The sequence below is a fragment of the Peromyscus eremicus genome, chromosome 8a (assembly GCF_949786415.1).
Source record: "Peromyscus eremicus chromosome 8a, PerEre_H2_v1, whole genome shotgun sequence".
Lineage (NCBI taxonomy): Eukaryota > Metazoa > Chordata > Mammalia > Rodentia > Cricetidae > Peromyscus > Peromyscus eremicus.
Genome location: NC_081423.1, coordinates 29,174,657 through 29,305,997, shown reverse-complemented (window position 1 = coordinate 29,305,997; position 131,341 = coordinate 29,174,657). Strand labels below are relative to the sequence as shown.

The following is a 131,341-nucleotide window of genomic DNA, read 5'->3' as shown; positions in this document are numbered from 1 at the left end:
TTTTTAGAATTCTCTTTTTCCTTAAAAAGCACATTTAGTTTTGAGGGTTTTATTTTTTGTTTTTTGTTTTGTTTGTTTGTTTGTTTTCTTTTTTAAAACAATTTATTTATTATGCGTACTATGTATGCCTGCATGCCAGAAGAGGGCACCAGAATCTCATTATAAATAGTTGCGAGCTACCACGTGGTTGCTGGGAATTGAACTCAAGACCTCTGGAAGAGCATCCAGTGCTCTTAACCTCTGAGCCACCTCTCCAGCCCTTGTTTTATTTTTTTTGAGACAAGGTCTCTCTATGTAGTCCTGGCTGTCCTGGAACTTGCCATGTAGACCGGGCTGACTTCAAACTCAGATTTATGCCTGTGCTGCCTCCCGACTAACAGGACTAAAGGCGTGAGCCCCCACACTCAGCACACATTTAGTTCTCCATAATACTTGTGTTGCAGATGACAGAATCTCTAGCGTCTGCCTGAGCATCCCACTGGAATTCTGTCATGTGACTGCCTCTTCACTCACAGTTAGAGAAGATCACTCCATATCCAATTACAGGATTTCCAATTCTACTATTGTGCAGAATATTGTCTGATTTATTCCCATGAATGGCACAAGGAACCCTTTTCTTCAAAACTACCTTCTTCTGTAACTGAGCGGTCCGTCACTTTCTGTTTCTGAGATTTGGCCTTTCATCTAGGACACCTTAGAAAAGGTGACCATCATGGCAGGGAAGTGGATCTTACATCTCCAGGAGTAGCATACTTAAGACGGAGTGAAGACTCAGGGTGATGTTTTCTTCTCTTTAGCAAGGGGGCTAGCACACACCTGGCCATTTCTATGCTTTCACGTGGGTGTTTGATGCCATTTTCCCCGAAGACAGTCATAGTGGTCAGCTTGTGAGAGAATGCCACAGCTGCTGTAACGTGTTGTTCTTTCGTGGGGTAGCGAATGGATCTTAATCACCGCGTGCCCCCCGAACCCCCATGTGGTGCTAGGATTGTCTTGGCCCCTGTGTGTACTACTCAAGAGCTCTACCGTTAAGCCCAGTCTCAGCCTCCCATTATTTTTGCTTAGTCTCTCATGGGGATTTTCAAGCTGTGAAGTGAGTACGGTTTAGAAGAGAACAAAGTCTGTCTTACTGGGCTTGGTCCTCAGAAAGGCCCAAATGCGAATGGAATAGCCAAGGGTCATGCGTCAAGGTAAGAATGACTGAAAGCAAAAACGAGACTACATGACAGTTCTTTAACAATGACACATACTGGCTGTTCAGAGAGCCTGAGGCAGCAGCATTAGTGCTCTGAGTTCAAGACTGGTCTCCCATCTAAAACCACAACGAAACAGAGTCATATACGGCACAGTCATTCCACATCTGGGTATGTACTTAACTGAAAGCAGGGAGTCGAACAGACATTTTTACAGCACCTTGACGCATCCTTCTTTGCAATAGCCAGAGAGTGGAAACAACTCAAGCACCCACGTGCAGATGAACAGTAAATGAAACATGGTGGATACATACACCCAAACAGTAGTCAGCCTTAAAAAAGGGGTGAAATCCTGAGGCATGATACAACATGAGTGCATCCGGAGGACATTATGCTAAGTGAGATGAACCAGTCACACAGGACAAATACTGTATGATCGAATTGACATGAGACACTTAGAGCACACTCAGAGAGACAGAGGGTGGGATGGTGGCCACCAGCCGCTCAGAGGAGTGAGATGGGGTGGGACGTTAGTGTTTCCCAGATACAGAGTTGGGGAAGGTGAAAACCTCAGAGGATGGATGATAGTGACAGCTGGGTGGCAATGAGAGTGTTCCAATGTCACTGAGCTGTCCAGTTTAAAAAAAAAATGGTAAATGTTACAGTGTTATATACTTATACACACATATTTACCATGTTATACACTTAAGACAAAATACATTTTACCATATGTTGAAGGGTAAGGTGTGCTGGAGAGGTAGTGCAGTTACTAGAGTGGCTGATGACACTGTATGAAGCCCTAGGTTTGATAACTAGTGCCCGTGAAGAGGATGTGGCGGTGCCAACATGTAATCCCAGTCCTCATGAAGGGGAGGCGGGAGGGTCAGTTTAAGGTCATCCTCAGGTACATGGAAGTTTGAGGTCAGCGTGGACTGTATGAGACCATGTCTTTTTTTTTTTTTTTGGTTTTTCGAGACAGGGTTTCTCTGTGTAGCATTGCGCCTTTCCTGGAACTCACTTGGTAGTCCAGGCTGGCCTCGAACTCACAGAGATCCACCTGGCTCTGCCTCCCGAGTGCTGGGATTAAAGGCATGTGCCACCACCGCCCGGCTGAGACCATGTCTTTACAAAAAGATTAGTCAAGTGAAATACAGAAGGTCACTGAAAGAGCCTCCGAGAGTCAGTGCTCTTCCTCTCATCCCATTGTCTCCCAAACCGCTGAGTACTTGGATGAGAACAGAGCCAAGGGTTCACGTCTGATTGTGAAAGTGCAGTCTCCTAGGCCCCATCTCTCACCTAGCAAATAATCCCAGACAAGGCTTCCAGAAACATGTCTGTCTCACCCAGGGAATGGGAAGCCTGCCCATGAGCACACACATGTCACACGGAGGCGCTAGTGACCCTAGGCTTCCACTTATCAACGTCCAGGTCATCGCCTACAAGCGGAGTGAGGGAGTCCCTCAAAAGGACCCAACGAACGACAGCCCCAAGTTTCTTGTTGTGTGCATAGGTTTCACTCTAAGAATTTTCTAGCTCACAGGAAGACACACAAAACCAGTTTGGTGCCAACACACCCCTACCTTTCTCTCATGGAGATGCCTCCTTCATTTTAGTCTTGGTGATGAGCATGTAACTTAGGAGAACAATTTTTTTTTTTTTTTTTTTTTAACACAGACATTGTAAGCTTCCTGTTAGGCGCTCAGGAAGGAACAAAGTTGTACATGGAAACACGGCCAGCAGTCTGGGAAGGGTTTTTAGAAGTGAGGAGATACAGAGACAGTAAGGGATCATTACCCTCTCAAACTCAATTCAATTCGGCAGTGACACTTTGCAGCGCGTTGCGTCCGATCTCATTTGAAGCTGACAAAGATCTGGTTCTGCTTTACATCTATTGGTTTATTAATGGTCTGCAGCCTCTCAGGCTGATGAATATTCATTAGATAGCCAGCTGTTAGGAGGTTCCCAGATGTCGAATATAACTTTCTCTTGGAACAGTTTTTTTTCCCCCTCCTTATCAGGAAAACAAAGTAATTGAAGCTTTATTAAAGAACTGGTTAATTACTAAAGCGGCACCTTATGGCACCCTTTTATCATTCAAATCCAAGAACTCTTGGGACAACTAAAAACTGGGTGAAGATCCAGTATTTAAGAGCCAACATTTTTATTGCATACATAGATAGGTGCTGTACACAGAGAAACACAATTACACATTAGAGAACTAAAAGGATGTGAAAAGTTCTTTTTAAAAAATTATTACACTTTATTTGTTTGTGTGTGGGCATCTGTTTTCTGGTCCATGAGTGGAGGTCAGAGAATGACTTACAGAAGTCAGTTTCCTCTTTCCACCATGTGGGTCACAGGGATCGAACTCAGATCCTCAGACTTGGCGGCTGGGGTCTTTACCCTATTACTGAATGAGCCTTCTCAATGGTCTCTATATGAAAAGTTTGGTTTGTTTCAAGACAGAGTTTCTCTGTGCAGATTTGGCTGTCCTGGAACTAATTCTGTAGACCAGGCTGGCCTCGAACCTCAGAGATCTTCCTGACTTTGCCTCATGAATGCTGGGGCTGTGCCACCACTGCTCAGTTATGAAAAGTTCTCAACTGTTTTTCTGTTACAATATCCTTTATTGGTTCATTATAGAAATTAGATCTGAAGGACAAAACTAATAAACCAAGTAAACTAAAATCAAAGTACTTTAATATTTCTTTTATTCAATCTTATTACTTTGCTGTAAAAAAAGGACTTAAAATTTGTATGTGTGTGTATGTGTGTAATCCATGCTCAAACTTCATTTTATATTTTCTACCCCCATCCACCAAAAAATAAACTCAGTGGGTAATCCAAGTGGTGTTCTCAAATGGTCGAGGGTTGTCCTGAATGCTTTTCAAAGCCTCTTAAACGATGTCCCATTCAAACATGGTCTTAGGAACATCCTTACCAGCTCGGCAGTGGTGGCACACACCTTTAATCACAGCACTTGGGAGGCAGAGCCAGGGAGTTTCTGAGTTCGAGGCCAGCCTGGTCTACAGAGTGAGATCCAGGACAGCTAGGGCTACACAGAGAAACCCTGTCTCCAACAACAACAACACAAACCAGAAAACAAAAGAAGAACCTTACCTGTAGAAATTCCCTATCTAGTTTGATTTGGTGACAGGGCCTCTCAATTCTGTTTCTCAGAGTTAAGAGTCACAGAAGCATACACATGCTTTTGAAACCACTGTGTGCTTTCTGAAATGAATCCCTTCAGACAGCCACCCAATCCCACCCACCTTCCACCTGCAGCTTACTTATGACCTATCTCTTGATCATTTGAGGTACCCTTTGAGTTAATTTGCTCTGAATCTGCTGGGTTTTCTGCTTTCCTGATTTGGTTGATGATGATGATGATGATGATGATGATGATGATGATGTGTGTGTAAGATATATGTCCATGTTGTTGTTTGTTTTTGCTCTTTTGGGGGGCCCACCATCCAGCTCCCAAGTAAATCACACATGGGGGGCTTCTTAATTATAAATGCTGGGCCTTAGCTTGGCTTGTTTTTAACCAGCTTTCCTTAACTTAAATTATCTTATCTACCCTTTGGCCTCAGGGCTTTTCTCTTTCTCTATTTCTGTATTCTTACTCTGTGGCCTGCTGTGCAGCTGGGTGGCTGGCCCCTGGGTCTTCCTCCTTCTCTGACTACTACTCCCTTTTCTCCCAGATTTCTCCATTTCTTCTCTTTGCCTGCCAGCCCCGCCTATCCTTTCTCCTGCCTCACCATTGGCCATTCAGCTCTTTATTAGACCATCAGGTGTTTTAGACAGGCACAGTAGCACAGCTTCACAGAGTTAAACAAATGCAACATAAACAAAAGTAACACACCTTAAAATAATATTCCCCAACATGTCCATTTCTGGAAAACATACAAAAAGGTTTCCCTCTAGAGACTGTGTAAGTTTTTATTTGCTATAAGGCTTATCTCCCACTGCTGACCTATAGAAAATGCAAATAGATGATATGAATATTCCATGCAGGTCTGATGAGGTAGCTCTGTGGGTAACGTGCTTGCTGCCAAACCTAACAACCTGAGTTTGATCCCCAGAACTCACATGGTCAAAGGAAAGATTGACTCTCACAAGTTGACCTCTACAAGTATGCTGTGACAGCATGCATGTGCTTGCGCGTGCACACGCACATATTACACAAGTTAACAAATATTTACCAGTTGTGTATAGTGTGTAGAGTGTTTGGGGACCAAGTGGTCAGGGGTGTGCAAGAGAAAGTGGACAATCTACCTGTGGCCTGTACAATGCCTGAAATACTAATAAACAAGTAATGAAGGAAAGTGGAATGAACCGGAATGTGAATTCCAGGGACTGGAAGCCATGGCCTTTTCCCTAAAGACTGTGGCCTCCCAAGTCATGTTTCCTCACCTGTAAAGAAGAGATAATGACTGTCTTACCTTCTTAGCTTGGGGCTGTTATGCAAATCAGAGAAGAAATGACCGTGAACACACTTTGACCATAATAGACACATGAACATTATCATTTGAAATACTCAACTGGCTTTTATAGTGGCCCCTTACATGCAAGTAATCCATACCCTTCATGCACAATTAACTGTTAATGCATTTGTTGTTTAACAGCAAATATGGAAGTATACCATACAAATTTCCACTGGTCTTTAAAGGCCAAGTGAAGTGAGCCTTCTCTCCCTTTGTTAGACAGTGTCTCGTGTATTTATTCCAAGCTGGCTTTGAACTTGTATGTAGCCAAGGATGACAATGGACTCTTGTCTTCAGCCTCCTTGCCTGGTTTATGAGGACCAGGGCTTTATGGATTAGGCAATCACTCTGCCACTGAGCTCCGTCCCCAGCCCACTGTCAGCCCTAGTGACAGAAAGGGGTGGGGGTGGGGATGCTTCCTAATATTCCAGGTTGATAGTCCTCTGTGAGGAACTCCTAAGGAGTGGAGTACTTGCTAAGCCCATCTTATCTCTCTATTCTACTCTTCCGTTGGGCTCTGTCCACATTCACCAAACTCTGGCTGTTGGTTCTCCCTCTGGCACCTTCTGTTTCCGGGACCAGCCTCTTGTCTCACTGAGCACAGCTGCCTCCTTCTCATTCAACTCTTCCTTCTCAGAGGGTTTCCCTAGTTACAATCAGTTCTGCCTATTACAGTTCTCTAAAGACTGCACCATGACCTCCCTTCATCCCGCGGAACCCTTGCCCGCATGTCCCCTGGTGATCTCATGGCCATGTTTCTGTTGCAACGACACAGCACAGGACTTGAGGTAGGGCAGACACAGGCACATGGTTAAGTCTGAACAAGTACATCTAACAAATGGTGGGTGGTTTTGTGGTTTGGAAGGACCTTACAATACTGCAGTCTTCCTTCCTAGTTCAGAAGAGTTGGGCTTATTAAATTTGTGGTAACTACAAAAGTAAAAATATCATGGGAAAAATATAACTGCTGCGATCTAGTCTACTATATAATTTCAGTTGCATTTAAAAAAGAGACAAGCGCCGGGCGGTGGTGGTGCATGCCTTTAATCCCAGCACTTAGGAGGCCGAGGCAGGAGGATCTCTGTGAGTTTGAGGCCAGCCTGGGCTACAGAGTGAGTTCTAGGAAGCTACACAGAGAAACCCTGTCTCGAAAAACCAAAAAAAAAAAAAAAAAAAAAAAAGAGAAAAGCTGAGTGTGGGGGTATACACCTTTAATCCCAGCATCTGGGAGGAAGAGGCAGGGCTAGCCTGGTCTACACCTGCACCAACCCCCTCCAAAAAACAATTTAAAACAAAACAGAACAAGCAGCATGCGCCTGTAATCCCAGCTCTGGGGAGGTTTAAACAAAAGGATCATGAGTTTCAGGCCAGCCTGGGCAATATAGCAAGACATTCAATCTCAAAAACAAGTAGCCAGGCCTGTAATCCCTGCTCTTTCAGGGCTGAGGCAGGATTGCAGATCCAAGGCCTGCCTCAGCTACAAAGTGAGTTCATTAAGATTGGGCAACTTAAGTGAGATCTTGTCTCAAGAAAAATGTTTAATAAAATCTACAGGTTAAGATCTAGAACATCACATTTTTAATGTTCTAATTACCAAAAATGAATTCTGTATCTACACTACAAATTAGTTTCCAAATGAAGCTATGAGGTGAGGATTTCCAGGTGGTATTATCTTTCCATGGCAAACCCATGGGCAATTGGGTATATCACAACTGCCTTTGCTTGGGAGACTCACTTTTTTTCCTTCTTCTGTCTTGCCTATTCTTTACGGTAAGGAGACAGTATTCTACCAGCCTCGAGAATGAAGGGACCTGTGTGGACAAGTGGCTCAGCCCAGAGCACACATTTTAGTACTGGTGAGTGACTGCAGCAGCCGCAGGTAAAAGGGGTTTGAGGTCTTCCTTTTTATGGTTTATTGTAAAGGGATCTTGGAACCACATAGCTTCATATACCACCCTATCTCATTATAAACTAAGAAACACATGTGCCTGGGGTATTTAAAGACTATAGTTTCAAGATGTAAGCTAAAAAAAAAAAGAAAAAAAAGTAAGGTCTCATATTGCCTGAGTTATTTCAAGAAACAAAGCCCATTTTTGCCCATTAGGACTTCAGATTGCCCCCACATTTCTGGGAAGCTAAACGTCAGAATTGTCCGGAGGCCAACCCTCGCCTATGGCCTTAAAGACAGACAGAAATCATGGCCATGGTGAGTTAGAAGTAAATACAAACTCCTCTTTCATGGGTTTTATTTTCTCCCTTTGATTTTTATATGTAATCACTTACCTGGATATCAGAAGGGCAAAATCTTGGTAAGCAAAATTCTAAGAGTTCAATCAAATAACAGATCTGCGATCTCTACAGCTAATGAAAGCCAGGGCTGGTGTGGTGGAATACACCTGTGATGCTAACTTGGAGGAGGTTGAGACAGGATGAGTACATGCCCAAGGCTATCCTGGGCTACATAGTGAGCTGGAGACCAGCCTGGGGTACATGCAGGTCTGCCTCAAAAGTAGGTAAACAAGCAGGAAATATTGTGCAGATCTCAGCACACTGAGCAGCTCTCTCCCAGACACCTGCATGTCCATGGTAAATACATGCAGAGTCAGTGACAATTCCTTTGACAGTTAAAAAATTTAACAAGTGCTGTGACGTTCATGACGGCAGCACAATTCTCAGTCATTACAGAAACCAACCTAAGACAGATACTTGGGCTTTCTGAACGACGTTGCTTTTAAGAATGTTGGGATTTTGCTGTGTCCAGTAAGTGATATCACAGGAGGTGGAAAGGCAGCAAAGAGCAACAGGCTAAACTAGAGTTGGTGTCTGAGACACCTGCCTAAGTAAGGCAGGAGGCAGAGGCACACCCAGAGCAGGCGGGTCCCCCCAGCCCTTGTGGAGTGGAGTTGTTTTATATCACTAAGAAGCAAGTCTAGGGACTTTATTTTAGAAAAATGCATCAGAGCACAGAAATGCTAGCTTATTATTATTCGTGGCGCTAGAGATTGAAACCAGAGCCTCACACCCTCCAACAGCCTGTTTAACTTTTTGAGATGGTACAAGTTGCCAGTCTGGCTTTGACCCTGGACTCTCTTGCCTGTCTCCAGACTAGCTGGGATTACAGGCTTGCACCATCAGAGCCAGCTCCAAGCAAATGGGTCTTCCTATATCACCACGCAGCCACCCAGGAGAGCTGAAAACAAGAAGCCAGTTTATTTCTGAGAGCCAGTTTATTCCATTTAACATGTCTCCATGTCCAACACAAATTTTGTTTTACTTCCTACTACCTTAGATATAAAACTGTATCATAATGACTGATCATTATAGACAGTAGAAAGACCAGAAAGCATGGAAAGCCGCCAAAGAAATGACCATTTCATGAGTGTCTGACACGGAAGTAAAGCACTGACCCCTACTTTCAAATGTAAGTTAACTGCAGCGCCCAGTTTCTGTGACTACCCCCAAACTAACAGAGCACCAAGGTAATTTAGATGTTTGATTGTATTTTTGGGTGTGCTCCTGCCTCTGTGTATGTGCACATGCATGCAGGTACCTGTGGAGGCCAGAAGAGGGCGCCCAATGCCTTGGAAATGGAGTTACAGGTGGCTGTGAGCTGGCCAAGTGTTGAGAACCCAATTCAAGCCCTCTGCAAAAGCAGTTGAAGCTGCTGAGCCATCATCTCTCCACCCCTAATTCAGAAGTTTTAAACAAAGGGAAGATGAATGGAGTACAGCAAAGAGCACTCCATCCATTTCATGACTTTCAAAAAACTGTATTTTCCCCCCATGATTATATGAGTAATGTGTGTGGGCACCCAGGCCACAGCCCAAGTGTGGAGTCAGTTCTCACCGTCTACCTTTAATGTGTTCTGGGGTGGAACTCATCCACAGGCTGGAGGGACAAGTGCTTTACTGGCCGTCTCACTGGGCTCATATGTGTTTATTACATACATTTATTTTGCATACATGTGAATGAATGTAGGTGTGTATGTGTGTCTGTGTGAAGGTCAGAGGACAACTTGTGGGACTCAGTTCTCTCCTTCCACCATGTGGGCCCTAAGGCCTGTCAGTCATCAGGTGTGGTAGCAAATGCCTTCACCCACTGAGCCAACTCACGGGCTCCTCTTATATGGTTCTTGAAGCTATGAAAGAAGGGAAAACAGATCTATTGAAAGCCATAAAAATGGACCCTGGAGTGTCTGTAAATAAACTGCTAGGTGGGCTGGAGAGATGGCTCAGAGGTTAAGAGCACTGACTGCTCTTCCAGAGGTCCTGAGTTCAATTCCCAGCAACCACATGGTGGCTCACAACCATCTGTAATGAGATCTGGTGCCCTCTTCTGACCTGTAGTCATACATGCTGTATACAAAATAAATAAATACATCTTTAAAGAAAAAAAAATAATAAACTACTAGGTAACTTTCCTCATTACATAATTTATGGACTAAAGAGATCCAAATCCTTAAGGTAAACAGGCCCCTAGCAGTGTGGTGACATATACCTGTAATCCCATACTCAGGAGGCTAAGATGTTGGAGGCGGGCGGGCGGGCGGGGCGATGCAGGGAGACTATCTCAAAAGGAAAAACGAACTGGACAGGCCTTCACTGAGGGAGCACTTAGCCTTTCTCTGTGGTGGGTTTTGAAACAAAAACTACTTTGGAGATGGCAAACTAAGTGTTGAGGACCAATGAGAAAGGGGAAGGGGTCCTTCATGTCCTCAGAGAAATAAAGAAAAGCAGGGGCTGTAAAAATGTGTTGAAGTAAATGCTATCAGAAAAACCAAAACGAAAACCCACAGCAGCAAAAACACACTCAGGTATAAAATATTTACTTCCTTTAAGAACTATATATATTTGAGAAAGTGAAGACATACTTCTCAATTAAAAATAAACTAAGATTACAGGGATCAAGCGTAGATGAAGACAGCCTACCCCTGTCTTCAGCAGAGGTTGGCTGGATCGCTCTGAAGTAACAACATTTGAAAGCTCCCATTCTTTGAAACTAATTTAAACACACAGAATTGTTGAAAGATTAAAAACCGCAGTCAGCTAATTACACCCTCTCTCATCTCTTATTCAGCAAATGAATCACTTTTCCTTCCCACTTAGCTGAAGTACATGGATTTCTGCCTAATTAGAAATGTTGTAGATGGGACATTAGCAAGAGCAGAGCAGGGCAGGGTGTCTCTGCTGCTTCATGTTTAATTCCTGACAGTTGAGCCTGATAGGAAAGAATAGAGAAGTCATTAAATAATTTTAAATTATTTATAAAAATTACTTTGCCCAAATTATAATTATTTTTCCCCAAATGGCCTCGCGTCTAGTGGAGAGAAGAGGCAGTTCCACGTTGATTTTAATGAACGTTTTAATGTTATATATAACAGAACATCATGAATACAATGGAAACAAAGTTGTATCAATTGAATAAAAAAATTTCCAACATAAATTGGGGAGGTAATAATTTGATACTTATAGTATTTATTTTAAAAAATATTCCCAGCTTGAGGTTGAAACATTTAATTTTGCATTCCAAACTCTAGCATCATGATTTTCATGTGAGCTTAATGCAGAATCACAGCAGAAAAACAAAAAAGAATTTAATTAATTTCCTTTATTTGTCACTGAATCAATAAAATCTCTGACTGCTACAGGTCTCCTTTAATAATATATATCGAACTTCTATTGGAACCATATTGCTAATGCCGTATTATAGACACTCGAAACCCAAACAAAACAAATACTGTATAAAATCTAAATGTGAACATTGCTGAGTCCTAACATTTATATTTAACTTAAGGTTTTAATGCATTTTTACCTTTCAATTTTTTGAAAAGACACCAGAAAAGATAAAAATAAATATTTTTTCTCTTTTGACTGTTTCTGACTTGAATGATGGCTACAAGGATACGCACGGAAGCAGCTTTGCCAAGTCGATCACTGCGCAGAGAAACCAACCACTGCCCCAAACAAACACCACACAAGGTCTTCCTTCTCCATCTTTTAAAGGAAACCACAGAGCAGGCCTGAAAAAAAAAGGTTTTCCCAGTTCTGCACAGGGTAATTACAGAAGGAGACGTGGGTGAAATCCCAGCTGTTACCAGCTGTGGAGAGAGGGTTCAATTCCATGAAAACTTAGATGGTGTGTCAGCAGTGCTGCTGGAACCTTGGCAAAAGTAAGTACATCAGGTTACCTTTGATTTAGCCATAATCACATATGTATGCCTTTTTTTTTTGGACAAAAATATATATTTTTATAAAAAACTGATCATCCAACTTTAATGATTTCATATATGGACTCGAGAGTGGTACTAAAGGAACAGACCCAGTTATGACAAGGCGATTGAGGGACAGAAAAATCAAGTTCCTCAGGGAAAGCAGAGTATCAAGTTAGAGTGGAGCACACTGACTCAGCCCTGCGCGGTCCTCCCGCAGACTATCCTGTGACACGGGCTCTCCGACTCAGAACGGCCTTCAGGGCTCCTCGCCCCGTCAGTGGCGCACCTTCACTGGGGAAAACGATCCTGACTGCCTCGCCTGAAGTGCTCTTGTGTTGCTTCTCAAACACAGACACTTCACTTTCTACATCAGACTTTTTGGTTCTTTCTGTGGGCTATTTAATTAACTGATAAAAGAAAAGGGAACTGCTTAGCCTTTTCCATCCCAACATCACCTATTTGCAGCTACACATTCTTCTTCCACTTGCTGCTTTATAATCTTTTATTTGCTAAAGTTGGCAAAGTTTGCAAAGGCATCTTGCTTGGGTTGCACAGTTCCAGAAGGCATGGCCATGTTGGGCATACCCATTCCCATTGTGCCCGTCAAGCCCATCCCTGTGGCTGACATCCCCATGTTCACGTTCATGCCCACCATGCTCTGGCTCATCACTGGGGTGTTTGCCATAGGGGCCATTCCCATGGTGCCTGTCATCACACTGGGCATGTTCATCGGCATGGGTCCCCCCATCAGAGGGTTAGTTTGTGGCCGGACAGGAAGCATGTTTGATGGAGAACTGAGGTTCACTGCTCCAAAGCTTTGAGTCATCATATTCAGGGGCTGTTGCATATCTACCAGAAGAAAGGAGAAAAACAAATGACTTTAATAAGAGTGAATTCTTAAGGTTCATAGAGCAGAAAAATTAAACTGTCAATACTTCGAAACCCACTAAACGAAGTCAATTAATTTGTCCTAGTTACATTCAACAGATATTCAGCAGATGTTGCCTTGGTCTCCTAGAGACAAAAACATGACCCCAAACATCCCTACAAAATCCATTGCTGAATCCTATCTTACAACTGTCAAAAGCCAGTGTCTACCCTAAGTCTTAAAAAAGTTTATATTCATTGACTCAAAATATTATATGAAGGAAAAAAGCAGATGTACAGAATGTATACAAATTTTTTTATTTATAGTTTTTAAAAAAGTTGAACTTAATTTAAATGAGTTGTGCACTGGTATGAGGGGAAAATCTAAAAATCATTTTTCTCTGAAAATGCTCAACATAGGAAAAACCATCATATTAATGTTGTTAAATGGAAACAGTAAGAAACAAAACAGTATAGACATCCAGATTATCACTCAGCACACTGAGAGAAGACCACATCCATGAAGCGGGGGGCCCTGAGCTGGGGAGTTCAGATGGTTTTGTTTGCAAAAACAGCTGTATGGTAATTTTGGAAAAAACAACTTTCTATTTTGGATCACTAACAGAGAGTCCACTGCTGTAAGGATGCTAGCCAAGAGTTGTACCATTGAGCTGTATCTCAGTGCAGGTTTTTAACTCAGTCTTGTCATGTAGTTCAGGCAGTCCTTGAATTCCTAAGCCTCCTAACTGCTGGGATTAATGGCATGCACTGCACTCAGAAGTATTTTTATTTTAGAGATTAGGGCCTTAGAACTCATAAATCTTATATAAGAAGTACAATACAGAGTCAGTGTGCTGGTAGGAGGGGTACCAAGTGAACACTAAGCAGATAATCTTAGGTGAATATGGTTATCTTCACATATACCCCCACCTGTCCCCAGTGGACACCATCTGTTTTTATTTTAATGCAAAAGATATGAAACACAGATGGGGCATTTGAGGTAACTTACTCTGTTGTTGAATCATTGTATTAAGTGATGGCTGCTGGGGCTTGGAAGGCTGCATACCAGGTAGTAAGTTGTCTAGGCTGATGTTGACACTGGGGTCAGACCAAGTAGAGGGCAGGGTTTTGCTGGCCGACTTCTGGACCATATCTGCATTCTGATTATAGAGAGGGTTAGGCTTCTGCAGCACTGCACTAACGTTCTGCAGAGGCTGGAAAAGAAAAGTATGTTCTAGAAATGCTCAGTTATCAGACAACAACTTCATCACATAATATCAAATAACTGGATGCCTTATGTTAATGACTTCAATGGAGCCCTCTGAAGACTTGGGTATTCTCCAGTAACCCAATGCCCAGTTCTCTAGAAGCCACTATCTCTGAAAAAATGCCCAGGGCAATCACCAACTTCAGGTTAACATAGCCCCTGACCCCCAGGAAAACAGACTGAGCACACTCCAAAGGGCAGCACCTGGGCGGGCAGCAAAGACCCACCTGCCAGGCTAGCACAACTGAAGGTGGACAGGTAGAAATGTAGCTGTGCAAAAGAGAACGCAGGTCTGTCTGCTCATGGTATAAAGCCCAAGCTCTGTGCACCTCTCCTGTCTCGAGTGAGCACCACCAGCACCACTTGATATACACAGGGACCGACAGAGGAAATTCAGGAGAAAGAAGCAGAGGTGCATGGTGGCTACGAAGGAGAATCTTAAACGGGACAGAAACAAGGACAGGAACCGGAGAAGAAAACTACCACGCCAAAGGGCCAGAGAAGGACAACGGAGGCTGAAAGCACGCCGCTGGCCCTTTCACAGTCACCTTTCTGCTTCTTTCTTCCCCTCCTTCATCCCAATACCCCAAGGATGAGGATCTACGCATTAAAACAAGTGATTAGCATCAGAAACACAGCAGTAACTCAGTCAAAGCTAGCAAGGTCCAGGTACAACCCAGACGCTTTCCCACCTCGGTCTGTTCAAATTCTACTGTTATGCAATTTGTATTCAATGTCTGAAATGTAAATTAAAAAACTCTCGATAGTTTTCCTTTACGAAAATGAAGGTGGACAATAGTCCCAGAACAGGGGTAACATTCATCATCGAGACAACGATTTTCTACATGAGCAATGATGTACAGAGATACTTTGTTAAAGACAGAACTGGAATTTACTATTTTCTATGGGTCAAACAAAGTATCCATTCCCCCAAAACAGTTTTGTGGACCAAGAGGTTTCAGCATGTCTTTGTGCCAGGCACCATGCTTGTTATTTTCGGAACGGTAAGTAGGTAAGAAGGCCTTGCCCTTTAGAACACACATAAACAGGCACAGCCCCGACCTCTGCTGTGCAGTCAGGTATCACCTGATGGGGTTTAGGTCCATGGCGGGCTATAGGAAGGAGGGTTTCTTGTTGCCTTACACTAACCCATCATCCTATTAGACATCTTAGCAGGTACAGTAACAGTTCCCAAGGGAAGCAGACAACTTACCTGTGATCTTGACATGGGCAAACCAAGCCCCACAGTGTTAGTGCTCATCAGAGAGAAATTCATACTCTGGGAAGACGTCATGGTTGCCTGGGATGAGCCCATAAGATCAAACAAGTCTGAAGAATTTGAGGCAGCAGGAGGGGGGCCTAGAGCTGGCTGTGAGCCACTGATGAGTTCTACCGCAGGCTGTGGGGCACTGCCAAACAGCTCACTGCCAGAAGCAACAGGGCCTGATGGGGCTTGGTTGAAGGCACTCCAGTCACCAAAGTCTCCATTCCCACTTGTTGCTGTTACCAAGAAAGAAAGGAGGCAGGGTAAGGAGCACTCTGAAGTGCACAGAGCGAATGCAAGCTCTACGAACTGCAACTAACTCAAGTTGATAGGAGCCCGCACAGGTCAGCATCTGTGAGCCCCGTCCCATCTGGACAGCATCCTTCCCCATGAATATTCCAAGAGTCTTAACAAGGCGGCAGAGAAAAGAGTTAGAACTCTCCAAATAAAACCTACCTCTTGGCAGGTCTGTTCACGATACACAAAAAGCACCATGAAATGACTCCAACCAAGTCTTCAAGAGTTAAACATGCGGGACTCAAAAAGGGAGGAAATTCTATACTGGCTAACTTCCTGCTGGGAGTGAGGGCAGCTCCACAGTCAGAGAGACCCATCTTTGCTCATCATTTAGAAGGTTCAAAGAGAAATCCAGCTGCAATTAATATCTACCTAACTGCCGAAACTCCAAGTTCATGATATAAAATTTATTAAGAATGAAACAGAAATCATGAAGGATAAAAAGCTAATAAAGCAAAGTGTGGGCATTTAATACACTTCTGTTAGAAGTTCTGACTCTGCTTTTGTTTCCATGGACAACGGAAGGGCTACCACCTAGACTGACCTCCAGCATGCTGACTGCTCAGTGTATGTCACTAACTAGCAAGGGGAAGTCAGGTTAGTCTGAATTTAATGCAGTCTGAAGGGGCACATATTGAAGGCTTGGTCTGCAGGTTGAGGCACTAAGAAGTGATAACTATGCTAAGTTTATCAATGGGCCAGTCCAGTGATGAGTTCATGCAGAGTAGGCCATTCGGAGGTGGGGCCTGGCTGGAAGAAGGGTATGCCTTTGAAGGGTATATTCTGTCATGGCCCTTTCCTGGCAGCCTCTCTGCCTCCACTATAAGGATACCAGCCTTTCTACCACAGACCCACAGCAAGAGCAGCTGACCCTGGAGCCTCTGAAGCTATTAGCCAGATAAGCTTCTTCCAAGCAGTCTTCTCAAGTGTCCTCTCACAGTGATGGAAAGCTAACACCTCAAGCTAGCATTAGAAAGTAATCAGGAGGGGCTGGAGAGATGGCTCAGAGGTTAAGAGCACTGACTGCTTGTCCAGAGGTCCTGAGTTCAATTCCCTGCACCCACATGGAGGTTCACAACCATCTGTAATGAGATCTGGCACCCTCTTCTGTATACATAATAAATAATTCTTTAAAAAAAAAAAAAGTAATCAGGAAGAGTTCACACATTCCAGAGACAAACTAGTAAAAAGCAACTTTAAACCTGAGCTAACCAGCTAGCTCCTCTAGACCTGACTTAAATCAATACTGTAAAGATGGAGTAACAGCATATGCAGCATTATCTGAGGTTGGATAGGATTCTTTTGTAATGACTTGAACAATTCAAATGAGGGCACCACACAGAAATGTTGCATCTGGCTTCTGGAAAAGCTGATAACATACATAACATTAACTATCTGGAACACACTGATTATACAAACAAGTCATATTTCAACATTCCTTTGACTAGGCTACACACGACTCCAAGTAAATACACCTTTCCTTTAGGAAGGGACAAGTGCATGAACAGGAGTCGGGGGCAGTTGAAAAAGCAGAAAGTGAAGAAACAGCCAAGTAGAGACCATCGTCTGGAACTGTAAGAGCACAGCTCCACGGTCTTTAGTTTGGGGTACATGTCTAGCCTAAAAGGTAACCATCCCAGCAGCACTGTCTCACAATGCTAAGTACAGGAGACCAGTCACATGATGTCTTGAAGACTGCACTCCTCTATTACTGTATTAATATGCAGCATCCTCAGGTGAGAAACCCCAAGCTTGCTGACAGTTTCAGGTAAGAGCGGGCCACTATTCTTTACTTAGGGTTTTACTATAACCTGCTGTTAATCTTTACAAGACACTGTATTAACCATTTTTCCAATTAGCTCTTGATTATTAGATGTTTTAAAACCATTTAAGTAAAGGTGCTGAATGAACATAAACTTTACCCTCATTTTCTATTTGCAGGATCCATTAAGCAGAATATGAGTGGAAATGGGCAAAGCATGTTGCCCATCTGAAAACTCAGCACTGAGATGATTAATCATGCAAGGACAAGATTTCAAGTGGTGCAGACACTGTTCAGAAATGATTAATCACTGTTGTGGGTTCAGCCCCTGTGCGGTGGTGATCAGACTGTATTAATCACACATATATGGATAGAGATGTATGAGAAGGCTGAACTAACATATTCAAGTTATTTGCATACTAGACACCTTCATATACATAAAAAGTCAAGGATTACCCAGGGAGCCTGTACAACTAGGCCATGTTTACCTTGTTTCTCTTCCACTTGGATGTGCCCACAGTAAGGTACCAGCCTTGGAAAGGTGCTGCCACACTTCCAGAAGGAAGCAGTTAATTACACAACAACTCTAGTTTTGGGGGGAAACACTTGGAATTTATAGAAGGAGGTTGTCAAAATAATGCAAACTACACTCAAAGTTGTGCATTTTCCTTCCTAAATACTCTATGAACTTACATAGATATTACTCAATATAAAATTTAATCCAGCTTATTATAGCAGCAATAGAGTCTATAAGAACTGAAGAGTAACATTAACTCAGTTACATATCATTTCTCCCCTGCCCCTCATGCTTTTGATTCTTAAAGCTATTTTTTAAGTGCTGGCTCACACTGTGGGCCACCTAGATTTTATGAAAAAAAAAAAAAAATCACAATTCCTTCACAACCTGCAGAAAAAAGACATAAGGACCTCAGTCTACACTCTTACCTATCTCTACAGACATAATATCTATATAAGGAACCACGATAGGGGGTGTTTATCCTTAGCTTGAGAAAGCTGCCCATTTTCATTCCTGGAAAATCAGGTCCGCTAAGGGAAACACTAATTACTGTATTTTTGCTCTAAAGTGAGACCCCGTGTACTTACACTCATCCCTGTAAAATTAAACAAGAGTGTGTTATGAATATGGGTAGTTTTTGTTGGCTTAGCTTGAATATATACAACTAAGTTAACTCATCTTGCATACCTAAGACCCTGACCCAATTTATCTTGTGGACAAATTGATTGGGAATTATGAATTATAAATACCACCAGGATTAAAAATGCTGACTAGTAGCTGTGTGTGTGAACTTTTCTGATAGTTTTTAACAGCCTTTGGTTGTGGACAATCAAATCATCTCATACCTTGGGAAGGGAAATTGCCTGATGCAGCAGCTGAGCCAAAGTCAGCAAATCCCCCGAATAAATCAGTTGATCCTCCTAGAAGGCAAAAATAGGAACAATGTTTAAATGCTCGAGCTGTGGAACAATTATAAGCAATTTCGGGAATCCTTTTCAAGCAATACACAAAAATATGCCACGGGAGAGGCCCATGACCATCATACAAGCTGGCCTGCTCACCTGTGGTTCTCCCAGGCATGGTTCTTGGACTCTCAGACTTTGATATTTCTTCCCCCATTTGTTAAAACTTCCTCTCTCTCTCTCTCTCTCTCTCTCTCTCTCTCTCTCTCTCTCTCTCTCTCTCTCTCTCTCTCTCTCTCTCACACACACACACACACAATGAAATTAACCAGACCTAATGTCCATGTAGCTCAATGAACTTTTATACAGTTAAAACAGCCATTCTGAATCTGTAGATCTTCACATGGCTTTACTATCAGATGTATTTTTATGCATTTAACCACCACCAAAAAGTGAAAATTCCATGTTGGAGTTAAAACCAGAAAAACAATTGACTGTATATCCTCTTTCACAAATGGTACAGAGCAAACCATGAAACAAAGAACTAGACACACTCATGAGGGAAGTCTGTACATTTCAAAGTTAAAATACTGTTTACTTTTATTTATGTGTGTGTGTCTATGTGAGTGTCTGCCACATGTATGCAGGTGCCCAAGGAGGTCAGATGAGGGCATCAGATCTCCTTGAAACTGAAGTTGCTGTGGGTGCTGGGAACTGAGACTTGGGTCCTCTATAAGAACAGTGTATGTTTTTAACCACTGAGTCATTTCTCCTGCCCCCATATTTCAATGTTATTAGTTTTTGTTTTGTTTTGTTTGTTTTTCAAGTCAGGGTTTCTCTGTGTAGCCCTAGCTGTCCTGGAACTGGCTCTGTAGACCAGGCTGGCCTGGAACTCACAGAAATCCACCTGCCCCTGCCTCCTGAGTGCTGGGATTAAAGGCATGTGCCACCACTGCCTGGCTTATATTTCTATGTTTTAAAACAAAATCTTGAGAAAAAACTTGAAATCAATTTAGACATACAATGGGAGAAAACTCAGTGTGATAATGTTCACTGGGAAGTCGTTTTTTCCCTCTTGCTCACTCCACGAAAGATTAATTTTTTTTAAAAAAAAACCATATGGGGAAAAATGAGCTTTTTGCCACTACTTATTCTTCATCATCATCATCATCATCATCATCATTATTATTGCGTGTGTGTGTGTGTGTGTGTGTGTGTGTATGTGTTGTGTGTGTGTCTCATGCACATATGCTCTGGCACACATGCAGAGGTTATAGGTCAGGATGCAGGGACAAATTCAGGTCATCACATCTGTGTAATCTGAGCCAACCTGTCAGCCCTTGTTACTACTGCTAAACTGTTTTTAAAATGGCAAAATCACAGCCACTGAGTCAATCTCCTTTGCAATTTGTACACTACAAAGGTAAGAGATTTAAGATCTAAAACTTTAAGCTGCTGGCTTTATTTTCATACTTAGATTTCCCCTCCTAAGAGTCAGAACCTTCGAAGTCTAGAGCGGCAGCTCAATGACAGTGCCTTTAGTGTTGTGTGAACACGACACAGGTCACATCACAGCTGCGTAGCCCGCAGTGCCTAGAAGCTAGCCAGGTGGGACTGCAACATCTGGGCAGCACTCAAACACCACCAGGGACAGCTTCCAACATCTGGTGCCATTTCTGAATTGCTTTATCGCTGCGAGACATTCTAGCCCATCTGCTACACTCAGCTGGGTTAATTAAAGTATAACCCCCACCCCTTCTAAGATGGCCAGCGCAATAAAGGGAAGAGTCAGTTTCTGATACAAGTGTGTTGCTCTTTCTTTTGAATGTACATTTACTGTAGCCAACTATCAGCAGGCATACCTAATTCCTCCTTCCTTCCCCACAATGCACCATCACAGACACTCACAGATACATCCTCACAGCAGCCAGCTAGTGCCCACCACAGGCTCTGCACTCCTACCAACACAACAGCTCACGTGACTATTTTAACATTCATCCAAAGGACAGTATCAAAGTGATTTGGTCTTTTGTTTTGCTTTCCTTATAGGTATATGGGACAAGATAAAATGCTATGAGCATAAAGAGCAGTGAGCTAAATGTGCATGCTTACAGACAAGCACATATTAATAAAAGTTAGCAAGGAAATGAATGTTGCAAAGAGTTAATGCTTAATATTCATGTTTGTTTTCTATGTTCCTTCATGTTAAACATTTTGATCAAAGTGTACTGCTAGCAGAATAATTTCTATTAACAGTAAGGGATTTCAAAACAGATTATTTTAATTTGCTTCATGTAAGCAATGAATAAACACTAGTGAGTAATTTTTAAGCTAAGCAAGTAGAGACCATCAAATCTGAACTAGTCTACGATTACAAAGAAAAATTCATGCTGCAGATAAAAGCAGTGAAGAGCACAGATTTTAAGAAACTTTTCCTGAATGTGGTATTTCAGATGTATTGGTTCTTCCTCTTCTCCCACCTACATGAAAACTATACACAGCAACTCCTACCTGCTCCACCCACTCAAGTGTGCCTTGGTTTCTACAAGACTTGAGGAAGGAACAGTGAGAATGGGCACATAAGCTCTCTGGCATGGGTCTGACCTTTTGTGATGCACCACAAAACCACCTTTAACTTTAAGAAGTGTTTCAGAAATTAAAACCCTGTTTCTTTAGGGGCAGGTTTCTCCTAGCAGGGAGGAGCATGGTGAGGCTCTCACAGCACAAGTGCCTATGTTCTAGCACTTCGGCATCACCTCTAAGGAAATATAGGGAAGACTCTCTCTAAGAGTCCTACATGAGGAAGGCCTGCTGCTTCTCAAAATGCCATTCCTGAAGATTCCCACATGAGAGCTATCATCATAAATGAATCATATCCTTCTGCCTTCCCAGGGCAGCAAGGAGGTTATTTACAATCACCAGCTGGGAACATGAATTTTCCAGAGCAATACTGGGAACAAGAAAAACATGGTCAGACAGTACTTAAACTACAAATGAAAGATTAAATAAAGAGTTGAATCCAAATGCATTACAAACTGCAGAGCTTTAATACATATAAAGTAAGTAACTAATGAAAAACTTCTAAATAATCAGTAAGAATGAATATCTCCACTAGAGAGAAAAAAAAGAAGCCTAGACCATCAATAGGCAAAGTCACAAGTGGCCTATAAAACACAATGTGCTACTCAAAACGAAGATTCTGCAAGGTGTAAATGGACTCTGCTGGGAACACAGAAGGATTTAGAAAACCTCAGGCTAAGAATCCTGAAATACAGAAAACAGATCATCAGGTTAAACACCTTACAGACAATGGTGTGAACACACTAAGTGCTGCTGAAAGAAAAGGTCAGGAGACGAGCTGTCCTCAACTAGAAGCCACCAAGCCTGCCACACACTAGATGCTGACGTCCATCTGACTGAATATGCACAAAGAACATTGGGGGAGGCGGCGTGCACCTATCACCGAGCACCGGGAGGCCAGTGTAGAGGGACCAGGTGTGCAGCCACTCTGGGCTGCACGGCAAAGCCTCATCTTGAAAACAAAGAATACGCACCAAAAATTTTTATAGCTACCTTTCTATATTTAATTGGGTATAAATCAGTTGTTTTCCACATTTAAAAAGCGAGCATAATCATCATCATCACCATCAGTGAAAAACTCACTAACAATAACTTTTAGTAAACTCAGCTTAAAGATAACATCCACTCAATGAAGCTGATGGCTGAGGCTGCCTCACAGAGCTTCCAATTCACAGAAAATGCAATTAGGTTCAAATGGTAGTGGAAAATTTGGACTTGACACATTTTGTTTACTTGAGAAAAGGAATTTAGATTATATTAAGTCCTATTAACACAGTTTTTTAGTTGTTCTGGTGACATGTTTCTCTCCACTATCAAGAGAAATACATCTTATGGAACAATAAGTTAAGACCTAAATTCCTTAATCACAGAGATACAAAGCCTACAGGGTAGACTCATACTAAAAGAGAAATGGAATGGTTTTAGCATTCTGTTTTTAGTTGGCTTAGTTTCTAATTTTAATACCAATTTTCTAGCACAGACTTAGGAAAATGCTCCCTTAGAAATGAGTTGTTGTGTAGGAGGCACAGAAACATCACCCTAGGAGACTGTAATGGAAGATCACAAGAGGAAACTTAGCGAAACAATCTCAAGAACAAGCTGACAGCCTAGGTTTTGCATGTGCAGTTTTAAATTTGGTCAGCTAGTCTACAGTGATTTTAGCAGACACTCTTCGTAAAATGCTAGCGTCGAAGATGTAAACACACACACACACACACACACACACACACACACACACACACACACACACACGGAAGGAGGCAGGGGAAGGACAGAGACCGTGACTGTGGCTAGTGCAGACACTCATCTAATGAGTGGTACAGATGTTGACTGCTTACCTCACCGTCTGTGGTACATTACAGGCATGGCAGTCCTATGGTAAGTACAGGACATCTGGCACATCCTTACACACTCTCATGTGAAAGTGCTAAGATTTAAACCTCATTTCCTTCTGTGGCAGAACTTCATTTAAGATCTATAGTTAAATATACTATTCAAACGGAATTATTAAAAAGTAATTCTGATGTCCAACCACGTTCAGCTGCTTTTGAGATAATATTAAGATACATTTTAAGGGCAAGAAACCTTCCAGATCTCATTTAAACCCTGCCTCAGTGTATTAACTGCTATTCGGATACAATTAGTCTACCATTTACAGCAGAGAAAAAAAACCACTTGAAGGTTTCTTTCTGCTCAAAGTAATCTTGGATCACAGAGGAGAACATCCCATCCACACAGATGACTTCTTAGTTAGTTAGTTCTTCTTTGACTGCTCTACAGATGCGCAAAGGGGCCTTTCAATATTTCATGCCAGGCAGTCCAAACTAATTGAAACTCGGTGACACTATATCTACATTCGATGGCTGTATGCTAACTACCAGTTCAACCTATAGTTCAAATCTTAAACATACAGAGACAGCGTATCAGTTGTTAAACAACCAAGGCAGCAGTTTACCACTGAGAGCACTGCAGTCTCACCAAGTTACAGTAATTTCAGGACCGTTAGAGAAGAGACTGGTAAGAAACTGAAGACTCTCAGAACTGGGTCAAACGAGATGTCTTGCAAGCTTATTCCCAGGCCAGTAATTTTATGACAGCAGGCAATAAAGAAGAGACAATAACTGGTGGTTCTATATTAATCACATGTACTAATCTATCAGTGAAAAGTAATTTGTACTGTGAACTTATGCTTAAAGCAAACAAGCAAGTTTAAAAACAATTTTGCTTTTGAGAATTATTACACACAATTTAGAAAACAGCTGCACTCTGCACATTAGTCCTGATCTACATTTTAATGTAATGAACTTTAAACAGCCTTAGAAAAGGTATCTTTAAAAAGCTAATTTTAAGTTGTTTTTACTTGGAGTACAGTAGTTTATTAAGACTATAATCATCAAGTGTAATTCTACGGTATCAATTTACTTGAAATCAATTTATTAGGAGTTACTCAAAATACAGCACAGGTTGGAGATCACAATGAAGATATCCTCCGTCTCATCCATGAGAAAGGACTGGTCTGCTGTTCAATGGGATGTTTTCCCCTTTCTCTCTCTTCTGACAGCTCTGCATATGCTGCCCAGGTTGCTCTGGAACTCCTTAGGCCAGGTGAGTCCCCCACCCCCCAACCTCTGCCTGCCAAGAATTGTAATTATAGGTATGTGCATTCCACCCTGGACAAACCCTCTTACAATATGCTTGATGGGGAGATATATACATATTCATATAATGTCCCCTTTCCTCCAAAGCACCCAGCATGTTTATAACTAGGTAATTACAGTCAATTACCGCCCTTTGACTAATGATTACTTCCACCATTTGACTTTTCCAAGAGCCTAAGAATTTCATTTTAAGCACCCAACCAGTGTCTGGGTCAGTAAATGCTTACTGACAGATTGAACAAGAAGGTAATGAACACAAGGCACATCTGCTTTGACAACCACAATGAAGGTTTAGGGAAAGCCACGAAAATGTGCAGAGTAACACATCTTTTTATGAAAAGAAATTTTAAAATGTCAATTTTAATGTAATTTTCACATCTGCAAATTGTTCTTAAGAGCTTAAAAATGCAAACTACAAAACCTTCAAAATCTTGGTGGAAAATTTCCTAAGTATATTAAACTCTGAAGGAGGAAGCAGTACGAAGTGGAAGCCCTGTAAGCTAAGACATGTTACGATGCTCTGAGGACATTACCATTCACTACTATTGCTGATTATCACAAACAAGGTATTTTCCCTCAAAGCACAAAGGTCAGGAAAAAAGTAGAAAGCCGAGTGAGACTTTTCAAAGAAAGCTTTGAGAAATGTGTGTATGTAGTATGTTAGATGTTAGATGAAAACAGCAATAGTAATAACCTCACAGAAAGACTCACAAAGGCTGTAGGCACTGAAGACAAAGGGAGAGGCTACCAAATGATCCTCTTCCCCGTCAGGCAGCTATGGAATTCCCTCCAAACAGCACCGAGTGCTCCTTAATGTCCTATCAGCAAATCCTGAAGTATCTTTTGCAGGACTGGAGAGACAGTCCAGAATCACACAAATGCTTGGCAACTGCTCTACCAATGAGCTATAGTCCCAGACCCCTTTCTAAATTTTATTTTGAGACAAAGTCTCTTTAGGTTGCCCAAGCTGGCCTTAAATTTGTAACCTTTGTTGCCATAGCCTCCTGAGTACCAGCAATTACAGCATAACCAGACTTGGTTATTTAGAGACAGGATCTCTCTATATAACCCTGGCTGTCCTGGTACCCACTATGTGAATCAGGTTGGCCTTGAACTCTGAGATCCACCTGCCTCTGCTTCCTAAGTGCTGGGATTAAAGGTGTGCACTACCATACCAGCTAGAATTTTTATTTTATTCCATCTTTCATATAACATTAAAAAGAAAATAGCAGAAACCACACAGTTGCTGGAAAGAAGCCAATGTGCAGCTTACCTGCTGACTGGCTGTTTCCATCAAACAGGTCCACGAGGTCCCCTGATGACTTGCTACTCGGCACTGACGGCTGAAACAGTGAACAGTCAGCTAGCTTACAAAGCACTCCAGCACCAACCCCCAGTTTGGACAGAAATTTTGTAATCATCTAAACAAGGCTAAACTTAGATTTCCAAAAGAAGTAACAGGCCTTGAATCCTTATAGAGGAAGAGCAAGCATCAATCACTCTCTATATAATAAGCATTGTGAGGTTCTAACACGTAAGTCTCTTTTCCCCTAGATAGGCTGCCCCCTCCCCCAGTCTTATACCATTTTATTAAGGAAATATGTATGTGTGTATGTCAATGGACACATGAGTGCAGGTGACACAGAGTACAGAAGGGAGGATTAGATCTCCTCCTGGAGCTGGAATACTGTAAGGTGGTTATGAGCTGCATGATGTGGGCCAGCAAAAGCAGTACACCATCTCTCTAGCTTCCACAATACACGGTCTTGCTATGTAGTCCAGGGTGGTACTGAACTCAATCTCATTGCCTTAGCTTCTCAAGTGCTGGAATTACAGGCATGTAAGACCAAACCAAGTTCTAATATCTGAATTTTAACTCTCCTTTCTTCATATTGCATTTCAATCTGGAAACCACTGCACTTCACACCCACCACGTTACAGCACCAGCCAGCTCTTTTATCATTTCTCCAAATATGCCCATGCTTTCCCTAGTGAATGTGGTTGAGACTGGTGATGCTGGAGGTATGAGATGGGTGCAGATGGGCTACACTGGGATTCACAACCTCCCTCTGTGAATGAGTGTAATTTCTACCTCATAGAAAAAGTCATTCAGCACTGGAAGAAGGTTCTTATCCCAAAGAGATCTCTTGTTATTAATGACTGAATAGGGCATGCCTGACGATCTATAACTGATGAAACTGACTGATGAAAAGGCCCCAGCTTACTAAGGCAGGAATTCTGAAAGCAGTTTACGAGAATAAGGCACACATGCTATGTAGACCCGTGTTGCCGCACCTTCACTGAAGACTGAGGCGTGTGGGTTGAAGCGTTCTGATCCGGGCTGGCTTTGTCCCCTGTGTAATGTGCTGCTGCTCCGAGATCAATGGTTTTGGAAGGGTTTGCTGTGCGCTTGTGCCGGGTTGTGGTGGTCTCCGTGGCCTGTGTGATATGGATGTGCTTCGTTGTCACCGTTTCCTCTTCGTCTTTGAATTCACCTTTGGGGGATCTGCCTCTTCTTGCTTTCTTTTCTTCATCGCTGTCGCTAAAAGATATTAAAAATGAAACAACATAATAAGACTTGGGAATACTGTAAGAAGGCGTCCTTAGTGATTTGAGTGAAAGAATTTCAAATGCACTAATTCCAAAACTCCACACTTTGACTGTTTGACAGGATCAACACAGTGTTATTTAGGCTGCTGAAAAATGATGCCTATGTATTAGGGAGGGGAAGACCGTGCACAATTTCCTTGTTAAGTCTAAAACACCCCTACAAAAGGGGAGGGGGAATTTTCAAAAATGTGCCTGAGCAAAAGAATGTCTAAACTACCTTAGTGTTTGTTACAGATTTAAAACTTAACTAGTAGATAAAATAGCAGCATGTCAGAACCAGCTGCTGGACCCTAGTATCTCAGGTAACACAACATTCAGTCTCAAAATATACTGTGCAAATGTCTACAATTTCATTTCTTCTTTTTTTAAACATTATTACCAACTTTCTTAAAAGACAGAGGGTCATGCAGTCTTAGATGGTCTCTATCTCACCATATAGCCAAAGATGAGTATGAACTCCTGATCTTTCTGCTTCCACCTCCCAAGTTGGGGTTAAAGGCTGTGATGCCATACCAAGCTTTTACAGCTCTATTTTAAGAGCTCAGTTTGTTAGCGATTCTCATGCACTAATTTAAGGAACATAATGAAGAGCGACTAAGGTGAGGTGTGGGGTGCACCGTGGTAACCCTAACCCTAACACTTGGGAGGCAAGTCAGGAGCTTAAGGTTATCCTTGGCTATACAAGGAGTTTGAAGCCAGCCTGGGCTACTAGAGACTGCCTGGGATGGAAGTAAACAACAAAACTTCAATGGTCAGCTTAAAGCAATATGCCCTGCCAACTGTCCCCTGAAAAAGAATACAAATATGAAACAATCTTTTTTGTAACTGTTCTTCATTTTGCTACTCTGTTACATCACATTACCTGTCAAATGTGCGTTGTAGGAACTTAGTTATAGTTAAAATATTTCTGAAACAATTATTTTACTCATGTTAACACTGCAAGTCAACCAATCAAAACCCTCACAAAAGCAAACCCTAGAAAGCAGGAAACCAGGATTTTCATCTGTGGGGAATGAAGAGTCGACTCTAATATCAAGCCATCGAGTTTTTGTCTGGGTGCAAGCAGGAGGGAGGAAGAGAGCGCCATGAGAACCCAAAATAAGTTCCATTACCTATATTGCTTAATTGTAGAGTAGGCAGTTTAATTTGTAAATATCCTGGAGCAAAACGCTTGGATTTCTCCCTTGAACTACGACTGTTACTGATGAAATGTAACTGTAATCTAAAGCAACCACAACTTAAACACAAGTCAAGGATCAAAGAGCACATGGGCTGGCAAGAGGGCTGGGGATAAAGCTCGGAAGAAAGGTGGAAAGAGAGAACCAACTCCACAAGTGGTCCTCTGACCTCCTATGTTCCATGGCATGTGTGCACTCACATCATACACATTCATAGTAAAAAAAAAATGAATGAAAAAAAGGAAGAATGGCTTCCCACACAGAGCAAAAGAGTTTTAAATATATATTTTTAAACAGAAGGACCTTAAGGAACATACAAGTTCTGTTAAATACAAATAAAGCAAACAACAATCAAATGACCTCAAGGTTATATCAATAACCTTGTAAGTAAAACTGATGTTTGACATCTAATTTTATTTCAATGCAAGATAATACATTTCGAACATCCGAGAATTCCTGACTCTACTAATGAATTAACAGACATGATTCTGGTCACACACAACTCTGTCTAAAATATACTGTTTTCTCACCAGTACTCTTAAAATGCAATGTACCTGGTATTTTAGACCTTTAAACCCGAATACCCTGGATCAAAGGTGTAGGAACTCTTGGTCCACCCCGCCTCAGTGGGAATGTGACCAATAGCACCACCCAGGCCAGAACCACCCAGGCAAACATGAGAGGCAAAAAAGAGCAGAGACCAAGGAAGAGAAACAACCCCCCCCCCCACTCCCCACTCCCTTCCCCTGAGGACGGGAGGTCAGGAGGAAGAAACAGTATGAGATTACACATCACTATATCACTAAGACCCTACCTTGCTTCCACTTCAGAAACAGCAACAAGATATACAGCTGCTATGTTTTTCAAGTCAGATAAAAAACTTATACACAGGCCATAAGAGCCTGTGTATAAAATTAATAAGTGAAGATAGGAGAGTACTCAGACACTGTTTCTCAAAGTTCGGTGTTTAGAATTAAAACATGCAGGTCTTTGGGAAAAAGCAGAATGCATCTATTACTGACATAAACTCTGTCCCTTCGAAGACCATGTTCCTACAAGTCTTGAAAAGGGCATTCTAGAGATTTGATGACTCTGGAAAGACACTGAAAACACATTAGAAGCTGCTATTTTAAAACCTACTTCAAAATCAGATTATGGTTTTATCTGAACTTCATTTCTATGACACCCTAAACCAAAGTACTATGAATTTATGGGTAGGAAAAAAAAGCAAACACCAAACAAAAACCTCATTTTACACAGGTCTACACAGTCTGGACGGGCCTCTGTTCACTTCTACTGTCTGATCTAAGTTCAATATAATCACCCACATCAGAAAATAATGTCTGTAAATGCGGGCTGTACTACAACTCCAGGTGCCAACTGCACAGGATTCTTCTGGTCATGTGGGCATGGGATGGTAATGCAATGTCTCAGGTAGTTAAACTTCAGCCCTTAACTTTCTCTAAAACTTAGTGTGCAGATGTCATTTCCCTGACATTGTTTTAGACCATGAAACCATATTGTGCACAAATGTAAAATGATGAATAAGAATATTATTAGGGATAAAAAATGTCAGGGCAAGACTAAGATACCTGAGGAAAAATGCAGAAACAGGAGCAGATCACTATAGAAGCAGACAGGTGTGAACAGTGTGGAAGAAGTGTTAACATCAACACCACCGTCCTGACCTAGTGTCAAGAAACACGGTTTTTATGTGGAGATGACTAGCAACTTCATGAACGGTTCTCTATTCTTTGTACAGGGCATTTCCAGGAAGTTGACATTACTGGAGAATACAGCACATTCACCAAATTTCACATCAATACTGGTTTTCAGTTAACAAATGTATCAAATTAACACAATTATCTTGAAACTTGGGCAAAGGAGAGGGAATATGTAGCAGCTTTCTGTACTTTAGGACCAAGTTTCATGTGTCCTTAAGACTCCTCTAAGCTGGGTGGTGGTACATGCTTGTAATTCCAGCACTAGAGAGAGAGGCAGGCAGATCTCTGTGAGTTCCAGGACAGCCTGGTCTACAGAGCAAGTTCCAGGACAGCCAGAGGTGTTACACAGAGCAACCCTGTCTCGAAAAACCAAAAAAAAAGCTAAACTTCACATAGCAGGAATACCTCAAAATAAGACCAAAGCAGGGGCTGGAGAGGTGGCTCAGAGGTTAAGAGCACTGACTGCTCTTCCAGAGGTCCTGAGTTCAATTCCCAGCAACCACACGGTGGCTCACAACGATCTATAATGAGATCTCGCGCCCTCTTCTGACCTGCAGTCATACATGCTGTATACATAATAAATAAATAAATCTTTAAAAAAAAAAATCCTAAAAAAAAAAAAAAAAAAGAAGAAAAAGAAGAATCTAAGCATGAAAAAAAAAAAAAAAAAGACCAAAGCGAAGCCAACAGCTGCATAAAGGCCACCCCCCTCCAGGGAGCCTGAGCGGCAGTGAAGGCAGCATACCTGCAGCGTTCTGGAGAGTCCTCCCGGTCTTTCCTCCGAAACTTGCTGATGGTGTCGTCGATTGTGCTTCCGATCTTATCGCTCAGCTCACCTAACTTATCACTGAACGGAAAAGCGCTCTTGTTTTTATCCCACTCTTCATCCCATTTGGACTTGGGTTCAGGATCGTATCTTTCATCTGTGTGAATAATAAAGAAACAACTAAGGATATTAAGTTTGGAAAGCTCCACAGTCCTTCCTTCTGAAGACTTTCTCATAAAACATTATTTTTAAGAGAAAACAGAAATCTCCCACAGTGCCACACAAGCATGGCATGGTGCAGCACATGCCAATCATTGTCAGGACCGCAGATTCCAAAGCTTTCCTTTTTGGGGACTTCACAGCCTTCCTGGGTGGCAGCAGTCAGGAAGCCCCTGAACCTGTTGTAGAGCGGGAGTGGAAACACCAAATACACACTACACAAGCACGAGACTTCTCGTTTTCAGAAGTCATTTAATGAATCATATTTCATTCTCGTCTCAATGGTGTGTCATTTTTAGAAAACTATGAGCCAACAACAGTGTCTTACACAAACAGAAAGGGAAGCTAGGTGTTGTGGCACAGGCCTGTAATCCCGACATTCAGGAGACGGGCAAGGAGAGCGCAATTCTAGGACAGCCCGGGCTACAGCACAACAGGACTTACTTCCAACAAACCAACAACAAAGAAAGGCCGGGGGGGGTGGGGGGGGGGTGGGGTGGGGGGGGGCCCTGAAGGAGCGGGAGAAGGAACGTGCAAAGACATGGAGGCAAGAGGCTGTACTCTAGACCACTCCAGACTGAACTGAGTGATCACTCGAGACCAAGAGTTCAAGGCCATCAGTGAAATACAACACCTTCTCAAAAACAGATGAAAGAGGAAGGATGGACAGACGGAAGAAAGGAAATCTTAACTGACTGAGCAACCAACCAACCTACTCTAAAAACACTATTTCCCTAAAGGAACTCGAGTCTGACTTCTGTGACTCAATTAGCTAAGAGGATCCCATTCTTTGGTACCAAACTAGAAACACTGTTAACTGAATGGATTTTAAGGCCTGGGAAAGAAATCCGTAATTTCCATAAAAAGAATGTTAACCTTCCAAACCTGCGCACTTTAGAACTACAAGAGTGTCTGTCCAGCAGCTCTGAGCCGTGAGGACCCGTCAGAGTGAGGAACACACCTGGGGAACCTCTGCATGAATCTGGAGCAAAGAAAAGATCACAGTGACGCAAACACAAACACCACCATCTGCACCGGGGCTTGTCTGGAGCTCGATGGGAATTATGGGCACCAACAGAAACCACCCATTTCCATCTCCAAATTTAACTTAGAAAGTGAAACTGGGATATAGAGATACCACGTGAGGTTTGAAAAAACAGAAATGATACAAATGGAGGCAGGTTGCGAAGTGACAAGAAAGGGCAACGAGAAACCGAACCACCAAGGACAGCAAAAGGGAACTTCTACTCGGACCCTGTTTCCAGGGTGTGATGGCATAGATGCCCTTCGGGAAAGTTCTGAAACATATTCTGCTCAACTGCCTGCTAGAAGCTCAAGGTTAAATTTTACAGTAAGTGTGTAAGGATTTTAGTATGTGTCATAGGAGCTGGGAACACAGTTCTGAGAAGGTCCAGGTCACATGAAGCCAAGGGTTCAAACCCAAATGCTGCAGAATGAATAAATGAAAGAATGGATGAAGGTCACCACCTAATGTCAGAAGTAAAAACCACACAAAACAGCTAAAGCTGTTGAGAAATTCAAAAACCATTAATAAAAACAAAGACTATTAATGCAAATGCAGGCTATTCACTCCACTGTAACACAAGCTGAACCAGCCCACTGTGACTCTGTCTGCAAAGTCACTCAACTTTGAGTTATCAGCTACAGTTCCATACTGCGCTGGTAACGAAAGGGAATCAAGCACAGGGAAGGAGGAAGTAAGTTACAAGTGGCAATTAAGTGATTCGAAAAAGCCAAGGAACAAAAGGACTACTTGGACAAATCCAAAGCCTTTCACGCTCTTAGAGAAGCTACTCCAAAACCTAAGTGTTTACTGAAGAGACATACATTCAATCGATTCACGGCCTGGCTTTTATGTGATGTATGAGATAAGAAAGGCTGTTTTCCTGCTGTTAGAAACAACTCTTAATACTAACTAAATGCAATATTTTTTCTTTGAGAGCAGGTAAGCAAAGGAACAGAAGAGTGAAGATATTTTACAGGAAATCACAAAATGATAGATTTTATTTTATTTTTGAGACAAGGTTCACTATATATCCCTGGCTGGCTTGGAACTCCATATGTCAACCAGGCTGGCTTCGAACTCACGGAGATCTACCTAGTGTCTAGTGTCATGGTGTCTAGTGTACACCACCATGCCTGACAATAAGAAATGTCTTTTTACCCATATTCACAACCTCAACAGAATCCAAATGTAAACAAAGTCAGACACAGGTGCAGGAGCTGGAGAGCCTCACCAAGCGAATGCTAAGGCTACTTATAGCACGGGCCTGCACATGCACACACTGGCCAGGCATTGCCACAGCTCACAGAAGACAGGACAGGCCCAAGAGACATGCTATCCAAAAGAACTTACATGTACCTCAAGCACCCAATGCACTATTTTTACATTAAGAATAAACATTAGAAACAAACGTTCAAGTTGCTTTCTGGGAGGGAGAGGTGGATGGACAGAGAAACTGGGTCTTGCTGTGTGGCCAGGACTAGTCTCAAACTTACTGTCCTGCTTCTGCCTCCCAAGCGCTAAGATTGCAGGTGTGCACTCCTACACCTGGCTTCCAACTGCTCTTCACTGTGTTATGAACAACAAAGAAAGGAACACAAGAAGAGCTGACAATATGGTCAGCCATATTTTCCTGCGCTATACATTGCATAATTAAGGGCAGGAAACTGAGGCTTCATGGACTTAAAGAAACATACATGTTTGGAACTACAGCTAAACTGGTTTTGAACTAGAAAGATCAACCTCATGATTAAACTGGAAACTGTTAGAGGAGCTTGCTTCTCTAAGAATGCCAATCCTAAGAGGAGGGTGTGCGCCTCTTTGTTCTCTGGTTAACTCAAAATGTTTGCACTTATCTAACTAGCCAACATCAGCCAAACCCTATTTTTTTGGATCCACAATAAAAACAAAAGGATTCCGAAGATCCGGGCAAACAGGAGTCAAAATATTACATGTATTTTAGAATTCTGTGTATTCCTGGAAAAAGAAAAAAAGCATTTTTTTTTCTTTTCTTTTTTTGGTATTTCAATGCCTCTTAAAATACACCCAAGGCTAAGGAAGCGGAGGCCCCGGTGGCCACGGCCGGCCCTGATACTCACTGTATCTGAATCCGCCAACGCTGTCAGAGGAGACCCCAACATACTTGTCTTTGTTCTTCTTTGCTTTCTTTCGCTCTTCTCGAAGCCTGTCATCATCCTGCGCGAATTCAACCAGTTCCTTTACTTTCTGTCGAATGTTTATACCTTGATCCTTGCCATGCTCATCTTGAGGACAGGAAAGGAGAAAGCAAACTATAAGACCTCTCTTAGTGTGCACCAAACTGTTTCAGAAAAGAATAGAAATAAAAACAGCTACAAAAATAACTTCCAATTTGACTTGATGACCCTAGACAACAGAACTAGACAAGATCAATCCAGGATCTACTGAAAGGTTTACAAATGGTGACATACGGAATGCATAGAGCTGAAAAGTGTTTTCTATTGTATTTTAACGCTTTTTGTATTTAACAAATAAAAAAGGAACCACTCATTTTTAACATTCTGAAGGCCTAGAAGCACCCCAAGTATCTTGATTTCCCCAAGTTTGGGAACACTAGCTAGGACTTAGTGTGGCTAAACCCTGACGTTTTACAGTCATTATAACTAAGGCAAGCTACAAAATGAAACGCTAGCCGTCCTCTGCCGTGTTCACATTCAGAACACACTCTGGCCTCGCTGTCGAGGCCCAGTAAATACTATGTGGAGGGAGGGGGCCCAGCTTCAAACAGATGTGTGTGTTTTGGAGCTCTAACCTTCTCTTCCCACATGATTAAAGCTATTCCTTTATGGACACCACAGGGGACCAGTCTCCAGTGCATATTTTAATATAAACCCAACACTCATGTTGTGTTGGTTCTGTTGTTATTAGCCAGTCCTTTCTGCAAGCTCCTGTCTTCACTAATTAATACTCTAGGGCCCCACGCCTTGGATTCTGCACTCGTCACACAACCAGCAAGAGTCACATGCTAATTAGAGCAGAGAAGCTTCCAAGCTGGTTCAGGTGACTGACAACCCCAACTACTGTTTTAATTTGCTTATGAGGGTTTTCTATTGCTCACCTACAAAGTGGTAATTTTCCAGGGATCGCAAATCATAAATGTGTTCTCTGGCGCTTGTAACAACTCGCTCCGATCCATTTCTTATGAGGTAAGCTAGGAGCAGCAACGACTGTGGAAACATAAAGCACCAAATGACTTCATGGAAAAAGCTCTGGAAGAGCTTTGGTACACAGCTAAACACAAACACAAAACTCCAACCTACTAGATGGAAAAACTTCATGGTAGTGGTCAGGAGTATGTCCTTCTCTTTCTGCTAGACCAAAATACAGTTTGAACTTCAACCTGAAGTTCCTCTGATATCTAGTACAATATATAATTCCAAACTATTGTGGCGACTTCAAATCAAGATTTAAAAGAACAAACCAACCCAGTAATTCTGACACTCAACACTAAGGGTATGATTCAAATGAACCACAGGATTTGGGGGATGGTCTAGCTTTGACTGTAGGCATTACAGAGCTGAAATACTAGGAATTTGAGCAGAGTGTTCTGTCACTACAGGACCCTGCACCATTGTCCTCAGATAAAAATTTCATTCTGATGCTAATGAGTTTTCAAAAAAAAAAAAGACAATAAAAAAAACTGAGCGTTTCAGAAAACTTGGCTAACACGTCAACTTCAAGGGTACTAAGGGGCATGGCTTGTCGTGCCGTGCCGTGCTGACCGGGCGCTGTATTAGGCAGCGGTGATGCTTGCAGTTTTGTGAACACAGTAGGAACTCCTCATCGCTTTCCCACTGGAACTTCATTTCCCAGTGACTCATGTCTGAGGGTCTCTGCAGGGTGGCGAAACCAAGAGTACACACAGACTTGCATCTTACTAGGAGCTGAGTTTTGGGGGTTGGTTTTGAGACAGGGTCTTACCGCAGCCCAGATAGCCTCTAGCTCACAGTAATGCTCCTGCCTCAGCCTCCTAAGTGCTGAGGTTATAACCCTGTGCCACCATACTCAGATTTCCTAATTTTTTTTGAAAAAGTAGTACAACAATATTTAAAAGCCCTCATTTTAGAAAAATTTATACAATTTATAGAAACACCAGAGAATATTTTAGGAACCAAACATCATAAAAAACAGAATTTGTTGGACATAATGGCACATGCCTTTAATTCTAGTACTTGGGAGGCAGAGGCAGACAGATCTCTATGAGTTCAAGGCCAACCAGGGCTACACAGAGAGAAACCTTGTTGTTCCCCGTCCCACCCCAAAATTCACAGAATGGGGAAGGGTGGATAAAGTACTCACCACGCAAACCCGGGAACAGAAGCTCAGATCCCCATCACCCACACAAAAAGCTGGGCAGTCCTGGCTGCCACCTGCAATCCTAGTGCTCAGGAGACAGGGGTCCCATGGCAAGCTGGCTACACTAGCTGAGTCAGAAAGCTCTGAGTTCAGTGAGGCCCTGCTCAGAAGATAATGTGGAAGGCCTGAGGAAGACACAGGAGGCAAAGCTCTGGCCTCCACACACATTCAAGTGCACTCATGCACACCACTCATACACACTCAACAACAACACAAACCTCCGGCTAAAACAGGTTTTTAATCCCGAGAGCCGAAATATCTCGTCTCCAGGGTGAGTACTGCTTTGGCATGCAGCATGTTAGCATAAATCCTATTTGACACACAGCATGCTTTGGAAATAAATTTTGAGGAGCAGGAAAACATGGTGAAAGAGGAAGACCATGGCCTTGTTTTAGAAATACAGAATCAAAATGAAAGGAATCTGACAACAAGTACGTTCACAGAGGAGAATGTCCGGAAGTCGACTACTTCACAGTCGCAGCCAGTACACTGTGTTGTCCTGACTGTCATGATACTACAATTACAATTTTACACGGCAGTGACAGACGTGAGACTGGTCTACATCTCAAATGCTCATGGAGTAAACATGCAGATGACTAGAGGTTCGATACTCAGAAGCATCCAAACAATGGAGTAGGAAAAAACTGAAGAAATAATAAAAATCTTCAATATTTAAAAGAACACAAGCATGCAAAACCTCTGTAGTATGAGGAGCTGCTTATGACGGAATACAGAAAGCAGCCCCAGCCACAGCCACCTCTCGCGTGTCTCGGGAAAGTCTAGGACTTAGAGGACGTGGACAATAGCCACTTCGACGCTGTCAACACTCACTCCGTGGCTCCCACCGTACCTTATAAACTCTTCTCCAATTCTTTTTGTTGTCTTTTAGCATTCGGGACCAAAGCATGTTCATAAGTTCCGGGAACTGTTCGTACATAAAGGTAGCCCTGAAAGAAAGGCATTTATTTCCTTAAGCATTTGTAGTAGGTTAACTTTGACAGTAGATGGCAGGCTTGCTCTAGGTCCTCCAGACTGCCCAACTAGCTTACAAAACAAGCCTAATCAATTTTAATGACATTCCTCCTAAAATACGCCTCCTCTTATTTTGTGCAGCACATCTGTAAGGCCAGGAATTACTGTGCCATTCTGCAAGCTTTTCATTCATGGCCTCAGTGCCCCACATTATCACCAAGAAAAACTTTTGTAACTTTTACTTCAAATATTTTATATATATTCTTCAAAATTTGCATGAAAACTATAGTGAGCCTCTAAACTTGACTGACACATTTTTAAAAGCTAATTGTTAATGGGAATGGAATCTACATAGAACTCTCCACACTATGATCAAAATGGATTATGCAGAATGTATGGTTGTAGTTAAACAGTTTAAAACTGAAAGCAAACTTCATTTTCTGTGTAAAGACACTTGGATTCTTTCTGCACTGTTGAGTCAAATTACCACTTACTTGGCAATCTCTCCCATGAGCTGCCCAGAAGGTCCCCAAGGATCATCATTCGTTGCTTCTCGAACTTTAGACTCAATCTCTGAATAATTCATAACCACATTGGTGCTGTAGAGGAAAAAAAATGCACGTGTGTGCGCACACACACATACATATAGATACACAAAGATTAGCATCAAAACTGCACAATACATGAAAACTTAATCACGACACTAGGGTTATGTCCTAATGAGCTATGGGGTGGGGTGGAGGGCAGCTCTGTGCACAGGCCACCCCAAGGACACCATATTACAGGATTACGCTATCCTAAGAAGATTTTAGCTTTCAAGAATACAGAAGAGAGATTCCGTCAGCCTCGGATCAAATCTCAAAGACAACTGAACATGCTAGAGTCTATCATGGAACCTAGACGTCAGTTTTCTCCCCAGCCATGCTTTACGAGAGTTCAGTTTCCTGGTTACAGGAATTCTACTCTCCTACACTAGATTATAGGGGACTCTGATCTATGTGACATTTAAAAAAGAAATGATATGAAGATAAGATTCTACAACTGTTTAAAACTATTACCAACATTTTCTTATAAACCCCTGTTTTTCTCTATCTAACAAACTGTTACTAGACAGTTACTGTAAAGGCCACACCTTTACTGGCTACATAATATTTTCTTGGGAAACTGTATTTAGCTTTTCCTTCAGACTTCCAGTTTGTTGACAAGAATATGGGAGTCAGAAAGACCGGACTCCAATCCCATTTTGTGCTCTTTGGTAAACTGTTCTGTCTTCATCTCAGTCTGCTCAACTGTACCTCAGGAAGAGGTTATATACCTCAAAGGACAGCACAGCAAACAGTGCTGAGCTTGGTGTGGGACATATGGGAAGTGCTCAGGAAACGCTAGGTCTAACTATGGAACAGAATAACCATCTTATAGCAATAATGCTTTCAAAGGGTAAGACACGAGGCAGCAAAATAGTCCATTTTCTGAGAACACTGCATCATGTGTATAGGATCTGAAGGAAGAAAAGCCATAAAAATGTGACACCATGTAGTGCTCATTTGGTGTCTGTAGATCAACATGGAAATTCAAATCTTCCACTCAAAATAAAAACTTAGAATTAATGAATACAATCAGATTTGGACAGCTACTACTCATATACCCTCCTCTCTTTTGCTATGTGGCTTCCCCCTCCCAATTTAACTTTTTTATTGATTCTTTGTAGACTTCACATCATGCCTCTCAATCCCACTCATCTCCCCATCCCTTCCCATCCACCCTCTACCCTTACCACCTCCCCACAGGATAAAACAAAATAAAATTTAAAAGAGAAGAAAAAAAAAAAGAAAAATCTCATCCTGCAAGCTGGTGCGTGATAGAGTAAGTCACACAGTATACCTTTTGGTATGTATCATTACTTGCAAGTGTTCTTTGCAATGAGTCATTGGTCTGGTTGAGGCCTCTGGTTTCTGCTACACCATAGATACTGGGCCCTCACTGGGGCTCCTCTTAGACATCCTGTTGTTGTCCTGTGTGATGGAGATCCTGCAGCTTTGGGTCTGCAGGGCTGGCCCCTTATGTGCTCCAGCAGAGCAATGATGGGGTAGATGGTGGGAAGGATCAACTCATAGCCCTGGTTCTAGGTCTGGGTAGTTGCTGGGTTGGTCAGGCCGCCAACTCTCCCTCATCCTCAAAACCAAGGTGAACTCTCTGGCACCTGGTTGGCTAGCTCACCTTATGCAGTAAGCAGCAAGGGGTGGGGCTAGTTCTCCCACTCACCTGTGCCCCTCCCCCCCAACTCCCATCAATGGTGTCTGCTCTACTGTGCTGCCCAGGTGAGGTGCAGGCCCAGCTCTTCCACTGGGATGACCCAAGGGCCAACTCTCACATCTGCTACAGGCAGGGAGGGGCAAAGGGGAAGGGGAAGCATCTCTCCTCTGCCCGCTATGTGGCTTTTTAAAAAAATCATCAAAAAGTTGTTTTCTAAGTCTAGCAGTGGTGGCACATGTCTTTAATCCCGGCACTCAGGAGGCAAAGGCAGGCAGATCTCTGAGTTTGAGGCCAGCCTGGTCTACAGACTGAGTTCCAGGACAGCCAGGGCTACATAGAGAAATCTTGTCTCAAAAAACAAAACAAAACAAAGAGTTGTTTTCTAAATAAGGAAGGATTGAAGTTGCTACTCAGACCTTTTAAACCATTCACTCCTTCAAGTACTTTAGCTTAGGTGAGACACCACTAAACAGATCCATGTCAGAACTTAGTCACACACACATCCGACTGGTCAAGTCACTGAACACTGTGCTGGCTTCTAGATGGACACCCAGAGCACTGCTCTACCAGGAAAACTGAAATCCTCCGGTGTTCTCTTAAATCCTGGGACACTTGTTCCGAGAGCACTGACTCCTGTGATAGCGTGACCATAAGTTATCTAGAACACTACTCTCCTTGAGAGCCCACAACTCCTGCTGCCCTTGAAGACTATTAACGGATTTTCCTAACTCCAGTGATGATTCTGTTGATAACAATTTATGAATAAACAGCAGTGTCCCTCTTCTCCTTAATTTTATCAACAACAGAAAAACAACAACAACAACAACAACAACAAAAAGAGAAAACAAAGGCAAGCCAGACAGAACCAGATCTGCAATGTAAGATGATACAAAACAATAGATTTTACACCACTTTTGTTTATCGTGGTGGCTGAAGACTGCATGGTTGTGGGTAGTTAAAAGCATCCAACTGCAGCTGGGAAAAGGAACAATACCCATTAGCATCATAATCCACCTTGCATTGGTTACAGGGGTTTCCACTCAAAGACGAAGGAGCGTGCTGCATTCGGGCACGTGAACTATTTTCAGAGTGTTCAGCAGTGCTGAGGTTTTCACAACACTACTTTCCTTGTTCAAGCTACAAAGGCCTGTGGGTCAAATGAGAGCCCTTCAAAGGCTCTTAGCTGAAGGCCTGTATACTGGAGTGGTGTGTGCTTAGGAGAGGTAGCAAAGGGCCAGCAATTTAAGAATTTCCTCATTTCCTTAGCTCAAAAACAATGGGAGCCATTAAAATATACTGTTGGTTATGAAAGACATCCACAGAAGGATCTTATGCCGTTACTGTGACAGTGAAAACCTAATACTTCCACAAGAACATTGTTTTAAAGCTCTTTTCCAATAAAACAGCGGCTGCTTTCAGAAATGAGCAAGAATGAAGCTTTTTTAAGTTTCACTAACTCAGAAACAACTGTAACTAAAACAAAACAAAGAACACTATGTAGTTCAGCCTCACTCCATAACATTTAAAAGCATCAATTTCTAAAAAGGTAAAAATAACATGTTGACTCTTCGTTACTTGAATGGTCTCAATTACTTGGACATATTCTTAACATCAGTAACTTTTTAAAAGTGGAAACAACTCCCTTCAAAAATAAAAATTAAAAACAACTTTACTTCCAGGCAGCTTACTTCAAAATCTCCCTGGGACTGACAGAGACATAGGTCCCTGACTACTTCCTGGGACTGACAGACAGAGACATAGGTCCCTGACTACTTCCTGGGACTGACAGACAGAGACATAGGTCCCTGACTACTTCCTGGGACTGACAGAGACATAGGTCCCTGACTACTCCCTGGGACTGACAGAGACATAGGTCCCTGACTACTTCCTGGGACTGACAGAGGCATAGGTCCCTGACTACTTCCTGGGACTGACAGAGACATAGGTCCCTGACTACTTCCTGGGACTGACAGAGACATAGGTCCCTGACTACTTCCTGGGACTGACAGAGACATAGGTCCCTGACTACTTCAGTCGCTAGAGGGGGCCCTCTCATCAGTGTTTGAACACACAAACTCTAGAGAAAGGTCTGAATTTGGCTAAGCTCAAGAGGGGAACAGCAGCTTCCCAGGACCTGGGCAACTGTCAATCAAGTAGTTTCTGTGCCTGTAGAAATCTGAACCCAAACTCTGGACTTACAAAGCTCTTACTAGAGGCAAAAAGAGCAGGGCAAGTATCAGCACCATCCTTTGAAGAATACGAGTCTGCAGACAGTGGCCCCACTCTTCATTCCCCATTTCCCCCTTACTTGACCACCTGATAAAGAGTAAAACACCATGTTATGTTCCCTGCTTAGTCAGTGCCAGGTTAGAGAGGCAGAACTACCACAGGAAACACTCACACAGGGCTTCTGCTTATAGCCAATGCTGCTTCTGATCCATGTTCAGAAAAACCATCAGGGAAAAGGAGTGGCAACAACAAAACCTGGCATACTCCCATGCTGATATTCTGTAAGGTATTTTCAAGAACATGCTTTATCAAAAAATACACACCAAGAAAAAGGATAGAAAAAACTCAGGACCAACTGTGAATGAATGACCAATGTGGTACCAAGTACTTTTATCACTCTCTCTCTCTTTTTCAAATTGGGGTCAAATGGGTTTGTAGCTTCACAGGGCATCATCCTTTTAGTCTAAGCTTACAGCTTTGCTCACCCCAAGATCATGAAATACTGAGACCTCTACATGTGTTTTGTCATATTCAAGTGTACAAGTTTAAGACAGAAAGCCAGAAACAGACCCAATAACTTAGATCCAAGCAAGTTTCAAATAATAGTATTTTCGTTATACTGTCTCAGATTTTCCCAATTCATCCCCATGAACATTATTTCACTCTAACAAAGGGAAACTAAAAAACGCTACTAAAATGCACATCAAATTCTGTGTCACAGTTGGCAACATTTTAACTATTATAGGTTAGAGACATCAGGATGAGCAAGAGGGATAATGCCTGCACTTCCAATGTTCTTTTTCCTGGATAAGTGCTGCAAAGCAGCAACCGAAGTATGTCTACCCAGTGTTATACAGTGTACCACTGCACAGACTGAAATACCTATAACTGGAAAAATAGTTTTAAAAGAGGAACTGAGAATTAAGTCTACATCTAAGTCACCTCTTAAAACATCTATGCCAGAAGAACTTCAAAAGGACAATTTGATAAGGAAGTTTTGTGTTAACAGTTATGCTCCCTGATAAATATCAATGTTAGGCTGGGTCACACTCCTGCAACATCCACACTTTGGAGACAGAGGCAGCAGGATCAGGATCAATACAGCAGCCTGGGCTGTGCTGTAACACTGTGCCTCAGAAAAAGTCCTTAAGTGTTAATTAACACAAGAAGACATCAAGTACAGGCACTGTATTGCTCAAAGAACGCAATGTTGAAATCACCTTTAAAGACACGTTCAGTTACCAAGTTGTTTTTTAGCATCTATTAAATACAAAGTGTCTGATAAAGAAGAAAAAAATGGGAGCTAGAAAGATGGCTCAAAGGTTAATAGCACTTTCTGCTCTTGTAGAGGACCAGAGTTCAGTTTCCAGCACTCGTGTTGGGCAGTCTACTCACCAAGCTCCTCTAACTCCAGCTACAGGGGACCTGATACTTTTTTGACTTTTTGAGGCACTAAGACACACATATAAATAAATAATCTTTCTTTTAAAAAAAAAAGAGCTAAAAGTAAACTGTCTCCTCTCTTACCCATGTACTCTCTCTGTCTGTGTCATACACGGAGGTCAGAGCACAACGTGCAGAAGCAGGCTCCTCTTTCCACCAGGGTCCCTAACAATCACCGCAAGGGAGAAAAAAGGTACGGGCAGAACAAAGCCCTAACATACCTGACAGACGAGGACTGTGTGCCTTCAGAGATCCCGGGAGTGGGCTGGGAATACTGCTATCTTCTCAGAACAGGGTGGCCAATACTCACAGCCACCTGCATTCTTATTTGTCAAAACATGCCATTTTTGTGGGCAGAACACTTCACTCCCTGACTCCACAGAGCCGCCACAACCCCATGTGTGTGTGTCTGTGGAAGCATACTCACTGAGGCCAGAAGAGGGCACTGGATCCTGGAGTGCTCTCAACAGCTAAGAACCATTCTCAGGCCCCAGAGGCGACTTTGAGACAGTTTCCCCAAGGCCCCCAGGTTAGAGGTCACCCTGAGCTGTGAGGTGGAACACAGTAAGAGGCTGGGCTAAGTGCCTTGTTCTCAACCACACACAGCAGATCTGGGTCATTTATATAGAAGTATAAACTATGTTTTTGCTACAAACTTTCCAGTTTGTTAAAAATGAAAACTTTGAACAGAAAGTCTAATAAGAAACTACTGTGCTTTAGAATTCATCACAGAGGCAAATGCAGTGTCAAAGAATCATCTGTTAATTTAGCTGATGCGGACGTGAACTGATGTTACCACCTAATACTTTCTCTTCTGGTTCTAAACTGTCTTTCTGTACAACTCCCAAGAGTAAAACATAAGCACTCCCAGATGGACATGCTGACCCATGTCGGTCATTCCAGCACCTACAAGGGTCCCAGGTTGAGAAGGCAGCCTGGACTATGCACTGTAAGATGCTGTCTTGAAGGAGGAAGGGACAGGAAGCATTCTAAAACCTGGAATTTAAATGTGTGAGTTAAAGAAGTATTTGTTCCCCTGCTTAAACCATCACATACCTCACACTCCAGGAAAATTCCCACTAGTCCATGTCAGTGTGGAGGAGGCAACACTAACCAAAGCCATGTATACATTTCTGAGATTCATAAAAACCAGTTTATTCATTTCTCAGTCTAAAGCTGTCCTAAAATGTAACTAGAAGCCTGTTTCCACAAGGCACCAACTTTCTGACTGCTGCTAAGGGTGATTTACTCTGGCAAGTTTTCAGGAAAACCCTTGAGTAATTTATGAAATGGATGTGCAAAGAAAATGACATGAACGGGACAAGCCAAGAAAAATACCCTGGTGTCAGCCACTAAACCCTGAGCTGTAGGAAGAAGCCATTTCCTTTCCTTACACTCCAGGGTGAGCAGCACTAAGCAAAACAAGCTACCCAACAGCAGCCCATTCTCAGACTTCACATGGGCCTTGGCTCCAGGAACTACTCCACACACAAGACCTCAGTAAAAGAAGATACCGTACACGTATGTGTTTTCATCGAGCTACTTCGCCACTGACAGGCATTTTGTGTAAGAGCAGAGCAATATAGATTTACTCCATCAGTGACTCAGTAAGTTACTAAGTGTGAATTTGTCTCTGGTGGGTACCTACTGTTAGGATCTCTAAACAAAAATCACTGGCATGCCTCGGTTTCTTCATTTAAAAAGTCCCCATATGTCACTATTATGGTGACCAAACAACATGTGCGGGCAGTTAGCCGAGTTCTGATATCACTTCCTGTTTTTAGGTTGAGTTTTTTAACCCTAGATATAACTTTGTATGGACTGACTATGAAACACTCTACTGGCTCATGTGTCACCAGCCTAGCCCTGCTGCTGGCAGTTTTCTAGGAGGTTCTGCAAACTACAGGAGCTAAGGTCTCTCTGGAAGAAGTCAGTCACTGGGAAAGGTCCTGTCTCTACTGGCTGCTTTATGTGAACCTCTGTACCCCACCTCCTTGCCACAATGGCCTGGCACTCCTGAGACCATGAGCCCAAGAGCCCTTTCCTGTCTGGGCTGCCTGTCAGATAACTGGTCACAAACACAGAGAAACTGATATGAAGTCCCTCATCAGGAGGGCCAGAATACATGCGAATCCTGACTGTCTCAAAGACATAAATGATTAGCAGAGAGCTGGGGAGATGGTTCTCTGTTCTCTCAGAGGGCTCTCCAGCACCCTCTTGCAGCAACTCACAACTACTTGTAACTCGTGCTACCGACATCCTCTTTTGGACTCAGGAGGCAACTACACTCACACCCACAGCATATACAGGCGTGTATCCACATAACCCAAAGTGAAACTCAATTAAAAAAATAATAGCCGGGCAGTGGTGGCGCACACCTTTAATCCCAGCACTCGGGAGGCAGAGCCAAGCGGATCTCTGTGAGTTCGAGGCCAGCCTAGGCTACCAAGTGAGTCCCAGGAAAGGCGCAAAGCTACACAGAGAAACCCTGTCTCGAAAAATCAAATAATAATATAATAATAATAATAATAATAATAATAATAATAATAATTAGCAGAAGCTGGGAGTGTGATTTGGTGGTACAACACAAGATCCTGGGTTCAATCCCTACCACCAAAACTAACCAACACCCTAAGTATTAGGATTCTGAGCTCTTAAAAACATCCAAACCAATGTCCATGTAAGTAATTATGCCATGTGGTGTGTGGCTGAATAAGGGGTTTTAGAAGTGCCAGAAAAGCCCGTTTCCTTTCCAAAGACATAAATTATACTAGGAAATATCTGGATAGTCACTGGGTCTTACTGGTTTGGGAGGAACTCTGCCCACTTCCTAGGAGGAGTACTGCTCTTATGACTTGGGTAAACGTACAGAATAGCCATCACCACAGAGCTGTCTCATTGCAGCAGTCCGCTGGCTCAAACGCCATTACAAGATGGCGCTGGTTTCCTGTTTATCCCGAATGCTAACGTGTCGCTCTCCCGCCCGATAGTACTGACCAATCAGCTTACCGCCCAAGCTCCGCCCCCAGAACCTGCATATAAGCCAGCTTGCCCCGGCGCCCGGGGCCCTCCTCCCGTACCAGCTCTCCCGAGAAGCCATAACCGAGCAGCGTTCAATAAAACCGTGATAGAGGAAGAATCTTGGAGTCGTGTCTTGCTTCCCCGCTGGTCGGGGCGCGCCGCAACTGGTGCCGAAACCCGGGAAACTTCGGACCTTGCGAACGACTCGGAGGAGGGCCGAAGATTCAGAACCTCACACGGGAACGGTGAGTACTCATAAGGTATGACTGACGCCTATGACACCAATCTTGCCTTTTTGTTGGACTTTTTCCCGTTGATAATTTTTGTGTGGGTTATCTTGGTGATTGGGTGCTGCTTTTGGCTGCGCTGCCACCGCGCGGAGGAAACTTGTTTGTGTTGCTGTGAGCGAAACGAAAGTAAAGTTTGTGTTGCTGCGAGCGAAACGAAAGTAAAGCTCCTTAGTGGGGACAGTCTTTCGTTAGCTCGTTGTTTTCTTTGAGTAAACCTGGTGTAGAGAAATCAGTTTCAAAGATGGGGAACTTTGACTCACATATTGAGTTTTTTGTCAAACCTGTGAAGGAATTACTGGGTGCAAGGGATATTAATGTTTCCTCCGGTTCTATAAAAAGGGCGCTTAAAGAGATAGATCAACATGCGCCATGGTTCGCGGTATCCGGTGATCTCACGATGAGTTCCTGGGAAAAGCTAGGAAAAGATTTAGAAAAACACAAACAAGATCTAGGAAAAGCCACCTTGCCTTTTTGGAGATTGGTGAAATCTTGTCTGGATGAGGAAAAGGCACAGGAAGCAGTAGCAAAGGGGAGAAAGGCTATGGCAGAATGGCAGGATAGTCAGTCCGAAACCGGTAAGGAAACAGAAGCTAGCAAAGAAAATTCTAAACGTAAAGAAAATAAAAGAGAAAAGAAGAAACAAAAATTACAACATACAGAAAGGGAACCTTCAGCACCAGCGTACCTATGGTCGGAGCTGGCCGCTATTAATTTGTCTGATTCTGACTCAGAGTTAGATACTGAGGATGAGATAGACCTAGAAAGGGAGGCTGCGGGGTATGAGCGTGAAAGCTATGGCCCAGGGCCCGGAGCCGAGCTATCACGACCACCGCCCTTCGCTCCTAACTCACAAGTGAGTACAGGAAGCTGCGCAGGAAGTCATCGCATTCCTCCCAAAACCTGGACTAAACTAGCAAATGCTTTCCCGGTGTTCGAAGACCCAAACACACAGGTCAGGTCTCATGAGCCTGTATCTTACAAGATGTTAAAAGATCTAGTACAAGCAGTTCAGACCTATGGCCCAACTGCCCATTATCCTCTGTCTATTTTAGACAGAATAGCTAAGGATGTTTTGACTCCGGCAGACTATCAGGAAGTTGGAAGGGCAGCTTTACCCCCTGGTACTTATCTAGAATGGAGGTCTCTGGTCACAGACCATGCCCAAATTCAGGCCCGGCGTAATGCACAAAATGGCCAGCCAGCCTGGACGGCGGATATGTTGTTGGGTCAAGGACAATGGGTAAATAACCAGATAAACTTCCCCATTGAAATTTACAATCAAGTGAAAGAGATACACGTATCCGCCTGGAAAAAACTGGTCAGAAAAGGAGAAGTGAGTGGAAACCTTACTAAGATCATTCAAGGACCAAATGAGCCTTTTGCTGATTTCGTAGCCCGGATGCTTGATGCTGCGGGAAAAATTTTTGGGGATATGGAAACAGCTCTCCCCTTAACGCAGCAACTTATTTATGAACAATGTACAAAGGAGTGCAGACGGGCTATCACGCCCTGGAAACAGAAGGGGCTTGAGGCTTGGTTGAAAGCATGTAGGGAGATAGGGGGCCCTCTCACCAATGCTGGCCTCGCTGCAGCAGTTATGACAGCTGTCAACCGAGGAAGTGGCTCTAAAGGAAAATGTTATAATTGCGGAAAGCCAGGACATCTAAAGAAAGAGTGTCGGTCTCCTTCAGGAGGAAACCAACAGAGGATGCCAGGCACCTGTCCCCGATGCAAAAAGGGAAAACATTGGGCAAATGAATGTAGATCAGTGAAAGATGTTAATGGGCAGCCCCTCCAGCCGATGTTCCCTGCGGTCTCAAAAAACGGATCACGGGGCCCGCGACCCCGGGGCCCGAAAGTGTTCGGGGCTATTCAGAACGAGGCATCGGGGGAATTCCCCCCGCCTCCCTCCAATCAGGGCAAAGAGCCACGTCAGCAGCCGCAGGGTTGGACTTGTGTGCCGCCTCCTCAATGGTACTGACTCCTTCTATGGGGGTGCAGGCCATTGATACTGATCTTATGAATCCATTAAATAAAAATGAGGTGGGCCTTATAATTGGGAGATCAGGTAGTTCCATTAGAGGATTGATGGTTTTGCCAGGTGTTATTGACCCTGATTACCAGGGGAAAATCAAGATTATGTGCTGGTCTCCCAAGGGATTGTTTTCAATTGCTCCAGGAGACCGCATAGCTCAGATGTTGGTTCTCCCCTCTCATCATTCTAGATTTCCAGCTTCTGATAGGGAACGAGGCCTTAATGGGTTTGGATCTACAGGGAAAAATGCCTTCATGCTTGCCATGGGTTTGGATCAGAGACCTACGTTAGAATTAATAATAGAGGGAAGGCGATTCCTTGGATTATTGGATACAGGAGCTGACCGGAGTGTCATAAGACAGGAAGAGTGGCCCTCAAAGTGGCCACTTACTATCGCCTCCCAGTCCCTTCAAGGCTTAGGATACCAAGAAACACCTAGCATGAGCGCTAAGGAGCTTACTTGGCGCTCAGAAGAACAAGAAGGAAAGTTCCAGCCTTTCGTTGTATCACTCCCCGTTAATCTATGGGGACGGGATGTGCAGCAACAGATGCATTTGCAGCTTACCAATGAGTATTCCCCTGCATCACAAGCTATCATGAGGAAACAGGGATATTTTCCAGGAAAGGGGTTGGGAAGGAACCTTCAGGGAAGAAGTAGTCCAGTTCAGCCGTCATCCCATAGGTATAGAGAAGGGTTGGGTTTTTCATAGGGGCCTCTGAGGATAAGCAACGATTAAAGATACCCTGGCAAGTTGATACACCCGTTTGGACACCTCAGTGGCCCTTGTCAAAAGAGAAGCTCCAAGCGGCAAAACAATTAGTTGCAGAGCAGCTTCAGTTACATCATATTGAGCCTTCCACGTCACCGTGGAATTCTCCCATCTTTATTATTAAAAAGAAATCAGGAAAATGGAGATTGTTACATGATCTACGCTCCATAAATGCACAGATGGTTATTATGGGACCCGTACAACGAGGTCTCCCTATGCTTACAGCATTACCAAAAGGATGGCCTGTGATAACAATAGACATAAAGGATTGCTTTTTTTCTATTCCCATTCATGAAGAGGATAGACCTAGATTTGCTTTTACAGTTCCAGCCGTTAATCATGAAGCTCCTGATGAACGCTTTCAATGGCGAGTTTTACCACAAGGCATGGCTAATAGCCCGACTATGTGCCAACTTTATGTTGGCCGCGCCATTGACCCTATTCGAAGTCAGTTTCCCAATTTGAAAATTATACACTATATGGATGATCTTCTTATAACTGGAGAAAAGGTTAAGCAAGTCGAAGAATGCTTGCAAAGCCTTTTGAAAGCTTTAGCAAATGCAGAGCTTTATATTAGCCCTGAGAAGTTACAAAAGGGCATACTTGTTGATTTTCTTGGTACCCGTATTTCCCCAGATGAGATTATGCCCCAGAATATTACCTTACAAACTTCATGCCTTCATACATTGAATGATTTTCAAAAATTTTTAGGAAATGTTAATTGGCTAATGGGATATTTGAAAATACCAAAAGGAGACCTTATGCCCCTATATAAGATATTGGAAGGTAATCCTGATTTGACCTCTCCCCGACAATTGACATTGGAAGCTCAAAATTCTATCCAAAAGATACAGGAAGCGTTAAAAACAGCTCAATTAAAAAGATTAGACTATACTCAGTCATTCCAATTAGTAATCCTCCCTACAAAGGTTGTCCCTCTAGGAGTGGTTTGGCAGAATGGACCTCTTTGGTGGCTGCATGGACAAGGATTGGGATCTAAAAATGTCCACTATTATCCCGATTTAGTGGCAAGGCAGGCGTTAAATGGCCTGAAGTGGTGCCTTGAGTTTTTCGGCGAGCCACCAGCAACATTGATAGTGCCCTACACCAAAGAACAAATTGAGATTTTAACAGGTGCGACCTCATGGTGGGCTATTCTTGTGGTTAGTTTTGCAGGATATATTGATAACCATTACCCTAAACATCCTCTGTTAACATTTGCCTCGGAGGATACTGTTTATTTTCCTCGAATCACATCTCAAAATCCCATCATGAATGCCCCTGTAATTTATACTGATGGCTCAAAGACCGGCAAGGGTGCCATGTCCATCGATGGTCAGACCTACAGTTTCCAGTTTCCTACCACCTCCCCTCAGGTAGCAGAATGTCTTATTATACAAAAGGTTTTTGAGAAATATCCTAATATTTCTTTTAATTTGGTCTCTGATTCCCTATATGTTGTCAATTTACTTAAAAATTTGGAAATTGCTGCCTATATACAACCTTCTAGTATGGTGGCGCCGGTATTAAGACAGATTCAAGCCTTGATGTTACTTCGCTCTCAACCTTTTTATGTGACTCATATTCGAGCACATAGCGGGCTTCCAGGGCCAATGTCAGCCGGGAATACGTTGGCAGATGAGGCCACCCGCATAGCCATAGCTGCTTGGATTATGAGTACACCTTGTGAACAGGCACAAAAGTTCCATGATAATTTTCATGTATCTGCTAACACCTTGCGCCTGAAGTTCAATATCTCCAGGGAACAAGCTCGTAAGATTGTCAAAAACTGCCAACATTGTGTTGCCTTTCACCATCCACCGCATATAGGAGTTCTCCCCAAAGGGCTGAAACCCCTAGCCTCGTGGCAAATGGATGTTACCCACATCTCAGAGTTTGGGAAACAAAAATATGTTCACGTTTCAGTGGATACCTTTTCTGGCATTATTTTTGCCACTGCCATGACTGGTGAAACGACACGCCATGTCATTGCCCATTGTCTAGCTGCATGGGCCAGCTGGGGTAAGCCTTTGTTCTTGAGAACGGATAATGGTCCGGCTTACACTTCTTCCTCATTCCATTCCTTTTGTGCAACAATGGATGTTCAACACTCCACTGGCCTCCCTTATAATCCACAGGGACAAGGCATAGTGGAACGTGCAAATCGTACTATTAAAGAACTGCTTCAAAAACAAAAAGGGGGAATAGGGCGCACCCCTGGCGAGCGCCTCTCCTTGGCTCTTTTCACTCTTAATTTTTTAACTTTGGATGAAGCATCTAAGACCTCTGCTGATCGCCATGTGGGCGTAACACCAGTCCTTCGGGAGATGGTGTTATGGAAGGATGTGCTAACAAATAAATGGATGGGCCCTGACCCCGTATTACGTAGGTCAAGGGGATCTCTTTGTGTTTTCCCACAGAATGCAAGAGACCCGATTTGGGTGCCGACAAGACTAACACGAGGGGTACAACAACATGAGGAAGATGGAGAAGATGATGCTGACCTTCCTGAGAATTTGAAATGTTACAATTGAATTTCACCGCCTCTATTGCTGCCCTAAATCAGACGCGTGCTCATTTGACCACCTTGGGAGAATTTACTGATTTTTTGGTCACAGCTGCATCTTATGTGAAGGAATGGGCTGGGGTGTGGGCGATGGGAACAGTGGGCTTGATTGGTCTAGTCATACTGGGTTGGATCCTCTGTAGGTTGATAAAGCGCAATCGTACAGAGCGTACACTTATGCTCAAAGCTATGGCCGCCCTGGATGCTGGCGGTTCCCCAAGTATCTGGTTGGCCCAGCTGAGGGAACTGTAGGCTGTCCTTGCACTCGGAGGGCTCTGCCCATTGCACCCGATTAGGAAGCCTATGATACTGCTCCTGCACACGGAGAGCTATGCTCATTGCACCCGTTTTGAGAGTATCATTGTTCCTCCTACTCAGCACTCGCCCATCGAGCAGGAAGCTCATCATGAGGAGACTCCTAGCTCTGGGTTGCCAAAAACAAAAAGGGGGAACTGCAGCAGTCCGCTGGCTCAAACGCCATTACAAGATGGCGCTGGTTTCCTGTTTATCCCGAATGCTAACGTGTCGCTCTCCCGCCCGATAGTACTGACCAATCAGCTTACCGCCCAAGCTCCGCCCCCAGAACCTGCATATAAGCCAGCTTGCCCCGGCGCCCGGGGCCCTCCTCCCGTACCAGCTCTCCCGAGAAGCCATAACCGAGCAGCGTTCAATAAAACCGTGATAGAGGAAGAATCTTGGAGTCGTGTCTTGCTTCCCCGCTGGTCGGGGCGCGCCGCATCTCATGACATGGCACAGTTACTATATTCCAGAAAGGCACCACGGCAGCAAAGACCGAGAGATCAAGCTTCTCATGGCTAGCAAAACAGAATAAATTACACACAAGAAGTAGAGTACAAAGTAACTCCCATGTGGGCAAAATTCCAACCCTAAGAAATCCCTTCCCCAGAAAAAGTACTCACAGAACAAAATTATCCGAATGTGTTTAACAACTGTATAAAAACATATGTACATTGAGAAAGACTCAAAAGAACCAAAAACCAAATCAAAGTTCCAAACAAAACAAGACGCCAGTGAGCACAGTGGGGTGACAGATGGCCGCTTTAAAATGTCTAGTATTATCTAGACAATGAAAAAGCAGAGGAGAAGACGGTACCCAGACCTGCCCATCTTCTAGGCAGGTGCTGGCTGGCTGGACAGACGTAAGCGTGCTGGAGTCTCCCCAGCTCCCTGGTTCAGCAGCGCCGTCCACAGATGGACGGCTACACTCACTGCTTTCATCCTGAGCCAGAACAACTGGCTATCACCAGGACACCAGTCTCTTGGGATGACAGCCACAACCAACGCCCCAATAAACATGAGAGTGCTGTTTATCTCCTCAACAGACTATTTCCTTTGGACATAGACCTGTAAGCGGGGCTACTGAGTCATATGGCTGTTCTTTTTTTTAAAATAAGATATCTTAAAAAAAAAAAAAACAAAAAACTTATGTGTATGGGTGTTTTCCCTGTATGTATATTTGGGTACCATGTGCATGCCTGGTGCCCAAGAAGCCTAAAGAGGGTGTGAGAACCCCTGAATCTGAAGTTACAGACAGTAGGTGCTAGGAATTGAACCCTGGTCCTCTGGGAAGAGCAGCTGTGCTCTAACCACTGTGCCATCTCTCCATCCCGTTTATGCCTTTCTCTTTAGGTCTCCATACTATTCTCTGTATTGGCTATGCTAGCTTACTTTAAATCTCTTGTTTATTTCTGGGTAAACAGGCCCTTCTTTTTTAACACTGCTGTGAAAAAGGCATTTAACCTTTACTTCAATCCCTTCAAAATTCTTGTATTTTAGCTTTACATTTTAATTTCTAATCTCCACCTTATCGTTTTTATGCCAAACACCTTCCCCTTCACTTTGTGCTAAATTTATATGGCACAGCTGAACAGGTAGACAAGTAAGTGCTCAAAGGGATGGATGGATGGCCCCTCCACATGGCCTGACTCTGGACCAGCAGTGCTTCTCTGGGTGCTGCCCCTTCATGAAGAGGTGTAATGCTGCTCACAAATGCCAATTAAAGATGCATGTGATGTTTACAAAAGAATTAACTTCCTCAAATCCCAAGAGTGAAAATGATTATTCTTGTAACCAGAGCGGCTTTTAAGCAAAAGAATGGTATTTTTCTTTGTATTATTTGACAAGGAGGAATATGAGTTCAGGGCTCATCAGAAGTCTGGGGAGACTATATGCAACAGTTGGAATGCTTACAGCCTGCCTATTCACGCCATATTAAGAATATAGGCTATTTCCAGTGTGTCCCTTCAGTCATCCTTCTACCATGCAGTGGTGGCCATGTTAACCATGCACACAACCCCTTCCCTCAAACACCATCCTCCTCTGGGCAAGTCTACCTAAGAATTGAGCTAAGAGCTTGAGCGTTGCTGCTGATCACTTCTCACACTCTCCAGCCATCAGCCCTTCTCATCCAGGTCTTCTCAATGCCTTTTCCTACATTCTCTACAGCACACGTCTATGCTGCTTCTGCCCACACTAGCACTATCTTAGTTCAGGCCCCTTTTCCCCACCTGGACTGCCAAAAGTCCTCTAACTAGGGTTTCTTCCTTTATTTACAAACTCCTACCAGGCTAGAGTCAAAGGGAACTCTTGTTCACATATAAGTCCTACTTAAGTTAGCAAAGCCTACCCCCCCCCCCCCATTGCTTTCAACTCGAAGCCTTGACATGTCCTTGACATGTCCTACTCATGTCCTTGACATGAAGTAAGGTTCTTGCTGGATAGAAATTTACCTCTCCGGTCTCATCACTCAGCAACCTTTAGGTTGCTTGCTCGGGTTTTCTTGTTTTTGTTTTTAGGTCCTTTGCTCCACAGCTAACTACATCAGCACGTGGTTTTACAAATGCCACTTTCTCCAAGAAACCCTCCTGCAGTGCCCCACACAGGTGGAGCCTGTCTGTCTATATCTGCCTTCTACCAAAACCAAAACAAGCACCCTGTTGCAGGCCTGCTTCTTTCCCCTGCCCTGGACTTAAGACTATGACACAGGATTGTGCTTAAAGCCAAACATCAAACCTTTACTGAATATCCCCCAAATGACAACAACAACAACTAAATAAATAGGCGGCTGTGACTAAGGAGGACGTACGTACATACCAGGAGATGAAGCAGAGGAGCAAGGGTCAAAGGTGACTGAACTGCCTCTTGGGGACAAAGTGTGCACGCAGAAGCAGTGAAGGTGGTAAGAATTCCATCTGCAATACCACAGACTGACAGAAGAGCACAGGACATCTCAGTGACCCAAGGGCCTAGAAAGAAAGCTGCTTAGGCAGCTGGTTTAGAATCTTTGGTTCCAACCAAAGTTCTGTCATCTGATACCAAGTGTGCATTAGCTGGAGAAGTTCAAGGAAACACACAAAGATTTGGTTTGAATGTCTCCTCAATTAGTGAAAATGCTAATAAGCTGAAAGACAGCATAAGACACTAGAGATTGTGTCAAGTTCAGCTGCAACCAGAACCACAAAAGATACAAAGAGAAAGAGCAGAGTGCTCTAGCCCAGTGGTTCTCAACCTTCCTAAGGCTGCGACCCTTTAACACAGCTCTTCATGTTGTGGTGACCCCCAACCATCAAATTATTTTTGTTGCTACTTCATAACTGTGATTTTGCTACTGTTATGAATCTTAATGTAAATATTTGATATGCAAGATATCTGATATTTGACTCCTGTGAAAAGGTCATTCAACCCCAAAGGGATCGTCACCTACAGGTTGAGAACCACTGCTCTAGGTCTCTAATGAAAAGTTCTTGATGAGCTCTGATGGCCAGTGCTTCCCATTTCTGATTCTTCTTGGTCACTTTTATGCTTAAATGCAGTCACATAATCTTGGCTCAGGATGGAGAAGCAAGTCTCCCAAGTACACCAGTGAACATCAGCAGAAATCTGATGCTTTCTGGTTGGGCTTTTAAAGTTGCTGGGTTTTTGTTTGTTTTTGTACCTTTTCTTTCCTTTTAATTCTTCTCTCATATATTACATCCCAACCAGTTTCCCCTCCCTCCCTTCTCTCCCAAGGCTGCTGTTTTTGTAGTTTGCTGTTAATTGTGGGGCAGCAGGCGAGGGTGGAGTGTGGTCCGTCTTCTTTGTGGACTCCATACTTGCAAACTGACCAAGACACTAAACTGCAACCCTAAAATCAACAGTCACGTGCTGTCCTGACCTCTTAGGACATGTGTGTGCAAAGCAGTGTCCATCACACTGGTTCTCAGCTGAGATGGAAGATAACACTGTGCCCTCGTTCATTCAGTTGTCTATTCAGTACCATGTTTCCATGATCCTGCTGTTTAAACAGCCCACAAAGGCAGTACAATGCACAAGTGCTGTCCAGTGTTCAAGAGGGCTGTACCGTGCCTCCCAGAAGTATGTGAGTTACAATGCTGTGGACAGGGGTTCAATGAGATAGATACTACATATAAAATAAGTGTCGGGGCTGGAGAGATGGCTCAGTGGATAAGAGCACTGACTGCTCTTCCAGAGGACCCGGGTTCAATTCCCAGCATTCATATGGCAGTTCACAATTATCTGTAACTCTAGTTTCAGGGGATCCGACACCTTCACACAGACATACATTCATACAGGCAAAACACTAATGCACAGGAAATAAAAGTAAATAAATTATTAAAAAATTTAAAAAAGTGTCTTACACCAGGGACACACTTTTAGAAGGTTATGGATCCAATGAGCAAATGCTGTGGCTCAGGTTCATTAACTCTCTCTTTTTAGCTAGGAGCAAGCGCTTGGTTCTTGCTAACTCTGTTGATAACTTTACAAAACCTAACAAGGACTGACTGCTGTATCTTATGCACTGGTGACGTAAGGTTCAATTCCTAGCACCAGAAACAGATAAATGGACACTTAAAAACTGACTGGAGAAGTGAATAAATAAATGAAATTACGTTACATTAGACAGAGGTGGGCTGGAAGGTAAAGAAGGGAGACCAAGAGGAGATTAAAACACACCCACCCAAAGCACAGAGGATGAATCCGTGAATGTCCTAACAAACAGCACTGCATGGGAGGGAGCGGTTATTGATGCTGCTTCAATGCAGGGCTCATTTGGGGCTTGGATGGAATTTGCCCTGTCACCTGAAATTACCTTAGGGACAGGAGCTATGTGTCTCAAAGAAATAACAGAAGAACTAAATTTGAAACCTACCACTTAAAGGGATACTTGAACATTGAATTAAGCCTCCTCCCTCCTTGTGCTCAATGTTACAAGAAGAGCCAGGCACCACCATGGACATCGTTTAACACGTGGAGAAAAGTCTCCCATGTCTCTTTCCTTGCATGGAAGCTTGTTTACTAAAACACTTCCACGCTAGAACTGTGTTCTCCACACAATCTGTTCCCACGGACAACTGCACAAAGCTGCCATTGCCTGTACAGCGATAATGACTCTTGGGTTCTCTCCAAAGTACAGCAAATCAACGGCAAGGCACAGCATCCCTGGCTTCACTTTCTCCCCTGTAACATGGCTGTACTTGTTGCTCACGGTTTTGTTTGTTTTTAAATATATAAACTTGCTGCTCTTCCAGAGACTAGAGTTCAGTTCCCAGCACCTACATCAGGTGGCAAGGCAGCCAGAAGGAGGTGCTGACACCCACATGCAGGTACTGTGATGGTGTAAACAAGCATGGCCCGCATAGGCTCATATACATGAATGCTTAGTCATTAGGGAGTGGCACTACTTGAGAGGGATTAGGAGGTGTGGCCTTGTTAGAGGAAGTGTGTCACTGGGTGAAGACTTCGAAGTTTCAAAAGCTCAAGCCAGGCTCAGTCTCCCTGCTGCCTGCAGATCAGGATGTAAAACTCTGTTACTTCTTCAGCACCATGTCTACCTGTGTACGTCCATGCTCTCCAACATGATGATAATGGCCTAGACTTCTGAAACTGTAAGCCAGCCCCCAGTTAAATGCTTTCTTTTATAAGAGTTGCTTTGGTCATGGTGTCTCTTCATAGCAATAAAACGGCGACTAAGATGAGTGTTGTGTGTGTGTGTGTGTGTGCCTGTGTGTGTATACATACACTTACATACAAATATAAATCTTTAACACATAGAACTCTAACAGACTGGATGATGATTTATTTAATCCCTGAAGGCAGGTTTTATTATTATCTCTATTTTACAGAAGGTAAACTGAGGTACAAGGAGGTAAAGTCTCTCACTCATCACACAACCACTAAATGGGTGTGCTGAGGACCCAAGCTCAGGCGGGCAGTGTGGCCTTAGAACCTGTGCTATTCAGTGTTGTCACAGTCACGATTTCAACAACCTTCCCCAACCAATATACAACTCAGCACCAGGAGTAAGGGACACATTTGGGGTCATTTCACTCCTCTGCTCTTCAAAACCCCTCATGGGTGTCTTATAACATGTAGGCAAATCCAGACTGCACACAAATAATTTACAATCCCCATAAGCACTTCTCTTCCCTGCTCTGCCACATGATGCCCCACTGTCTCCACGGAAGCCCTGCCCACTCCCCCTCTTTAGGTACTCACTTTCTAGTCTTAACGGAAGCACTACATTCTCAGAAGGGAAAGCCCTCATCCTCACTCTTTATTCAGCCTCTTCGTAACTCTCCTGAACGTCTGCTGTTTCTTAGAATTTCCTTGTATTTACATGTACATGCATGTGCCTGCTTACCTTACAGATGTTTATGAGCCAACGGATGGGGCTGGCTGGGAACTGAGCCCGGAGGTTCTGCACGAGCCCGTGCTCTTAACCTTAGCTGAGCCGTCGCTCCAGCCCCAACCACTGTTTTCACCTGTGCCTCTACCTACCGAAACAGTTTTACAACTCCAGTACCTAGCTACAAGAGCTCCAGGTAGAAGGTAATCATTCCTTCAATAACCTATCCCGTGGTTTCCTGTCTTCCCTGTTCTAACATTCTGTTCTTTGGATGTGGGCATTTGCCATGAGATACCTGCCTTTCATCTGATTATTCATCACAGATTACATAAGCATAAAGAAGAAAGTTAAAGGACAGGCTTAGAGGGTAAGGTGCTTGCTGCTGAGCCGCACAACCTGACTTTAATCCCTGGAACCTACATGGTACAAGGAGAGGACTGAGTCCTACAAGCAAGTACACACACATATACACACAAAAAACCCCAAAACAACAAATAAGCAGAAGACCTGTTGTTGTTGTTTTTTAAAAAAGAACAAACTTAAAGGACAGATTCCAGAACAGAATTTTTGTATAGAATACGCAAAGTCCTGGGTTTGTGTACATGTGTGTGCACAGAAAATATTCTTCATACTTTACTCACCATATAATGATTATCTACCAAATGAGCAACACCTGTGGTTCAAGCTCTTTCCCTTAAGACTGTTTTTGAATTGGGGTGGGGGAAGAACACGAACAGCACAGTGCTCCAGTGCAGGCCAGAGGACAACTTCCCAGAGTTAGTGCTCTCCTTCCACCGTTACACAGATTCTGGGGATTAAACCCAGAAAGTCTGCATGACAAGCAGCTTTATCCACTGGGCCATCTTCCCAGCCCAGCTCTTCTATTCTTTTTGGTTGGTTGGTTTTGTGGGGTCTTTTTTGTTTTTTGTTTTGTTTTGTTTTTTTGAGACAGGGTTTCTCCGTGTAACAGCCCTGGCTGTCCTGGAACTCTCTTTGTATGTAGACAGGCTGGCCTTGAACTCACATAGATCCAACTGCCCTGCCTCCCAAGTGCTGGTATTAAAGGCGTGCGCCACTCCGCCAGGCAAGCTCTTTTATTCTTAATGTTGAAATGAGGAAACTGAGGCTAGGGAGATGGCTCCACACATAAAGTGCTCATTGTTTGGTCACAAAGACCTGAACTCGAGTCCCCAGCACCCAAGTAAAAGCTGGCATCTACGACTGTGACCGAACACTGAAGGAGTGGAGACAGGCAGATGGGCTAACTGGCCTTTCACTGAGCCCTTGTCTCAAAGGGGAAAGAAAGTATGGAGTATAGGCGTGAATGAGAAAGACATCCCAATACCAAACTCTGGCCCCACAGGCGAAGGTACACATGCATATAACATATACACACAGAGGAAAAAAGGAAATTAAGTAACTGTATCTGTGCTGTGTACAGTGGTCCAGACCTATAATCTCAGCACTTGGGAGGCTGGGGTGGAACATTGTTAGTTCAAGGCCAGCCTGGGCTACAAAGTAAGAACTCATGATTCTCCAGCCTCAGACTCCTGAGTGCTGGCATACAGTTTTAATTAGTGGGAAAATGCTACCCCCAACATATAACCAGTTCCTCTCCAACTTTACTCAAATGATTTCATATTCCAAATAAGCTGCATGTTTAGTTTGGAAGGAAAGCACAGTATATAACCTTAGACTATCTACAAATACACCGTCAATCCTTACTTATACAAACTTCAGGAGCAGCTACTTCACACTTGTAGTTGCTAAATGAAGTGCCAACATCTAGCATTCTAATGAGCACACTGCTGCCATAATTGAGACTCTTACTGAGTAATCAGTTAAACTGAAGGAGGCTGCGGTGCAACACGAGTGCGGAGCACAGGTGTGAGCCGGGACAGGAAGTGCTCCTAGCAGGAATGCCTTCTCTGAGAGCCATTTATTGACATAATCAGAACAAATATGCTTTGATTGTTGTCTGTTCGTACTTAATTGATTTAAGGAAAGCAAACTGCGTTGCTGTGGGTAAAAAAACAACAGATACCTAGATGTGCTCTTAACCTCCGAATCTCTGCTATGCACTTCATAAACCGTGCTCTGTTATTATCTGAAAACATTGAAGCCAGGCTGAGGACGCTGCTTAGCTGGTAGAGTGCTTGTACACACAGGCACTAAAAAAGAGGGGCACGATTTGAGTAACCTCTTTTCATGCGATCAAACATGTCTGCAGACACAAAGGGTGAGGGGGAGGAACACAGACAAGCATGTAAACGCTGGCCACTATGGACAAGGGGTTCAGGAATGCCCCATCATAATTTCTACAACTTTCATTTCAAAAAGTAAAAGTTAAAACAATCAGGGCACTGGCTGCTAGACAGTGTCTTCTAGACATGACAGGTTAGGCTGTACCCACGAGATTAACAGCGTGGTTGCTGAAACAAGACCTGCATGGTGACAACACCTGTCGACACACCAATGTGGACCAGGAAGGTTTCACAAGTCCCTACATTAGGTGAAGAAATACAGGCATTCAGTGTGCTGAGAGAGGGAGAATTAAGTTTTTTCCAAGGACAAGGAGCATCCTGGTAGGTTTTCCAAACCTTAGGGTCAACCTTAAACACATTACGAGCAACACTACACTAAATAGACTTGGGTTATTTTTACATATACACCTACATGTATACATACCTACATATTAGATATGTGACTGTATGTCTAAAAATAATAATTATAGAAAAGGTCATGTATTTAGAAGGGCAAGGGAGGAGCTGGTGGGGAGGGGGGAGGGGTGAAAATGATATAAGTAAAACACTCATACATAAAATTGTAAAAAAAAGAAAAAAGAGGTAGGCTGGAGATTTGGCTCAGTGGTAAAGAGCAAACCCTGCTCTTGCCGAGGACCTGGATTCAGTTCCTAGCACTACATGGTGGCTCATAACCATCTGTAACTCCAGTTCTAAGGACTCTGACACCTTCTACTTGTCCCTGAGGGTGCAATAAACTCAAGTGTGTGTGTGTGTGTGTGTGTGTGTGTGTGTGTGTGTGTCACACACACAATACATTTTAAAATTAAAGTTAAATCAGGGGCAATGGATGTAGCTTAGTTGGTAGAGTGCTAGTCTAGCATGCAGAGGACCCAGGCTCTATCCATAGCACTACATAGAAACAGGAGTGCGAGCACACATCTGTCATTCCAGCAGTGGGGAGGCAGAGGACCAAAAGTTTAAGATCATCCTTGCTGACATATTAAATGTTAGGATAGCTTGGGCTATGTGAGAAAATGCCCTTACTGTCCATGCTGCAATGTGCTACCGAACAGTTTAAAACAATTAGTTTATCTTACATGACCTCTCTCAATAACGCTGTATGCATAGACTAGCTGCTTTTCAGTAAACTTGGTTTTTTTTTGTTTGTTTGTTTGTTTTTTTAAGAAAGGACAGTGTGGTGTTATTCTCACCAGGGGGTATCACACGTTAAACTGTTTTACAAACAGGTCAAATATCCAAGGTACTTTAAAAAATGAGCATAGCCTAAGAATTTTATTTGCATGAGATTCTAATTCTAATTGGAATTACAGACATAATAAAGTAGTCACTAGTAAAATTGCTACATTTAAAATAGGTTAAAATGCTATAAAAATACCATACTGTACTTACTTATTCATTTATAAACAGGGTCTCACTATGTGGCTCTGGCTGGCCTAGAACTGACTGGCCTCAAACTTAGAGACTCACCAGACTCTGCCTCCCAAGTGCTGGCATTCAATGTCTGTGTCACCATGCTTGGGTAATAAATTTTAAATTTCTATGAATTAAAACTAACCTGAAAAATACTTAGTTGTATTTTGTAACTTTGGGTTATAACTTTGACAAAATTCTTACAAATCTGTTGGGGGAGGGTTTTAAATGTGGAAGCCAGAAGACAACTTACAGAGGCTGCTTCGCTCCTGCTACTTCACAGGTTCCGGGAATTGAACCTGGATTATCAGGCTTGGTGACAAGTGCCTCTGAGCTACCTTGATGACCCTGGGTTATAACTTTTAAAGCTATCTCTCAATGACAAAATTAAAAAACAAAACAACAAAAAAAAAAAACTTGAAGAACAAGAATCTACTGAGAGCACAATGATAAAATCTTTTCCGAATAAATCAGCTCATTTAATCCTCTAACAGATCCAGAGGCAAACTATACCGATTCCACACAGAAGCAGCTGTCTCCCCTTCCAATGACCTCAACCACCACTCATGAAAAAATAAAACTGAAACCCAAAGGAATCTGACGAGCTCTGTTACACTCATGATTAGCTATCTTTTTAGGTGGTACCTTACCTAAAACATTTAAAGTAGTTTTATCAAATGTACTATCTTACTCTAAGGTTGAAAAAAAGAAAACCCCAAAGGAAAGCCATATAACAGAATGATCAAACATTCAGCACTTAGGAGGTAGGAAATTCCCTTTGTAGACTTTGATTCTATCGCTTATAAAGTGTTGTCACTATTGGCCAATGAATTTCAGATACAGCACCAAATATCCACTAAATTGGCAGTCTATGACTCGAAAACACTCCCAACAGAAAGACAATAGGAACTATGTACTTCAACAGGGGAATGTCCAGGACACCACCTCTGGAAACACAAACAGGGTCTTGGGTAGCTCAGACTAGCCACAAACTTGCTAGTCTGCCAAGGCTGACCCTGAACTCCTGATCTACCTCTGAAGTGCTGGGAGGACAGACGTGTGTCACTGCACCCAGCCTCTTTTTTCATTTTTACCTGTGATTAAACTTATATACATTACTAAATCCTCAAGATTAGGCTTGGCTTTTTTGACATAAAGGCTAACAAGGTAAAACAACAAAATAATTATATTTCAAATTATTGACTTTGGACTATTTAGTGAGGGCAAAAGAGGACTCTCTGTCTTTCCTAACAAATGCACATTGCTATCAACAGAGGCTGGGAATCACTTGGGAGCAGCTTATCACCAGTGAGGGGTGTCATCTGGCTTGTGACTTAGATGCTGACTCCAAGTTTGGTAGCTCACTTGAATTTCTTTCAGCAGTCATGACTAAACAGCAGGATCAGGCTTTGCTCTGCCTAGTTCTTCCAAGAGTCTGGCTTTGTGTCATACTTGAAGTATCCAAACTGGAAAAGCATCCCCTATTATAGTGTTTCTTTTTCATGTGTAACTTCACAGAGTCCCAGAGTCCACTAGAACCCTAAGATCTGGCTTCATGTTGTCTAGAACTCTGCAGAGCTCTTTAGAAACTTAGACTTCTCAAAATCTGTTGAATACCAGAAAGCTCTCAACAGTGTATCCAGTTACTATGTAACATTTAAATATCTGGAATGGATTAGAAAAGCACAGTATCTAGACAGGTAGATACAAATCTAAGATGCTATTTCTAAGTGGTCCATTTTGAACATAAGAAACACTAGGAAAAAGTAGATAGTAATCCAATCAGTATGGGAATATCAAAGTAACCATAGTACAAAAACCAAAGGACTGGGAAACTGAAGAGTTATGGAAGTTATTCACCAATGATGACTGATTCCGCATCGTGATACTTCCCACAAAAGGGACAACATTCTTTGAGACTGATGCCAGAGAATGCCTTCATGACAACAGCAAAAGTTTCCTCTCTCACATATGAAATAGTCTATTTTTCCCTCCATTTTGGGTCAGGTAATGTAAAGATGGTACATGGGATGTTGCAGGAGAACAGTATAATTCTCTTCTGTGGAAGGTGCATGGGGAAAAAAGGCTGTCAAGTTTGATTCTGAATCTTAATTAGTAAATACGTTTTCCAGGTAAATCTCAATCTGCAAAAGTTATACATGAGTAACTCACCTTTAGGATAATGAATGAGACAAGTTTGTCAGGTGATTCTTAGGAAAAACTAGCAAAGACTTATGATGTATGTCCTAAAGGCAGATGAGATTTTAGCCTAGACTACTTTCCAGGTCTGTTACCTTAGAATGCACCTAGACTTATGTAGCCCATTTTCTTATTAGAACATTAAACTCGTGGGAGCAGGGAGTCAGGGTAGGTATGGTCGAGATACATGGTATACATGTATGAAATTGTCAAACAACAAAAGGTACTTTAAAATGATTTTATTATTTTTTTAAAGATTAAAAAATAATCTGTGTGCTGCTGGGCAGTGGTGGCACATGCATTTAATCCCAGCACTCAGGAGGCAGAGACAGGATCTCTGTGAGTTCAAGGCCAGCCTGGTCTACAGAGTTCCAGGACAGCCAATGCCACACAGAGAAACCCTGTCTTAAAAAACCAAACCAAAACAAACAAACAAAAAATCTGTATGCCTGGAGTTCAGAGGCTAGAAGAGTATTTGATCCCCTAAAACTGGAATTGCAGATGGTTGAGCCACCATGTGGGTGCTGGGAACGGAACTCGGGTCTTCTACAGGAGCAGCAAATGTTCTCAAATACTGCCCCTCTCTCCAGCCCCAAATTTAAAAATATTCATTATTTTAAGATTTATTTTATGTGAGTGAATGTTTTGCCTGCATGTGTGTACGCCTGGTGCCCACAGAAGTTATAGGAGGGTTTTGGATCCCCTGGAACGGAGTTATGGATGACTGTGGTTCCCACCACCATGTGGGTGCTGGGAACTGAACCCAGGTCCACTACAAGAGCAGCAAGTGCTCTTAACTGCTGAGCCATCTCTCCAGGCCCTCCCCAAAGATATCTGGAAGGAAGGAAGGAAGGAAGGCAGGGAGGGAGGGAGGGAGGGAGGGAGGGAGGGAGGCAGGCAAAAAGAAACCTGAACACTGATGGCCATTTACTTGGTACTTAACCAATGATCAGTCATTGTTGACCTTTATTACTAGAAATGTCCTGATTTAAAGGACAGTCTAACAGATATCAAGTTAGCAAGTTTAACAAATTCATTCAAAACCATTTAGGAAGTATCCACTGCACCTCATGATGTTTTAGCATTTAGCAATAAAGAGCAGGAACTAAAACAGACAACTACACATAAACTGAAGGCAGGCAGACATAGGGCCAGTGCGTGAGTGTAGATTCTGAAATACAGAAGCCCAGGGCAGTGGTGAGACATGAGGTCAGAGGGAGTCTGCTCACGGGGCTGAGATGAGAAGCCACTGGAGGATTCTGAGCAGAACTGACTGCTTTTCTGCTATTATCAGACATGTCTATGCTGCACAGTGCAGACAGCCTGGAACCTGCGATCCTCCATGCAGCCTTAGGCTCCTTAGCACCAGGGTTCCAGGGGTGCCGCACCATGTGCAGTCTGACTGCTCTGCTGCCCTAGGGAGTGTCTTATAAACTCCACTATAGGTGTGCAGAACGTGTGTGTCAGAGCACACATGCCACAGTACACGAGTGGAGGTCAGAGGACAACTCTGTGGAGTCAGTTCTTGCTTTCTACCTTTACATGGGTTTCACAGATCAAACTCAGGGCTCCAGACTTGTAGAGCAAATGCCTTTACTAACTCAATCACTAAACCATCACACCAGCCCCAATACAAACTTTTATTTGGCTTCATGATAAATGAGCTACATGCCAAAAGCCCATTCAGCACCAAACATGAGCTAAACATGCCAAACTAAGAATATGATTTAGGTGTCTGAAATGCAAGTAAGACATGACTTTATCCAAACAACCATATGTCACCTGAAAATAGACAAATATGAATGATAGCAGACACCGTAATCCCAGTACTTGGGGCTGAGGCAGGAGATCACAACCAAGTTTGAAGCTAGCCTGGACATATAATGAGGTTAAAAAACAAGCAAAGACAATAACGTAATCTGAGAAAAATTTAGAAAGCACCAGCAAGCCTGATGTATTATTTTTCAGATTTGCTAAAAATGAATGAAATGTCAAGAAAAATAAGATAAAATAAAACTGAACGTGGCTGGGCATGGTGACCATGCCTTTAATTCCAGCACTTGGGAAGCAGAGGCAGGCAGTTCTCTGTGAGTTCCAGACAGCCAGGGCTATGTACAGAGACCCTGTCTCAAAAAATAAAAGAAAACAAAACTTACAATGCATGAACTTACAATGCATGTTTCTACCATGAAACTATAAAGCTCTCTAGATGAGAGATGAATGAAATGTTACAAAAGCATGTGCACAAACCGACCAACCACAGTGAGTGTGTACATATTATCAAACACTGATGTAAAGTTCCTACCTCGCATGCACAGAGCCCTGGGTTAATCCCTAGCCCTGCACTGTTCAAGTGTGATGGCATTCCTGTCATCCCAGTAGTTGGGAGGTGGAAGCAAGATGATCAGAAGTTCAAGGGAGTACATGGTCAGTGTGGGTTACATGAAACTCTGTCTAAAGAAAATATTATAGTTGGATGTGCTGGTTCATGCCTTTAGTCTCAGCACCCAGGAGGCAAAGGAAGCTGATCTCTGCAAGTTCATCCACACAGAGTTCTAGGCCAGGCAGGGCCACATAGTGAGACCTTGTTTTGTTTTTATTTATTTATTTTTTAAAGAAAAGAAAAAGCCAGAAAAATTATTTATATTCAAATTATACACAGCATTTAAATGTTCTACATTAAGAAATGAACAAAAATTAATGTCAAAAGACATTCTAAAATAGTCACTAGACTTTGAAGTGAAATACAAAACCTACTGTTGTCACACACTAACAGAATCATATTAATGATTAATAAATCATTAATTTAATCTACTCAGAAGTAGCTACAATTGGGTCCAACATGAGAATATGTCCTATTCCTTTATCTGTACTCACACAACTTTCAGAAGAGCCCCAGTGAGTTTAAAAAGACTTCACTGTAAAACTAGAAAGCCCTTTTTCTAATAAGTTTTCTTCACATATGCTACTCATTCATTGTCAAGTGATCATGTATTGGGGATGGAGAGATGGTTCAAAACTACTTATAGCTCTTGCAAAGAACCAGGGTTGGGGCCAGGCGGCAGTGGCACACGCCTTTAATCCCAGGACTCGGGAGGCAGAGCCAGGCAGATCTCTGTGAGTTCGAGGCCAGCCTGGTCTACAGAGTGAGATCCAGGACCGGCACCAAAACTACACAGAGAGACCCTGTCTCCAAAAAAAAAAGAAAAGAAAAAAAAAAAAAAAAAAAAAGAACCAGGGTTGGTTCCCAGCACCACATCAGGTCACAAACACCTGTAATTTTAGTTCCAGGAACCCAATTCCCTCTGACCTCTAAGTGCACATAAATTCATGCAGGCATCACATTCAGATAAATAAAAATTAAATCTTTTAAAAGAGAGAAACTGTGTATTTGTTACCACATATTTGAGTGGTATCTTAGTGCCCAGTTTAAGGATGAAATGGCAGCTCCAATTGACATTCATAAAATCTTTTTATGTTTTAGATAAAATGTTTTACATTGGCAATATTTTTAAAATCTTAGGGAAATACAAAACAAGCTGAACGGCACAGTAGAACTGGCAGGTGCAAACTGCAATATGTCTTTCCAAACACTTCCGTCTTCAATATGTCTTCTGAAAGAATACCCTGTAATATGCGTCACAATATTCAAGAGCAAGCATCCATGAGTTGGTAAAAAATAACACAATACATGCACAGCAGTGTTTAAGACAAAAGGCTGAGCACAGTGGCACACACCTATGATGCCAGCATTCTGGGCAGGGGAAGCTGAGGGCAAACGGGTGAGGATTAGGGGCCACCCTGTATTATACAGCCAGTCCTTGTCTAGTGAGATCTTTTCAGGACAAAATAAGAGCTAAAAATAAAAACCAAACAACAAAAGAGTGCCCACTGAAGAGCTGGAGAGAGGGCTAGAGTTTAAGAGCACTTGCTGCTCTTGCAGAGGACCTGGGTTTGGTTCCCAGCACCCATGTGGCAGTTCACAATAGTCTCTAACTCCAGTTCTAGAGAATCTGCCTCCTCCTCCTGGTCTCCACAGGAACTGCACACAAGCAGGGCACATACATATATGCAAACACTTATACACATAAGATAAAATACATCTTTTTAAGAAGCCCATTGTAAACAATGAGCTCATCATTAGGATACAGATCTTACAAACTAGTAAATAATCTATTATATCTTTATTCTCTTACTACACTCAATTTCCTCAGTGTTAGTGATTACTATAACAAAACAGTAACAATAGACTTCCCATGAGGTACTAGATATCAGGGTATTTTTTAAAAAAGGTTTCATGTGTAACACCCATGAACCTGTAAAACAAATAAGCATGTCTTAGTTTACAGTTGGGGAAGTCATCCACAACTACTGTTTCTCTGCAGTGGTCCCAAGATTTCAATCCACATCTTACTTCTGATCCACCAGTGGCATCCAGATTCAGTAAGCACTACCTAGAGACAGCTGAATGTGGTAGGAACTGTCTTGGCTAGCAAAGATCAATGAACATTACAGAAAAACTAGGCTAACTAAAGAAATTTCATAGAAAGTGATAAGAGTATTGTACTCCTAGAAAGTTAAATAACATACAGCTGGGACTAAACGGCCTTAACTCTGTGCACAAGAAACACCAGAAGTCATAAAAAATGAACTTCTAAACTAGGAAGCAGTCTTGCTCCCTCAGATTAGACCTTGAATTTATCAACTGACTAGACACAATTGTCATTTTACAGGTGATGCAGTGGACAAGAACATTTACACACTACTATGGGGGTAGAATTTGCAAAATCCTGACTTCGAGAAATGCAAATAACCTAGGCTCACCAATAAACAAACAAGTAGGAAGAGATTTAGAAAAAAAAAAAAAGATAGAGTCTGTCTTACAAAATAAGAGAATCAAGGGAAGACTGGCATGTCTGGCAGTATTACAGGGAAAGCAAGAGGAACTAAGAGATACATCTACCAATCAGAACATTAGGGCCGGAGAGGTGGGGCTCCGTGGTTAAAAGTGCTCTCAGCTCTGCAGAGGACTGGAGCTCTCATAGAGGACCAGCGTTTGGTCTCCAGCACCTGCATTGGAAGGTTCACAACTGACTGTAACTCCAGCTCCAGGGGATCCAACATCCACTTCTGATCTTCATGGGTACAGCACTCGCATACGCACACCTCACACACAGTAACAAAATGGCCATGCATGGTGGCAAATTTTATGCTAGCCAAGGCCATATACACATATATATGTGTGTGTGTGTGTGTGTGTGTATACACACACACACACACACACACACACACATATATATATGTAGAGAGAGAGAGAGAGCGCGCGCCAGACTTTGTCTCATTAAAAAAAAAAAAACTAAATAAGAAATAAAAAAGAATCATGAACAGTTAAGAAATGTAAGACCAGACATTTGATACCAAGGAATCACCTTCCATTTACGAGGCTGACAATGGTATCGTGGTCATGACTGAACTCAGTGACTCCTAGCTGATTATGGGGACTCACACCTTGATCCCAGAACCCTGGGCATTAAAGCAGAAGGCTGCTGCAAGCTAGAGGCCAGTCTGAGCTACACAGGGAGTTCTAGGTCAGCCAGGGCTACACAGCAAGATCCTGCCTCAAACAAACAAACAAACAAACAAAAACCACACACACAAATAAGTAAGACAACTCACGTTTTAGGAATTGATTGATTTATAGAATAGATAAAATGATACGATATCTGTGATTTTCTCCAAAATGCCATTTATCCTAGGTTACACAAGACTCTGTCCCACCTAGCCGCCCCTCAAAAGAAAACAGGCATGCATGAATACAGGCAGCATAAAGAACTTTTAAAATCTTCTAGAAACTTTATTTTACTTTTCATATCTAGATCTTTGATGCTGGCACTTATTTTTAGCTTTTATTATACCAAATTTCAAATATGGCTTCCTGAATACTAAGCACTTTACCAACTAAGCTGCATCCCCATTTTTATTAAGTATCACAAAGGAGTATGAAAAATAAATAATACAGAAGCGTGTACACACACACACACACACACACACACACACACACACACAGCCAACTGTGAAGCCATACTGTAAAAAGTAGAAGTATGACTAGTAAGCTCTGCTTAAGATAAAAATGGCTAAGTACTGTAGTGGACATATTAGTAAACATACAAAAGCCACCTGTAAACTAACACCAAAGTGCATACCAAGAGGTACGGGGCAGGTAAAGGCTTTGAAGAGGCACCCTGGGAGTAGTACTGAGCTCGCTCACGGAAGCTCCTGGAAATTACCCGGCCAAATACTGGCAGAAGGGAAACTAACTCATCTTTCTCTGGAATTAAATTCTTAATACCTACTGTGTCCTGTTACCAGAAGAAAAGGAGGATAATTAATTCATTGTCTCAGCAACAACAATTCTCAACAACTGGTTCAGAGCAGTTGTTCTCGGAAGATCAGGGCCGACAACCACCTTCTCATCTTTGATTTCAAGTTCCAGGAACTGAATGAAGAAGACTTACTGGCCAGATGGGGATAAACAAGAGTGGGGGATGAAAGAAAAGCAAACCCAAGGCTGTCCCCGTGGCAGTGGAGTGCAGCAAAGTTCTCTCTCTGCCAAGTATGGAACGCACTGCACAGGTCCCACAGCACTAATCTAAGACAACAAATGTACTATCTGTTCCAACAACTGAAGAAGAGACTCTCTCTGAAGAGCAAAGTTTACCATGGAGGCAGTCGGACAACAGCACTTCACATAGCTCTATCACAACAGCTAAACATCTAGGAACTGAAAACAAGCAATGTACGGCAAGGAAAATAACTAAGGGGTAAAGGAGATCTCTAATCGAGAGAATAACTTAAAACGGACTGTCTGCTGCAGATGTCTTGACCTGAACAGCCAGGGTTGTTTAAACAACTATGCTAAGAAAGGGCTGCTGGTGGAACACATGGCTCCCTGGGCGGAAAGAGAAGGGTTAGCTGGCTTGCAGAGTTAGCAGCAGCTTCTCTGTACCCGAACCATGCATGTCACTTTTGCCACATTCCCCAAATTCCCAGAGGAAAATGCTACAGAGCTACAGAACTTTCACTTCATACCTCGTGTAGGATTACGAATAATAAATAGGTTCAACTTATTACAGTTTTGAATTCAGGTCACAGATAACAATGCCTAGCTAGCTGCGGCTGGAAGTTTCTCCACTTATCCTTTCCCGCCACAGCTGGCCCTGTAAGCAACTAGACAAGATGGGAAATGGCTGTCCCGGACTCTGGCTGGCCTATGTGGCCTCCTTCGCTTTCCTGCTGTTTTATAATGTTCTACTCTAGACCCATTTCATTCCACCAGGAGGTGCAGCCAGCGGGGCACTCGACCCTGACTTCCCAGAAGGAGGCGTCAGACTATCAAGGGCCAGCATTTGAAACCCCTCCTTACTTTTGAGCATCTCCACCGCACAGAACCCAAGGGCTGCTCTGGGGAGCGGAAACATTCGGAAAGAATACATTTCTCTTTTTGAAATAAGTCACATTTGCTAGCGGGTATACGCTAAAGTCTAAGTTTTCCTGAGTCATGAGCTGTACTTATTGATTGCTTCAAACATTTAAATATAACTTTATTGGCTATATTTTTTGGTTATCCTTTGCAGTACTCAGGACTTCCACATATCAGGCAAGCACTCGACTACTGAGCTACAGTCCTCATTCTCCTCTTTTTCTCTGAGACAGGGTCTCCCTTAGCCCAGCTGGCCTCCAAGGGGCTGTGTAGCAGAGAGTGACCCTGAGATGATCTTGTTTCTCCTGCCCACGTGCTGGGATTACAGTTATGTGCCTCCATCCAGAGCTTTTAAGAAAATGTACTCGCTGCCCCCAGCACTGTGAATGAACCAAGCAGAGCTCTGCCACTGAGTTATAGCCTCAACCTTTGATTACCATTAAATAAGTAAAGAAAGATTTATTTCACTGTTAGCTCTGTGTGTTTGCGTCTGTCTGTCTTTCTGTCTGTGGGGGGGTGGGGGTTGGCACGCGATCATGAAGGCCAGAGGCTTCAGACTGATTGTGAGCTGCTTGATGTAGGTGCTGGGAATTATTCTGGTCCTCCAGAAAGGCAATACATACTCTTTTTTTTTTTTTTTTTGACAGGGTTTCTTTGTGTAGTTTTGGTGCCTGTCCTGAATCTCACTCTGTAGCTCAGGCTGGCCTCGAACTCAGAGATCCGCCTGGCTCTGCCTCCCAAGTGTGTGCCACTGCCGCCCGGCGCAATACATACTCTTAATAGATGAGCCATCTCTCTCTCTAGGCTTTTTTGATTACTATTAAAATAATAATAATAGTAATAATAATAAATATTCTTTTCAAACTAAATTGTCTCTGGAGGACCACGCTTTTCCAAAATTTGCTTGCTAATGTGAAATGCTATTTTTAGTTATTGTTTTCTTTGATGGAAATTTATTTCATTAAGTACCCAAATGAAGTTGAAGTCGCACCTAGACTATGACCATCATTTTACAAATAAGAAAACTGAAGTTTGGTGTCATTCTGCCTTAAATTATATACAGGGCTGGTTAGAGGCAGTGCCAGAACCTGAACTCCTTATTCCTATCATAGTCTGGTAATCTAGCTACCAGAGTGGCCATATTAATCACTTGACCATTTCCTCCTCTGCCAGTAACCTCATCCCTCTAATAAACCAATCAGCCATTCTACGGATATGTTTCATCCCCATCATAGCTTTTTGAAGCATACAGTTCTGTACCATGGTTCTGTATGATGCTTATATTTTAAAGCATTTTTCATCCTACCTGTTAAAGACAAAGATCAAATGCTAAGCATTCATCATTAAGACTGCCTCCTGTCTTAGTCTCAGTGTGTCAGGTCCACAGGAGAACTTCGGGAAGTTCTTAGTGGCAACGTTCTTACACATCCTTGAGTAAGTTGGCTCAAGGCTGCAATCCACACTGGGCAGAAACAAGAAAGAAGACATGTTTCACTGTCCTTCCAAACTCTGCAGTATCACACATTTGGCTGGGGGTAGGGTGGTGGTGGGTGTCTTAGTCATTTCTTCAGCTATCCTCTGACTTTGAAGCAGAGGTACAGCAGTTTTATAGAGAGAGACTTCCTTCAACTTTTCAACTAAGTTGGATTCTACTTCATATATGACACCCTGAAAACACCCATGGATCTGGAAAAGACATGATTTTTCTCTTTGGTAAACCAAAACAGAGTTTACAAATGGTGAAATGGCCCTGTATAAATTTCTGAATACTTAATGGAAACACGAACAATAAAACCACTAAAACAAACTCTTTTCCAACTTGCAGCTTCTCAGTGAGGTTTATCTCACTTCAAAGTCAGGAGCACACTGACATGAACATGTTTTGCTATAAAGAATCAGATGAAATGGAAGCCCTTAGCTCTACATCCTCACAGCTTAACAGGGGCATAATTATCTTCATTCTGAACCAGAGAAGATGGGGAGTGCTACAAGGCTAAGAGCTCAGCTCTTTCAGCTGTGAAAACAGTACTCTTGAAGCACCCGACCAACTTCTTGGGTGGTGAAGCAAATCTGCACGGTCAAGCTCTGGTTCCATCTGAGGCCTTCTCCAAGTTGCTGCGAAATATGTTGTTTTCTGGGGTCAAGAAGAGCTTCTTCACTTCCTGGTTTTAGGTTAGGAGGATGGCTCAAACAAACTGTGTTCTTACCACACTTATTGCATAATCACAAAAACTCAAAAGGAAGAGGGCTGGTTAAATATTTAAACTCTTATTTCCTGGTGACCTAGACTAACCTACTGTTCTATTCGATATGCTCAACTTAAGGGTTAAGGGTTTCTCAGTATACTAAGGACACTGGAGTTATTTCTGTCTAAAAGGAGTTAAAAGCAGGTCAACAGGATATCCAAACTTGGCCTTCCTTTTTTAGAGAAATTTTTATTGAAATGATGTCTTAACGAAAACGGATGGAACAAGCGACCCACTCAAAACTAAGAGAGTGGGAAAGTTAGAGGGAAACAATCAAGAAAAGTTGTCTGGTCATCTGCTTTCACTTAGTGTGAAAAACCAGAAGGGCGAGTCTCCTCTTCGGCAACTCCAGCCTGCCCACAATGACCACTTGTTACACCTCCCACCCAGTCCACTGTGGGTTCACTGGAAATTAAAAGGACTCTAAGGGGCAAACCCGGCCAGGCCTAAGGTGTCTCTGGGTTATACCCTGAGGGGGACGGTGGACCGGGTGCATCACGTCCCCTCGCCCCCAAGCCCGGCCTGGTGTCCAGGAGGCCAAACTCCAGGTTGGGTACGATCAAAGAATCCGCCTGCCGGGAGAGGGGTAGGGGCGCGGTGAGGACGTCCCGGGGAGCAGGGATACGAGTGGGAAGGGAGGGTTTGCACTACGGGAGGATCAGGAACCGAGGCCCAGGCCCGCAGCGGCCGCCGCCATCACCAGGCCGCGGGGCGGGGGGCGTGCCTCGCGCCCCCGCGCGCCGGACCACCCTGCGCAAGCTCCCCGCCCCCGCCGCGGCCCCGGCCGCAACTGCCCCCCGCTACTCACGCTTTGTCCACCAGCTCCCGCACTTTCCACATGTTCAGCATCGCGCCCCGCGCGGCCCGGCCCGCTGCCGCCCGCCGCCGCTCCCCACGGACCCCGGGACGCCTCCGCGCCGGGGCTGGTCCAGGCCCGGGTCGCCGCCGCCACCCGCCGCCGCGAACTCTCCCTCGCTGGAGCTCCTTCTCCCAGCCACAGCCACGGCGCCTCCGGTGACACGTCGAGACGCGGCCGCACCGGCGCTGCGTGGGGCGGAAGTGGCCGGCTTTCCGCCCGCGCCGCGCGCCGCACGCCGGGAATTGTAGTCCGCGCCTAGCGCTCCAGAAGCGCGGGAGGTCTAAAGGTTGCCGTGGTTTGGGGACCTCTGACAGAGCCTTCAGGTGATTGTCATCACAGTGACAGTTGTAGGACTTACTCACGTTCACCTTCTTCAGATGCACAGCGCGGATGCTAAGCTTAACTGCTCAGGTGTGCTCGGCGTGCATGTTCTTCCTTTACGCACGTGTCTCTGCATTTGCTTCCAAACATCCAGATGTCTATACATCACTGAGCCCGGGGATTCCAGCTCTGACCTGTGAAGAATTTTATTCTAAATCCTTTCCCACTCTAGTTCTATGATACAATGATTTTGTATGTAGACAGTTACCTGGTACCCTTGTTGGATACTTTGTTACAAGCCTCAGAAACTCAGCTCAATCGTTGGGAAACCAGAAAGCCAGCACTAAATATACACAGCATACCTTTGTGTATTTTATGTGATGCACCCAAGAACTTTGTAGTTTTAATTTCTAAAAGCATACATACACACTGCTCGCTGAGATCTGCTTAAGTAATTGCCATTGATCATGTTTCCACTTATTTATGTCAGTCAAAGCAGATGATGAAACTTGAAGTCACCTTAAATTTCGTTGTAGGCAACTCCTTCAATTTTATAGGTTTTGCTCGCCCTGGTGGCGCACTGCTTCAGTCTCAGCGCTTGGGAGGCAGAGGCAGAGGCATCTTGATGAGTTTGAGGACAGTCTGGTTTACATAGGAACTTCTAGGTCAGACAGAGTTACACAATAAGACCTTGTTTTTTAAAATTATAATTTAAAAATTAATTAAATATTGATTTATGAAAATGTAAAAATATTAGATAAAATTATAATTTTATTTTTTTTAACTTAAAGAAAATCTGCCACTATTTCCTGAGCATCTTCAGGACGGTACAAGTGAAGACTACAGCTGGGCTCCAGTTCCTTGAAGCTTAAAGGTCATTGGAGGAGGAATATAACAATAAAAAACTCATTTAATTAGCGAGAATAAATGCTTGTTAAAGAACAATGTTATAGGCAATGATGCCAGAGGAAAATAACACTAGAGAATATTTAGGGCTCTTAGAGGAGACTGAATGTAAGCGAAAACTGAAACAATACAAAAGAACTGGCTGTAAGAAGATCAAGAAAAGAATATTGGGGGAGGAAACATACACAAAAAAACTCAGATTCACAATGAAGGGGGAAATGGTGGCTGTAAGGAGCAATGGTCCCAGGTCCTCTAATTCCAGATCCTTCAGTCAAGACACCTGTTCAGTTTGCATTTATTCGGTCATTGGAAGCAGCTCTGAAAGCGCTCCAGTAAGATTCTGAAAAAGAGTAAACTAAATTGAGAAGCACAAAGAGCAGAAATCAAGACAAAGCTGGCTCACATAATCCTTAAGACAGGGGCCCTGGAGATCACACTAAGTAAGTTGGAGCGATAGATTGGGGAAGGAAGGCAAACAGGTACAGAGGCAATCAGAGAAATGGAGCTTTCAAAAGCAAAGTTTAATTTTCCTGTTGAAAGCATTGTTCAGCCCAAGGTTCAAAGGATGGAATGTGGCCAGGGCAGATAAGAGAAACTGCTTTGCATAAATAAGAGCTCAGCAAGTTAACTTCCAAACAAGCCAGTCCAGAGGACACCTGCAGACTGGGCTTGGCACACAACAAGCAGCTCCCATGCCCTTGGCTCTTCACAGCAGTGCATAGCCAGGCTTACCATTTACCCGCAAAACACAATGTGAGTATCTCATATTCCCAATCCAATACCACGTTTGAGTATATCTAGAGTTAATCTGAGTTGTTACCTCTGCCATGTTCAGAGTCCACTGGGGCCAAACAGAACATAATACTAAAACCCTTCTTTCCACTTGTCACTCAAGAGAGCCCCCCAAAAGGGCTCAGAAAGAGTTTGTTTAAAAAGGTGGTCTCCTGAGAATAATCATTTGCATATCGGCAGAGTGTTCCATTTTTACCTTTTAATCTTGCAAGTTTGAGAGCAGTTTCCATAGTAACTTCTTTATAGCAAGTTAAATATGTCCATGGTAGAAAAATAAACGAGGAAACACCCCACCAATCCCTCCTCAGGAAAACATTTTTCACTAAATGAGCTGACGCTTTTGAAGGAAGGCTAACTCAACATGTGCTTTGAAAGACAACATACTCAGCTCGGTTTGGTACGTGCAATGGACAGTCGTAGACAAATGGACACTGCTTAGCTGAGGTGGTGGTTCCTTGGGAGAGCACAGTATGAGAGCCATGGGACAACACTTTACCAAAGATCACAGTTAAGGTCTAGGGCTTTCCAGGTTCTTGGCTTCTTATTCCAGTAACTGAAATAATGGCTCACACTGCTTTTCAAAGTAGCAAGGAAACTTTATTTAAAGCAAAGCATAGAAAAGATCAGAATAAAAAAAAAATCAGAATCCACTGTGAGGGAGCAGCAGGCCATGTGGGTGAAGATACTTAAGGTCCCTGATTATTGTTTGGGGTTTAAACGGGAGGATTTGGTTCCTAAAGGATGTGATGGGAGTGGTTTTGTGTTTTGATCGATAGATTAGGTCTTAAGATCGTTTTTATACTGCACATGTCCCTTCCCAATTATGCATAGGCACAAGATGGTAAGTAGGGGACTATCCCTCAAAGGTCACTTGGGGACCTTATTTTGCCTTATTGCTCATGCACCCAAACCCACTTTAGACTGGATTGACATTTCTAGTTGCTATGCTGGATATGTTGGGAATATAGTTGGACAGAAATTGTCTGTGTGTGATTGTTACTAGGTAAGGAGAAACATTCCATTGTTCAGAGGGAGAAGATGGGTAACTCGATGTAGGTGGGGTTCTATGGTTTCTAGATGCATTGTTCAGAGAGGGTTTTGTGTCATAGTACCTGAGGTGAAGGAGATAAGTAATCAAGTGCATTATTAGAAGAGGGTTATGTGTGTGACTCAAACCTAGCAGAGTCCCAGTTTACTACACTCTCCTATGCTTGCCTGCTTCAGTACCATCCAGACTTCCAAGAGGACCAGTTGGCTGGGGCATGTTGGCTCGGACCTGTAATCCTATCACCTGAGGACTCAGTCAGGAGGACTAGTGTAGTGGGTAGCCATTCCAACCTTGTTCTGGAAGTTCCAACCCCCATTGAAGCTTTGGTAACTATTACACCTACAAGGCAGGGCCAAGAGAGGACCCTGAAGACCCAAGAACCGGATGCGCCGTCTCTTTTGGTCTTGGACCCTGGACACTGGAGGTAGACCGAGCAGAGTTCTCCAGAGAACACCACGGGACTGCACCATGCCTTTCCTAGACCCTGCAACCTACCTATTCCTTCGTTTGTAAGTTACGCCACTAAATAAACCTCCCTTTTAACTACGTGGAGTGGCCTTAATAATTTCACCAATAGACTAGCATGAGTTCTGGGCTAGCATGCCTACGTACTTTGTTCCAGGACAGCCTACGCTACAAAATGACACACTGTTTAAATAAATAAATAGATAGATAGATAGATAGATAGATAGATAGATAAATGAGATGGCTCAGCAGCTAAGAGCATTGGCTGATCTTGCAGAGGACCTGGGCTTGGTTCCAAGCACCCACACGGAGGCTCACAACCCTCTGTAACTTCAGTTCCAGGGCATCCAATGTCAGCTTCTGGCTTCCATGAGCACTAGGCATACAGTGGAGCGCAGATATATGTGCAGACAAAACAGGAAAGGGAAAAAAGCGGCTGGTATGGTAATTCAAAGTGAACAGAAACTGAACAAAGCAAGACAACAGACGAAAAAGAAGCAAAGGACCAACTGCAAGGCGTGTTGTTGACTGACATCGTCTTCTAGGACCACTTATCCCCAGGCTCGAGGTGGGCCAACACTGGGCTGTTCCACCCAGTTCCTCCACGCCTGGGCAATGAGAGCTTTGCTGCAATGTTGACTCTTGTGCCCACTCTTTATTTTTCCCTCCTCTCCCTTTACAGGTGGCAGAACTGCCTTGGGGCTTGAAACTCTGGCCACCTGCTCTTGCTCTTGATTCCTTTTTCCCTTCCTACCCACCCCCATAAACCTCTACACCTCTAATTCCATCTTTGCTTCTTGTCTGTGGTACCTAGACAGACCCAGGAAGTAAAACCGCACATCTTGACTTTCTGTGTTTGGGTTCTGAGTCTTGATTTTTGATCATACCTCAGCGTTCTTTCCTCTTTAGAAGGGAGAATACTTCATTTCTAAATGTATTATGTGGGCTGCCACAAAGGGTCAGGTAGATTATAGATTGTACAACCCCTCGGGCATCATTTATGTAGACTATCATGAATAGGCTATACAATCAAGTAGGAAGGATGTGGTTAATGTGTGTGGGGTAAGAGTTGTGAACTAAATAGTCGGGTGTTGTGGTTCACACCTTTAGTCCCAGCACTTAAGAGGTAGAACTCAATGGATCTCTGTGAGTTCGAGGCCAGCCTGGTCTGCACAGCAAGCTCCAGGCCTGCAAGGCCTATGTAGCGAGAACTTGTCTCAAAATAAAATAAAGAGTTGTTGACTGATGTTTGAGACTTCGGGGCCAAGCTGTCTGGATTTAAAATTTTAATTTTTATTTTGCCACTCACTAGGCATACGATCAAAATTATTATATCTTTTTTTCTTTCAAGACAGGGTTTCTCTGTGTAGCTTTGGTGCCTGCCCTGGATCTCAATCTGTAGACCAGGCTGGCCTTGAACTCACAGAGATCTGCCTGGCTCTGCCTCCCAAGTGCTGGGATTAAAGGCATGCACCACCACTGCCCGGCTAAATGATTTTACATCTTAATCTCAGTTTTAAGAATAGGGAGAATTAGAGATCTATCATGAAGGCATTTTACAGACAGCGTTATCTAGAACAAAATTAATATTCAGTAAGTGTTAGCAACAGTACTACAATTCCAAAGTTGCTAAAAATAACTATATGAAGCCATGAATGTCATCTACTATTAAGTATTTAGTGGGTCTTTGTTTCTGAGACTGTACAGGGTGGTGGATATGCAATTGTACTTAAATTAGATGCAACAAACAAGTTAATAAAGGTTTGTCAGATAAACAAGGCCCAGGCAAGAATTGTCGCTGTGTATCATGTCAAGTCCTACATGGATAAGTACTCTTTAAATTCTCCCTCATGGGGCTACAGAGCCAACTCTATGGTTAAGAGTGTTTTCAGCTCTTCCAGAGGACTCAAGTTCAGTTCCCAGTTCACAATGGGCACCACATGTAACTCCAGCTCCAAGGGATTTGATGCTTTCTAGCTTCTTCAGGCAACTGCACACATGGGACACACACACACACACACACACACACACACACACACACACACACACAGCCCACACACAAATAAATAAAAGTAAAATCTCAAAAAATAATTTTAACCAGGCGGCAGTGGCGCACGCCTTTAATCTCAGCACTCGGGAGGCAGAGCCAGGTGGATCTCTGTGAGTTCGAGGCCAGCCTGGTCTACAGAGCAAGCTCCAAGACAGGCACCAAAACTACACAGAGAAACCGTGTCTCAAAAAACAAAACAAAACAAAAATTTACCTCCTGGGGATGGGTAGACGACTCAGCAGTTAAGAGCACCAGCTTTCTTCCAGAAGACCCCAGTTCACTTCCCAGCACCCATAACCACCTGTAACTTCAGCTCCAGAAGGTCAGCTGCCCTCTGTAGGCTCCCACATACATAGCCGCATGCTCACATAGATGCACATAAACATAAATTTGAAATTTAATTTAAAAAAATCCTACCACATTACTATCAAATCCCTTATATGAATCCAAGCTTTTTTCTTATAAACAAGGGTGTTGGCTTATAGAGTACCCCAAATCAAGCCGCCAATCAGCAGTTCATGGACATCTTTCTAAAGTCCAGAGTCTTCTGATTTACCTCTTGAACTTCTGATTTGCTAGGGACATAATTGTCTAACATCACCTTAGGCAGAATAAAAGACCTTAAAATATAGCTCAGAGGTAGAGCTTTTGCCTAGTGTGCACAAGGTAAGAAAGTAACATAAACGAGGGAGTGAATGATGGAATGACAAATCCAGGAAATTATTAATGTTGGAAACGGAGACACTCGCCTTGGAAACTTAGTAAGTATTGCCAGAATTCTCCCTCTGCTTTTCATTTTACCTGCATGCAGAAAAGCATCTCACAGTTGAGAGGAAGAAGGCCCAGCCCCTCTAGAGGTATAGTTGCCATTTGTTTTCAGTTAACCACCCTTGGGGGAAGAGGCAAGTTTGTCTCATCCAGGAGGCTAACATTAGGACTGATGATTCTGATCGGCCCAGTTTGGAACATGTGTCCATCAAGGCTAATCATCTCCAGGGGAAACTGATGGGTTTGGATTGGATCACATGCCTCCTTCTCACAGCTGAATTTAAGGAGTGGGCAGTCCTAGCAGAGCCACAACTACTCGGGAAGGACGTGTTGTCTGATGCAGGCAAAAACAAGCACTGAAGGTCAAGTTTGGGACCCTGAATTCTCAGACCAAACAGAGCCTAATGTAATTTTTGCCAGAGCTGAGAATGCCCTGGACTAGATTTTACTAGTTTCATTCTTCCTAGTAATCTGAATTCCACAGACAGCCAGGGTAGGGAAGGTAGAAATGAAGAGGAGGGCAGAGGAAGAACAGGAAAAGAGCCTGCGAAAAAGAAAACGTGAAAGGCTTGTGGCTGCTGCTAGTTGCTGTCTAGGCAGCAGGTAAGCCAGCTCTCCAGACTACCTTCGCTCACTGTCTGTTCTGCTGATACTTGGGCCCTTCCTGGCTGAAACTCAATCCCCTTTCAGTGTGCTCAGAGGGGCCTCCTCAGAGAGCCTGGTGGGTGCACTGCAGGGAGATGGGCAGGTCTGAGTTGAGTACAGATGAGATGGTGTGCTCCCTGCCTGTGTGCCTCCTGGCTGCTGCACCTTTGCGTTTCTGAAATAGCTTGTCCACCTGGGTGGACAAGCTGCCACTAGTCTAGTCCTCTTGAAAAGGATGCCATTAGTGTGGCCATGGGAGCTTGTTCTACACAGCTAAGTCAGATGTAGGGCTTGGAGTGGTTGTCAGAAATGATGGGCTAGCTCATTTCTTTTTTAGGTTTATTTTAACATTTTTATGTGTATGATTTTTTTGTCTATGTGCACCATGTGCATGCCTGATGCCTGCAGAGGTAGAAGAAGGTGTTGGATCCCCTGGGACTAGAGTTATAGACAGTTGTGAGCTGCCAGGTGGATGCTGGGAATTGAACCCAGGTCCCCTGACCACTGAGCCAACTCTCTAGCCTTGGCTAACTCATTTTTAAAGAAGGGATTTCTGAGGCCGGGCGGTTGGTGGCACACGCCCTTAATCTCAGCGCTCAGGAGGCAGAGGCAGGTGGATCTCTGAGTTCGAGGCCAGCCTGGTCTACAGAGAGAGTTCCAGGATGGCCAGGACTACACAGAGAAACCCTGTCTCAAACCCCTCCCCCGCAAAAAGGAGGGGATTTCTGGAAAGACCAAGTATCCCGAGAAAACCCAGTGAGGCTTCACTAGCTCCTAAACTCTTAGGTCCTCTCAAGAATTATGCTATTGGGTATGAGCTCAGTGCTGTGGAGCAGTGTCTGATGGGAAGGTGACAAATTGATGGACGGCTTGTCTTTAGTAAACAATGAATGTCACCAAAGACTTGGAGTAGGAACAATTGGCCCCAGGAATGTTTTCTTTCTGGAATAGTCAACCTTTATCATTTATTGGGGCATCTGTAATACATGATGGAACTAAATAGTGGCTGTCACCTGGAAAACTTAGTGTAAAGGCAAGCACCCTTACTCTGTACTCTGTTGTCTCTGTGCCCAGGGACCTGCGAATGAGACTGGGGACAGATTGGCAAGGAAGAGTTCCTATGTGTAAGGTGCACCCACACCGGAGTGCTTGGCAATAAGTAACACAGCAGGGCAGTTAGAACCCTGGGCTCATGTACCTAACTCAGTGGGGAAAGAGAACAGGGAGAAAGGCACCCCAGGCAGGAGAAGTGGGTTTTTAGGAGAGCTATGGTAGAAAAGTTTGTAAAGATACTTTTCCATACAGTTGTGACTGGTCTCAGTGTTGTCTTTAGGGTCATAAAACTCCAGCCAGAGAGGGGCTTTATGGTCAATTTATTCTTTTTTTTTTTTTTTTTTTTTTTTTTTTTTTTTTTTTTTAAAGATTTATTTATTATGTATACAGTGTTCTGTCTGCATGTATCCCTGCAGGCCAGAAGAGGGCACCAGATCTCATTACAGATGGTTGTGAGCCACCATGTGGCTGCTGGGAATTGAACTCAGGACCTTTAGGAAGAGCAAGCAGTGCTCTTAACCTCTGAGCCATCTCTCCAGCCCGTCAATTTATTCTTGGTCTCTGTCCTCGGGGCAGACACCTTCTGGAAAAGGGAATTTATGGCAGTCTTTCTCAGAATTTTCTGTTTTGAGGTCAGGTAAGGGGATTTCCAGAAGGCTTCTTTCTGTACTGGTGAATCTCAAATGTCTTCAGCTGAATTTGTTAGCTGACTCTGGGGTTCTGGTGTGCCCCCACATTGTCCAATATGGAAGACAGGTGTGGAAACAAAAACTGAAGGGAGATGGATGAGTCGGGGCTGTGTGCCAAGGACAGAAGTATCAGCTGTGTTGTCTGAAAGCCCCTGTGGCACACCTGGTCTCTGCTGCAGAGCTGTGTGAATTTATCTAAATGTAACCCCTCAGGTCTCAGCACCCTCACTGTAGAACTGAATCTCAGCCTCATCGAGTTGTTGGGAGAGGTGGATGGATTGACAGACATTAAACTTCTACCATAGGGGATGAAAAGATGACCAATAGTTCAGAGGTCCCAAGTCAAGTTCCCAGCACCCAAATCAGGAAGCCCATAATCGTTAAAAGCTTCAGTTACAGAGGATTTGATGCCCTCTTTTGGCCTCCATAGTTAGTTATGCTCACACATTCATAAGAGTGTGTGCACACCCACATACACATATAAAAAACTAACTAAAGTCTTAAGAAAAAAAATTCTCCCATAGCACCTGGCATGGTTTAAGTTCTCATTAAATACAAGGTCTAGTACTGCTGAATTGTTTATATCCAGACATCTCAGTTGATATGGGAGAGGGTGTTGGATGAAGTTCATTAACTCTCGCAATAAATATTTATCTAGGCACTTCTCACTGGAAAAAAAAAGTACAGTGAAAACCACACCTGCTTCCTGTTCTCATGGAGCTTACAGTCTGAGGGAGGGTTCAGATGCTAAACAAATAATGCCATGACTAACCTGTCATCACAAGCTCTGGTGGATGCCATGGAGGAAAGAACAGGCTAGTGTGAGAGAATACAGTGTGGTACTTCATCTAGACTGGGTAGGCGTGAGGCCCAGGAAAGACCTTTCTGGCAGAGTGACATTTAAAGTAGGAGTGGAAAGATAACTTTAAGGTGAGAGAAGGGAAGAATTGTCCAGGTACAGAGAGCGGTCTGTGTCAAGGCCTCAGGTAGGATGGAGCTTAGTTTGTTCTGGGGCCTGAGAGGAGGTCCTGTGGGGCTGGAAGGAGAAGGGAGGAAGGGCAGCGATGAGCTTGGGGACCTGCTGGTTCTTTGCTTGCTCAACTCATCCTGCTGCATGTCCGTCTGGCTTGTGTGGACTTCATGGCCCACAGTATCTTGGCTTCTGACTCCCAGATTCTACCATCTTGGGGGGAGGGGATCGAAAGATGGGGAGGGGAGAGGGTGGGTCTGGCACCATGACTGCTTTGGGGCCACTCTCCTGAAAGGTGGCACTCTTTCACGGTTCTAGCTTTCCCTAAGTTTCCTTCCCTTGAGTCTTCAGGCGTTGGATGACAACATCCTGACTCTGATGGTAACCGTGCCTGCTTTTCTAAACGGTGCCTTTTCTCACCTTGCCCACCTTACTGAGAATTGCCCCCGTTGGTGTTTTAGCCATGCTTCCAAATTGTGCTGTTACCCCGTCTGACTGAAGGAATCCTAACACGGGGTATTTCTAAACCGATTTCTTTCATTTGGTAAATAGTGAGTATGTGTACATTAGTGCAGTGCCCACAGAGGCCAAATGAGCTGGAGTTACAGACAGCTGTAAGCTGCCTGACATTCGTGCTAGGGATTGAACTTTGGAAGAACAGTACATGCGCTAAACTGCTAATCCACATCTCCAGTCCTGGAGACTTTTTAAAGGGCATTTTAATCTATTTTTGTACGTGTGTAATGTGTGTGTATGTGTGGGTGTTCTATTATACCACAGTACACACGTGGAAGTCAGAGGATAACTCTGTGGAGTGGGTTCTCTCCTTCAACCTTTACATGGGTGCCAAGGGTTGAACTCAGGTTGTCAGACTTGAGCAGCAAGCACATCCTTTATCTACAGAGCCATCTTGCTTATATCACAACATGGAGGGATTTGCATGTCAAATTAAGGACTAGTTATTTTTCATAATTCTGTGATGCTGGGATTTGAACCCAGGGTTTCAGGCATGATAGGCAAATGTGCTAGCACTGAGCTACGCCCCGAGCACCAATATAGGCTTTATTAAGTGTTACCTTTAGCACAAGGAGAAGGTATAATCATTTCTTGTTACTTCTCTCTGGTGCCATCCACTAGCCTTTTCTCTGAGGCTGCTCTTCTCCTCTTCCTCCTCCTCCTCCTTCTTCAAAGTAGTCCCAGTTGGTACTAAGACCCAAATACTCCTGCTTCAGACCCTTGAGTGCTAGGGTTATGAATATGTAGCCAAAGATGACTTTGAACTTGTGATCCCCCTACCTCTACCTCCCAAGTGCTGGGATTATAGGTTTGCATAAACCTGCCCTGTTGTCCAGTGCTGGAGTTCAAACCCAGGGCTTCATGTACACTAGGCAAGCACTCTACCACTGAGCTATATCCCAGCCTCCTCTGTTTCTTTTAACATCTCCATCATTACTTCTTGAACCACTATAGACCCTACATTCCTTTACAGAAGGCCTCTCCCCACATATTTCGGACTCCTTGGAAAACTTGTTCCTTTCTTGCTACTAGATGAGGGTAGGGAGAGGTGGTCTTGCTTTTTCTTTCTGGTGCAGGTATTAACTGTAGTCATCTGTCTAGATTTCTGAAGTATTTGCAAACACCTCTTAGTGTAGGCATCTCTAACCTTTCTTGGATTGTAAATTAGATCATGTTAATCTTAAAGTTCTTAAAAGTCTTTCTTGAAAGTCTTGTTATTTTTCATGACACTAAGCCAAACTTAACCCCTTAGGTGTTCCTCCCTAGTCCCCAAATCTGGAAAGGCAGAAGCTTCTGTGGTTTTGCTCTGGGTTAGGACTCAAGGCCAGTTCTCAGGACAAGCAGATTGAGAGTGTGAGTCACCAGCTCAACAGATACCACTACAGTCTGACATCTACATCCTTTTCCCACATCCATTTTCTTTTACACTCACTTACATTGTATTTGTCTTCAGGCAGTACTTCTTGAGACTGTGTCTTCATGCTATCAGTACTTACTGAGAACATCTTCAGAGTATCAGCTGGATTTTTATAGCACTTTAGATGGGGAAGACACCAAAGCTTGCTTCACACTCCGTGTACACACCCTCCTAGAGGCGAGGCTACTCCTTAATGTGTTGATTTGACTAGTCCCAGAACCTATTCCTTTGTTCTTTTTAATGCTAAGTATGTATTCAGGCGACACCCCATGATTACAGAATATAAGCATCCAGTGTATGGTCCAGCTTGCCTAGCTCTCTGTGTGGAGAAGCTGCTTTTCCAGTGTGCTGGCGGTGTTTCTGACTATTACTTGAGTCTCTCAATGAAACTTATTTTCCCTCAGGCAGTCTTACCATTAGTAATGTCCCTTTTCCATGATTCACCCCAGAGACTGTTGAGTCACGGACCTGGCCAGGGAAGTGAAGATCTCAGAGACCCAAATGCCTACTGGGAGAAAACCAAATAGAAAAAAAAGTAATTTTATCACATATTACAATAATCAGCATTCTTTTTTTTTTTTTTTTTTTTTTTTTTTTTCCCGAGACAGGGTTTCTCTGTTGCTTTCCTTCAGAAAAAAATTTCTTGACAGGGATGCATGCAGCCCATTCATGCTGGCCTGCAACTCCCTATGTAGTTGAGGACCTTGAATTTTTAATATTCCTGCCTCTATCACCTGAGTGCTGTGATTACAGGCAGATACAGTAACATTCAATTTCTGCGTTGTCAATGGAACCTAGGACTTAATGCATGCTTCGTGAGCCCTCAACAAACTGAACTACAACTTAGCCCTCCTTTTCTCTCTATAAAAGAATCTGTTCATTATCTTAATAATAAACACAGCATACTCACATGCCCTCTTTTAACCCAGAAATTCAACTCTTTGGTATTTAGCTAGAATGAAAAACTATATAAAAGTTATTATGGAAAAATATTCTTAGTGAACTCTGACTCAGTCAGAGAAATGAATTTCTAAGATAGGCAACAACCTGGGCTAATGAGCAAAAGCAAATGGGCACAAGAAGTTATGCTTCTATTCGTTTGAATTACTAGAACAGGAAAAGCTGAGGTGAAAAAAAAAGATAAGCATTGTGGTTTCCTGAGGTGAGGTATAAAGAATTGTGGGAAAGGCCGGGCGGTGGTGGCGCACGCCTTTAATCCCAGCACTCGGGAGGCAGAGCCAGGCGGATCTCTGTGAGTTCGAGGCCAGCCTGGGCTACCAAGTGAGTTCCAGGAGAGGTGCAAAGCTACACAGAGAAACCCTGTCTCGAAAAACCAAAAAAAAAAAAAAAAAAAAAAAAAAAAAAGAATTGTGGGAAAGGAGAATTAAGAGTGAAAGGACCAGTACAGTCACTTTAAAAATGAGAATGAGCCGGGCGGTGGTGGCGCACGCCTTTAATCCCAGCACTCGGGAGGCAGAGCCAGGCGGATCTCTGTGAGTTCGAGGCCAGCCTGGGCTACCAAGTGAGTTCCAGGAAAGGCGCAAAGCTACACAGAGAAACCCTGTCTCGAAAAACAAACAAAAAAAAAAAAAAAAAAAAGAATTGTGGGAAAGGAGAATTAAGAGTGAAAGGACCAGTACAGTCACTTTAAAAATGAGAATGAGCCGGGCGGTGGTGGCGCACGCCTTTAATCCCAGCACTCGGGAGGCAGAGGCAGGCGGATCTCTGTGAGTTCGAGGCCAGCCTGGGCTACCAAGTGAGTTCCAGGAAAGGCGCAAAGCTACACAGAGAAACCCTGTCTCGAAAAACAAAAAAAAAAAAAAAAAAAAAAAAAACAAAAAAAAAAAAAATGAGAATGATCCAAACCCATAACAGTTAATGCTTTCTCCCCTCTTTGGCAATTTTGTTAAAAGCTCCCTGGATTTTCCCACCCTTTATCCTTGTCCATACAGATATAAACAAACCTATCTGCACAAACCTATCTGCACATAAGTAGGTTTTGAGATCACTCCATGCATGATGCTTAGTTTAAAAAATAATACAGAGCTGGCAAAGATGGCTTAGCAGGTAAAGGTGCTTATTGCCAAGTCTAGGTTTCACCTCTAAGTCTTTATAGCCCAGGCTAGCTCCAGTTCCCACGGATGGCTTTGAATGTCTCATCCTCCTGCCTCTCTACCTTCTGAGTGTTGTGATTGCTGGGATTATAGATAGGCATATGCCGCCATGCTTGATTTATGTAGTGTTAGGAATTAAAACCAGGACCTTGTGTGTAATAGGCAAACGTGCTACCACCTAAGCTGTATCAAAACCCCAGTCAGTTATGTTTTTGGTGACACGTCTAAAAACCTGTTGTCTGATCTAAGGCCGATATTTTCTTCCAAGAGTTTCATAGATTTAGTTCTTATATTCAGATGGTCCATTTCAATGACTTTTATTATTATTATTTCTTCTCCTCCTCCTCCACCTTCCTCTGTCTTCTACTCTTTCTCCTCCTTCCTCCTCCTTCCTCCTCCTCCTTCCTCCTCCTCCTTGACAAGATCTTGCTATGTAGTCTAGTTTGGTCTCAAACTTGCAACCCTCCTGCCTCTGCCTCTAGAATTCTAGATTTATAAGCATGCACTATTACTTCTGGACTTCTGTAGAAGAGGAGTCCCAACTCCATTCTTTTGCTTGGAGCTATCCAGTTGTCCCGATACAATTTACTGAGTATATTTTTCTTTCCTCTACTGAATTGTTTTGGTGCCTTGCTGAAAATGAATTGAGCATGCCCAGAAATGATTCCCAATGTCAATGATAATAACATGATTGCTGACTCGTAGCTTATCTCAACACCCTTTGTCCTTTCCACTCTGAGGCCGTTTGTTTCAAGATTGTTCTGGGATTTGTAATCTTGAGTAACACTGTACCAAACCCATGGAAGCTTTTGAAGGGCACACTTATACAGGGGCATGTGGGTAAATAACTGCGAATTTTCCTTATCTGTTGGGTGGGGAAAATAAAAGTAGTTACACATAGAGTGTTTATGGTGATGGAGTAGGGTTTCAAAGATGCCTTTGAATCATACATTAGGGGGCCAATTGTAAAATACTGTACGATATAAAGAGCGCAAACTCGGTACTTGGGCAAGATTTGCACTTGGATGCCAGAAAACAAGCTTTGCTCTTTGATTAACCAGCTGAATGACCTTGCCCAGTCGCTTGACTCTCTGCAGCTCAATTTCCTGGTCTACTGAATGCAGGTAATGACACCAGCTCTAATCACTGCTCTGAATTATTAGATTGAAACTGGGAGCGTGTGTGTGTGTAAATGTGCATCGGAAAATTGGTTATTCTGGGCACCGTGAACAATTTATGAATTACTTTCATTCAAAAAAATATCTTTGACTTGTTTATAGTAAGTGACTTGCCCTTTTTGAACAACCACAAGCAATGTTTACCCCAATAAAACATTAACATGAGGTTTCTTACCACTTATCTGGGCAAAGGCCAAGGCCTGGTATTTGGCTCAAAGAAAGTAGTTATACATTGTTTAATAACAACCAGGCCCTTAGGCAACTCTCTATAAAAACTTTTGGTGTCAGGATTAAAATGTAAGTAAGAAGTACCTCACCCACAGTGTTTTATTGATTGCTTTGACTGTGGAGGGAGTATGGAGACGTCCTGGGACTAGATATATGCCTTAAAAAATACTCACCTGACATGCATGAAGCCCTGGGTTTGATGTCCAGCACCACATAAACTTGGCATGGTGGTATATGCCTATTGTCCTAGCACTTTGGAGGTGGGCACAGAAGGATCAGAAGTTCAAGGTCATTCTTGAGGAATTTGAGGTGAGCCTAAATTCACGAGACCCTGTCTCAGACAAATATCTGAATAACCTTAATTTACATGATGATGAGCTTAAGACCTAAGCCTTCATCAGCTCCATTTACCACCTCATGGAGTTAAGGGGAGAAAAATGGTGTGCCCGAGGGAACTGGATGTGTGGGAAAGAAGCAGCGAGCCAAATAATAGTAGCAGCCCAAAGTCCTAGCTGCCTCATTGAGAAAGAGATACATTGTGCAGCTTTTGGAGATGTTTCTCCGCATCCAAACAGGGCGCTGTAGACTCACTGGACTGCGACAGTGTTAATCTCTGGGAGATACAAATATAGCCTAATGGTTACAGACAGACCAGGATGGGGAAAACAAAACAAAACCCAGCTCTTTAATTGTTGCTAAGTGTCACAGTGGCACCAAGGAAGCCAGGCAGCCAGAATACTAACTTCTCTGCCAAGTCTGGGTGTTATTATAAATTGAGCAACTTAACCTTTGAAAAATTTTTTTCATCCACAAAGAAGACATTTTACCTGGTACAAGTAGAGGGATGGCCATGGGCAAGAACAGTCACTGTACAGAGGACAACTTTCCAGAAAGTGGTACAGTGGGCAGAACTCCAGGAGAATGGGAGCAGAGTAACAAGATGAGGATCTGGAGATTTCCAAAAGGGAACTTGCCTTATGAAGGTTTTCTTCTTCGGTGCCTTCCATTTTTAACCACAGAAAGTCACACGTTATATAGAGTTTTACACAGTTTATCTCAGATTCTGAAACTGCATTTAGCTTCCCCCTTTAGTCAAGTGTGAACCTAGCTTGATGTGGTGGCATGTGCCTATAGTCTCAGCACTGGGGAAACTGAGGCAGAGAACCAACACCAGTTTGAGGCTAGCTTGTTCTACATATTAAGAGCCAAGCCAGCCAGAGCTACATATTGAGCCCTTCCTTGATTCCTGAAAACAACAACAATGTGCACACAGCTACTTATTGGCTGGTACCTTGGGTTTCTTACCTGTGAAATGGAGATAATTCTACATCCTAGGGTCATGATGAGGGTTAAATACATGGGCACAAGCCAACTGTGCTGATGAATATGCACAGTAAGTGGCCACCAGATGAAAGTGCTTATTGTATGTTAGTAATTGTAGCTTTTAGAACTCCACCTCTCTTTCCTCTTGTGAGATGTCTTCTTCCAGGCCTTTCAGATACCCAGAGAACCTAGAGCTACTAGTGTCTTTTTGAAGCTAATGGAGTATTAACAGCAAGATGGCAGAAGGTGTTAGCTCAGTGGTGGACAGCTTGCCTAGACTGGGTGAGATTCTGGATTCCATCCCTAGTCCTGTAAAGTTAAAATAGTTCAAAATAAATAACTAAATCCCAAACCCAGTACAAAGTTCTAGAATTTTGTTCCGGTTGGGGTGGCTCACACCTGTAATCTCAGCATTGAGCAGGCTGAGGTTAGGAATGTCCTTAGGAGTTCGAGGCTAGCCAAGTTACATAGTGACTTTCAGGCCGGCCAAGACTACGGGACTATATAGAGTTGTGATTTTGCTTCAAAGGAAAGGAGGTGGGAGTGGCATGCTTTAAACATTTATATGTAAGAAATTAATACTTGGGGACACCAAGTCAAGCAATAAAACAGTGTTATTTGTTGCACTCATCATACACAAAAATACAAATAGTACACTCACTATGGGCACACGATCAGAGATGGGAAATGTGAATATCTTCCAGATCTGGTATGTCGGCTTGTCTTTTTTTTTTTATGTAATTGCCTGTGGGGAACCTCAGAGACACACTTTGTCTGAAGGAGAGATCAGACCGAAGTTCTTCATTCTACTGAATTCTTGGGCCCTGGGCAGTTTGTTAAAGGAAGAGCTCCCTCTGGCCAGACCCCTCTCTCCACCACCTCCTTTCAGGGCTTTAGAGCAACCCATTGCCAGGGAAAAATCAGCTCAAAGAAGTGATGCCAAGACGTTTCTGGAAGGGACAAGCTCTCTCCCTAATGTTGATGAGGGAGGTAAAAATGGAGACGGAGAAGTCACGTTCCAGTAGCTTGGTTAATGAACACCTGGAGTGTCACAGGGGGCCAAGGCTTCAGCCTCTCAGACTTGCACGTTCTTGTGTTTTGATGGACTCATGAAATGGAGTCCACTGCCTTACAGTATTGCAGAGTGGTGAAAAGTAAAACAACTAAATCACGCTCTCCAAACAAAAAGGGTCTGTTTTATTTTGAGACACCGTGTGCATTTGAGTCCTGTCTGAGGAGTTTCTCTTAGCTGCAGAAGAGAACCTGGAACCTCAGAGCAGGAGAAGACAGCATGGGCTGGGGAGGTGGCCTGTCATGGTAAGCAGGAGGACACACGTTAGTCCCCAGAACCCTTGTAAAGCTAATGGTAACACATGTCTGCAATCTCACTGTTCTGTGGTGAGATCATTTGAGGGTTTGTGAGGACAAGAGACTTTCCCAAGAAGCTTGTGGACCACCTTGTGTGACATATGCATTAAGAGACCCTGCCTTCAGTAAGGTTGAGGATGGGCACCTAAGGTTGTCTTCTGATTTCCGTATGAACATGCACACACACCACGCACACGCACACGCACATGATCATACATTTTTTTTTTCTCCCATTCTGTTTAGTTTCCTGCTGACGTCATAGCACATACAGGGCTGAAGGGAAGGTATTCACAGCTGTAAAACTGAACTTTCAGAACAAATGTGACCACAGGTCCTCCACTGGAGGAGGACCTTGTTAAGTGCTGAAGCACACTGTAGTGGCACACCCACATAATCCCAGCACTCGAGAGGTGAACCCAGGATGATCAAGAATTTCAGGTCACCCTTGGCTACATGACTTAGAGGATAGTCTGGGCTGCATGAGCCGCCTCTTCCTTCCCTCGATTCTCCCCTTCTCTCTCTCCTCCCCCTCCCTCCCTCCTTGTATGAGGCTGAGGTTCAGCCTCGGGGTTTAAGCATGTTAGGCCACCTCTCTACCACTAAGCTGTACCCCAGCCTTTGAGGCCATTCTCTTCTGACTCAGAAGTCTGTCTTCATTTTACTCCCCTGTTCCTCTCTTTCAACAGGCAGGCTGGAGTGAGAGGAAGGACATCCACGGTCCTAGGCTGGTCTGCCTCAGGTCCTTTCCTGCTTGTGCTTTTGACATCTTAAGGACTGGTTCCTCTGAGTAAATGTGACTGCCCTCCTCCCCTCCCTGCTTCTGGACCATGTAAAGATGGAAGGCAGTAGGTATCTGATGACTGTTAGGTCTCAACCCAGGGACAAATGGCTCACTGAGGTGCCTATTGACACACCAAAGAGGACTCTGGCCACCAGGTTCTCCCTGTGTCCCTCAGCCCCTACCTGTTATAGGGTATGGCTGGCATACTTTGCCCTTTTCCTGAACTCTCCAGCCCAGGGGCTGAGCTGCCCTTCCCCTAGCTACTTTTCCTTGTAGAATCCAGACATTTGGGCTACATTTGTACTTTTTACACCCTCTGCTTTTTTTTTTTTTTTTTTTTTACCCTCTTTGCCTCTTTGCTCCCTTTCTGCCCCCCTTTTGCCCCCCTCCATTTGCCCACCTTTGCCCCTTTTTGCCCCCTTATCCTTTTTCCCCCTTTGGCCTCTCGGTCTCCAGCCCCCCCCCCCCCCCCCCACTTGCCCCACATGGCCCTGCTCAGTCTGCAGGTCCATCCACTCTGGACTCTCTCCCAGATGTCCCTGCCTCTGGCTATGCTCTCTCTTATATCTACAACAAACCTCCTCCACCGTACCCAGGAGCAGTCAAGTCCTCCTTTTTATTCTATTCATTCTTTCATTGAGCGACTAGACATAGTCACGGATATGTTGCCAAGTGCCTGTCCTCTACACAGGGCTGCTAGCATTCTCTAACAATCTAATTCTCGTTGTGATCCTTCAGTAGGCTAGCCTTCTCCATTTGCTGCAGTTCGTTGGGATGCTTGGCTTCATCACTCATTCATCCATGTATTTATAAACTTGGGTGCTTTTGGAATTACATTCATCTTGAGAGATGCCGGTAGAGAGTGTGTGTGTTGGGGCATGCATGGAGGTTGGGGGACAACTTGTAGGAGTTCACCATGTAGGTTCCAGGAAGCAAACTAAGATTGGCAGGCTTTGCAGCAAGCAAGTGCTGTTCCCCACTGGATCATCTCAATAGCTTCTTAAAAGCTCTCATTTGTGGAAAATTTCAAATGTATAATAGAATACTATAATAAATCCCAGTTTACCCATCACTCAGATAGGATTATTAACTCATTGCTGCTCTTGTTTCAAAAATACTTCCATCTCCTTAACTAAGTCACTTTAAATAAATACTATGTCCTATTGTGCATCTGTAAATATTTTCCATATGGATCTCAAATGAGTGCTCTAGGAAGATACGAGAATGCCATTACTTTGCCTTTAAAAAATTAAGCTGGGCTGCTGGGCACTGGTGCCGCACACCTTTAATCCCAGCACTTGGGAGGCAGAGACAGTTGGGTCTCTGTGAGTTCAAGGCCAGCCTGGTCTACAGAGCGAGTTCTAGGACAGGGTCCAAAGCTACAGAGAGAGACCCTGTCTTGAAAAAAAAATAAGTTGGTTTGTAATCTCCTATGGGAGGCTGAGGCAGGAGGGTCACTATTAGTTCCAGGGCAGCCTCAAAAAACACACACACCAAAAGACAACAGCAAAATGTTTGTGTGGCTGAAAGTTAAATCTCAAAAACAAATTATATTTACAACTCTAGTTTTGTCTTATCCCTTCTACCCAGTTCCTCCCTTCCAATGAGCTAGCATTCTGTTTTTAAGGGTTTAGTATCATATATGGGGCCATGTAACATACATACATGCATGTACTATATATGTAAGTGCAAATGTGTTTGAATCTGCTGGATAAAGCCACCTTTAGCAGTCTTGATTTCTTACTTGATTTGTTACTGTACCTTGAATACTATAGTGTTCTAAGGACATTTTGGAGTATATACACACACTGTTGTTTATTCAGCCAGCTCCCTACTCATGAACATTTTGTTTTTATTCTTTTGCTATTTAAATTTTGCTGGTTTGGCATTTTGTTTGTTTTTGTCAACTTGACACAAGCTATGGTCATCTAGGAAGAGGGGATCTCAATTGAGAAAATGCTTCCATCAAATTGGCTTGTAGGCAAGTCTGTGAGGCATTTTCTTGATTGACGAATGATGTGGAAGGGCCCTGTCCACTGTGGGTGGTACTACCCCTGGGCAAGTGGTCCCGAGTCATATAAGGAGTCAGGCTGAGCAAGCCAGTAAGCAGCACTTCTCCATGGACTCTGTTCAGCACCTGCTTCCAGGTTCCTGCCTGAGTTTCTGCCCTGATTTCTCTAATGATGGACTGTGGTCGGGCAGACAAGCCACATAAATGCTCTCCTCCCCACATTGCTTTTGATGAGTGTTTCAGCACAGCAATAGAAAGCAAACTAAGACACCAACCAGTGCCAGCTCAGACTTGACACAGTGCATACAACCTTTCCCATCCTAGTATGTGCAGGTTTGGGGTAGATGTTTAGAGTGGGATTTGAAGGTCAAAGAAAAAAAATTGCCAATGAGAATTCTGTATAAGGGCTGGTTCTCCTCTGTAGGAGTTTACCGTTTGGCTTCTCATCATTGATGCATGCAAGAATCTATTTCTGCACAGTGTTACACAACATGCCAATCCTTTGTATGTTTTGCCAATACTCATTTTCTGTTCCTCTCTTCCCTCTTTCTCCCTTGCTCTCCAATTGCATGAAGTTCAGGCTATCTTCAGGGTCACTGGGTAATGCAAGCTAGCCTTGAATTCATTATCTTCTGCCTTCTGAGCTGGGATTGCAGGTGTGTGTTGCAATACATGGTTTAAGATTGATAGACCATGTGTTTAGAAGCCATTTGCTTTTCTTTTAAAGTTGACTGTGTATATTTCTCATGTACTATTTTCTTTAGATGGTTGGCCTGTTTCTCTCTAGTTAGCCCTTTTCAAGGGATGATCAGAGAGGCATCTTCCCATGCAGCTGGATCAGTGCCTTCTTTGCTCCTCCCTTCCAGTGCTTGTCAGTCCTGGTTCGGTACCACCTCTGCTTTTGATCTTCTTTAATTAGCCCTCTACTGTTTAAATGTTCTACCCAGGTTTTATAGTTACTGCCAGCTGGGGAGTCAGGGTAGGGTCTGCTTACTCCATCTTTTCTGGACATGGCTCAGGGAGTTTGCACTTACTTCCTTCTCTGATTGAAATCCTTTAAGCTGTGGTCCCAGAGCTTGAACCTGGGGCCTTCTACATAATAGATGAATGCTCTGCTAAGGAGCTGCATCCCTCATACCCAGATGCCTTTGTCCTATCATGTTAATATTGTCTTCAGTGGCCCTTGGCACTCGATGGAATCCCATTGTGTGTGTCCTTACTGGCTTCCCTCTACCCTCTTCTCTACAAAGCAACCATTTTACCAGTATTTAGAACACTGACACTCAGGAAGCATTTACAAATGGATGTTCAGCAAGGGCCTGTACAGGCAGTAAGCAGCATTGATTAAAATGTGTATGGTGGGCTGGAGGGGCGGGAAGAGGGAAGAAAGGGGGATCTGTAGTTGGTATGTAGAATGAATAAAAGATTCCTTAATTTAAAAAAATGTGTATGGTGGCTTGGCGGTGGTGGCACATGCCTTTAATCCCAGCACTTGGGAGGCAGAGGCAGGTGGATCTCTGTGGGTTCGAGGCCAGCCTGGTCTACAAAGTGAGTTCAGGGACAGCCAAGGCTACACAGAGAAACCTTGTCTCAAAAAAAAAAAAAAAAGTGTCTGGTGGCTCAGGAGGTAAATTAGGCACTACCAAATCTGATGACCCCAGTTTGATTCTGTGACCCATGTGGTAGAAGGGAAGAAGCAACTCCCACAAACTGTCCTCTGATTGCCGCTTGCAAGCCATGCCACAGGCATGCTCACACACTCACACAAAATGAATAAAGGTATGCAACAGCGAATAAAGGAACATGCACTTGCTGATGGTCTAAGGAGATCTCACTGCAGATGAGGTCACAGTCACGGGGCGTGTGTGGGTGACAGTGCCGTCCTAGAAGACACGGAAAACCAGATGGATGGATGGTCTCACAGTGTAACGTGAAAGCAAAGGCTGTGTTCTCACCCTGGCTCTGCCAGAGGTCTGCTTTGCCACTCTGGAAAAGTCACTTCATCTTTTGGGTTTTCATTTCCTCTTCTGCGAAACACTAGACTGAGATTTGCTGCTGACTAACGCTTTCCAGTTGCGGCATTTGGGGATCCTCAAGTGTTTGACTCAACAGTTGGCATGCCGTAAGGTTTAATTACGTGATCCAAATGATCAGCTCTGCCGGCACAACCTGTCTCTCCACTGTACAAAATCTTGCGTTGGCAGGAACAGAAATGCGATAATTATGAAAGAAAAGATCTCCTCGAATTCTGACACCAAAAAGGCCTGCTAGCTTCTGGCAGTGTACATCCATTTTAACAATTATGTTCTCTAGTTGCCTGCTTAACATTTGTGTACTCGGGATGGGAAGGCCCCATGTGCTTACCACACTTTTTGACTTTAGAAACTGTTGCCTGATACATCGTCTAGGGTGTCCCCATTGCAGGGGGAGTTTGTCTGAAAACATCTGACACCACCAACTGTCTCTTCCCTTAAAGCACTTGGCTCAGTAAGGACTCTGGGTTGATCTAGATAAGCCAAGTAACACCTCCCCTTTCCGCTGTAGTAAGTGCAGACACACAATTCCTGTTACATTTGGCTTATAGCAGATATCACAGGCCCCTCCAATGAGGCTTAAATGTTTTAGTTTCCCTCAAGTTCCTTGAAGATGTATTTGGGAAACATGCAGGCCCATTCCTGACGTGCCCAAAAGCCCCAAAACCCTGTGCCAGGGTTGTGGTGATGTGCAGGGGAATCCAATTTGGCTGTATTTCTCGCTCTATAATGGGTGTGTGAATCCTCAAGTTGTTTACCACAATTCAAGGAATGGCCCTTTCCAGGAATGTCAAGAATCTTCCCCCCTCCTCTAGTTTCTCTCACATTCTCAGCTGTTCACTGGGTCTTATGTTCATGTGCTCCCTTGACCATGAGCAATGTCTTGAATCTAGAAAGACCTTCATTTGTTGTGTGCTAGAATCTAGACTGGGATAAAGCTACATGCAAGGAGAGCTTTGTTTTCCTTCCAAAATATTTCAACCTCTTGCTGCTTTTTCTGTTCTTCCGTCGTCGTCTCTGCAACTGAGTCAATCATGACTCAGTACCAGCGGTTTCCTTAATATAAAAACTAATAAAATTATCTCTTGGAGAACTTTTAAATGATCTGTGCAGTCATCAGGTAGTGTGGAAGCTGGGCAGCAGGGTATAATTTCATTTTACCATCTTAAATTATTAAAGTGAAAAAGTTTATAGACTTCAGCTCCTGTTGGGAGGGTTACTTTTCACTATGTGGGCTCATGGTGAAGAATGATTAGCGGCCGGGCAGGGTGCTGCCTGCCTTTAATCTCAGTTCTTGGACGGTGCAGGCCAGTGGGACAGGAATCAATGGTCAAACCTCATCATACAGAGAGTTCAGGGCCAGTCTGAGCGACCTGAGACTATTTCTTTCAGAAAAAAAAATGTGAAGATTAAAAGTAGACAATAAGCATAGCTGTTTAAATTCAGAGATGATCAGTATAGTTAAAAACACTGAGTATAGTCTAGTTGTACATCATAACAGAATTAAATAAGCTAAAATTTAGAATAATTTTAGTATAGCCACTAAATATATTTTTAAATGTTAAAAATGTAAAGCAGCCGGGTGGTGGTGGCACACGCCTTTAATCCCAGCACTCGGGAGGCAGAGCCAGGCGGATCTCTGTGAGTTCGAGGCCAGCCTGGGCTACCAAGTGAGTTCCAGGAGAGGCGCAAAGCTACACAGAGAAACCCTGTCTCGAAAAAATCCAAAAAAAAAAAAAAGTAAAGCAATAGGAAAATTATTTACACGGAAATATATTTGAACATGTTCACTAATATGTTTTATATTTGTACATATATTTATATACATGAAAGTATATGTTCATATTTACCACTTGGAAGAAAATATGAAATTCTCTGTAAAAAATTAATAATTTTTATTTGTTAATTATGGGTGATTCATTTTTTTGAAATAGTGTCGCTATGTAGTATATGATTAGCCTCTCAGACTATGACTGGAGTGTGTGGATGCAGCTCCTGAGCCTATTATTTGCTGGCCATCTGACCTTTTCCAAATCATACAATAAAACATGTGCATCATAGAACAATCAAATCAACAAAATTAACATATCAATTAGCACCAATATTTATCATTCTTTTATAATAACGTTTGAAATCCTCTTGTAACTTTTTTTTTTTTTTTTTTGAGACAGGGTCTCTCCATGTAGCTTTGGCTGGCCTAGAACTTGTTAATATGGACTAGGCTGGCTTTGAACTCAGAGATCCACATGCTTCTGTCTCTTGTGTGCTAGGATTAAAGGCCTGTACCAGGACACCTGGCCACTTGCAACTATTTTGAAGTAGACAGTACATAATTAGTGGATTGCTGTACTTTGTATAGACACATCTTTTTTTTTTTTTTGTAGCATAAAGGTTTGAACTAGCAAAAAAGACATGGTAATAATGTACTTTAGGTTTCTAAAATAGGTTGTTCTGTCAGGTGTATTATCAGATGTAAGAGGAGAATGAAGTCTCCTAACTGTGTTGTCAAACTTTGACACACATCATTATTAGCTAGAGAGCTTACGAAGACGGATTATTGGGTCCCACCCGAGACAGTCTGATTCAGCAGGTCTGGGTGGAGCTGGAGAATCTGCATCTCTCGGGTAAGTTTGCTGCTGCTGACTCAGGACCACCCCGTAACACCCACTGACTTACAGCATCTAGTGCCACCATCATAGACCTAGGAAAGACTGAGGATTCATCATCCTCGGCCTTTAAATCATACTACTAGACCTTCTTATCTCCTTCCCTTTCTTCTTCCCATAAACATGCATGGACCACCTGTCATGGGTCAGGCACTGTTTAGTGCTAGAGACAAAAAAAAAAACAACAAGTTTCTATCAGGGAGTTTATGGACTCTTGAGTGATTTACTATATGCTGGTAGCACAGCTCGGAAAAGAAGAGTTTGGTCACTAACTTTTTTTTTGATACAGGGTCTTACTTTTTTGATACAGACTTACTTCGTAGTCTGTGTTGCAATCAAACTCAGCACTTAGGAGGAGCTAGGGTGGGATTCTTGGAATGCATTATACAACACCATTCTCAACATATTACTCTGTGTGTGTGTGTGTGTGTGTGTGTGTGTGTGTGTGTGTGTGTGTGTGTGTATGTGGACTGTTTTGCCTGTATGTGCATATGTGCACTCTGTGCATGCTTGGCGCCTGTCAGAAGAGGGCATCACATCCCCTAGAACTGGAGTTATGGATAGTTGGGATCTGCCATGTGGGTGCTAGTAAGCAAACCCAGGTCCTCTGTTAGAGTAGCAAGTGCTCTTCACTGCTGAGCCATCTTTCCAGTCTCAACATGAACGTATTTTAATGGTAATTACTATACATCCGCTGCCCAAAGCTCTGCATGAAACAAAACAGAAGTTTATTATACTGTTTCCAGTATGTCAAGTATTGCCATAAGCGTTCTTTCAGTGAAGTCTCACACTAGTCAGTTATCCACGAGTAACCTCATTGGCAAACAAATGAACCAAACCACAGAGTTGAGGGTTTGTCTTATCTACACAGTGGGTAAGAGAGACTTGAACTTAAGTCCTTATTTCCTATCCTGTCATTGATCTAAATTTATAGAGGGGACTGGAGAGATGGCTCAGCAGTTTGAGCACTGGCTGCTCTTCCGGAGGACCCAGATCTGATTCCCAGCTCCCACATGGCGGCTCACAATCATCTCTAACACCAGTCCTGGGGGATTTGATGCCCTCTGATGGCCTCTGTGGGCAACAAGCACATATGTAGTCCACAGAGATACATGCAGGCAAAACCCCACACACATTCAATAAATACAAATGAATTTATAGAGAACTGAATTTTCCCTAAGGTCCCTTTTTCTTTCAGTGATGTTGTGATATTGGTTGAATTAAATGCTCATTTGCACCTATTTTTTGTTTGTTTGTTTTTTCGAGACAGGGTTTCTCTGTGTAGCTTTGGAGCCTGTCCTGGTACTCAGTTTGTAGACCAGGCTGGCCTCGAACTCACAGAGATCTGCCTGCCTCTGTCTCCTGAGTGCTGGGATTAAAGGCCTGCACCACCACCACCCAGCGGTGCACTTATTATTTTAAGGATATATGTGATACTTAAAAAAAAAAAAAGCCTTTAAACATTATTAATTCATTATTTTGGGAGTGTGAGTGAGTGCAGGTGTGTGCATGCCACAGTGTCTGTGTGGAGTTCAGAGGACAACTTTGTGGAGCTGGTTCTCTCCTCCTATCCTGGGTGCTGGGGATCAAACTCAGGTCATCAGCCATGCACAGGAAGCACCTTTATCTGCTGTGCCACCCCGCTACCCCTCTCCATGTATAGTACTTTCAGGTAAGCATTGAAAACTCATTTACAATTAGCAGCAAGTGCAAACCTAAAAACACTTATTGTCCAATAAAAGTGAAGTTTATTTATATAAATTGGAACATAATACAATTATATAAAACTATAAATGTCAACACACACATGCATGCGAGCACACACACACACACATGAACGGAAAATGCAGACCTGCACTATGACAGGGACTACAGATTGCCTGGGGTCCTGGGGAACAACGTTGAGGACACAAAGCCAGTCTGGGGAAAAAGGATTAGGGACTGTTTTCCAAGAGTGCTTAGGGTTCATTTGGTTTTGTGTGAGGTGAATGATTTGCATAGGTCGGAGAGCAAGTGATCCTGCTAACTGGACTCAGACACACAAGAGTAGGATGTCTCTAAGCATTTTATGTTTTCTGATTGACTCACAGCATGCTGTGTGGCTTACAGAAGAAGCCTAGAGAGGTGGGTGGACTGGACCAGGGAGATGCTGGTAGGGCACATTTGGATAGAGGTAGCATGTGGGAGGAAGACTGAATCATAGAAGGTCAAACTTCAGCTTTGGAGCCACTGTATCCTTGAATTTTGCTCTTTGGCTGATTAGTCAGTGATCCTGGACAACTGAGTGTGATTTCTCTATGTAGAGAATGCGGATGATAGTGGTGACTTCAGTAGGTTGTTGTGAGACTGAAATAAGGTAATGAATGCATGCCTAGCTCTAGACACAGTGCTTATGTTGGGGCTCAGGAGAGAGTACCCCAAAGTGAAGGTTTCCTAGAGTGTCTGGCTTTCTGTCCTCTGTCACCCTCTGTTATACCTAGCCCGCATAAAATTCACAAACATTTGTTGCCAAGTTACAGTTAAAATTTTACCAATTAGGGCTTAGAGATTAGTGGCTTCCTTGAATGTCCCATCATTGTCAATCAATATACAATGCAAGCCTTTCAGTTCAACCAATCAGATTCATTTGTTCCTTCCATTGATGGGAACAGCCATAATGTTTCTAGAGAACTAAAGATGCATAACGACTACTTCTATGGTTTTTGGGAGGCGGTTGATCAGCTATTGGAAAGTTCTCAGCTCCCTTAGGGCTTGCAAACCTGAACTTCATTTCACCCACAGGTAAAATGGAGTCTAGAGTCAAAATGGCAGTACTCAGGCCCAGGTGCTTTTGCCTGCTCCCTTCACTTCCATCGTTCTCCCCAATGGGAAGCCATTAGCACCAGAATTCCTCTTCCCCCAGACAGTTGATAGAAATCAGAAAATCCCTCTTCCCTCATTCAACTACAAAACCCCAAATTACTATTCTGACCTTTGTCTAGCCTTCCTGTGTTAAGAGCTGGCCATCAAGATCTTATATATTAGGCCGGAGATGCAGCTCCGTTGGCATAGTGTTAGCCTAGTGTTAAATTTCAAACCTGGAACCAACAGCTGAGGTGCATATTTAACATATCAAAGCAGACCTGGCCACCAGGTTCTCCCAGCATCCCTCAGTCCCTACCTGTTACAGGGTATGGCTGGCATATGCACCTCAACCCTAAGCTCTCCAGCCCAGAGGCTGGGCTGCCCTTCCCCCAGAGGCTCTTCCCTATCTAATCCAGATGTTTTGGTTACCCGCCCTTTTTGTATCTTTGACCCTCCTGGCTGCCGCACCTGGTTCCTCTTTCTTCCCCTCCCCCCACATGGCCTAGCTCAGTCTGGTCATGTCCACTCTGGACACCCTCAAATGTCCATGTCTCTGCCTATGCTCTCCCTTTTATCTACAATAAACTTCCTCCTCCACCATACCTAGGGGCTGTCATGTCCTTTCCTTTTTATTTTTTTCCCCCCATTCACCTAGCACACATAAAAACCCCAGCACTGCATAAACCGGGCACATCTGTGATCTTAGCAGCTGGGGAGAAGAGGCAGAAGGATCAAGAGTTCAGAGTCATCCTTGGCTACATAGTGAGTTCAAGGCTGTGCTAAAGAGACTGGTCTCAAAACCGAAACAAAACCAAAAAAGAACTTCAACCCACTTTGCATGATAATAGGTCATATGACCCACATGCTAAGGAATGCAGCAATTGAGGATTTGAGAAACACGTGAAGAGGGACAGCCTTGGCTGGGTTTTCCCTGTCTTTTTCCTTCAGATCTTCCCATTGTCCAAATCACATTTCTAATAAGGCTGTTGTTGTTTCATGGAACCTAAGCATAAATCTGCTAACTTCCTCTGGCTCTTGAAGTCTTCAGTCTCAGGACTCCTGTGTCATATAGAGCTGAAATCAAATACTTTCTATGACTTTTTCTCGCTGTCCTGTCCTTTAACATAGCTGTGTGACCCATCATGAAGGGTGGCCCCTACACTTCCACAAAATAAACTCCCAACAAATGATAGTCTATAATAACGCTGCTGATGGTGATTGGGGTGGGGTGGGGCGTCATCATCAATGACAGCCTCGTGGTGTGTGATGTGTGTTTTAGAGAAAGCATGGGGTGATGAATCCTGGGGCATTCACTGTCTGTGTGGGCTTGGACAAATTGGGCTGAGCACCTTTCCAGTTCTGCGCCTAGGCAGAAAGTTTGACTAAAGTGGAGGAGGGAGAAACAGCCGTGGTTCTGTATCCAGCAGCCTGTGCTTTGCTCTATGCGTTATGGTAGAATTGGGGCCAAAGACCGAAATGGATAGGTTTTCCACTCTGAAGCCAGGAAAGGCAAGCTGTGTGGAGCTGTGGATTCCTCTGATCTGTAGACACACTGGCTTCTGTTTTGTTTGTTGCTTTCCTTGGTGCTGCAACTAAACACAAGACAAACACAAGGCAGGCAGGCAGGCAGGCAGGGGAGGGTCTATTTTGGTTCAGTTCGGTGGTACCCTCTCCTGTGGTGGTGGAGTTATGGTGGCAGGGGCTTGAGGCAACTGCTCAGGTATCAGGAAGCTGAGTGGTGAATGCTGGTGCTCAACTTGCTTCCTCTTTATATACAGTACACCGCCCCAACCTATGGAATGGTACGTCCTACAGTTAGGGGGAGTCTTCTCACCCAAACGTAGGAAATCCTTCCTAGGTGAGTCTAAAGGACTTGTCTCTTCGGTGACTCTAGGTCCTGTTAGATTGACCATCAATAGGAAGCATTACACCTGTCTTCCTTGTCAAAGTGAGAAAAGAATTAAGATAATTGACTTCTGGGTAGAGTGCCCCAAATCTAGGCTGCTGCTTGTATAATACACTTTAAACGTGCCAAGTCCTTGCCTAGAGAGTGGTTATGTTAGTGAGTGCTCCTAGGAAGAGGGAGCCAGTTCTTACATAGCCTAGGGACCCCAGAGAAGGTAGGTTGAGGGAGACCACAGCTAACACCAACATTTTGAGGGACCAGCTCTCTCATCCATTGCCTGTAATGGATGGAGCGGTGGAACACAGGAAATAATGAAACCATAGTAATGGTGATAAGCTGCCTGCCAGAAGCTTCCCTTCCATTTTCCCATGACTGCATCAGAATTCACATTCTGAGAGCAGGAGATGCCAAAGGAAGGCGGGACGGGGAGAGACACACGACCAACAGCTGCTGGGCTTCTCACTGACCTCAGTGTCTCAGTGTGTCGGGCTAGAAGGTGGAATTAGAAAGCTTGGGAAACTGCTTAAGCCCGGAGTACCAGGTCACAATTTCTCTTGTTAACTTCCTTACAGAGGTCAGATTCCAAATCACAGGCTGAAGAAATCTGCCATGGAGAACCGTCTCCATAGCAAACCATCATAGCCTGCCTGATTCTGAGCACTGGTGACTTTCTGATACCCTTCTTTCTCTTTCAGTCCCCAAAGTCCCTTGTACATTGGCACGGTCCCCGGGCATGGAAGGGCATGCCTCAGTCTTGAATGGCCTCCTCTCAAAGGCTGCCAGCCCTCTGTGGTTGTATTTTTTGATGATGGTCAGAATGTTTCAGCTGGCCTCCTGTCTTCAGCTATTAATGGTTCCTCAGCTTTGGGCTGAGCTCCACCACGGCCGAAGTTCACCTCTGCCGCCTTCACACCCAGAGTCTTGGCAAGAAAATGTCTCTCCGACCGACCTCTCCACCACTCCCATCCACCCACACCGCACCCGGCTCTCTTCATAAAGGTCTCCATGGATGGGGCTTGCCACCTGCACAGCTCCACTGGCTTGACTGGTTTTTCCTGCTAAGGCAGCCGACTCCTTCAGGAGCGATGACCCACAGAGACCTGTGTGGTTAGCAGACAGGACCAGGAAAAAAAAAAAAAAACCTTCAAGTTTGCCAGGCAAACAGTAAAATAGGTCTTTTCAAGTGATTCTGAGAACCTGAAAAGTGACTTTGTTGTAAAACCTGTGATTTTCCTTTCTCCTTTCGAATGAGTTGAGTTTTTGAACTATACTTAGTATTCAGAGCTCAAAGCGTTCTCTGTTCTCCCGGCTTGAGAGTGAACCCTTTCTCCCAGTTAGGGGTAGGGCTTTTTGAAGAACCCTGCTGCTGGCCTTCAGATAGCAAGCCGATTTGACGCACTTGAACTGACCATCATCCCACCAGGTTCTACATCCATTTCTGAGGGAGGAAAAGGGAGAAACTACCCTCTTACTCTTAACAATATACAAAAGTTACTCATTAAATTCAGCCCTCTCCAGCTAGGAGCTGGTTGCCGTAGAGGCGAGGTAAGAAAGCGACGTTGGCTGTAGAACTTACCCTGTGTTCCACACACATGCAGTTTAACCTTCCAGCAGGCTAGCTGGGACAGATGGCCCTTGGTGTCTGGCAGGCTCTCACTAATTAACATGGCGGCTGCTCTAGGAAAACCATGTCAGAAAGTACAGGGCTTAATTGCATTATCCTGGATTGCTTCCTCCCTGGTCTGTTGCTGTAAGCAATTGCTAAGATGAAGCCAGAGTCAAGAATTGGGGAAGTAGAGTCCATTGGTGTGCATACAAAGGCTGGCCACATCAACTGAGGTTACCCTGTCAGATCTACGGCAGGAGACATTAATCAAAAGGAGAAATAAGAGCTGGCCTGTCCCTAGTTCCAAATAAATAATATATTTTTTTATTTTAATGATTTTTTTGAGTCAGGGTCTCATGTAGCTTAGGTTGAGCTTGAACTTGCTATTGAATTGTTGACTTCCCTGCCTGCAACATCTCAAGTTCTGAGATTACAGGAATGTACTATCTCACCTGGTTTGTGGAGTATTGGAAATCTAATTCAGCACTCTACTTATGCTGGGCAACTGCTCTAACACCGCCCCCGCCCCCCAGCTCCTGTGTAGTATGTGTGTGTATATGTGTATATGTTTATGTATAGATGGATGGATGGATTCAGGATTTCACCCTTAGCCCAGCCTGACCTTGAACTTTTCTTTTCTTCCTTCCTTCCCTCCCTCCTTCCTTTCCTCTCTCCCTCCCTTCCTTCCTTTCTTTTTCTTTCTTTTCTTCCTTCCTCTCTCTCTCTTTTTCTCTCTCTCTCTCTTTCTTTCTTTTCTCTTGCTTGCTCTCTTTTTTTGTTTTCCAAGACAAGTTTTTTTCTATATAACAGTCCTGCCTGTCTTGGAACTTGATCTGTAGACCAGGCTGGCCTCGAACTCTCAGAGACCCGCCTGCCTTTGCCTTCTGAGTGCTGGGATTAAAGGCGTGCATGACCATTGCTGGCAGAGCTTGAACTTTCCATCCTCCTGCTTCTGAGTTCCTGGGTTATAGGCATGCACCACCACACCCAGCTAAAAAGAGTGACACTAAATGACACGAAGTGATCTGAGCTGCACAGTGTATCATCATCGTAGAGGTGTGGATTTTCACTATGTAAATAAACAGCAGAGGTTTCTGTTGGCCGGCATGACATGCAAAATGAATTAGGCAGATTTCATCAGAGTTAGAGGGCCTGGCTGCAACGGTTAGACAGAGGATGGGCAGAATCTATTTGGTATGCATGTGACTCACTGAGGAAAGCTCGAGGGAAGTACTTTACTGGATCAACAGAGGCCCATAGACTGCTGGCTGGGAGGGTGTGCCAAAGGATGGAGAAAAACCAACTGGTTTCAGATGTGAACTCCAACTGAAAGGCTTTCAGTTCCTGGGTCAGTGGGGAAAGTGCCTGCTGGACAAGCACGAGGACCTGAGTTCCCAGAACCCATGGAAAGCTGGACACAGTGACACCCCCTGTAGTCTCAGGGCTCCCTGGTGAAAAGGAAGATGGAGACCAGAGCATCCCCAGAAGCTCACAGGGCAGCTAGCCCTGCACATGCAGCAGCAACACAAGAGACCATCTCAGACAAGGTGGAAGGTGAAGATTGACATCAAATGTTGACCTCTTACCTTCATGTAGCATCTGCTGGTCCTCACTTTTACACACACACACACACACACACATATGCATGTGCACACAGAGAGAGAAAGAGATTGAAAGGGTGTGTGTGTGTGTGTATGTGCGTGTATGTGTATGTGTATGTGTATGCATGTGCTAGAGACATGGCTCAGCAGTTAAGAGTGCTTGCAGCTCTTCCCGAGATCTCTAACTGGGTTCCCAGGTTCCCAGCACCCATGTTGAGTGACTCACAGCCATCTGTGACTCCAGCTCCAGGGGACCTGGACTGGCCTCTTTGGACACTGCCTTACTTATGGTTTCTATTGCTGTCACAAAACACCACAACCAGCCAGGTGGTAGTGGCGCACGCCTTTAATCCCAGCATGCAGAAGGCACAGGCAGTCTAGGCCACAGAGTGAGTTCCAGCATAGGCACCAAAGTTACAACAAAAACCACCATGACTGAAACAACTTGAGGAGGAAAAGATTTACTTTAGGTTACAATGAGAAAAATCAGGGACTCAAGGCAGGGACCTGGAGTCCGGGACTGATGCAGAGGCCATGGAGGGGTGCTGCTTATTGGCTTGCTCATCACGGCTTAGTCAGCCTGCTTTTCCTTCTTTTCTATCTAGGAGCTTCTTTTTTTATAATTTATTTTTATTTTATGTTAATTTGTGTTTTACCTCTGTGTGTGTGTGTGTGTGTGTGTGTGTGTGTATGTGTGTATGTATGTATGTATGTATGTATGTGGGTGTCAGAAGCCCTGGAACTGGAATTGCAGACACATGAGAACCACCACGTGGTGCTGGGAATTGAACCTGGGTCCTCTGGAAGAGCAACCAGTGCTCTTAACCACTGAGCCATCTCTCCAGCCCTCTCAGTCACTTTCTTACAGAACCCAGGACCACCAGCCCTAGGGTGGCACTACTCACAGTGAGCTGGATCCTTCTGTATCAATAATCAATTGATAAGAGGTACCACAGGCTTGCCCATGAGCCAATCTAGTGGGGGACTCTTCTCAAATGAGGTTCATCTTCCAAAATGACTCTGCTTTGTGTCCAGTTGACATAGAACTAGCCAGCACAGGCTCCCACACACATGTAACATACATACACACAAGTGATCCCACACACGTGTAACACACACAAGTGAAAAGAAAGCCTAAGGAGTGGAGGCTTCCAATGGCCGGGGTTGACATGCAGCTAAGTTTCTTGCTATCTGAAGTAGTAACGGCTGTGCTTTATTTATCTAACAATGGTTAATAATTCTCCAGAATGCACCAGGTAGACATACTAGCTGTTAGCATTGATGACTATTTCCCAATCTCTAAAAAGCTTTAGTTCTCTGACAGTTGGCGTGATGCACTGGACTTTGCCTTTCCAGGAGGTTTCCTTCTCAGAAGGACCTTGCTGTTCTTGTTTCCCGGGGACGCCTTCAGAAATGCAGCCAAGGAAGCACCATGGCTATTAGTGTAACTGTCCTGGCTGGAAGAAGGTATTCTAAAGAGACACCTGTGCCCCTGTGTTTGCTTATCAGATTATTGAAACAATGGTCCCCAAGATACTGGAATCTGCCCCCTGCCAGAAATCTCATGCTGGGAGAAGGGAAAGGCTATATGAAGCTTGGTGGTAGACAGGGAGGAACTTGTCCCCTAGGAAGGGGTTTTATGAAGTTGTGACAGCTTACCAGACCACCTTGCAGGACTGAGCCCTAGACATTGATGTGCCAGTGGTGGGTGTGACCAGATGTGGATCCAGAATTGCTTACATATACATATACATATACATACACATACACATACACACACACACACACACACACACACACACACACACACACACACACACACACATATATATATCTTCTATTTAAAACCAAACCTCATGTCAGTACCTTGAAGATGGACATGGGTGGGTGGGTAGTGAAGGGTAGGCACTGGACCTCTTTATTTGTTCTTTCTGATGTGGGCACATTGGATACATTTCCTTCTCACTGTTGATCTATCCATCCAGTTGACCTACTAGGGATGGGTAGCTGAGCCTAGCTTTAAGAAAGCTCTGACCCTAAACTCAGTAACAGCAGGGGAGGAAGGAAAAGCAGCCTCTAAACTTACTATGTGTAAAACAGAGGGGCAATGACATCACACTGGAATCAACCTTGCTTTCACCATCCCAGCGATGGACCCTCTCATGCTTCCCGCCCACCATAGGCAGGAGCTGCCTGGATGTCTCAAATCTAGCCACTATGCTTCAGCTGTCCTCTTCTTATAACGGACTCATCAACTTCCAGTTAGGGTAAAGATATAGCTTTTCTAGAGTTCATATTTGATCTTGTTACTTCTCCTTTTTAATGATGTATTTTATCGTGTGTGTGTGTGTGTGTGTGTGTGTGTGTGTGTATTCACAGATGCCAGAGATGTCCGATCCCTTTGAGTGGAGTTACAGGTATGTGTGAGCTGCTCAGTGTCGGTGCTGGGATCTGAACCCTGGTCCTCTGGTAGAGTAGAAAGTGCTCTTAACCATGGAGCCGTCTCTCCAGCCCCCATCCTACGGCAGCATGTCTAGGCTCCTCAGCATCTGAGCATGACAAACAAAACTTCATGATTGGACTTAACTTCTCTCCATTCTTCTTTGCTGCTTTTCTCCCTGAAGGCAAGAACACATGTGCCAAGAGCATGCGAAGGGAGTGAGCCAGCAAGAGAGAACAGCAGTCTCCTTGTGTGTTTGTATGCCTTCCACAAAGATTATGTAGCCTCTCCCATTAGGGGTTGATTCTGTTTGTTGACCCTCAACTCTGGGATGGCCCTATGACTTGTTTCATTCATTAAGGATACTTGACATGGTTTTGTATCAACTCTGAGCCTAGACTTAGAGACATGGAGGGTTTCTGCTGGCTCTTGGAACCCGTTACTGCTGTGTATACAGGGCCAGGCTAACCTGCCAGAAGATAGGGACTTATTTGGAAGACAGACTGTTTATTACATCCAAGGCTGTTGTAAGCCAATCTCCAGCTGGCTAATGCCCAGACACACAAGAGGGGAGAGCTATCTGTGGAATGTCTGCTGACTGTGGTGTTGTCATTTCAGCTGACCCTGGGTTCATGAGTGAAAACAATGCTGTTAAGACCGTGTATCTGGTACATGTATGTGTGTATGTACACATTCATAGGAGTGTGCCTGTGTACGGATGTGTATGTGTGGAGGTAGAAGTCGATCTGGGGCTGTCTTTCTCAATTGCTCTTGACCTTTTGTGTTCATTTTTGTTTTGTGTGTGTGTACGTGTGTACACATGTTCGAGTGCATGCATGTGCATGTGGACACACACAGGCCATGATGCACGTGTGGAGATTAGAAGACAGCTTTCAGGAATTGGTTCTTCTGCTGTGTAGGTCCTGGGAATCAAACTCAGGTCCTCAGCTTGTGCAGCAAGCCCCTTTCCTCTCTCCAACTCTTGCTATTATGACTTTAAGTCATAAAGATTTGATACAGTTTGCTACACAGCAACTGCTAGTTGATATATCTACACCTTGCTGTTTGGTGTATATATGCCATCTTAATTCTCAACTTTTGTTTTAAGTAACACTGCCTGAGCCTGGGTCAGTTCCTGTGCCTGAGAGGCTCCTATCTTAAGAATATTCATGTTTTAAATCTTTTCGTAGATTGCTTTTCTTTTGATAGGCTTTTCCTACCCCTCACATGGTGAGGTTGGCTGTCACTATTGACGAACACTTCTTGATCTTACTTTGGTCAAATGCTTCTAAGCACTCTAGGCCTGGATCTTCAGTATATGTCCTAGTGAGACCCGTATCTCCCAGACTTAATAAGAATACTGTTAGTCAGCTAAGGAGGAATTCCCAACTTGAAGATCACTCTTACCTGCTTTTAGCAAGAATCGAGTGAAATCAGCTTAACCAGAATTATTCTGAACTCTTGTAATCTTCTGGTGCCTGTACTCCCTTCTGAGTTATAAATCTCAAGTCTTCCTTATTATATTTGGAGTTGTGCCTAGTCTTTCTTGCCTGTTGCAAAACCCTATACAGTAGCCTTTTCCTTATCGTCTCTGGCAAATGCCAGAACAAATCCATTTCTTCCTTCTTCCTTTCCCTCTTTCCCCCTTTCTCCCCCCTCCTTTTCCCCCTTCCTCCTCCTCCCTTTTCTTTAAATAAAAAATTAGGTTTATTTATTTTATATATATTGTCCCCCGCATGTATGTATGCATACTACATGCATGCCTAGAGTCCACGGAGGTCAGAAGAGAGCTTTGGATCCCCTGGAACTAGAGATGGTTGTGAACCACCATGTGGATCCTTGGAACCAAACCCAGGTCTTGAGGCAAGAGTAAAAAGTGCTTTTAACCGCCAAACCATTTCTCAGCCCCTCTTTGCTCTTTCTTGGCAGGGTCTCACGTAGCCTTGGCTAGCTTCAAACTTGCCATGTAGCTGAGACTGACCTTGAACTCATGATCCTCCTGCCTCCAGCTCTCACGTGTTGGGATTCCAGGTGTGAAGCTCTATATGGCTTAAGTTTGTTTCTGTTCAACACAGCCACATTCTCCTTTCTCGACCTGTCTTTGCTAGACATTTGTTCCACTGAGGTGTAAGTGCTCATTCACTCAACTCACCTTATACTTTCCTGTGTGTTTGCTGAAGGCAGGCCTGGTTTTTGTCTTAAGTAACATTGTAGGAACCCAGCAGAGTATTTAGAAAGTAGTGAGGACACAATGTACCTTTGTCAGTGGGAGGGTGGACGGATGACGGATGGATGGATGGATGGATGAAGTTACTCTGTTTCTCTGGGCTTCAGCTTTCCCACACATAGAATGTGTGGAATGGAAGGATTCTGGGATGTGGCTAAGTCTTGTTTTTGTAGGCCGACTCTAACAGTCCCCTTGGATGTTAGCAGTTCTTTCCTGATGAAGACTCCGCCTGTTTGATTGGAGTTAAGGGGAAGGAATGTCATGATTAATTAGCGATGTTTGCCATGGTCAGGAAATGGGAAATGACAGCCGACCTGCCAGAAACGGACCAATTCTAGGGAAAGATGATTGCTCTGCCTCCTGTGGCTATCAATCAATCTTGCTCAACCCAGCCATGTCTGCATTACACATGGTGCCAATGAAGGGCAAGACCAAATGTGGAGCTGACTAGATGCCAGCGTTAATGGTGCTTGCTGTGGTAGAGACCAGGTGCTTACTAATCCATTTTTCCCTTCCCCTGGGCATGCTCATGGAGCTGGACTGTATTTTTCCAGCCCCACACCATTGAGTTTGTGCCAGAGACCAGTTTCCACGGATGCAATGTAAACTCAAGTGCTAGGAGGCCCCTCTGCTAGGTCCGTAGGGCCCTCTGTGCAAATCCAAAACTACCTTCCTGACTTGCTATCCTCCTCCTATTCTTTCCCCCCCTCTCCCTCCCCCCCTCTCCCTCCCCCCCTCCTCTCCCTCCCCCTCCTCTCCCTCCCCCCTCCTCTCCCTCCCCCTCCTCTTCCTCCCCCTCCTCTCCCTCCCCCCTCTCCCTCTCCCATCCTCTCCCTCCCTTTTCCTCTCCCTCCCCCTCCTCTCCCCCCTCCTCTCCCTCCCTTTTCCTCTCCCTCCCCTCTCCTTCCCCTCTCCCTCTCTCTCCCTCCCATCTCCTCTCCCTCTTCCTCCCATCTCCTCTTCCTCTTCCTCCCATCTCCTCTTCCTCTTCCTCCCATCTCCTCTTCCTCTTCCTCCCATCTCCTCTTCTTCTTCCTCCCTCTCCTTCTCCCCCCCCTCTTTGAGTTGGAGGCATTGGGAGGTAGAGGCTAATACATGCCATCCATGGACACCAATAAGAATGACATCTGAGGAGATAGGGAAAGGACTCACTCAGTAGGGTGCCTGCCTTGCAAACAGAAGGACCTGGGTTCTAGCTCCAAGATCTATGTGAAAAAAAAAAACTTGCTGTGTTGGTACGTAAGTCACTCCAGTACTGGGGAAACTGAGTCAGTTGTAACCATCAAGACCCCGGGGCTTGATGGTCAGAAATTTAGTTAACTAGGCCAGTGAGAGATACTCTCACTTAAAAAAAAAGTACTCTAAGATTTTATTTTTATTTCTAATAATCTGTATTTTGTCTGTGTGGGTTTGGGCATGTGAGTATGGTACCTTCAGAAACCAAGTCCCCTTGGAACTGGAGTTACAGGGGGTTGTGAGCCTCCTCCTTCTTGCAGGTGCTGGGTACTGAGCTCTGGTCATATGCAAGAGCAGTCAGTACTGTTCATCACTGAGCCGCCTCTCCAGTCCCTTAGTCACTGTATGTGTACGTGTGGATGCACAAGTACCAGGGTACAGTGACTAGAACGCAGCTTTTGTGGGTCAGTTCTTGCCTTCTCCCTAAGAGGCAGAATCTCTTACTGTTTCTGCTGCTCTTCCAGTACTCCAGGACCCCACAAATTTTCAGACCCTCTTCCTGTCTCACCTCCCATCTTACCGGAGGAGTGCTGGGGTTAGAGCTGCCTGCTACTCATCCAGCTTCTTGTGTTTATTACAGGGATGAAATACTGGTTGTCAGATGTGTGTGGTAGTTCCTTTAACCACGGAGCCATCTCCTAGGCCCTGGAGAGACCCATCTCAAAAAAAGATAACAGCTGAGGTTGTCCTCCAGCCTTCATGTGCACACACACAAGTGTGCATGTGTGTGTGCATGTCTAGCCACACCCAGCTACTCCCACATGAAAAATTACATTTTTGATACTTCAAATGTTCTAGCCAACAGAGAGTAATGACTGTAGAAGCCTGTGGTGTTTCTGTCTGCGTTTATTACTGCTCACTTCTAGCCTGTGGGTTCTTTTCCCCACAGAAGGTGACCCACCACAGGGTATAATAAAAAATGCCACGTGCGTCATTCTCTGCCCTTTGTCCTTGATTTCAGTTTTTTGGCAGTCCCTGCAGAAGGAAAAACTTTATTCTTCAAGTTCAAGAATGTACATGTTCTCTCCCCAAACTTACCACCTTCCACAAATTGATTGCCAAAGTTTTCAAGCTTATGACAGCTACAAAAAACACAGATTTAAAATATTCATGCCTCTGTCTGCAGCAGTGCAGGACATGAATATGCATATCCAGGCAAACAGCTGCAGGTCCCAGGCTGTATGGTGACAAGTGGGAGAAGCTGACCTTTCGGTGTCTGCCCTAGACTCCTGGCCATTTCACCTTCTCAGTTCCTAGCTGTGAGCCCTCATTTGTCCCCAAGGACTTATGGCTCCTCCCAGAGCTGCTTACTTTTCCCGCAGTGACATATTTTCTCCCTAGGGTCCCATCAAAACTTTTCTATCCCCAATGTCGTTAAGTGACAGAGTGCTTGCCTGGTACTCATGAAGCCTTGGGTACCATCCTCAGCACTGTATCATCCCAGTGTTTGGGGGGTAGAGACAAGAGAAGCCAAGTTCAAAGTCATCCTCAGCTGCTTGGTGAATTGGGGCCTAGCCTGAGATACATAGGACCCCTGTGTCAAAAGAAACTCAGTTTCCCCACCCAAGGCCTTGGCCTCTCCCTCCTCTCCTTTTTTGAGTGTGCCAATTTGATGAGCTTTGTGAACTGGTGACTTTACTTCAGCCCCTAGAAAAGGAAGTGAGCAGCTTTCCTTTGCTGCCTTATCATGGACGGCCACCTCAGCCTGTGGACGGACAGCGTTGCCTCAATGGGAGGTTTGGGACTGATAAGGACAGAAGAATGGCTCTGCAGCAGAGCAGTGCAGTGAGGGCCTCTGATCTGCCAGTTCCCGGGGCTGGTCCAGTGTGGATGCAGTGATGGAGAGCAGGGCACAGAAGCAGTGGGAGGCGGGATGTTAACACTGAGTCAGTGCGTGCCGGAGGGTTGCCAGAGGAGTGAAGGCCAGTGTGGTGGTGGAGCTTTCTGATAACAAAACAGGAAGAAAGTTGGTTGTGTTGGCACAAGCCTGTCCTTCCAGCATTTGGGAGGTAGAGGGATCAGGAGTTTAAGGTCATGCTTGAGTACAAAGCAAGGTCAAAGCCAACATGGATTATATATAAAAGACTCTGACTCAAACAAACAAACAAACAAAACCCCTTTTAATTTATTTTGTTTGCTTTGGTTTTTAATTTAAAAAGTCCCCCAGAGGTTCAGGGAACGTTGTTGTCAAGATGGAGCAGAAAGAATGGAAAAAGAGCCCCAGAGGATGGGGAGGTGTGTCTCAAAAAGACATCTTCTGGACATGACCTTGGCCATTACACTTTTGAATTGACCGTAGCTCTGGTTTCCTGTACATGCTTGCAGAAGGTTGAGCCTGTCAACACTTCATCATGGAAAGGGGGAGGGCATGGGGCACCACCCCTCCCTGGGGGACTACTGAGAGCTAATGGTGGCTGGGAGAAGGGGTGTCAGTTTGTGATATCGCGACTCATAAGTTGCCCTTTAGTAAATAACCCCCGTCATCTCCATGCAAACAATCTTAGTTCACCCCAAACAGGCATGAAAGGAGGAGCATGTGGGAGGAAGAATTTTAATGGGGGGGGAGAATAAGAGTATAATGGGATGTCTATGACTAAAATCCATTATATGTATAAAACCATCAAAGAACAAATAAAAATGGGACCAGAGAGATCGCTCAGCGGTTAAAAGCACTGGCTGCTCTTGCAGAGGAGGACCTAGGTTCAGTTCCCAGCACCCACATGGCGGCTAACTACTGTAACTGCCATTCCAGAAGACCCAGCCCCCTCTTGTGGCCTCTGTGAGCACTGCACATTCATACATGCAGACAGACATGCACACAAAATAAAAACAAAAAAATTAAAAATGAAAACAGGGCAGGAGGGACTAGGGAAAGATAAAGGTTTTATAATAAAAAAAAAAAGCCAGTGAGAGATCGGGACATGTCACAGGGTTTTGTGGTTTTGCTGTTCATTTTTTGTGGGTGTCATTGAGTAGGACGACATTGCCACTACCATTCTTCAAGGTTGCATTGGCTGAGGGATCACCACATATTAGTGGTTCATTTATTGCCCACGTCTACTTAAAACATCTCACACATATCCACGAAGAAACTAGTTAAAAAATAACTTTATAGACGGTTACAAAGTTAGCAAAGTGACAGAGATAAGAGCCTTGTTCTTAAGTGCCACACCTGACTGTTGCACTCCAGGAAGGTTAGTGGGTGTCATGCAGCTCTTACAGGGCCTGGTCTGTCCCACTGTTGCCAAGTGCAGAGCACAGACTTTGGAGAGCACCTGTTGAAGTCTCCAGGCTCTTCTGTGAATGAAAGGGGATTGGGGGGGTGGGGGGAAGGAAAGGACATGACTGCTCCTATATAGGGTAGAGAAGGTTTATTATAGATACATGGGAGAGCATAGCCAGAGGCTGAGACATGTGGGAGAGTTCAGAGCAAACATGACCAGACTGAGCTGGACCATGTGTGGAGACGGGAGAGCCAAACCAAGAGGGGCAGCCTGGGCCAAGAGACAAAAAGACCAGTAACCAAAATGGCTGGATGATATAGGGAAGGGCAGCCCAGATCTTGGGCTAGATAGAGAGTTTGGGCTAGAGGGTGTGGTATTCCACCCATACCCTTTAACAGGTAGGGACTGAAGGGCTCGGAGAACCTGGCAGCCAGGTCTGCTTTGATTTGTTAAATGAGCACCTCAGCCATTTGTCCTAGGGTCTGAGACTTAACATTCTGCCCTTGGAAGAAGAGTCACACTAGGCAGATACCCCGGGATGCCTGGCTAGAAATAGAAACAGATATGGCTTATTAAGAAAAGGAAAGTATTTCTGAGAATTGGAGTGAGCTAGTGAGCTGAGGAAAGGCCCCAAATCACTGGACCAAAAAGGCTCATGACCCTTCATAGGATATCTACACAGAACCTGCTTCTTCTCTCCCCCTTTTGTATATTGCAAGCTGCCCCCGCCCCACAAGCATGTAGCCCAGGTAGGGAAGGGTTCCCAGTCTTTCTATCGGATGACTTCTTTAGTTGTGAATTTTGATGTCCATCTCTCTAGTCTCCATCTCATGAGATACCACTTTCTTCCCGAAACGTTAGAGGAAAGCCAAAAAAAGGGAGATGGCAGTGGCAATCTGTGCTGTTGGGCTGTGGTCCCACCAGCCACCAGCATCTCTGGCTGGCCATGTTCCCTTAGGGGAGGTCTTCACAAGTGTCCTTTGGCTAATGTGAGGGAGCAGGCTGCCAGCTCTAATGTGGTACAGCCTCATCAGTGTAAGAGTGGGAAGCATCAAAATGAATGCCCTTGAGAGGAATATCCAGGGCCATCGTACACCTGTCAGGCAGGCAGAACCTCACAACGGCAAATCTCCAGCCGTCGGTGGCCCCAGAGGAGGCCGATGGACTGCCCTTCAGAGAGTCAAGGTGACGACAACAGACACACATAACCAGACAGCAGAAGCAGAAAAATGTATCCTGACAAGGGACTATTTTTCCGTCACCACATGCGCTTGGCCACGTGGCTGGAACTTGTCCACTACAGACAGCCCTGCACATCTGGAGAAGTCAGGCATGGGGTGTGGGCATGAGGAAAGCAGCTTAGCAATCAGATCTTTCAAAATCCATTTAGTTCATGCTCCAAAGTCCTGGGCTGGAACTGACAGCAACTTCCTCCCTGGTTTCTGAAGTGGCCCGATAGTAGTGCAGAGCCATTAAACCCTTTTGAGGTCAAGACTCGGCTTCAGGGGGACCCTCAAGAAAAGTCTGCAAGGAGGCTTGATTCCATTGTAGCCCTTTTCTTCCCAGAACTGTGAATAGTTAGCAGCACAATACCTACCCATGGTACCTGGAGTTTCAGGATAGTGATCTGAAGTGGAGAAATATTTAAGAGGCCGATCCTTTAGAGGCAGAGCAAATAATAATCCCTGTCCACCTTCTCTGTTCTAAGAACCGAGGCTAAGGATAATGAACTCTGCTGGGTGGGTACCGGCCAATTAGTCCGAAGTCTGTAAAGCTCCCGAGCCTTATCAGGGATTTACTGTGGGTAGAGAGTGGGCAGCCCATTCGGGTGACTTTGCACATGAAACTAATTGCCCTAGAAATGCTGGGAATTTGATCTTCCATCAAATCTGCCAGCCCTTCAGATCCCTCGACAATCTTTGACGATTTGCATCTCAAGGTTAAAACAGGCTGTTGCTTTCTGGATGCTAATCAGTTGTGAAAACTTTTGATCTTCCCTGGAAAACACACACAGACACACACAGACACACAGACACACAGACACACACACACACACACACACACACACACCCCTGCCTCCCACCTCCCTCTGCAATGGATTTCTTTAGAGAGCTAAGCATGGGAAGGTGGCTTTGCTGGAAGAACGTTGTGTTGAGCTGTTTTCATTCCTTCTTAGGGCTCTGTGGGAGCCTGGAATATCTTCTAATACCAAACGCCGTCTGGATTGTGTCATAGCTCCCTCTGGGAGGGGTGGCGGTGATGGTGATAACATGATTATGATAACATGCTAGTTTCAAACAGGGCCTTGAACTCAATGGGGACAATTTTGCACTGTATGGGCAAGGCCCCCCGAGTTCTATCCTCATGCTACAAAACAAGTGACAAGTTTAAACGAATGACCCCCGCCCCCCCCCCCCTTGCAGGAGTTCCCCAGAATGCTCTAGTTCTTAGTAGTTCGTAGATTTAAAATAAAGGTTGCAAACACGTTTTCAAAGGTGATGGGGGTGGGGTGGTTGGGAGTCCTGTAGGTATATAGAGGAAGCTTTAGCTTTAGCTTTAGTTTAATGATGCTTGATTTTTGTTGGTAGGGCCGGGGCAAGTGTCCTGTTGCTGAGCTGTAGCCCTAGCTGGATACGGGATACTTTGCAGTGATACCATCTTACTAGGAGAGGGTCTTGCGTCTGGCCCAGGCTCTCTCTTCAAACTTGCCACCTTCCTGGTGCCATCATTGCTGATGCTTTTCCTCCCCCTTTGCAGCTTTTACCCTTCACTCTCTTCTCCTCCTCCTTCCCTTTCGGGAATGGGGTCCAATGTAGCCCAGGTTGTTCTCAGCTTGCTATGTAGCCAAGGATGATCCTGAGTTGCTGATCTTCCTTCTTCTACCTCCCAAGGGCAAGGAGAACTTTGGGTTCCTGTCAGGTTCTTAGTCTCATAAATACAAAGATGTAAAAACAGACTCAGAACGGAGTCTGGGCACAATTAGAGAAGGAGAGAAAAGCGACGGGGTAAACAGGTGTAAATGTCAGCGGCTGCTGGAGGAAGGGAGAGAGAAGAGCAGAGAACGTCATGCCTTTTTGAGGTAGGGTCCAAGAGAGCTGGCATGTTCAGCAATGCAGGTCTGCATAAAGCTGTATGGTGGACGGAGAAGGACTTCAGAGAAAGCCTGCCCAAGTCCAGAGTGCCAGGGCAAGCACGCTTAGGCTTTTAGCCAGTATCCGAAAGAGGTGAAAGAAGAAACGTGCTTAGTGCAGGGCTGCAGATCTGAGTTTAGAGGGCATCTAATATCAGGCTTTTGTGTTCCAGGACAGGGATTGATTGTGTCAAGGATGCATGGTTAGAAACAGAAATAGTCTCTTAAGAAGGGAAACCACTTCCGGGAATAGAAGTGGGCTAGTGAGCAGAGAGAAAAAGCCTAAACAGCATTGGGCCATGAGGTGTAGAGCCTATCATAGGGCATTTCTATTGCCCCGCCTCTTCTGTTTGTATAGCAAGGGTTTGTCTCAGGCATTAGGTGAAGCCCAGGTTAGGAAGGGCGTCCAGTCTTTATCTGTAGCTGGCCCAAGCACACTGCATTTCTTTGGTGACCCCCAGGTGGGGGAAGGCTTCATCTTGCTCTGTGAACTTGCTGCTTTAGATGTTCATCTTGATGTTTCAGCCTCTGGTCCCTTCCCTCCTGCCACGCAAATGCTGAGATTACAGGCATGTGTTACCACACCTATCTTCAGTAGAGCGAGTTTCCTTTATGATCTGATTGGGGTTTTGTGTGTTTTCATTACAGAGGCTAGAACCCAGGACCTCCCCCATGCAAAACGAGTGCCCTAACACTGAGCTAAGCCTCCTGCATCTCCACCTCACTTTCCTGAATGCTGAGATTATAGATCAGTACCACCCCTCCTTTAAATCTGAGTTCCTTGATGGCAGCATTAATAATATTTGGAGCTGGGTTACTCTGGGCTGATTCTGCCTTGCAGTGTCTCTGGCCTTTATTTACTAGAAACCAGTTTATTTTCAATAGTGAAAAAACCTGTCCCGATATTGCCACATACTCCCTGGGTAAGGTAAGGTTGCCAATTTAGCAATTACAAACAGAGGGTGCTTAATTAAATTTGAATCTCAGGGAAACAACAAAATTTCTATAACTTTAAATTGAGTGGAATGTACTCTATAGACTGAGGGAGTCTACTGGGATAGTGTGTGCAAAATTTCTCCCTAGTTGAGAAACTGTTCTTCTAGACAAAGATTTTCATGCACAAATGATCTCTTGTTACCAACCACTTCATGCTTGCCATTCTGCCCCCCGCCCTGCCCTGCCCTGTCGTCTTTTTTTCACACTATTGGCCTTTCAATTCCAGCCCTCATGATAAGTCCATCCCACCGTCATTCCTCATGACCCTCACCTCTGAGCATTACTGTCAGGCGCAAGAAGAAGTAGAGCCATTTAAAATAAAAGATGATAAAGTGAGAATTAGTCACAAACCAAAACCAGGCAAGACAACGTAGGCTGATGCCTATGTAAGCAGTGGCCGTCCGTGAATGACGAAGGACTGAGTCAGATAAACATCGGAGGAAGAGAAACTCTGTGTTCCTCCCAGATCTCCACGAACCCTTTGGAAGTCAGACCCAGAAGCTACCATGAGGTTGGCATCTTGCCAGTTGATCATGAGATATTTCTGGGCAGTGGCTATGGCAGCCAGGGGCTAGCAATGTAATAAGGAAAGGGCCCAGTCCTGTGCCTGTGAGAAGCAAGTTGGACCTCCATGAAGAGACGCTTGCTGATAACAGGTGGCGTACACTCAGGGGCTATCAAGGAATGGGTGAGAATCAAGTGACCATGGGCGGAGTGGGAGGCTGAAAGCCTTTGTAGGTAGGGGAGGAGGTTGGAAGGAAGGGTAGAGCTTGGGTTGGAGCTCGACTGGTTGAAACCAGCGAGTGCTGGCGGAAGATTAATAATTGGGTGTTCAAAGCAGGGTGGTGGAGGGGGTGACCCTTCCCTTTGACAGTCCTGAAATACTTACTGACTGTTGACTGTCGTCTGTCTAGAGGAGAAGCAGAGCATGCTTGGGAGAAGGACAAGAAGGAAGCTTGCTTTCTGTGTCTTTACTTGCTTCCTTACTGTTCCCAACTATTTATTACACTCTGCTCTGCAAACAAGCTAATCAGATTGAAACAGGGGCTCAGCCCGCTTCTGCCAAAATGTGCTGACTCTTTACTTGGCCCCACAGGTGTCTCATGGGTGACTGAAAGCTGGGCCTCTCCGTCTTCATTTCCTGTCATTGGCTGGCTTGAACTTTGGGTTAGAGTCCTGCTTGACTCTTCACGAGGGTGTATTTAATCTAAATGTGGCAATCCCCCACCCCTGATTCCAGTCTAAGGCTGTTACACATTCAGCAGATTATCAACCTTCAGTTCTTAAGCCTTCTTCCAGATTACTGAATGGTGCCTAGAAGTTGCCAGTCATTGACCTTAATCTGAAAGCCTTACTGACTCCATCTTGCCGGTCTGACTTCTTGCTGGTCTGGGTTGTTGCTTCTCTGAGTCATTCTTCCCTGCAGTTAATCTTACATTCCAGGAACAGGCCTCATCAATAAACATCTTACGATGAGAGGAAACGGTCTCTAGGCAGCAGCTACTGGCTTATTGCAGACAAGACTGGAGACTTGGCAGAACCGGCCTGAGATAAGGATGACCCAGCCCACAGTCTGAAAGACGGTTTGACTCTGCATGCTTTCCTGACCACAAGGCTGTTCCTCTCTACAGAGGCCTGACTTCTTATCAGCACTCCGAAGACGGCAGCAGGGAACTCTCTGTCCTCTTGTCCCTCCCCAGGATGACTACACCGAATACAAAGCCTTCTTGCTTCACCAGGGCTGCTTATCATTTGGTTGAGCTGCGTTGAGTAACTGAGCCTGGTCCACCTTTGAACCCACCGTATCAGGCCTCTTGCCTAGGGATCCAATAGCAAAACTCATACCTTAAAGATGACAGGGCCTTGTGTGTTAATGCGTGCCCCGAATCTCAACGCTGTGGAGGCTGATGCAGGAGAAGGCCGAGTTCCAGGCCAGCCTGGGATACATAGAGGAATCCTATGCCAATTTTTAAAAAAATAAAATATGAAAGTCTGTATGTTGGTACTGGGCCTGTCACATGGAATGGCCTTCATTCCTCCACAACTTCTGCAAGCTTTTTTATTTTATATTTCTTTTAATTCTTCCCAGGACAATTCTCCATTTTCTTGCATTCATCGTTTTTGTTTGGGTGTGCTTTATGGATCATTGTTCTGATTGCTTACTCAACTATGCTCCCCCCTCGACTTTTTTATATTTGCCTTTTTAAAAATTACTTTTTGAGACAGGGTCTCATATATCCCAGGTTGGCTTCCACCTCACTATGTAGTCAAGGATGACTTGAATCAATCAATCAATCTACCTATCTATTACCTTCCTTCCTCTCTTTTCTTTTCCTTTATTCCTTCCTTCCTGACATGCTGGCCTGCAACTTTATATCCTCCTGCCTCCTGAGTGCTGGGATTGCAGGCATATGGCACCATATAAAGAACTCTCAGGTTCGTAGATTGGCGTTACCTCTAAGGCCTTACAGTGTTGTAATAGTATACATTACATTTTTTTTTATTACCAAACGGGGTGATATAATAAAAATCAAATAAAACCAAACCAAATATTATAAACTAAGTTACAATGAAAGTTGTAGGCCATGTGAAAATAGTTGTTTACCTAAAATATGCTCAAGGGATGAACTTAAAGTCAGAAGAGCGTAAGAGCTTCACACAAATGGAATCATGTGGTACTGCATGGCTTTTTTACTAATTGTAATAGTTTTGAGACTCATGTTGTGTGTATTGGTAGTGGTTCCTTTTCATTATTGAACAGTAGTCTGTTAGATGGGTTTCCAGTTTATCTGTTGAGGGCAAATAGGATTATTTCCAGTGTTGAGGTATTCCAAGGAAAGCTACTGTGAACATTGTAAGTCCTTGTGAGAATGTAAGTTTTGTTGTAGGGTATTGTGTATATGGACTTAAGAGAGGAAGGGAGAAATTATCATATGATAAGTGTGTATTTGACTTTTTTTATACAAAGTTTACAAACCATTTTTGAAGAGCTTCTATGATTTTGCATGTTCACTTACATGGCACACATGTTTCAGGTGATACACATTCACCAGTGCTTGGTATCGCCAGCCTGATACCTGGTTGTTCTGAGGGTGAGGATGGCTCTCTCTGCCCAGATTGACTCTTCTGTAGTTAGTGGCTCTGCAGCACATCTTTGTGTGCTTGTTTGCTGTCTTTTTCTTTTGAGAAAAGGTCTTCATTTTTTTTTTTTGGTTTTTTGAGACAGGGTTTCTCTGTGTAGCTTTGCGCCTTTTCCTGGATCTCGCTCTGTAGACCAGGCTGGCCTCAAACTCACAAAGATCCACCTGCCTCTGCCTCCCGAGTGCTGGGATTAAAGGCGTGAGCCGCCGCCGCCGCCGCCGCCACCACCACCCGGCCAAGGGTCTTCATTTTTTAAAATATTTTGTGTGGGGGTAGATGAGAGTGTGAGGGAGCACATGACAGAAGTCAGTGTCAGGTGTTTTATTTTGAGACAAGGCCTCTCACTAAGCTTGGACCTCACCATAAGTTCAGGTGTTTTCCTGACTTTGCCTCCCCAGCACTAGGGTCATAGGTTTGTGTGACTATGACTGACTTTTTATGTGGATGCTGGGACCTGAACTCAAGTCCTCGCGTTTGTGTGGTAGGCACATGCGCTTTACTGACTGAGTCGGCTCCCCACCCCCTATTTTACTTATTTTATAACTAGGCTCCTAGTTCTCTTATTATAGAGAATAAATTTCCTGTTACTCTGTCTGCTTATTTACAAACAGGCCTCCATTTCCCGGGTGCTGGGATCATAGTGTATACCACCCTACCTGGCTTGATTTTGAGTTTTTTTTAATATGGTATAAAGTTAGGATAAAGTTTTTCTATACTGTTTTTGGGAGAGATGATCCTTTCCCCATTGATCTGCCTCGGCAGCTTCAATTTAAGTGAGTGAATATGTACATAGAGCTGGCTTTGGTATCTCCCACTTTGTTCCATTGATGATGGTGTCTTTTGATACCATAGTCTCTCGTTGATGATAGCTTTATGATAACTGCTGTACTCAGGCAGTGTGAATTACCTTAAACTGTTCTTTAAAAAATAGTTTTGCCTTTGTTGTTGTTGTTAGTGCTAAGAAGTGGACCCAGAACCTTGTGGATGGTAGGCAAGTGCTTTACCCCTGAGCTGTATCTCCAACCTTGGTTCTGTTTTTTCAACAATGTTATGTGTCCTTTACAGTTCTATATACAATGTAACATTAACATGTCATAATAATAAGTTCTGGATTTTCCAAGGGCTTAAGCTGATCCCATAGAGGAATTTGAGAGAGAAGCAATATAGTCTACTTTTTTTTGTTTTGAAACAGGCTCACTATGTAGATGAGATGGGCCTTCAATTTCCCAGCAATCCTCCTGCCTCAGCCTTCCAAGTGGTAGGGCTAGAAATGTACGCCCCCATTGCTAGTGAACACTGACATCTTTATATTGAAATTTCACTTCATATTGATTTGCTTTTTATACAACAGGATAGTGGACTTTTTTGAACAAATGTATCATGTTGACAAGGGATACATTCAGGAATCGCTTGGCAGCCGATCGTCTGGGGCCACCACTGACCTCAGCAACACAGCATTGAGAACAGCTGCTCCTTAGCTCCATTCAGATAGAATTTGTTTGTTGTAAATTAACTCATACTTTCACATAGTACAAAAAAATAGATGTTTGTAGTATCTGGTTAGTAGAGGATATCTAAGTACTGAGAGGCAACTGGGAATTACAAATGTGTGACAAACCCGTCCTACTTTAGGTATCAGTCTTCACTTTCCACCTTGTTCACGACATGGTTTCTTAGTCATTAGCAGCTGCTTCCAGTGGGCTAGTGGCTCTTGAGTTTCTGGTGATCCTCCTGTCTCTGCCTCCCCTGTCTTGCTGTCTCAAGAGCACTGAGATTACATACCCATGCAACCATGCTCTGATTCATGTGGGTTCTGGGGATTTGAACTCAGCTCCTCATGCTTGCATGAGATGTATTTAACTTACTGCGTCATCTCCTTAGCTCCCTGCCACTTAAAAATAAATTAATGGTACCACTCAATAAGTTTGGCTTTCCTCTAGTAAAGGGAACCTTGCCACCATGACCAGGTGCTTGAGTTGACTGGCAAGCATCCTTATGCTGGCTTGATATATGAAGTAGTAGGATGCATTGGTAGAAAAAGATGCAGACTGGGCACTTGGGAAAAGGTCAACATCAGCCACATGGGTTACCAAGACATCTTCATGTAGGTACCTGAGAAAGAAGGAATGGCAGATGGAGTTTTCCAGTTGGAAACCAACAGAGATACAGCCTGAGGAGTACTCCCATTTGAGGGACCAAAGGAAAATGATGGCGAGCTAATAAAGGAGGTTGAAAAGAATCAGTGATGAGAAAACCAGCCCTGGTATATTGAAACCCTCCCCAGGTTCTGCCTGATTGCACATTCTGCCTGTAACTTGACACATAGTTGTTCAACAAACTTTTATTGAATAACTAAATGAAGGCTGTGAGGGTTAATATTGATAATAAAATTTACAGGATCTAGAATCACTAGAAGCAAGCTTCAAGGTATGCTCCTGAGGGATCATCTAGATACAGTTAACATCTGGACATGCTTTTTGAGGAATTGTCTACATTGGGTTAATTGAGGTAGGAAGATACAACTCAACCATGGGCGGCACTATTCTATAGGCTGAGGTTCAACTGTGGGCGGCACTATTCCATATATGGGCTAAGGTTCAACTGTGGGCGGCACTATTCCATATATGGGCTAAGGTTCAACTGTGGGTGGCACTATTCCATATATGGGCTGAGGTTCAACTGTGGGTGGCACTATTCCATAGGCTGAGGTTCAACTGTTGGCAGCACTATTCCATAGGCTGAGGTTCAACTGTGGGCGGCACTATTCCGTAGGCTGAGGTTCTGGACTGAATAAAAAGGAGAAAGTAAGATTAACAGCAGCACTTCACCACTCTGTACTTCCTGAGCGTGGGTGCAATGTGACCAGCCACCTTCTCCACTTGATGGGCTGTATCCCCCTGGACCTTTGAACCAGAATAAACCCTTTCTTCTTCTGTACCTTGCTTCACTTAAGTCAGGTGCTTGGTTATAGTAATGACTACAAGGACTGCCTGCAGATTTTTTTTGTCTTTTCTTCAGAAGCTTATGATAAACAGTCTCCAATATTGATGTAGACTTGGAATGAATGAGGGAAGGTTTCTCTGAGAGAACAGGGTTTTGAATTTTGGGCAAATGAAATTACTACTGACCTCACTGAATAACAATGAGGACATGGCCATTCCTAGGTGTGGTTGAGGAGAAGGGTTTTATTGTAGATATGAGGGAGAGAACACCAGAGGCATCTGGAAGAGTCCAGGCTGAACATAGCCAGCAGAATGAACTAGGTCATGAGAGAGAGGCAGGGGAGAGGAAGAGGGGAAGAGAAGAGAGGGCAAAGAGGCCAAGAGTGAGACAGTCAGGGGTCAAGAGAGCATGTAGCCAAAAGGGCTGAGTGATATAGGAATCCTGGGGGAAGGGAAGTGGAGTCCAGTCACTGGGCTGGAGAGGTATAGGGGCGGGGGCGGGGTGGGAAGTGCTGGGAGGAGCCACAGGGACTGAGTGAGACTTCTCCTAGATTTCTTTGGAAATTTGACACTCCAGCCTTTTCTTGATAAGTTTTTAACTCATCACCTCACACAAAAGATCGCGGGAGCCTATAAAATGCGAAACATAAAACTCAGTCTAGGGGTTGGGTTCAGCAGCACAGCCCTAAGCCTTGTTAAGCACTTGGCTTGGTTCCTAGCACAGAGTAAAACACTCATTCATGAAACATATTTATGAGTGTGTAGTAAGGGGAGGAGGGTTAATGGTTGTGGGCAGAAGAGCGAGCAAGACAGACAGGGTTTGTGCTTTCATAGATCTGACATTCATCATGAGGTGAGACAGGTAAATAAGGACGTCTGAGTGATAGATGCTACACGGAAATTAAGGGATGTGATTTGATAGTGATAGCATGGCTATGATTGGTGGGCTGGATAGGTCAGGGCCCGAACTACAAGAAAAGCTGTTATGGACCTGACCATTGCTGTGTTTATTCTTTTTTAAAAATTTATTTTTATTTTTATTTGCATTGGTGTTTTGCCTGTATGTGTGTCTGTGTGAGGATGCCAGATCTTGGAGTTACAGACAGTTGTGAGCTGCCATGTGGGTGCTTTGAAGTGAACCTGGGTCTTCCGGAAGAGCAGTCAGTGCTCTTAACTGCTTAGCAGTTAAGCCCTGATGTTTATTCTTTTTTTCTCATTTTTTTTTTTTTTTTGAGACCAGGGTTTCTCTGTGTAGTTTTGGTGCCTGTCCTGGATCTTGCTCTGTAGACCAGGCTGGCCTGGAACTCACAGAGATCCACCTGGCTCTGCCTCCCGAGTGCTGGGATTAAAGGCGTGGGCCACCACCGCCCGGCTTCTTTTTGCCTCAATCTTGACAACGCTTTTATTATTATGTGTGTATATGGTGGTGAAGGCAGACATGTGACTGGTGGTCAGAGGACAATTCTGAGGAGTTGGTTTCCTCCTTCAACCTTGATGAGATTCCAGGGATTTGAACTTGGGTGGTCACACTTGGGCAGCAAGCCCCTCTAGCCCACTGAGCCATCTCACCAGTCCTTCTTTTTAATTTGAGGTTCTTTTCTTTCTGCCTCACCTGCCATATACATCATGACATTTCACATTCCTGTCCAAAACCCTTCCATGTCTCTCTGAGTGACTTTGCCAATTATCTCCAGGCAGACAGCATAAAAGTGTGGTTCCCGTATTCAAAACTGTAGCATGCTGCTGAGTGTGGGGGGCTGGAGAAGAGGTGTCCTTGCCTGAGGCAAAGGCATTTAGACCTTCCAGGGAGTTACATGATTAGAGAAAGCAGGCGCAGTGGAGGGGGCGAGAAAAGGCTAAGTGGAACTCAATCTATTAGGAGAAGAAAGGCCTTTGAAAGGTGAATTAACAATATTTATCGAGGTATCAGATGAGTAGCTGGTGAGAGCTTGCTGGTAATGAGGCCAAGGTTGAAGTGAATTACCATATGGACCAGAGAGCTTCGTGGAGAGAAAATACACTACTTGTTAACTGTCTTTGAGACTTAAGCAAACAGAACTAACTGCCTTGAACTAAGCTTAGTTCCTTAGTCGAAGACAGGGGCTGGCCTCCTATCTGCCTGCCTCACAGGAGTGATGTGAGGAGCAAATGGGAAGGGATAATAAAGTGCTTTATGAAATCGTGTTCCATGAATATGACCTAGTGCTGCCTGTATTTTAATGGTCAATGTACTCCCCTTTTTTACCGTGCATCAGCTGGCTGTATCTTGTCGTAGAGGTTCAACCACATTGCATACGATAGCTTATTAATACTCTGTGGTCTTTCAGTGATTCAGTGTATTGATTCCCAGTCAGGAAGATTATTTCTGTAGCATGAATATAACCTATCCTGTGTGAGTGTGCGTGCAAGCATATGGTCACTTATGTGTGCATGAGAAGGACAGAGGACAACCCTGGGTTCTATTCCTCAGGTACTGTGTACATTTTTTTTTTAAAGATGTGATCTGTCCTTGGCCTGGAGCTTGCCAACTAGTTGAGGTTGCTTGGTGAATGATCCCCAGGGATCCCCCTGTCTCTGCCTTCCCAGTGCTGGGATTACAAGCATGCATGAATGTTCCATCTCCCCAACCAGCACCCTGTATTTTTCAGTGTTAATGATGGGCCTCATGTTGTCAGTAGTTCCGGGGAAACCTTTCTCTGGCTAAATCTTTTCTTTTGAAAAGGTTTTAAAATTATCTTTTATGTTTCTTTTGTGTTCTAGTGTGCCGGTGTGTGGGCCTGTGTGTGCTGGGATGTATGTATGAAGTCAGAGAACAACTTTCAGGAGTCAGGTCTCTTCTTCTACCCTGTGGGTCCCAGAGATGAAATTCACATTATGTGGCTTGGCAGCAGGGACCCTTACCTACTGAACTCTCTCTTCCAAGCACGCTTTACTCAACTGTAGTGTTCCTAACTACTGACTACTAGGGTAGATCTCCCCTTTTCTCTGCGTGAACGAGTCTAGGCTGAGTGACCTTTGAACCTTCTCTCTGCCTGATCTCTCGAGAAGTAGAAATCAGGTAGTTTTAGCATCCATGGCCGTGTGACACATAACCCCAATCTAATTCCCTGCTTATCACGGCACTGGGTATTGACCATTGCTTACTCACAGGAGCTGATAATGTAGTATCCAGTGTCTGCTGCGGCTGCTAAGTATTTAAAATGGGGCCTGTCTAAATTCAGGCATGCTGTGTGCACATTGGACACACTAGATTGAAGAACCAGCATGTGAGAAAAAGAATACAATAAATTTGTTATATTGTTTAGCAGGTGGAATGCTACTTTAGGTAAATTAAAGTTTTGCTAAAATGAATTTTACCTGCTTTTTAGCATTTTGGAAGTAGGTACTAGAAAACAAAGCTCTGTATGTAGTTTCCACTTGTGGCTTATGTTATATTTCTGCAGGTGGCAGGTGCAGTTTTCAAATACCTAAGGTTATAGGCAGTAGATGCATGAAGACATAAAGACAGTAATATTCTATGGAAGAGGGAAGGGGAGTCTGTACATTTTGGCTTTTACATCTTAAAGTGGGAGGAAAACCAGCAAAAGAGAAGGAAATCC

The 131,341-nt window shown here is 44.0% G+C and overlaps 1 protein-coding gene across 2 annotated transcripts; it reads right to left on the bottom strand.

The window, feature by feature from the left end:
* Positions 1 to 12,375: 12,375 nt before the first annotated feature.
* Clint1 (clathrin interactor 1) lies at positions 12,376 to 75,249 on the bottom strand. Of its 2 annotated transcripts, none has more exons than XM_059270380.1 (12): positions 75,057 to 75,249; positions 37,888 to 37,992; positions 37,272 to 37,368; positions 35,124 to 35,232; positions 34,126 to 34,290; positions 30,763 to 30,940; positions 26,801 to 27,047; positions 25,779 to 25,848; positions 18,711 to 18,785; positions 15,239 to 15,525; positions 13,768 to 13,972; positions 12,376 to 12,740 (listed from the first exon to the last, which is right to left on the bottom strand). In XM_059270380.1, exons 1-12 carry the CDS (start codon positions 75,095 to 75,097, stop codon positions 12,394 to 12,396), a joined length of 1,926 nt encoding a protein of 641 aa, XP_059126363.1. In that variant the 5' UTR covers positions 75,098 to 75,249; the 3' UTR covers positions 12,376 to 12,393. The 2 variants fall into 2 exon arrangements, with proteins under 2 accessions (XP_059126363.1, XP_059126364.1); XM_059270381.1 differs by having other exon boundaries at positions 13,768 to 13,918; positions 75,057 to 75,248.
* Positions 75,250 to 131,341: the final 56,092 nt, after the last annotated feature.

Excerpts from the sequence above, each read along its gene's own strand:
- Clint1 (XM_059270380.1), bottom strand. The coding sequence starts at position 75,097 with ATGCTGAACATGTGGAAAGTGCGGGAGCTGGTGGACAAAGC. Across the intron at positions 37,369-37,887 it reads CTCATGGGAGAGATTGCCAA|GGCTACCTTTATGTACGAAC; the intron begins GTAAGTGGTAAT and ends CCTTTCTTTCAG. Across the intron at positions 13,973-15,238 it reads TGCCCATGTCAAGATCACAG|CCTCTGCAGAACGTTAGTGC; the intron begins GTAAGTTGTCTG and ends TTTCTTTTCCAG.